Source organism: Phyllobates terribilis, unplaced genomic scaffold (assembly GCF_046119375.1).
Source record: "Phyllobates terribilis strain yellow unplaced genomic scaffold, ASM4611937v1 Scaffold_11__3_contigs__length_659146591, whole genome shotgun sequence".
NCBI classification, from domain to species: Eukaryota; Metazoa; Chordata; class Amphibia; order Anura; family Dendrobatidae; genus Phyllobates; species Phyllobates terribilis.
The window spans coordinates 331,703,128-331,833,659 of record NW_027362771.1 but is presented as its reverse complement, the minus strand read 5'-3'; the positions used below and the strand labels follow the sequence as shown (position 1 = coordinate 331,833,659).

The following is a 130,532-nucleotide window of genomic DNA, read 5'->3' as shown; positions in this document are numbered from 1 at the left end:
GGATGTCTCCCAGTACAGCAAAAAAAAGGAGAACACCCAGCAGAGGAGGATGTATGATTGTTAAGAGCAAATTCTGCGAGAAGCAGAAACTCAGACCACACCTCTTGATTGTCCGCCACAAAACAACGCAAAAACTGTTCAACATCTTGGTTCTTTCTTTCAGTCTGTCCATTAGACTCAGGATGATACCCAGACGAAAATGACAAATGGACTCCCAACCTGTCATAAAAAGCACGCCAAAAGAGAGCCACAAACTGAGGTCCTCTATCAGAAACAATATCCGTGGGAACGCCATGGAGCTTGACAATCTCCTTAACAAACGCCTTAGTGAGTGTCTTGGCGCAGGGCAACTTAATGAATGGAACCAAATGACACATCTTGCTAAAACGGTCCATGACCACCCAGATGACAGTAAAACCCTCAGACACAGGAAGATCAGTAATAAAATCCATTGTGAGATGCGTCCAGAGTGCACTAGGAACCTCCAGAGGGCAAAGCAACCCCGCAGCAGGAGTATGTGAAGCCTTTGACCTAGCACACACATTACATTGACGTACCCACTTGATGACTTCCTTCTGCCATCCAGGCCACCAAAAACTGCGACTGATAAGTCTCTTAGTCTCCGAAATTACTGGATGACCTGCCAACCGAGACTCATGACACTCCACTAGCAAATCTCTCCTAAAGGCTATAGGCATGAACAACCTCCCATGGGGAGTGTTAGATGGAGCATCATCTTGAGCTTTCAGAATCCCATTCTCCAAAACGGAGTCCAATGCCGCCACCACAACTTCTTTCTGTAAAATGCTCTCCTCCTCCTCGGCACCGACCGTAGGAGAGAAGCTGCAAGATAAAGCATCGGCTTTAACATTCTTAGTACCAGGGATATAGGTAACAGAAAAATGAAACCGAGAAAAAAAAAGTGCCCACCTAGCTTGACGGGAATTCAAGCGCTTGGCAGCATCCAGACAGATCAAATTCTTATGATCTGTGAAAACCTGAATAAGAAATCTAGCGCCTTCCAAAAAATGACGCCAATGTTCAAAAGCAAGTTTAATAGCCAGCAACTCCCGATTTCCAACATCATAATACAGTTCGGTTTCCGAATTTTTTTTCGAAAAGAAGGCACAAGGATGTACTCCATCCTTGTTCTCCTGAGACAAAACTGCTCCGACCCCCACCGATGAAGCATCGACCTCGACCAAAATAGGCTTGGTCTCATCAGGCTGCATAATGATAGGGGCAGAACTGAACCTCTCTTTGAGATACTCAAACGCTTCAATGGCCTCAGTAGTCTAGTGGATCGGATTCGCACCTTTCCAGGTGAGATCGGTCAGAAGCTTAACAATTACAGAAAAATTCTTAATGAATTTCCTGTAATAATTGGCAAAACCCAAAAATCTCTGTATAGATTTCAAACCAATAGGCCTAGGCCATTCCTGCACAGCCTGAACCTTCACCGGGTCCATCTCAAAGCCCTCGCTGGAGACAATGTAGCCCAAAAAACTAATTTTCTGCACAGCGAACTCACATTTCTCCAGCTTAGCAAAGAGTGAATTATCACTCAATAACTGCAAAACTTCACGTACACTCTGCCAGTGGGACTCTATATCTGGTGCATAAATCAAAATGTCATCCAAATACACAACCACATTCTTACCAATCAAAGGTCTCAGGATGTCATTAATAAGGTTCTGAAAAAATGCAGGTGAATTGGTAAGACCAAAAGGCATCACCAGATTCTCAAAATGACCTACCAGAGTGTTTAAAAGAAGTTTTCCATTCATCACCCTCCTTCACTCGTAACGAATTGTATGCCACCCGGAGATCAATTTTAGAGAACCACTTGGCCCCCACCAACTAGTTAAACAAGTCAGGAATTAACGGAAATGGGTAGGAATTGCGTACAGTAATCTTATTAATTTCACAAAAATCCAGACATGGACGTAAACCCCCGTCATTTTTTTTAACAAAGAAAACTCCAACTGCCACAGGCGACTTAGAATAATGTGACCAGCAGCCAGGCTAGTCTGTATGTACTCCTTCAAGGCCTTTCTTTCAGGGATAGTCAGATTAAACAAGCGACTCTTGGGAAGAGTAGCTCCAAGAACAAGCTCAATGGCGCAATCATAATCCCTATGAGGAGGTAAAACTTGCGACTTCTCCTCTGTAAAAAACTTCCAAAAATCTAGAATAGGTACAGGTAATTCCCCTTTTTCCACAGCCGCAATGCGACCATTACAACATTTATCATAGCACTTTGGACTCCAAGACTTAATCACATTAGTAGACCAGTCCAGCAAAGGATTGTGCAGTTTTAACCAAGGCAATCCTAGAACGACCGGAGAGGGTAAATTATCTAATACAACAAAGTCCAAAATTTCTTGGTGAACTCCATTGATAGCGAGGGGAAATGCAGCAACCTTGTGAGTAATACATTTCAAGGGAGTGTTATCAATAGCCATCACAGAAATAGGTGATGACAAAGGTTTGGATTTCAATTTAAGGTTTTCCAAAAACCCTTTATCAATCACATTAAGTGTTGAACCACAATCCACAAATACCTGAAATTCAATCAAATTTTCCTGCAAAGTAGTACTCCCTGAAAGAAATACTCCTGCAGAGCTTAAACAAGCTATACGGGCCTAATTGACCTTTATTTTTCTTTACTTAAACGAAGCTCACAATACTTAATCAAATGGTCAGCTTTACCACAATAAAGACACAATCCCTCTGCGAACCTCCGGTCTCTTTCCTGAAAGGAGAGCGACTTCGCCCCAACCTCCATCGGTTCTCCGCCGTCAGAGAAGATTTTCTGGGGACTAGGACCTGGCATTACAGGAGTCTTTACCTCATTCTGTCTAAATCTCAGTCTCCTATCCACATGAACAGCTAATTGCATGGCATCCTGCAGAGTCTCAGGTGCGGGGAAATGCAATTAGCAAATCCTTAACCCTTTCACTCAGACCAGCAAGAAATAGACATTTCAGAGCTGGATCATTCCATTTAACTTCTGAGGCCCATCTACTGAAGTGTGTGCAATAATTTTCAACATCACCTGACCCCTGATTCAAACGCCTGAGTTCTGCCTCAGCAGATGAGATTCGATCAGGATCGTCATATAATAGCCCCATAGCAGAAAAAAATTCTTCTACAGACCTTAAACATGGATCATTAGGTTGGAGAGAAAAGGCCCACCCCTGTGGTTCTTTGCGCAAAAGTGACATAATAAAACTAATGCACTGTGATTCATTCCCAGAGGACCTTTGTCTCAAACGAAAATATAACAAACAAGCACTTTTAAAGGAAAAAAAATCTTGCTGTTTACCATAAAAAACATCAGGCAGTTCTACCTTGGGTTCCACAAAATGCGCTTCAGAACAGCTACTCACGTGTTGCTGGAGCTCGGCCACCTCCAGAGACAATCCCTGCAGGTGTTGAGCCAAATCCTGGACGGAAACCATAGTGATCCCCGAATTTCTTTCCTTTTAGTTTTTTTGGGCTGGACTTACTGTTATGATCTGCAACATGTACTAAGGAAAGATAAGGGAAAACTGTCCCTACAGTAAAACTAAGCTGAATCCCTACGATGTAGCGGGCTGCCTGTTCCTACCGAACAGACCCGCCTTAGTCCTCGGCTAGTCTGAACGAAGACCTATAGCATAAGGGGAGGGGTCCCTAAAAGAATTGGATTGGGACAAAAACGGGACACCTCCTAAACAGAGAAGTTGTTGCAGAACACAAAAAGACAAACAGACAAAAAAGTACTAGAGGTCCCAGAAGGACCAAACGAACTGACAGAGAAAGGCACAGAAGCACCTGGCTAGAGAAACAGTCAAACACTGAAGTCCAGCACAGCCAAAAGGGCAGAGGTGGAATATAAAGGCAGATGGTCACATGACCGCACAACACAAGATGGAAAAAACAAACAGGAGGGTTCTAACAGTTAAAAGTGGCCAGTTTTTTTTCTTATTTTATTCCTGCTGCTCCCGTGATTATACATTTCCGGATAAAAGGGCCTTTTTTTTATTTAATGCTAATTTTTAGGGTTTTTCCAAGCGGGAGTGACACACGGATTCCCTGAAGGCATGTCTCTACCCAGCTCTGTACTCTGTGAGCCATGTCCCCTTGTATAGACCATAAAAATTAGCACAAAATAAAAAGGTCCATATTTCTGGGACCGTATGGTGGATTTAAAAATAAAGTGTAAAACTCAAGGAAGCAGCGGGAATAAGATAAGAGCAAACACAAATTGTCCGCTTATGAGCTGATGATATTTGTGCAACACAATAACTTTCCCCTTGGATGAGAACTGTGTTTATGATCCACTACAAGATTATAAATGCAAAGTAGACGAAAAATACTGATAAAATACTAAAGTGTGAATGAGGCTTTGTTTCCTCCTTCCCTTAAAGGGAACATGTCTGCAGGACTTTGCTAAGTAAAGTACACACATGGTCATAATGGCGCTGTGACACTGATTAAAATGATACCTGTGGTGGAGAAATCTGTTTTGTGGATTTGGTGTAATCAGGGTTTGAAGCTTTCTTATAATCATAGCTTTGTAGATGGGGACGGGGCTTCGGCTCCTGTTTTCCTTATCGTCCTCCTGGTTTAAACTTTGCACCGACGCCGTCCTACCCGCGGGCGTCATTTGTACACATTGGCCTCCTGGCAGTCTTCAGGAAAATGGTGCCGGTTTCAGTAATAGAAACATAATAATAATAATTTTATTTCTATAGCGACAATATATTCCGCAGCACTTCACATTTCAGAGGGGACTTGTACAGGCAATAAAGACATTACAGAGTAACACATAATTCAACACATACTAAAAGGAGTGAGGGCGCTGCTCGCAATCTATGAGGAAATAGGGGAGACACGAAAGGTAAACGGTAAAATGGGCTGGTATTGTACGGTCCAGCCATCAATATAATAAATAGGGTAATCAATCACCTAATTCTGCATGATTCGGTCACCAGCCAGTATGTGTACAAGTATAGACACAGAGGGCTATACAGTGTGTGAACAGATGCTACGAGGGACCAGATTCTAACTTACTGCATGCCCAGCCTGTGTTGTATAATTACAATACTGTTGTGCATTTGTCTTGTTTAATATTGCCTGTAACTCAACTCTTCTATATCCTATGTGAAGTAGTCTCTTATATCACAGAAGCCTGGGGGTGATTACAAGGGGCAGAGCTCATGAATAAGAGATACACATAGAATTGAAACTGTAGAGCTGACTGTCCTGGGTTATCTTCCATTTAATTAAATCCTATAGCTATTTAGTTAGACTTTTATTTAATTTCACAGATAAACCATCAACAATTAATACATTTTTCTTAGAGAAAAAAAAGTTATGCCAATGCTGAATTATTACCAAAATTAAAAAAAATGGCCATTTTTTAATCTTACTTTATTTCTACTGCTCCCCTGAGTATTCTATTTTTTAATCTGCAACATGGTTCCAGAGATATGAGCCTTTTTATTTGGTTCTAATTTTTATGATCTTTACCAAGAGGGTGTGGCTTACAGGATTCTCTGGGGGCATGTCTTGAAGCTGCTCTGTATTATTACCTTGTGAGTCACACCCACTTGTAAAGACTATAAAAATTGTCACTAACTAAAAAGGCCTATATCTTCACCCAGTATGATTTTGCTGGGAATACTTCTCAAATTTTTATTTGAGACAATTCATTAAACGATTTGATCTTTTTTAAAGTTGTCTTTTCTTGTTTACTACTTTTTAGGTGTTTTAGACCGATTCATAAAATGCGACTTTTTGAAAAAGTCACAAAATTTGTTGCAAATGTAAAATAGTCCCCCCACCCAGAGAGATTTTATGTAGAAGTATGTTGGCCTAACCTTTGAGCTATTTTGCAAAATGTGCATCTTTTTTCTAAATAGTTACAAAAAAGGGTTAAAATAGAAAAAAAACATTCATGAACCACTTGCACTGCTCTCAAGAATTTGGCTCAAAAAACTTAAACGAATGCCACGAGACAAAAGAGAAAAGTGACCCAAGAAAAACTGCAAATGATGAAATCGGTTCAATTTGTAATCTCAAGCACTGGACATACAATCTGATTACTGATTTACTACAAAGCTAATCAAAAGTATTAACATATAAAAGAGTGGGCCTGGAGATGGTAGGGGTCATAAATAAGCATAACAGGATTAACTTGTTGGTCATTGTTGTCCATATTAATAACCCCTGTGGTGTTTTTCATACTAATCCATTGTTCTGTATCTCAATATCAATTAGATGCAATGGGGTGTGGGATAAACAACTTTTTAAAGGCTTTTGTCAGAAATATTTCCTCTAAGTTTGCTATAGTTGTATAAATGGGTACGCCTATGTTTGCAAGTGACAAGTTGGCCCCCCTGAAGTGCAAGGAAATAAAGGCTGAAACCATTGAACTTCTAATCTGTTGTGGACCTAAGAGCGCCACCAGGGCCAGCTCCAGGTATCTGTGGGCCCCGGGTGAAGGAGTCTCAGTGGGCCCCTTTAACACATCCCAGGATTCATGATGCACAGATACGGCGGAGAAATACAACACAGGGCCCAGCCTGCCCCCTCATCCTTCACATAAGCAAACATGCACACGCACACATACTGTTAGGCACCAGGCACTTGCTGGGTTAGAAATGGGTTCTGAGTCATCAATGGATTCTGTGGTCTCCCATTCTGGTCCAGCCAGGGCTGATGCTGCACAGAATCACCATCAGTCCCAACACCTAGCCAATGCACGAAATGTACAAGTGGTATCTCATGTATTTGTGCCTAGCAACATGAAGCACAGGTTGCGGAGGGAGACTAGGCTGCTGCAGCCTAAGTCCAAGAGGCGCCGCACTCAGCATGCCTGTGACCTGGCGGACAGTGATTAGTGGTTTGGCAACCACCTGATCCGGTGACCTGGCTCCGCCTGATTGGTTCTCGGGTGGCGTCACCAATGGTGCGACGGTGGGCAGGGCTTAGTCTTTAAAAGGCCCGCCCACAAACATGGTGGCGCGCTCTGATCATTGAGCAGTTATGCTGTTGTGTGGACGCTTGGTCGGTTGAGCTCCACGTGTGCTATAGTTGAAATAGGCAGGTTTAGTGGAAATAGTCAGGTAGTTTGGTCTGGCAGTCTGGCTCTTACTAGGGGGTCGCCATACACCCCGAGCAGTCTGCAGACGCCGTATTCCCGGTACCGCCTGTGAGCCACATGGAGCGGTTCTCCTCAGTCCGGTAGCACGCTGGCTGAGAGCACGTATACCTGGCGTGTATCACACACGCATCCTAGCGCCTTCAGCGTAGTCCCTGTGTAGTTAACAGGAATACAGCTACTTCCCCAGTCGCACATCTCCCATGCAGTTAACGGAGATTGATCGAACCGCTATACCCGCTCCCGTGTGCAGTAACACGGAAGGGTTTATCATTTAAGTTGGTTGTCTTCCTTCTCACCCGGAAGGTGTTCGGCAGCAGTCCACAAGTTTGTTTGCAACTGTCCCCATAACAATACACATACATATTTGAATCCATTCTTAAAAACACATATAAAACAGACATAAATATATATGTACAGTCATACACACTGACATACACAGACATTCACATCATACATGCGCACACACATAAGAAATATTTTTTATATGGGGATTGGGGAAGCTCGCTCACCTGCCCCCTGGCCTGTGTCCCGTCCAGCTCCTCAGTCATGTGGCAGTGCAGGGCCTCAGGCGTGTCACATGGCCCTGGACCATCAGGGGGGCCCATTCGCCGTCAGCATCAGCAGTGTGCGGTCAGTGTGCTGCTGCTCCACCAATCAGGCCCAGTGCTGTCACTTTCCAGACATGGCCGTGTGCTGTGCGCTGTGCGGCTGTGTCTGGTAGTAATGACGCGGCAGGTGCGACACACAAGCACAATTAAATGAGCAGTGTCGCCCCTGCGTGTCATTACTACTAGACACAGCCACACTGCGCACAGCGTGCGGCCATGTCTGGAAAGTGACAGCACACTGACCGCACACTGCTGCTGCATGAAGCAGAGCAGGGCTTGAACAGCTCCGGTGGCCCTGCACAGATGCCGGGGAAGCGGCCCGGGCTCCGATAACAAGTGGGGCCCCCTGATGGTACAGGGCCCCGGCACTTGCCCGGGTATGCCGGGTGCTGACGCCGGCCCTGAGCACCACCTTCAGGAGAATGACAACATCAGCAGCCATGTGCATGTTCCTGGGCAACTCAAACACAGTGATATGATTGGATGGTACTATTATTGTCCTGTGGGCTGTGATCATCACTTATTGATAGAATGAAGGGGCTGTGAAGTGTCTCTTAGATCTCTAAGTTTTCACTCGATATCTCCTATTCACAGTTATGGGACTGCAATAACTTCTATTCAGAGAATTGTGTTGCCAGGACCAGGGCCTACATGGATATTTGTATGATGAAATAAAATAATTGAAAAAAGTTAATGGTGTACGAGGAGCTGTGAGATAGGTAATTTTTTTTATTTTCTAGTAAACTGGGAAGAAAAAAAATTGGGACATAAAGCATGGGGCAAAAAGGGAACTATTATCAGAAAATGATCTATTGTTTAAATCAGATTTTTGTGTTACATGTATTATTTAATAACTTTTGGCAATGTTTTTGTTTTCATATCACCATCCACAAAATTAGTAATCTTGCAATCTTCACACTGGCCACTGGGGCTATTTTAGACTCTTAACTCCCAGTCTTTTAAGATCTAAGGGAAAAGTTTACAGGACCTTCCTTATCATTAGAGGCAGGATTGCACAATGACAGCTCACACCTTTATACACTGTGGATCACATAGGATCCACCAATCATAACAATTGCAATAGGTAATGTCACGGTTGACCCTTTACAATGACCTTTGCACATGCTCATTAGATGCTTCAATACCAAATATAGGGTCAGAGTCTGTTCATTGTGGCTAATGTACATGTGAATTTGCTGAAATAATAGGAAGTTAGTCTAAAGAAGCCCAAGTGGCCAGTGTGAAAATTGCAAGAGTTCTAATTTTTAGAAAAAAAAAAGTTGCAAAAATTGTAAAAATTATATTTAGCACAAATCCAAGAACATTGTCTACAAGGAGTTTGTATGTTCTCCCCATGTTTGGTGGGTTTCCTCCGGGTTCTCCAGGTTTCCTCCCACACTCCAAAGACATACTGATAGGGATGGGAATTTAGATTGGGAACTCCAATGAGGACAGTGATGAAAGCCTGATTTAAACAATAGATGGTTTTCTGATGGTAGCTTTATTTTAAGTAAGGGCTAAACTGGATGAGCGTTAGGAGCCACTAGGTGCCACTATCAGCACAGACCATGTAGATGATGAACTACTGCAAGGAGCATTTCTTGCAACGCTGGTTAATAAGTGAAGAAGATGGATGTCCAGTGCGCATGCTCCAGGTTGAAGTGACATAGGTGCCGGGATCCAGTGGTGTTGTCAGCGGAACGAGACGCTGGTGATTCAGAAGGTGATCACTGCGCCAACTCCAAATAGATGACAGAAATCCTGAAAGGTGCCATGGAAACTGGACCCTAGCCATTATATCAGGGATAAAAAGTAGCCATAGAATGGCTATTCAAGCTGAATCAATAGATGAGTATAATAGTGATGAACAGTTCTGTGAATAGAAAGTATACAGTGATCAGATGAGACAAGCAAAAAGACAATGTAGCTCTAAGATACAATGGTATAAATTAAGGTCTGAGTTTCAATTTATACAGTAACAAAAATCTGTGGATATGATATAATTATGTCATGAAAAGCACAGTCTCGCTAATATACAGTAGAATATAGAGAAAGCACTTATTAAAAAGGAACGACAAAGTCATGCAGAGGACGATTCAATATCATACTCCCTATTAAGACCTCTTGGTGCTAGGGATTCAAGCTCCTGTACCCAGAAGGCTTCACGCTGCTTTAAAATATGGTGACCATTACCCCTTTGCCGAGGTAATGTCACTTGTTGAATAATTTGATATTTTAACAGAGAAACCGACTGCCCAGCAGAGTAGAGGTAGTGAGAGCAAATTCTTGCATCTGATCGTACATTTGCGTTTGGAAATACGATCCCATATATGTTTGATGGTGATTCCTTGATATATCACAGACCGAGGTCTTTTCATATATTCTTACTTTGCAAGTTAGTCCTTTATTTCTATGAATATATTTAAATAAGACATGGTCTCATGTTTTATGTTGTATTCAGTTACATATTGTTTTTTTCTATATTTCTGTATTATTACTGATGAAGGTCTGATAGCAAGATAGAAACGTTTATTAGTTTGGATTGCACATATGAATAATAAATAATACTATCATAATTTGAGTGCCAAGTTTTTGTTTAGTGCATTATGGGATAGGATCCTACTTGAGAACCTCTACCAGGAGTGCTGTGTTCTGCTACTATAGAAATAGAAGTATCACAAGTGTGTCTAATATTACCCAAGTGACCATTAATTCTATTCCTAAGTTCTCGTTTTGTTTTCCCTATGTAGTCGAAGGGTGATATTAGACACACTTGTGACATGTACACTTAAAAAGATATACCATTCCTAAGGTCAAGAGAAACCTACAAAAGAACATGCACATCCAAAACAAGTATGAAGCATTCCAAAAGTTTATTGGAATAAATACAATGAATAAAAAAACAAATGTTTAAAATAGGGGGAACACTAGAGGGCGACAAACACAGCATGAAGAAATGGTGAATGGGATTAAGTATAAACAGTGTAGTTATATATGCAGAAAAATAATAATAATAATAATAATAAATAAATGAAAGAAGGAAAATATGACAGTGAACCAAAGGTCATATGCAGCAAAGTGAATAAATAACACTGAGGTTAGTAAAAGATGAAGGCCCGTGCCAAAACGCGCGTTGGGGCTGGCACCATTCCAGCAAGAGAAACACATGGGTAAAGATGAATTTTGAACTTTGAATTTTTTGTCTACATTATATATATGTGGCTTCATTTACTGACCTCAGTGTTATTTACTATAATGTCTGTAAAGTGATGTGGAATTAATGGTGCTATATAAGTGAGTAAAATAAATATAATACATTATTTACTATTTGTTTATGCACCATTTGTTTGATTGTTGCCCCTTTTGTTCACCCCTAAGATCTTACAGTTAGCAAAATGCATGCACTTATATGTCTTTCCAATAGCTATGCTCTAAAAAGGGTTGATAACTTTGATATATTTGCAAAATTTGCATTTGACACATCTGAACCTGCTCATGCTCCTGTTTCTCAGCCATGTCCTAGTGTATCTTTTGGGTACAGAGGCACTGTGCACTACCTGTTCCCTAATACCGTGTTTCCCTTGAAATATAAGCCCTACTCCAAAAATAAGCCGTAGTTTCAGTCAGGGCCAGGGTTAGGGGGAAGTAAAACTGGGCAATCGCCCAGGCCCCCACTCTCATAGGCGCCCCCAGCATTTGTATTCCGAGGGTAAGACTGCCGTAGGTGACTTCACGGTCAAGAGGGCTGGCATTAGGGGGAAGGGAGAGCAAACAGGGCAATATTTCAGGGCCCCCACTCTAGCAGGGTTAAGACCTGCTTAAAGACCTTTGGTGGGATCACTATCATGTGACCATGATGTCACCATAGGTTTCTTAACTGCAGTGTCAGTGAGTGACTGTGTTTTTATTGACAGCTTGGCTTTCCAGTCTTGTGATGGGCGTGCTGAGCTGTTGGGTCTTTGACATCTCGGCCGTCCAATCTGTGACTGGGAGGTCCTGGGATTTCTAGAGGTGTTCTCTGTTCTGGAGATTTCCCAGCTACTTAACTCAGCTGTCTGCCTCTGATCACTGCCAGACATAGTTTGTGCTTCCTGGTGAGTGTTTGCCTGAGTCTGTTATGCTGAGTTCGGATCTCCCGCTGCCTGACCCTTTGGACCATGTTCTGACTATCCCTTTGTCTTGTCCTTTTGCTTTCATACACTTATCTCCTGGTATTTTGACCCCGGACCGTGACCTGACTTACGCCTTTGTCTTTCCCCTTGGTTCACTAGATGCTCTCTTGGTACTGACCCGGAATGTCTGACTTCTCTCCTCACGGTCTGTCCGTGAGTCACATGCAGGAGTCTAGAGCTGAAGTGGAGACAGGTATGTATTGTATGTGCAGTGAGTGTATATACATGTGTAGGTGCAATATGTGTGTAAGGAAGGTGGCGAATCGCTGTCGCGTACTTTCTACCCCTGAGGACACCAATCGAGTCAATGTATTGTAATATGGATAATGTCTCGCGTCCTTTGTAAATATTGTGTCATGTGAATTGTATTGTATTCTGATGTTTGCCTGTGTAATATATAGTTGAGCAGTAATGTAATGCATAGTGTAAGGAATGTTTAGAGTTAATGTTTGGGACTAGCCCATAGTGGGAAGGGATAGTATTAAGGAGAGTGATTGCTTCCTGCTAGGAAGACAGATAGGGTCTTGAGTGCAGAGTGAGCAGTGGCACTTTGGAGGGTGACCTTAAATGAGAGGAGACCGAACAGGAGGGATAGCGAGATCCTGATGATAAGCAACAGAGAGTGGCCTTCCGAAAATGGGTTTGAGGACAGGATGCCTAGCTACGAGACTTTGAGCTTGTAATTCTGAAAGGTAACAGGTCTAAACAGGACTGAGAGTAGTACTAGTGAAGGGTCCCGAGCGGACATTCCAGGGCACGAGTAGTGGAAGAAATAGGACGCGGAACCGCTGAACAAGTAAAGGAGATTTGTTAATCAGGACTGTACTGTTAAAGCTGGGTTGTGACAAAGTAGGGAGAAAAAGTGGACATAAATAGCCCTGGAGTATACTACTGAGGAAGGAAACTGTGTGGAAAATGCTTAGTGAAGCAAACGAAATGCTATACCTTGTATATAACCCTTACCAAGTTGCTGTTTAATAAAGCGTTTATTTTTGAACGGTGGTCTCCCTCATTGAACTGTGAAACATCTGGTCCTGGCAAAATTCCCTCAAAGCACAAGTCCACACACCCAGCCAGGACCTCTTCTTTCAAGTAACGTGTCGGGGCGCATCAGCCGAGTGCCTCATCCGTGGCTACCATCACACGCCACGTCACATGAGTGTGTGTGTATATACTTGGGTGCGTCGGGAGGCAAACAGGAAGCATTTTCATTTAAATGTCCATGTCGGCTTATTACCTCATAAACCGTGCATAAGCAAAAGGAAAACAAACACCTTTGGTGCAGGCAAAACAAAGTAAACAGTCTTTTAGGCAAAGTCTCTGGTTAGCCTGTCCTGGGGGCACAAAGGCTGGGAAGAATCCAGTACACTGGCTCAGTCTGGAGACAACAACACACAGGAGGCCTTCTCCCTCCATACACAGACCATGTGCCAAACAAAAGATTCCATTTGAACCTCTTAACCGCACCCAGAGATGAAGTATGTGGGCAGCCAGACCCGCCTATCTCTCATGGCTGCCCGTAACCTGGTCCCGGATGCACCAAACAATCCTCTTAGTGCTATGTGCACTAGAGCAACACTCCAGGACTACATCACAGATGACAACCATCTCTGTGACCCATACCTTCCGTCAACTATATGTCCGGTAGCTGCCTTACAATATATATACAGTAAGTATTTCTCCCAGAAAATTATTTCAATTACACATGTTTATTTCCTTTGTGTGTATTTGAACAACACAAAAAAAACAGAGAGACAAAAGACAAATTGGACATAATTTCACACAAAATCCCCAAAAATGGAATTAATAACTGCAATCAATCGCTTACTATAACCATCAACAAGTTTCTTACAGCTCTGAACTGGAATTTTGGACCACTCTTCTTTTGCAAACTGCTCCAGGTCTCTCATATTTGAAGGGTGCCTTCTCCCAACAGCAATTTTAAGATCTCTTGACAGGTGTTCAGTGGGATTTATATCCAGACTCATTGCATGCCACTTCAGAACTCTCCAGCGCTTTGTTTCCATAGATTTCTGGGTGCTTCTTGACGTATGTTTGGGGTCCTTGTCCTGCTGGAAGACCCATGACCTAGGACGTAAACCCAGCTTTGTGATACTGGGCACTACATTGCGTGAGACAGTATGGGGGAATCATATGTGAGGGCCAGGGCCACCATCAGGGCATTACTGCCCTTCCTGCTGTATGGGGCCCGGTGAACAGCAGTAAAGAGCGGGGCCTGGTCCGGGGCCCCCCACTTGTGCTTCTGCTCACCGGGCCCCAGGGTATTGCATGCTGGCGTGTCGCCGCTGGCTGTGTACACCTCAGCGCAGGGAGCTTCAGCCTTGGAGCTCCAAGGGAGTCCCTCTGCCTCTTCTGTGACGTCCTGGAGACGGCGTGTACGCAATTATGTCATCGCGTACTTGCCAGCATCGAGCACCAGGATAGTGTGTACAGAAGTGCAGCTGCGCCAGCAGGGGATCGTATGAGAGGTAAGTATGAATTTTTTTTTTTTCAATAGAATTAAGTAGTTTTGGGGGGGGTGGGGAGAGCACACGATGAACTGGGAGTGGGGGTGGGGAGAGCAAATAATGAACTAGGGTTGGGGAGAGCTAATGATGAATTAGGAGTGAAGGAGGAGAGCAAATGACGAATGGAGGGTGGGGAGAGCAAATTAATTGGGAGTTGGGGATGGAGAGAGCAAATAATGAATTGAGGGTCGGGGAGCACAAATAATGATGAATTGAGGGTGGGGGTGGGGAGAGCAAATAATAATAATCTTTATTTTTATATAGCGCCAACATATTCCGCAGCGCTTTACATAAATGATAAGGAACTGAGGGTGGGGGACAACAAATGATGATGAATTGGGGGTGGGGGAAAGTAAATGATGATGAAGTGGGGGTGGGAGAGAGAGAGAGGACATGACAAAATGAATTGGGGCGGAGGGGGACATGTAAATATAATGAATTGGGAGAGGGGGCAATGAGGATGACGGAGTGTGACTGGTAATGAATTGGGGGAAAGAGTACAGGGTCTAATTAATTTATATATTTATTAGGTGGGGAAAGTGGTTATTTACAGTTAGTGGTGATGCAGTGGTGGATTACAATTAATATTTGGAATGGTGGGTTGCATAATAACTAATTATATATTAATGGTGGGTGCACGTCTGTATTCAGCTGCGTAATGTAGAAGTTGGGGAATGTGCTCTAGATAACTGTGTGTTATTTTATGCAGAGACAAGTCCTGGTTGGAAGAGGTGATGGAGGTCTACGCTGGATAAAGGAGAAAAGCGAAGATGAAGGACTGGGGTGAAGCCTGGGCGGAGTCTCAAGGTGGCCCGAAAATTTTGCCAATATGAGGCCCAGAAATTCCTGATGGCAGCCCTTGTGAGGGCAGTTATGGGTCCCACTGGGATGCGCATTGAGGCATGTTAAACCCACTGGAGTGCATTGTAATCACAGCTACAGCTGTGGTTACAATGAAAAATAAAAGTAAGTGTGGACTTAGTCAAACTATTTGACCAAGTCAGATTTAGGAAAAGCTGATATGGGCTTTTATTTTTGGAGAGATCTATAGTGGGATTGGTCTCTCCCTCCAGTCCGGGTCTTACAAGTGGCCCATGGCCACAGCTTTCATTTAAACCTGCAGTAAAGGTTTGGGTGTGTCAGTTTTTGGTTTGCAAGCTTGAGAACAGGAGCTCTCAGTAGCACAAGTCTGTGTGAGACTGAACACAGGCCAGAGCCACAGACAATAAAGCCACTGACGCACCCATGGGAGATACGATGGTGTTGTTGCCCACAGCAGCGGAGTGTTAAGGAGTGGACTAGTTGGACGATCCAGCTGGGATCCAAAAGATAACGTTTGCCTTTTTGTTGTGAGTTGCCAAAATAAAGACTAATTGGACTAGCCTGGGTCACTGTATCTTTACTGCAGTGTGTGAACACCGCTGCATTTTAATTGTGACCCAAAATCCTTTGGTAATCTTCAGACTTCATGATGCCTTGCACACAGTTAAGGCATTCAGTGCCAGAGGCAACAAAACAACCCTAAATCATCTTTGAACTTCCATCATATTTGACTGTAGGTACTGTGTTCTTTTCATTGTAGGCCTCATTTCGTTTTCGGTAAACAGTAGAATAATGTGATTTACCAAAAAGCTCTATCTTGGTCTCATCTGTCCATAAGACTCTTTCCCAGAAGGATTTTGGATTAAACACGTACATTTTGGGAAACTGCATTATAGCTTTTTATGTGTCAGCAGTGGGTTCTTCTGGGTCTCCTGCCTTAGTGTTTTATTTCATTCAAATGTCGACGGATAGTTTGTGCTGACATTGATGCACCCTGAGCCTGCAGGACAGCTTGAATGTCTGTTAAACTTGATTGGAGCTGCTTATCCACCATCTGGACTATCCTACATTGCAACCTTTCATCAATTTTTCCCCGTCGTCCATGTCCAAGGAGATTAGCTACAGTGTCATGGATTGTAAACTTCTTGATTATGTTGCGCACTGTGGACAAAGGAACATGATCTCTGGAAATGGACTTGTAACCTTGAGATTGTTGATATTTTTCAACAATTTTGGTTTTCAAGTCCTCAGACAGTTCTCTTCTACTCTTTCTGTTCTCAATGCTTAGTGTGGCACACACAGACACACAATGCAAGATTGTCAACTTCTCCCCTTTTTATCTGGTTTCAGGTGTGATTTTCATAATGACCACACGTTAATTGCCACAGGTGAGTTTGAACGAGCATCACATGCTGGAAACAATTTTGTCCTGCCCATGTTTGATGTTTCGTGTGAAGTTATGTCCAATTTTCCATTTTTTCTGTTTTTTTTTGTGATGTTTCAATACACACAAAGGAAATCAACATGTGTATAAAAAAAATGTGTAATTGCAATAATTTTGTGGGAGAAATACTTCATTTTCTGTAACGATTTCAAGGGGGGCAACACTTTCGGCTATGACTGTATAAAGTGCTTAACCATAGTGAGGTGACAGTTCTGAACCCAAGAAAGGTAGTGAGTTTCGCATGAGCTTTTTCGTGGGGGTGCTGATAGGTGTCCTGCCAGGTATATTTAGGAATTGTAATGACCGTCAGTTGAACAGTGCATGCGATGTGCAACCTGCGCTGGAAGTAGTTGTTTCATATCCGACGTTCAGAATGGAGCGCACATGTCAAGGAGAAATCTCCCAATGACGTCACAGACATGCGCACATCCCAGTAGACGCCTTCGTAGAAACAACCGTGTGCCTGGTTCACAGTATGCATGCACAGACTTACAGACATATTTGGGAGTCCTAAGAACAGCACCATATTGGATAAGATCGATCTGTATATTTAAGACACAATAAAAGATAGATCGCGAGGAATTAGATGCTAAAAAACAATATGAGAGTATGATGAATACCTAGTGTAAAAATACTAAAAATGCCACAACAAGAAAAGGTGGAGGAAAGAATAGCATCTAATTATAAATGTAGTGAGTAAAAGATATAATATAAAGTCAGACATATGAATTAAAACTATTCCAAGTGACACTATAATAAAGTGAAAATTTGTTACCAAAAAAGATATATTCACTAAATAGTAAAGTCATGTGTGGGTATGTTTATGCATATATGTTCAATTCTTCAGGGTCTTCTTGGCTCACTAGGACTTCTCATAATATAACTTTAAATCTTCTATTTTTGACCTCTTTTTACCCTTTGTTGTGTTTCAGCAATATAATATCATATTTTACCTATATGTGATCGGAGTAGTCCTATCATGTAATTTTTGTAGGGTTAAGGGATATAAGTATGATGGCAGTAGAGCTGTTAGGCTCACCAGGTGAGGTGGATCCTCTAAGCCCTAGGTCCGGGTTGGCACATGGACCCCGGGTGTTGATGCAGGAAGGCACGCTGGCAGCAAGGACTTGGTGCTCTCAAGAATATCAGGAGCAACAAGACAGATGAAGTAGAACCCAACAGGGATGAATGCAAGCACAACAACAAAAGCACAGATAATGGAGCACACAAAACATAGGACTAGACCCATTTAGGTGTGTTTGACTAAATGGGCCTTAAATCTGTCTAAAGAGATGATGTCATTGATCCACTCTGGGCAACTTGCAAGACCCGACATGGAGCATAACAGAGGGCAGCGGACCCAGGGGAAGGAAACAGAACCCGGGATACCTGGGACAGGTGTGTCATAAGAGCTCTGATTAATAAGGTGTAATAGGGCATATTAGCCCTATGTTTTGATATCATACCATCTATATATTCTTAGTTTTTGATATTTTCTCCGGCAACACTGGGACTATATTTTAACATATTATCTGCTCCTTGATTGACACCCTTATCCTTTAAAGGGCCATACCCTTTGACAGTATATACCATATAGGTATCATCTAGTACCTCTATTTTCTATCTATTTGTGATAGAGACCATTTTTGTTGTGTGTGTTTTATATTTCTTGTGATATTACCTAATGTTTTGTATATGGATATTTTGTTTTGGATGTTGTGTATATGGAGTTTTCAAAAGCTTTTGATACGGTTCCACACAAAAGGTTGATACATAAAATGAGAACAATGGGGATAGGGGAAAATACATGTATGTGGGTTAAGAATTGGCTCAGTGATAGGAAACAAAGGGTGGTTATTAATGGAAAACACTCAGACTGTGTCTCAGTTAACAGTGGGGTAACACAGGGGTCAGTATTAGGCCCGCTTCTTTTTAACATATTTATTAATGACCTTGTAGGGGGCATACAGAGTAATATTTCAATATTTGCAGATGACACTAAACTCTGCAGGGTAATCAATACAGAGGAGGACAATTTTATATTACAGGAGGATCTATGTAAACTAGAAGCTTGGGCTGATAAATGGCAAATGAGCTTTAATGGGGATAAATGTAAGGTAATGCACTTGGGCAGAGGAAATTAAATGTATAATTATATGCTTAATTGTAAAACACTGGGCAAAACTGTCACTGAAAAAGACCTGGGTGTATTGGTGGACGACAAGCTCACGTTTAGTGGCCAGTGTCAGGCAGCTGCTGCAAAGGCAAATAAAATAATGGGATGCATTAAAAGAGGCATAGATGCTCATGAGGAGAACATAATTTTACCTCTATACAAGTCACTAGTGCGACCACACTTAGAATACTGTGTACAGTTCTGATCTCCGGTGTATAAGAAAGACATAGCTGAACTAGAGAGGGTGCAGAGAAGAGCGACCAAGGTTATTAGAGGACTGGGGGGGTCTGCAATACCAAGACAGGTTATTACACTTGGGGTTATTTAGTTTGGAAAAAAGAAGGCTTAGGGGTGATCTTATTACTATGTACAAGTATATGAGGGGACAGTACAAAGACCTGTCTACTGATCTTTTTACTCTGAGGCTATGTGCCCACATAGCAGATTTGATGCAGAGCGTTTTTGCCTCTCTCTGGCAGAAAAAAACGCATGCAGATTTACATGCGTATTTTCTGCCAGAGAGAAGCGTTTTTACATGCGTTTTCGCATGCATTTTTTCAAGCAGTTTTCCAAGCGATTTTGGAAAAGTGCTTGACAAGTTGGTCACACTATATAAATCCATGCAACCAGCATGGATTTATATAGTGTGACCAAGTAATAGTTAAAAAAAATGAATAAGAATGGTAAAAAATAAAAAAAAAGATTATACTCACCTTCCGGTGTCTTCCCGGTGTCATCTCTGCTGCGTCCGGTCTCTTGCAATGCTCACGGTGGTGTGAAGGACCTGCGGTGACGTCATTGAGTCATGTGATGGGTCACATGACTCAGTGACATCATGGCAAGTCCTTCACAACAGCGCGAGCATTGCAAGAGACCGGACGGCGTGGACAAAACACCGGGAGGACATCGGAAGGTGAGTATAAACTTTATTTTTTATTTTAAATTCTTTTTTTTACAGATTCTATGGTACCCAGGTCTGGATGAGAGTCTCCTGTCCTCCAGACCTGGGTACCATCCGCACATTAGAACGCGCCAATTACGCAGGTACAGATGCAGTCTTGCGGAATTGGCGCGTTCTAATGCAAGTCAATGGCGGCGATTCCGCTGCGTGTCCGCAAAATTAATGGACATGCTGCGTATTTTTGAGCGCAGCATAAAGGCTGCGGAAAAATACGCAGCATGGGCATTGAAAGTGCGGAATTGCATTGGAGACCATGGGGGAAGGTTTACCAAGCATTTCCCAAGCGTTTATTCTTTACAATAGCAGTCAATAGGCAAAGTCATGCCATATGAGTACAGTCTAGTTACGTGTAAGAATTTAAAAAAAAAAAGATCTGTTAAATTATTATTATTATTATAGCGCCACTTATTCCATGGTGCTTTACATGTGAAAAGGGGTTTACATAGCAAAAACAATTACAATAATCTTGAACAAAAACGAGTCACCGACTGGTACAGGAGTTAAATAGATCTGAATGTATACTGAATATATATATTATACTATAATGATATATAGTATCTGTAACATACCTGGCGGCGTCCTTGCATAGTGGTCCATCTCCCACTGTGCAAGAGTGCGTACTTGATCTCCAGTCCAAGGTGTCTCTCTGGCTTCCCTCCATGCTGTCTGTTTGCTTCTGTGTCTGCTGCTTAAGGGCGGCGCCCGATCACTTCTTGCTTTTTGTACCTGCTGCAGGCACACCCCTTGTGCGTCCTCAGCCTATTGCTGTCTATCACCTGGTATTTAAATCAGCTGCCCCAATTAACTGAGGCCTGAGCATCTTGCCCTGTCAGTTGGCTTTTGTCTCTGACATGCCAGGTCCTGTCTATGTTACCTGCCTTGCGGTATCAGTTCCCGTGTCTGAACTGAGTCCTGTCTATGTCTCCTGCCTTGCGGTATCAGTTCCTGTGTCTGAACTGAGTCCTGTCTATGTCTCCTGCCTTGCGGTATCAGTTCCCGTGTCTGAACTGAGTCCTGTCTATGTCTCCTGCCTTGCGGTATCAGTTCCCGTGTCTGAACTGAGTCCTGTCTTTGTCTCCTGCCTTGCGGTATCAGTTCCCGTGTCTGAACTGAGTCCTGTCTTTGTCTCCTGCCTTGCGGTATCAGTTCCCGTGTCTGAACTGAGTCCTATCTATGTCTACTGCCTTGCGGTATCAGTTCCCGTGTCTGAACTGAGTCCTGTCTGTGTTCTCTTGTCTGCCTATCCTGGAGGCTGTATTTCCAGGCCTGTCTGAACACGCTCCTAGCCTGTTCCTCCCGCCTTCTAGGGGCCGATTACCTAGATCCGTTCCTGTATCTTGTCTGTCCTGTCTGAACACGCTCCTAGCCTGTTCCTCCCGCCTTCTGGGGGCCGTATTCCCAGACCCGCTCCTGTATTCCGCTGCAGTGTCGGTCTCCTCCATACACTCAGTTCCAGTCTGAACTCTCTCCTATCCTTTACCTGTTTTGCCTCTATGTCCGTTCCCTTCCTTTTTCTGCAGAGTCTGAACTCGTACCTAACTCCTGCTCGTTGTCACTGTACTTCCGTTTGTGAGTTTGTGGTCCACTCGCTACTTCTCTGCAAGTACCCTGTGGGTATCTGGTTCTGCCTTTCCCTTCTAGTCTGTTCCGTGTGAACAGAGCCCTGTTCCCACCGCGTCTGCGGTTTTCGCTTTGCTCAGCTCTGTCCGCCGCGTCTGCGGTTTTCGCTTTGCTCAGCTCTGTCCGCCGCGTCTGCGGTTTTCGCTTTGCTCAGCTCTGTCCGCCGCGTCTGCGGTTTTCGCTTTGCTCAGCTCTGTCCGCCGCGTCTGCGGTTTTCGCTTTGCTCAGCTCTGTCCGCCGCGTCTGCGGTTTTCGCTTTGCTCAGCTCTGTCCGCCGCGTCTGCGGTTTTCGCTTTGCTCAGCTCTGTCCGCCGCGTCTGCGGTTTTCGCTTTGCTCAGCTCTGTCCGCCGCGTCTGCGGTTTTCGCTTTGCTCAGCTCTGTCCGCCGCGTCTGCGGTTTTCGCTTTGCTCAGCTCTGTCCGCCGCGTCTGCGGTTTTCGCTTTGCTCAGCTCTGTCCGCCGCGTCTGCGGTTTTCGCTTTGCTCAGCTCTGTCCGCCGCGTCTGCGGTTTTCGCTTTGCTCGGCCCTGTCCGCCGCGTCTGCGGTTTCGAATTTGTCTCCCAGTCTGTACTGGACCCTACCCAGGCTGCGCTCTAGTCTGCCTGTTCCAGTATTCCCCGGTGTGGGTCAACAGCCGTGTCCGGAGTCTGACCTGGAGTAGACCCTGGTTCCTCTGCTCGGTTCCTCCCTGGTGCACTGGCGTCGTATGCCGTCGTGCGACCTTGGTCGGATCGGGCAGATACTTAGTTACGCCCCTCCAGGCACTCTCCGGTTCATGGCACAGTGGAATCACTACATAAACACGCACACGCCAGTCAGTCTGGGCGTGTGCATTACAGCATGCTCAGGCCATGGTTCCCGTTGAGCCCCACGGCCTTCGCTCTCTGAGAAGTTTTCCAGCGAATACATGCATTAAAATAAATAATTTTTTTTTTTTTTTTCCCCTTTAGCTGAGTTCCAGGCGAATTACGCACCCGTCCAGATGGATCTATCTGCTCTCGTTCCTGCGGATCCGCTACGTTATTATGGTGATCCAAGACAAAGTCGTGCATTTGTGGAGCAATGCATGCTACACTTCAAGTTCTACCCTCTATGTTTTCCCACCGATCGGGTTAAGGTGGCATTCATTATGTCTTACCTGGCGGGTGATGCCTTGGAATGGATCAACCCCCTATATGAAACACAGGATCCGATCCTCCTGGACCTAATGGCCTTCCTGGTGGCCTTTCTAATGGTCTTCGATGATCCTAACCCGGAGGCTCCTGCTGAAGCTTCACTTCCCAATATCCCGGAGCAGCCCCAATGGGTAATGTGTGTGGGTAGCGCAATAGTCTTCCAGCCCAATGAGACTACTGCCCACCCAGAATCCTCACAGGGTGACTACGCTTTCCGGAATACTTCTCCCAACCTCAAGAGGCAGTCCAGACGTGCTAGACGTAGAGGCAAGCCGTCACGCCAGGGTCTGTCCTCCCTGAGACCTCCTGACCCCAACCTTGAAGTCCCTACTGAAGCTTCATCTCCCTGTATCCCGGAGAAGCCCCAACGGGTAATGTGTGTGGGTAGTGCACCAGTTCTCCTGCCCGAAGAGACTTCTGCCCATCCAGACTCCACACAGGAGAACTTCCTGCACCCGGCATCAGATGCTTCACCCACTTTAACCGGTGTGCATGTCCAAGGATGCTCCAAAGCTGTGGTTACCTCAGAGTCTGTGCACCTCTACTACCTGGCGGAGGACCCCCAGTTGCCTCCTGAATCCTCCGGGATACCACTCGATGACAAATGGAGAGAGACTTCTCTACACCCGGTACTCGATACTTTGTCCGCTTCGTCCTGTGAGCCTGACAATGGGTACCCCAAAGTGGTAGTTACCCCCGAGTCTCTACACCCCTCCGACCAGGCGGAGGACCTCCAGTTGTCTCCTGAACCCTTCGGGGTGCTACCTGGTAGCGAAAGGACAGAGACTCTCCTATACTCTGTACCTTATACCTCGCTCGCTTCGTCCACTGAGTCCAACCTAGTGTACTCCGAAGCAGTGGTTACTCCCGAGTCTCTACACCCCTCTGACCCGGCGGAGGACCTCCAGTTGTCTCCAGAACCCTTCGGGGTGCCACCTGGTGGTGAATGGACAGAGACTTTCCTATATCCTGGATCTGATACCTCGCTTGCTTCGTCCAGTGAGTCCGACCTAGTGTACTCTGAAGCAGAGGTTACCCGTGAGTCTCTACACCCCTCTGACCAGGCGGAGGACCGCCAGTTGTCTCCAGAACCCTTCGGGGTGCTACCTGATAGCGAATGGACAGAGACTCTCTTATACTCGGTACCTGATACCTCGCCCGCTTCTTCCAGTGAGTCCGACCTAGTGTACTCCGAAGCAGAGGTTAACCCCGAGTCTCTACACCCCTCCGACCAGGCGGAGGACCTCCAGTTGTTTCCTGAACCCTTCGGGGTGCTACCTGATAACGAATGGACAGGTACTCTCCTATACTCAGTACCTGATACCTCGCCCGCTTCATCCAGCGAGTCCGACCTAGTGTACTCTGAAGCAGAGGTTACCCCCGAGTCTCTACACCCCTCCGACCAGGCGGAGGACCTCCAGTTGTCTCTTGAACCCTTCGGGGTGCTACCTGATAACGAATGGACAGGTACTCTTCTATATTCGGTACCTGATACCTCGCCCGCTTCATCCAGCGAGTCCGACCTAGTGTACTCCGAAGCAGAGGTTACCCCCGAGTCTCTGCACTATTCCGACCCGGCGGAGGACCCCCAGTTGTTTTCTGAATCCTCCTGGGTACCACCAGATAACAAGGTAACAGGGACTTTTCTACACCTTGTACCTGATACCTCGCCCATTTCATCCTGTGAGTTTGACAAGATGTACCCCGAAGCAGAGGTTACCCCCGAGTCTCTGCACTCCTCCAACCCGGCGGAGGACTTCCAGTTGTCTCCTGAATCCTCTGGGGTGCTACCTGATAATAAGTGGAGAGAGACTTCCTTGTGTGCTGTTCCTGGTACTCCACCCGTTTCGTCTGTTGCTGAGGATGGCTGGATAGGAGGTAGCATCCTAGCTACGCAGATGAGACCAGTTTCTCCAGTGGACAGTGGAAGTGATCTCCTTGAAGTAAAGGATTGGCCCTCGAATTCCCTGCGGAACATTCTGGCAGGCCTGAAGAAGAGGGGGCGTAAGGGGGGGGGGTACTGTAACATACCTGGCGGCGTCCTTGCATAGTGGTCCATCTCCCACTGTGCAAGAGCGCGTACTTGATCTCCAGTCCAGGGTGTCTCTCTGGCTTCCCTCCATGCTGTCTGTTTGCTTCTGTGTCTGCTGCTTAAGGGCGGCGCCCGATCACTTCCTGCTTTTTGTACCTGCTGCAGGCACACCCCTTGTGCGTCCTCAGCCTATTGCTGTCTATCACCTGGTATTTAAATCAGCTGCCCCAATTAACTGAGGCCTGAGCATCTTGCCCTGTCAGTTGGCTTTTGTCTCTGACATGCCAGGTCCTGTCTATGTTGCCTGCCTTGCGGTATCAGTTCCCGTGTCTGAACTGAGTCCTGTCTATGTCTCCTGCCTTGCGGTATCAGTTCCCGTGTCTGAACTGAGTCCTGTCTATGTCTCCTGCCTTGCGGTATCAGTTCCCGTGTCTGAACTGAGTCCTGTCTATGTCTCCTGCCTTGCGGTATCAGTTCCCGTGTCTGAACTGAGTCCTGTCTATGTCTCCTGCCTTGCGGTATCAGTTCCCGTGTCTGAACGGAGTCCTGTCTTTGTCTCCTGCCTTGCGGTATCAGTTCCCGTGTCTGAACTGAGTCCTGTCTTTGTCTCCTGCCTTGCGGTATCAGTTCCCGTGTCTGAACTGAGTCCTGTCTGTGTTCTCTTGTCTGCCTATCCTGGAGGCTGTATTTCCAGGCCTGTCTGAACACGCTCCTAGCCTGTTCCTCCCGCCTTCTAGGGGCCGATTACCTAGATCCGTTCCTGTATCTTGTCTGTCCTGTCTGAACACGCTCCTAGCCTGTTCCTCCCGCCTTCTGGGGGCCGTATTCCCAGACCCGCTCCTGTATTCCGCTGCAGTGTCGGTCTCCTCCGTACACTCAGTTCCAGTCTGAACTCTCTCCTATCCTTTACCTGTTTTGCCTCTATGTCCGTTCCCTTCCTTTTTCTGCAGAGTCTGAACTCGTACCTAACTCCTGCTCGTTGTCACTGTACTTCCGTTTGTGAGTTTGTGGTCCACTCGCTACTTCTCTGCAAGTACCCTGTGGGTATCTGGTTCTGCCTTTCCCTTCTAGTCTGTTCCGTGTGAACAGAGCCCTGTTCCCACCGCGTCTGCGGTTTTTGCTTTGCTCAGCTCTGTCCGCCGCGTCTGCGGTTTTCGCTTTGCTCAGCTCTGTCCGCCGCGTCTGCGGTTTTCGCTTTGCTCAGCTCTGTCCGCCGCGTCTGCGGTTTTCGCTTTGCTCAGCTCTGTCCGCCGCGTCTGCGGTTTTCGCTTTGCTCAGCTCTGTCCGCCGCGTCTGCGGTTTTCGCTTTGCTCAGCTCTGTCCGCCGCGTCTGCGGTTTTCGCTTTGCTCAGCTCTGTCCGCCGCGTCTGCGGTTTTCGCTTTGCTCAGCTCTGTCCGCCGCGTCTGCGGTTTTCGCTTTGCTCAGCTCTGTCCGCCGCGTCTGCGGTTTTCGCTTTGCTCAGCTCTGTCCGCCGCGTCTGCGGTTTTCGCTTTGCTCAGCTCTGTCCGCCGCGTCTGCGGTTTTCGCTTTGCTCAGCTCTGTCCGCCGCGTCTGCGGTTTTCGCTTTGCTCAGCTCTGTCCGCCGCGTCTGCGGTTTTCGCTTTGCTCAGCTCTGTCCGCCGCGTCTGCGGTTTTCGCTTTGCTCAGCTCTGTCCGCCGCGTCTGTGGTTTTCGCTTTGCTCAGCTCTGTCCGCCGCGTCTGTGGTTTTCGCTTTGCTCGGCTCTGTCCGCCGCGTCTGCGGTTTTCGCTTTGCTCGGCCCTGTCCGCCGCGTCTGCGGTTTCGAATTTGTCTCCCAGTCTGTACTGGACCCTACCCAGCCTGCGCTCTAGTCTGCCTGTTCCAGTATTCCCCGGTGTGGGTCAACAGCCGTGTCCGGAGTCTGACCTGGAGTAGACCCTGGTTCCTCTGCTCGGTTCCTCCCTGGTGCACTGGCGTCGTATGCCGTCATGCGACCTTGGTCGGATCGGGCAGATACTTAGTTACGCCCCTCCAGGCACTCTCCGGTTCATGGCACAGTGGAATCACTACATAAACACGCACACGCCAGTCAGTCCGGGCGTGTGCATTACAGTATCATTACAGTATATATAAATATATACAGTACAGACCAAAAGTTTGGACACACCTTCTCATTTAAAGATTTTTCTGTATTTTCATGACTATGAAAATTGTACATTCACACTGAAGGCATCAAAACTATGAATTAACACATGTGGAATTATATACTTAACAAAAAAATGTGAAACAACTGAAAATATGTCTTATATTCTAGGTTCTTCAAAGTAGCCACCTTTTGCTTTGATGACTGCTTTGCACACTCTTGGCATTCTCTTGATGAGCTTCAAGAGGTAGTCATCGGAAATGGTTTTCACTTCACAGGTGTGCCCTGTCAGGTTTAATAAGTGGGATTTCTTGCCTTATAAATGGGGTTGGGACCATCAGTTGTGTTGTGCAGAAGTCAGGTGGATACACAGCTGATAGTCCTACTGAATAGACTGTTAGCTGCTTTTATCTTGCCATAATACAAATTCTAAGTAAAGAAAAACGAGTGGCCATCATTACTTTAAGAATAGAAGGTCAGTCAGTGCTAAAAATTGGGAAAACTTTGAAAGTGTCCCCAAGTGCAGTTGCAAAAACCATCAAGTGCTACAAAGAAACTGGCTCACATGAGGACCGCCCCAGGAAAGGAAGACCAAGAGTCACCTCTGCTTCTGAGGATAAGTTTATCCGAGTCACCAGCCTCAGAAATCGCAGGTTAACAGCAGCTCAGATTAGAGACCAGGTCAATGCCACACAGAGTTCTAGCAGCAGACACATCTCTACAACAACTGTTAAGAGGAGACTTTGTGCAGCAGGCCTTCATGGTAAAATAGCTGCTAGGAAACCACTGCTAAGGACAGGCAACAAGCAGAAGAGACTTGTTTGGGCTAAAGAATACAAGGAATGGACATTAGACCAGTGGAAATCTGTGTTTTGGTCTGATGAGTCCAAATTTGAGATCTTTGGTTCCAACCACTGTGTCTTTGTGCGACACAGAAAAGGTGAACGGATGGACTCTACATGCCTGGTTCCCACAGTGAAGCATGGAGGAGGAGGTGTGATGGTGTGGGGGTGCTTTGCTGGTGACACTGTTGGGGATTTATTCAAAATTGAAGGTATACTGAACCAGCATGGCTACCACAGCATCTTGCAGCGACATGCTATTCCATCCGGTTTGCGTTTAGTTGGACCATCATTTATTTTTCAACAGGACAATGACCACAAACACACCTCCAGGCTGTGTAAGGGCTATTTGACCAAGAGGGAGAGTGATGGGGTGCTACGCCAGATGACCTGGCCTCCACAGTCACCAGACCTGAACCCAATCGAGATGGTTTGGGGTGAGCTGGACTGCAGAGTGAAGGCAAAAGGGCCAACAAGTGCTAAGCATCTCTGGGAACTCCTTCAAGATTGTTGGAAGACCATTTCCGGTGACTACCTCTTGAAGCTCATCAAGAGAATGCCAAGAGTGTGCAAAGCAATCATCAAACCAAAAGGTAGCTACTTTGAAGAACCTAGAGTATAAGACATATTTTCAGTTGTTTCACACTTTTTTGTTAAGTATATAATTCCACGTGTTAATACATAGTTTTGATGCCTTCAGTGTGAATGTACAATTTTCATAGTCATGAAAATACAGAAAAATCTTTAAATGAGAAGGTGGGTCCAAACTTTTGGTCTGTACTGTATGTATACATATATTTATGTATTATTTTTAAACTTATTTCATGTAAACCTTAGCTACATATATACCGTACATATACACCAATAATGAAGTGACTAGACCAAACCTTGATCAGCAGTACTGTATTAGGACTTTGACATGTTCCTTATCAGAAAGGTCAGTGCAATTACATTACAACATAATACGTGTGCCAATCTTCACATCCTACCAGTGCTAAACTTTACTTGTAGATCCGAGGCTAATCATTAATTTATTCTGACTGCCAGCTTCAGTTTTGAAAATGGCTCTCTGTAAATACTAATATTGGGAACATTTCCTCTCCAGCCTCCGAGGAGCAAGTGGTTACATGGATTAATAAAACAAGAGACCTTTTCTTCTTTCCAATGTAATATGGGATCATCTTTGTGCAGGATTTCTATTCTTGTCCTATAAACAAGTGCAGGATTATCAGATTCTCAGGAGCATAAAGGCATTGTACATCCCTACGGTATATCAGTACAGAATGTGGGCGTAGGGTTTATATGACCCGACTGGCGACATTAAATGACTGGTCGGCAGATGTGTAGTTGCAGGATTACGCAGGCAGACCGCGCTGCAGATGTGCTCTGGGCACTCAGTAAAAGATGGATGCGTGAGCATAGGCGGCCATTGTCCTCAGCACCTAGGGCCTTACACAGGATGATGTGCTGCCCTGAATGATCATCCCTTGTGCAGCATAAAAGATCATTTCACCTGATGAACAAGCGTTCTGCTCACTCATTGGGTGATGGGCAGCCTGTTTACACTGTCATATTACTGAGCTTTAGAGCCTGAGCTGAGCATCCGCTAATCCAGAATATCTGACAATGCAGCATTGTGCATCACATAGGGCACGCCACATTACACAGGACCAAAAGCAGAATATTCTGCGGAAACAAGCAGCTGGGAACTAAACTCTCCCATTGCTGCTTTCCTATTACTGTCCAGCACTAGTACACTGGCAGCTCCTCACATCTCCCACATAACACCTCACAGCTGATCATATGTGTCCCCTCTGGTTACTAAGCAACAGCCACTTCCTGCGCGCTAAAGCCGTTTCCGGTAAAGCATGGGCGTGTCCTGGACGTCACTCGCTTGCTCCTCCCCCTCACGGTCCCGCATGAACATGGCTGGTAGCGCCTGGAGGTCATTGGTGAGTGGGGGTGCAGCAGGCACAGCCGCGGTTGGTGGGCAGGGGGCAGCTGTACCCTCTGCTGCTGGTGAAGGTGACCTGGTGTGTAGGAGGGGCGTGCACGGGGCGGAGGAAGCAGTGAGGGGACTGTGGGCTCCGCAGACCCCTGTACTGACAGTGTGTAATGTGCCCGGAGCCAAGACTACACTACCACCCACAGCCTGCCCTGACAGAAGCCTCTCACGCAGGGTCCTAGTGCCAGTGGTTGGCAGCAGTGGCTGACAATGGAGGTCCCGGTATTCTCCACCCCTGTGGATGACAAGTAGGTGCCGGGATTCATCCTGCAAACTGCCCTGTGAGACCAGACTGCTTTGTGGCAGATCTGAGGACCCCCAGAGTATGTGGTACTGCTTTAGTTATATTGTGGGAGACCTGAGGACCCCCGGCGTATGTGGTACTGCTTTAGTTATATTGCAGCAGACCTGAGGACCCCTGGAGTATGTGGTACTGCTTTAGTTATATTGTGGCAGATCTGAGGACCCCCGGAGTATGTGGTACTGCTTTAGTTATATTGCGGCAGACCTGAGGACCCCCGGAGTATGTGGTACTGCTTTAGTTGTATTGCGGCAGATCTGAGGACCCCCAGAGTACGTGGTACTGCTTTAGTTATATTGTGGCAAATCTGAGGACCCCGGAGTATGTGGTACTGCTTTAGTTGAATTGCGGCAGATCTGAGGACCCCCAGAGTACATGGTACTGCTTTAGTTATATTGTGGCAGATCTGAGGACCCCCGGAGTATGTGGTACTGTTTTAGTTATATTGTGGCAGATCTGAGGACCCCGGAGTATGTGGTACTGCTTTAGTTATATTGTGGCAGATCTGAGGACCCCGGAGTATGTGGTACTGCTTTAGTTGTATTGTGGCAGATCTGAGGACCCCTAGAATACGTGGTACTGCTTTAGTTATATTGTGGCAGATCTGAGGACCCCGGAGTATGTGGTACTGCTTTAGTTGAATTGCAGCAGATCTGAGGACCCCCAGAGTATGTGGTACTGCTTTAGTTGAATTGCAGCAGATCTGAGGACCCCCAGAGTACGTGGTACTGCTTTAGTTATATTGTGGCAGATCTGAGGACCCCCGGAGTATGTGGTACTGCTTTAGTTATATTGTGGGAGACCTAAGGACCCCCGACCCCCGGAGTATGTGGTACTGCTTTAGTTATATTGCGGCAGACCTGAGGACTCCCGGAATATGTGGTACTGCTTTAGTTATATTGTGGCAGATCTGAGAACCCCGGAGTATGTGGTACTGTTTTAGTTGTATTGCGGCAGATCTGAGGACCCCCAGAGTACGTGGTACTGTTTTAGCTACGTTGTGGCAGATCTGAAGACCCCGGAGTATGTGGTACTGTTTTAGCTACGTTGTGGCAGATCTGAAGACCCCGGAGTATGTGGTACTGTTTTAGCTAGGTTGTGGCAGATCTGAGGACCCCCGGAGTATGTGGTATGGCTTTAGCTATGTTGTGGCAGACCTGAGGACCCCCGGAGTATGTGGTATAGGTTTAGTTACGTTGTGGCAGATCTGAGGACCCCAGAATATTTTACGGCTATACATACGTTACCACCAGGTAGGCCTGTGTATCACGGGTCCAGCATTGGCAATGGAATGTGTTGAAATCTCATTGTCTGTCTGGAAAATACCCACAGAGGGAAGTGACCGTTGCTAAGGATTTAATTTCTGTCATCCATGCTGCAGAGAGCACGGATATAAAGGGAGATATGTGCAGAAAATTCATACTACTTCCACAACAAATTCAGAAATTTGCAGCAAAATTCCACAGCCAAATGGTCCAGTGGGAGTGTACACGTAAGAGCAGTGACTCAGGCTGCCCAAACCATGAGCGCGAATCAGAGCACAGATTCTGCATCAATTTTACTTTGGGACGAGGTGACTAGTCCAAGAGGCAGGTCCCTGCTGGCTCCTCATTGGCCACTCATCTAGTCTGACAGGTCTCCTCCTCTACACACACCCCATGGTTCCAGAGGCATGAATCAGCTGACAGATTCCCTTTAAGAGTACAGTGTTTCTTAGAAAATATGACCTTAGGTATCCATGGTTACGACCACTAACAATTACCTGTCACTGTATAAGTGGTTGTAACCATGGATACCTAAACTACTAAAATGCCCTTCACATTTAATAAGCAACATAGCTTATCAGAAGAACTATACTACATTTCTAATTGGAGGTATTTGTTAATATTATTATTACACCTACTACATATTGGGATAGAAACTTGGAGATTAGATTACCACCTTAAGGACCTTTGGTGACATCACTGCCATGTGACCACGATGTCACCAAAAGTCCTTTAACTGCGGGGGTCTAGAGTAAGTAGGCTTATATGTACCGTGTGTGCAGTGTGTGTATATACATGTGTGTGAGATATAGTGTTTATATACATCTGTATGGCTGTGTGTGTGATGACATGATTATATTTGAAGAAACGTTTATTTTTTGTTCAAAAATAAATGTGGATTATTGTTCATGGAAAAAAATAAGACATCCCCTGGAAATTAGCTCTAACCCATCTTTCGGAGCAAAACATAAGACCCTGTCTTATTCTCAGGGAAACACAGTATGTGCCAGAGTTGTGAGATATCCCCTTCCCATAGTATAAGGGATCAGTAAAGGTGCCTTGGCATTAAACGATCTGGAAACAGTGTGTAGTAGATCCGCTCAGTGCTCAGGCTGCCATGGCTCTCAGCAGTGTGACTCCTCTTTACACAGGACCATCTGCTACTAAGAACAGCGACCTTTTGTGCAGCACAAAAGATCATTTTACCTGATGAAGGAGCGTTTTGATCGCTCATCTGGTGATCGGCAGCCGGTTTACACTGCAAGATTATTGCGAAACAAGTGTGCCAAGGAATCATTGTTCTCGATGATCTTTTAGTATAAATGCCCCATCAAGGAGTGAACATGTAAGGGCCATTTTGATGCTCAAATCTTATGTTATGGCTTCATCCTGTTCTTACCTTATTCTCATTATGAAACCTTTTCTCAAAGGGACATGAAGCTTCTCTGTGTGGCCAGCCGTACAAACTATTGGAAACCTGGAATTAAATTGTCCATTTAAACAAATGTGTATTGAGATGTTGTGCTGAAATTATATATATCTGAACTGTAGCTGTACACATTAGAGAAAATGCTGATGAATAGAGATTTACAAGTATGAGGGTCTCCCAACTGACCCCATAGGTAAACATTAAACCTGTGCACCAGAACCTAGGTAATATTGGTCCATGTCATAAGACAAACACATTTCTTGCAGCAGCTCTATTTTTCAGTTTCTATAATGGAGCAGAATAACTGTGCTGGTAATGCCAGTGTGAACCATCTTTCAACTTATTTACAATGGCCTCCGAGGTTTTTAGTTTAGTTCTTGCATTGTTATCTATTTCTACAGATCAATCGTTTGGCAGGAGCCATCAATGCTCCCCAGAATGGAGTCAGGGCCTTCTCTAACCATGTGAGTATATTTGAGGCTTTCTGCCATGTTACTTATCTTGCACACCTAATATATTTTTCAGGACTAAAGAGTCTTGAGTCGTGTCTATATAAAATCGCTGTTCAGATGACATTTTTTTCACATTGATTGAATGTCCATATAAAACAGCTTCTTCTGTATTTTGGATGAAGCTTGCTTATTCAAGTCAGCCTGCTCTACACAGAGCAGATTTCAGCTGTGTTACGCTACCAACACCTGGCTCTAGCAGCAGCAACCAGAGCTAGCTCCCACTGCTGTCACATACTATACTAAGTGGTTACCGAACGGTAATGTCTTTAGAGCGGCTACTGTTAGGCAACTGCTTAATAAAGTATGTGGCAGCGCTGGGTTAGTTAGTGCTAGAGCGGCCACAGCGAGGGAGGCTGCGGAGGTTTGTGGGATCCTTTTCTGCATGCCAGGAAGTTCAGACCCAACTTTTGCTAAGAAGCTGGGTCCTTTAGGGGGCCATTAGGGACTCTTGTGATAAATTTTGATATTAGGAGATGATTAGAAAAATCAGCCTTACTATATAACCTTACTTACTATGTGGATGAATAATAACAGATGGATAAGCTATAGCTAGAAGATGAACATCTTTTCTAATTCAGGCATTATAGTATAGTGAAGACCAAGTTTGTTTTCCGATATGGCCTCCATGTTGAGTTTGCGTCATAGAGATGTAATATAATACCCTCTTGGCAGATTAAAAGCGAAGCTTCGAGTGTCCTATTTTCTTCGTAGGTGCAGACTGTCACCCTGATACCAGGCGATGGGATAGGACCTGAGATTTCTTCTGCAGTAATGAAAATTTTCGAGGCAGCCAAAGTAAGTGTGATGGGTAACTAAACACATTTGTAATGATAGTGACATAGTAACATGTGTTATGTGTTCATGCTTGTGAAAATATGGAGTATTGTGCCTGTAAAGGCCACAAAGGTCTGTATCTGTATAAACCTGTATGTTTATACTGACAACATGAATAGTCTGTTCTAAGATTTGCCAGGGTTTGAGCATCAGTTACCTAATTGGCATGTTTGGTATGCTACCATTTTAGTATTCTCATGTCTGTTTCAAAGCACATTCCAATCTCATACATTTATCCCCAGGTTATGCCTTTAAGGGGTCTTCTTAAGTTGCCTCTTGCGCAGTTTAGAGCTCTGCAGTCTTCTTACTTCTGGGTGTCTTCTACTGAGAGGAGGGAAGGAGGGCACCACTCCTCAAGTTACCGTCCTGGTCAGGAGCTCCCTCCTGCTACAACACACTGTTAGTGTCTGTTCTGAGTCTGCACTGTTATCACTATATTTACATAGGATAGAAAAACCAGAAGCAACATTATGGCAGTGAAGGATGGGTACAAGTCCAAGAACCTTCCACCAGATCTGAATAGTAGAAAACATTGGCAGCAATTTATTCTCCCATTTAAAAAATGCACTTTTTGATATTGTTGAATAAAATCATTCATGCACTTTATTTTTACTTGGATCGCTACCAAAGGTCTTTCTACTATATTTACATATAGAGATAACAGGGCATTTGAACAAGCACATGGCTGAGGAAAGTGAGAGCCTGATTAGGAGAACTGCTCTGGAAGCTGCTGATGCTGGGGTCCTGAGGAAGGGGGAGGGGAATAGGGGAAAGTGATTATGCAGGAATGAGAAGAGCTTGGTCAGGAGCGGAGAGGGAGGTGAGCAGTTAATTGCTGTAGAGACATCCATGGATTTGACAGAGCTGGCTGGGATGTTAGAAGTTAACTCGCCTCAGAAACCTTGAGTCCTTGCATTTGTGGGGGTGTTACTATGACATATACCAACTATCTAAAATTGCAGACCAAGTTCACGCCTATTGCAATAGTATCCCTAATGGCAGTGTCCGTTTTCAGCAGGATAATGAGCTCTGACACTGAATAAATTGTCCAGGAATGGTTTGAATGATTTTATTGTTCAAGGTGATGACTCGGTCTCCATATTCAGATCTCAGTCTGGTCTGTTGGGTTTGCAGGAAAAACAAGTCTGATTAAGGAGACCTTGCTTCACAACTTGTAGGAAGTAAAAGACGTGTTTTATTGTCTTGGTGCCAGATACCACAGGACACATTCAGAGGTCTTGTGGAGTCCATGCCTTGACAGGACAGAGTATTTGGGCGGCACTAGGGAGACCTACTTCATATAATGCAGGTGTTTTTAACGGTATGGCTGATCAGTGTGTAAAATGTAGCTCTGCTAGTGATGAAAGAAAATAGCTTTTATGGAATGCTATGAATATATCCTGCTTTATTTCCCATGGATAGCTAAAGTTAGGTCCAGAAATAATTGGATTAATTTTATGCCTATATTTTTCTCACTTCACCAACTTAGACTTTTTAGTGGCAGGTAAAAGGTCTGGAGCTGATTCCAGGTGTGGCATTTGCATTTGGGAGCTTCCACTATATGCAGTCAAAGGAACGCTCAATGGAAGAGAAACAGACCATCATTAACTGAAAAAAAAATCCTTCAGAGAACTAGCAGAAATGTTAGAGGAATGGCCAAATCAACAGTTTTGTACATTCTGCAAGAAGAATAAAAACACACTGGTGAGCTTGGGAGCTCAGAAAAGCCTGGACATCCAAGGAAGGCAACATTGGTGGATGATCGCAGAATCCTTTCCATGATGAAGAAGAACCCCTTCACAACATCCACCTAAGTGAAGAACACTCTCCAGGAAGTAGGTGTTTCAGTATCTAAGAGAAGACTTCATGAGAACAAACACCACAAGGTACAAACCATTAATCAGCCTTAAAAATAGAAAGGCCATATTAGACTTTGCCAATAAACTTCTCAAGAAGCCAGCCTAGTTCTGGAAAAGCATTCTTTGGACAGATCATACTAAGATCAACCTGTACCAGAATGATGGGAAGAAGAAAATATGGAGAATGTTTGGAACGGCTAATGATCCAAAGCACACACATCCTCTGTAAAACTTGGTGGAGGCCGTGTGATGGCATGGTCATGCATGGCTTCCAATGGCACTGGGTCACTAGTGTTTATTGATGATGTGACTGAAGGCAGAAGCAGCCAGATGATTTCTGAAGTGTGCAGGGCTATACTTTCTGCTCAGATTCAACCAAATGCAGCTTAGTTGATTGGATGGCTCTTCAAAGAAAAGATGGACAATGACCCAAAACATACTGTGAAAGCAACCCAAGAGTTTTTAAGGCAAAGATGTGGAATATTCTGCAATGGCCAAGTCAATCACCAGATCTCAGCGCCATAGATCATGCATTTCACATGTTTAAGACAAAACTTAAGGCAGAAGTATCCACAAACAAGCAAGAACTGAAGTCCGTTGCAGTAAAGGCCTGACAAAGCATCACAAAGGAGGAAACCCAGCGTATGGTGACGTCCATGGCTTCCAGACTTCAGGGAGTCATTGCCTGCAAAGCATTCTTTACAGACTATTAAAAAAGAGCATTTTATGTGTGATAAAGTTAATTTTTCCAATTACTTTTGAGCCTCTGAAATGAGGAGGCTTTGTAGAAAAATGGATGCAGTTTCTAAACGTTTCACAGGATATTTTTGTTCAACCCCTTTAATTAAACCTGGAAGTCTACACTTCAATTGGATCTCACTTGTTTTAGTTTTAAATCCAAAATAGTGGTATGCAGAGCCCAAATCACGAAGATTCGGTCACTGTCCAAATAGCTCTGGACCAAACTATGGACAGCAAGGGATTTCAGCGGGTGGAGAAGTGACAAGCTGCTTTATTTAGAGAAGGAGGTGTCCATTTGGATCAAGTCTATTCTGTGGTATATTTTCTCCTTCCTCATTTCTGGCATTTCACTTTTTATTTTCTTACATTTTGTAGATTGCATTTCTTCTGGCTTTCCTCGTTACCAAGAATATACAACATACCATTTGATAAGCGAATATTTGCACGGTAGATTACTGTTACCCAATGTTCCCATATATGTGTAACAATCATTGTCTAAAATTCCTTTCCACTCCATTAGACTGTCAGATTAGTATAGATAGTGAAGGTCTACAATTCACTGAAGTCATTAGTTGGGTAGATTTTAGTTTCGTATTCCATTTTAGTAACATTTTTGTTTTAGATAGTGGATTATTAGTGTGTATGTGTGTATATACCTAAAATCTATTGCTATCGTGTAGTTAATTTGGTATTTTTATTACAACTGATGGGAATATACACTGACAAACAGTGTTTTGCCACGTTCACGTGTTGCAGTGTTTGCTGCGATTGCAGTAAAATCACAACAATTTTGCTGCAATATTAGAATATTGTGGCAAATATTGTTTGTTTTTGCAGCGATTACAGCAAAACTGCATTCCATCTCCAATCTGTGAACACCGCCTTAATATAATCAATAGCTTTCTCAATGAATCACTGTTATTCTAGGCACCTGTCCAGTGGGAAGAGAGGAACGTTACTGCCATTAAGGGTCCTGGTGGCAAGTGGATGATCCCTCCGGAAGCCAAAGAATCCATGGATAAAAATAAGATGGGGCTTAAAGGTAGCTTCCAATTCTGAAATGATTTTAATAAGTTTGTGTTTAAGTATGTACCATGACTTAATGACTCTCACCTTGTGCTTATCAGGGCCTTTGAAAACACCAATTGCTGCTGGACATCCTTCCATGAACTTGTTACTTCGAAAAACGTTTGACCTTTATGCCAACGTGCGGCCATGTGTCTCAATTGAGGGCTTCAAAACTCCTTACACTGATGTGGACCTGGTTACCATACGGGAGAACACTGAAGGAGAATATAGTGGGATTGAGCACGTGGTACGTCACTCTGTAGTGTATTTGTTGCCAGACATGAGCAATAAGACTATGTGCCCACGTAGCAGATTTGATGCAGACCGTTTTTGCCTCTCTCTGGCAGAAAAAACGCATGCAGATTTACATGCGTTTTTGCATGCGTTTTTTCAAGCACTTTTCCAAGCGATTTTGAGCATCACTTGGAAAAGTGCTTGACAAGTTGATCACACAATATAAATCCATGCAACCGGCATGGATTTATAATGTGTGAACAACTTAGATGCTTTAAATGCAGCATCTATAGTAAAAAAAAAAACAAAAAAAACCCTGTATATTCACCTCTCCGGTGGCCCCTAGTCTGCTCTCTGGTTCCGGTCTGCTTCCGGCTGCGTCTTCTCTCTTAAGCGTCCCGCAGTGTACTGTCAGGACCTGCGGTGATGTCAGTCAGCTGATGGTCACGCGACCATCTCCTGACCGCCGACGTTAGCGGTCGCGTGACCATCAGGTGACTAAATGACGTCACCGCAGGTCCTGACAGTATACTGCGGGACGCTGAAGAGAGAAGACGCGGCCGGGAGCAGACCGGGGGGCGCCGGAGAGGTGTATATACAGGTTTTGTTTGTTTTTAACTTTATTTCTTTTTTTCAGCGCGTGGTAGCCGGGATGAAGAGGAGTTGTAGTCTCCTCTTCATCCCAGGTACCACACGCACCGCGATTAGCGTAATCGCGGTAGAAATGGTCATGCTGCGTTTTGCAAACCAATGCGAATTCGGCACGCAAATTAGCGCATCATGTGCACAGCACATCCAAATTCACATTGCTTTGCATGGCAGACTGTTTTACAAGCGTTTTCGCAGCCGTAAATACGCCACAAAAACGCTACGTGGGCACATAGCCTTATACTCTTTGTAGCAGGAATGCACAACGTTTTTTTTTTTTTTTGGTCCAAGAGTGACATTTTGAGATTCAAAAAAACCTCATTCAGACATCAATGTTTTTCCTGTATGCAAAAAAAAATGGTACTGGTGTCATCAGTATTTTGTATTTCTTCAGTGTTATCAGTGTTTTTCACGTATGGATGAATAGATTGCAAAGCTTCTCCTATCCTTTGCAGTGTTAAAGATGGTCAGCACACTGTTGCCATTAGTGTGCTGTATGTGTTTTTCCACGGATTCATAGACTTGTAGTGGCCTTTTTCATCTGTGATACCGGAGAAAAACAGACATGTTTTTCTTGGTGAGTTTTGCAGGTATACATGGTCCATAAAAAAAACACGGATGTTTGAGCTGCCCCTTAGACTATAATGGGTATGAATTCTATCTGTGAAAAAACCTGCTAGAAATTGTACATGTAACACAGACGTCTGAATGAGGGCTTAGGGACACATTAACCCAGAAAGGGGCATTACTATGCCAAACATTTATGGTATATTGTTATCCTATGCCAAAAAATATGATAGGCAGTGTTTCCTCTTCTGGAACTCCAGCAAATCAGGCGAATTGAGGTTCCTTCCGTGTTCACAGTTCAGCATAAGCCATAAAATGTAAGATTGGCACCGATTCCACTTCCAGGATTGCAGAGTATCAGGGAAATTGTGTTCAAAGTTCAGAAAGAAAGAGAAAATGCATTCACATGTGTTTTCTCCATAGTAGTCTGAGAGTTGCTGAAATGGCTACAATGAATATGGCAGCACATATGGATGACTACATGTCCAACTCATCTACTCTCGAGACTTTGTCCACGACACAAGTTGCATGAGCAAAGATCACTGTCAGTGCTATATCGCAGCGTGATACAAGTGTATGGCTTCTAGAGTACTATGATTGCAATAAGCCAGTCGCGAAAAAAATAAAATCCAAAATGGTCCGATATTCTTTTTTTCGCATGGACTGATAGTACAAGTGGAAAAAATTAGTAGAAATTTTTGGTCAAAATAACTGCAGCAAGAACTAGTGTAGACTGCTTTATGGACCAGAATAGTGCATGAAATCGCAGGCGGCTCCTCCACCCTTGTATGAGCGCACAGAGCATCCACCTTGGATTTGTGGATGAGACTAAAGAATTCTTTACAACAGTGACACGGGAGTCCGGAAATGCTCGTTATCCCACGGATGGCCTCATTCCTGCTCCCACGTCTCTTCTCTGATAATGGAAATGTGGGCAGACATGGATAAGGATGGCATAGAAGAGCTTTGCAGGAAGCTGGTGGTGCCTGGGCAGCAGTTTGTGTAACACTCCTTTTAGTAATTGCATAACTCTTAGATACACAGGAGCCTAAATAATACTTTTTTACTATGTGGTCTTGAATAATTACAAGGCCTATCTCTCAGTCTTGGGGTTCTTGAGTGCCCTTAGTATCCATTTTATCATCAGCTGACATACCTAAGATATGTAGACTGTCAATCTCTTTATTCTATTATTTCTTCAGTTCTTTCTTTATAGTTCGTGTTACATTTCTTTTTACCTAACGCTATTTGGTGTCTTTTTAGATTGTGGATGGAGTAGTGCAGAGCATCAAGTTGATCACAGAGGAGGCCAGCCTCAGAATTGCTGAATTTGCCTTTGAGTATGCACGAAACAACCAAAGAAGCACAGTGACCGCAGTGCACAAAGCCAATATCATGTGAGTTTCTGTTCTCACAAAGGGATAGAAATTGTGTTTGAATGTTCTCTCCAAACAGATATTCTCCAAGCACAAATCCATGAACTCCGATCAGTCTGGAGGCTGCTTAGCTGGTCATTTCAACAGTGGTCAGATCATTTACTTATTTCTTTATATGGACAGGAGCTGGTAAAGATAAATTCGGCTTTATTCTCATTGACACATTGGCTTTCAGGTGACGTATAAAGGGTCTGTCATGCACTATGTATACTAATTTACTTCTATTGCATTGCAATCAGTTTATTTAAGAGGTATTTAATAATTTCTCTTAGATTCTTATGTTTGATGCGTTCACACTTTTTTTCCAGGAGAATGTCTGATGGACTCTTCTTGAAGAAGTGTAGAGAAGTTGCTGAAAACTACAAAGATATTAAGTTTAATGAAATGTACTTGGATACTGTTTGTCTCAATGTGAGTTCTTAAATTAAAGCCCAGTACCATTGCTATTGAAGGATGCTGATTTCTGGGCTGCAACCACATGTGTAATTGTTCCCATGATTTTTTTTTTTATTTCTGCCTGTAGATGGTCCAGGATCCTACACAGTTTGATGTTCTTGTAATGCCTAACTTGTATGGAGACATTTTAAGGTTTGTTCTGCGTATATTATGTCTTCTAAACGTGACCCAATTATATTGGATTTCCCCGGATTATCATTACCTCTGTTGTGATTTAAATTATTGTTGGGTTCAGCAGATTTTGTAGCAGCACTTCAATCACAAAAACTATTTTTTTTATATGCAGATCAGATTTCGGCCATGTTCACACATTCAGTATTTTGTCAGTTTTTTACATCAGTATTTGTAAACCAAAAGCAGGAGTGGGTGATAAATACAGAAGTGGTGACGTGTTTCTCTTATACTTTTCCTCTGATTGTTACTCTCCTGATTTTGACTTAAAAATGCTGATGTAAAATACTGACGTGGGAGGTCATTAATGGGCCCAGGGGTGTGTAAAAAAAAAAAAAAAATAATAATAATACTTAATCCACATTCCTCCTTCCTCCATACTGCTGCCTGTGTTTCCTGACTATCTCCTGGCAGAGGGCGTCAATTGTTAATGTAGAAAAGTTTCCTGGCCTTTCTCCCAGCTAAGATGAAATATGACATTTGCAGCTAGTCGGGACCTGTTGATTAGCTGCAGCGCTTACCTGATGCCCTCAGCAAGGAGACTAATGGGGGTCACAGGCAGCAGTACGGAGGAACAGTTAGCAGTCACCTCTCATCACGACACAAAATGGGGCTCAAGTTGTTTTTATTTTTTCTATCCGGTATTTAGTGGTCACATATTTTTCGACCTGATCACCTACGAAGCAATGTCAGTGCTCTAAAATCTGCATCAAATCTCAGTTTACTTATGAACCATGTGCCTGGGCAGCCGTCTTACATGTCACTTCATTATATATATTGTGTATAAAGTGCTGTTGTTGTTAACCTCACCAATTGATGAATTCTCCCTTTATCTGAGCTGTTCTCGTCCTCATCTGCACCACGTGACCCACGGACTGTGAGTCACTTTTTTAATGGATTCCCTTGTTATTCTCAATATGAGTCTTAGAGGAATACATAGAAAAGGTGACTTTCCATCCACACAAGACGCATTGATCTGGCTAGTCTCAGTGCAGGTTATGTGTTACAGGTGCAGCAGCACTGATAATGGGAGAAAGTGGCGATTGGTAAGTTTACTGCCTTCATTTTATCTACAATATATATTTCAAAGTAAAAAAAAAATCTAACTATATTTACTTGCAGAATTGTACTTATTATTATTATTATTATTATTATTTTTTCCCTTACATAGTGATCTGTGTGCTGGACTGATCGGTGGTCTTGGGGTTACACCAAGTGGAAACATTGGTGCTAATGGCATTGCAATTTTTGAGTCGGTAAATAAACATTTAAAATTAATTCACATGTATGAGTTTTCCATTATCAAATACTGGCGCATTGCATATATGGATTCTGCGTAATAATGAGCACAATATGGTAATACAAGTTTTTTTGTACTCTGAGCCGAAACTTCAAGCCTGAGAGCTTTGAACCTCTTTCTCTGTCATGGTTTAATATTGGAGCTCTCCCTAAGACCTTATTCACACATAAGTTTTTCACGTTTGAGTGCGATCTGTGTTTTTCCATACTTATAATACTTAGTGGTCCATGCAAAATCATGGAGACTTGTCAAGTGTTGGATCAAACTCGACAATGCAAGTCTATGAATCTGTGACAAAAGTTAGACCGCACTCTGATTCCATCTGTGTGCTGTCAGTTTTTCACTGACTGATAGATGGGGGAAAAGTTGGAGAAACTTTTTTTCTCATCAGTGAAAAACTGATGAATCTCCGTTTTTCTCATGTACATTCGAATGAGGCCTTACTGTGAATAGAAAAAAGGGTCCCTTTAACAAGGAAACGGCAAAGGTCAATATTTTCAGTAATTTAAAAAGAAAAATACATTTCTATTTTATAGGTAATAAGTGAGGGAATTAAAGGAAGAGCAAACCTAAAAAAATGTGTTTTTATTGGTATGAAATATTTCTTTATATTTTCTCTTCTCGCTGCTTCCTGTATTCAGATATGTCTTATAGCCTGAAAAATACTGGATAACCCCTTCTTAAATGCCAAAGAGCCCCAGATTATGCGTTTTAGTTAATTGTCTCCTGGCTACAGCCTTCACTTTTCAATCTATGAAGGTTGCAGCCCATCAGCTGCTGATAATAAGCTGCAATGTTCATGTAACCTAATGATATACCGTGCCTGCCGGGAAACACAGAGTCGAAATCGCTGGAATTGCTCCAGTCTGAGAGGTGAATGTGTTATTTTATCTGGGGCACCTTAGCATTTAAGAAGGGGATGTCCAGTAGAGGACAAACCCTTTTAGGCTACAGGCTGACGGCCGTAGATTCTCTCATCCAAGAGTCAGGCTGATTTATGCAAATTACTGTATATTATGATCAAACTCTGATCAGAGTTTGATCCGAGTATCAGTACAGTGTGATCCAATTGTTTCAGATGAGAGAATCAGAGCACACTGAGGAGAAGATGGGGGTGGTGGGGGTGGAATGTTCTCCATCTTCTCCAATGAACGGGTGAGTGGCATCCGATTTCAAAGTAAAATTGCAGCATGCTGTGATTTGTTTTTCATTGACAGATTTAGTCAGTGAAAAAAATTGTGCATCATCACTGCCCCATTGAATAATATTGGTCCAAGTGCTATCCAATAAAATATCGGATAGCACTCGTCCTATGTTTACAGCGTTGTGAGCGAGTCCTTAATCAAAGAAAAGAATATCCCTTGTGTTTGTTTGAGTATAAGTGCAAACCATTGGCCTGGATTTATAAGTTTTCTTTTATTTTTAGGTCCACGGTACTGCCCCAGATATAGCTGGTAAAGATTTGGCTAACCCTACTGCCCTGCTGTTAAGTGCTGTCATGATGCTGCGACACATGAAGCTGCAGGACCATGCACGAAAAATAGAGAGTGCCTGCTTTGAAACTATAAAAGCTGGAAAGGTAAGAGAAGATTCCATCTGGTATGGTATTTATTGCATTCATAACCTAAATTCATAACATAAATTCTCAACCTAGGCTGTGTGTACCACAGGGGTTACATGTCATGTTTTTATTTACTAGAAGTCCATGGCCTCCGGACCAGAGCTCTGTACCTCCTATCTGCATTTCCAGTGCCTCTTCTACAGTAGGCCTGATGTACCTGAAGTTTGTGCTATGCCTATGAATCTGGGGATGCTGGCAGATAGTAAGATGTTAGCAGAACTCTGGTCTGGGGCACCATGGACTAGTGACTTGATCGATGTATTAGGATCCTGCAAATCCTTTTGCTCAACTCTAGGTACATAGTTTAGGACATTAAGGGCTCTTTCACACGTCCGTGTTTCCAGTACGTGTGGTGACAGTTTCCACACGTACTGGAGACACGCAGACCCATTCAAATCTATGGGTCTGCGCACATGTCAGTGTGTTTCCGCGGACGCTGACATGTCCATTTTTTTTTTTTTTGTGGATGTACGGTCCGCAAAACATCCTACAGAGATGACATCCGTGTGTCATCAGTGTGACACGTACCGGCGCCTGGGAATCAATGTACAGTTAGCGCTGTTCCCAAGCGCCGGGTTCTGAACACTGCCCTCATCATGATTCCCTCCGGCGCTGCGATCAGCATCAGCAGGGACAATGATGAGGTAGTAGTATTCTGCTCCCGCTGTGTCCCCACCTGTAAAAATAATAATAAAATAAAAATTCCATATCATCACCTGTCCGGAGTTGTTCCCCGCTGTAATCCTCTGACCGCTGATGCCGGGGAGAATGAGCCGCTCAGGGGTGGCGCCCTGTCACTTACTGAGCGCTGCTCCGGAGCGGCTCATTCTCCCCGGCTCCTCGGCGTCAGCAGTCAGAGGATTACAGCAGGGGACATCTCTGGACAGGTGAGTATATGGATTTTTTATTTTATTCTTATTTTTACACAGGGACACTGCGGGAGCAGGCTACTACTACCCTCGTCCCTGCTGGTGCTGATCACCCTGCCGGCAGGGAACCATGATGAGGGCAGCTCTAACTCTAGTGCTGATTCCCAAGCGCCTGATATCTTTGGTACCGGAAATATACTGATGTGTGAAACCGGCCTAAAAAAAAACCAAAAACGTTTTGATTAGTTTTTGCTGTTTTTCTAGTACATGCTCTGTGAAACTGTCTAGAAGGGTGTTTCACTTGTTTACGAGAAAAGTGGAAAAATATTTAGTAATTTTTAGTATTTTTTATTTCTCACAGGCTCTAACTAAAGACTTAGGCGGCAACGCAAAGTGCTCAGATTTTACAGAAGAGATCTGCCGCAGAATACGAGACAGCGACTAAGTCTTTGCCTCGTGTACCCAGCTTGGCCAGCTGATATCACACGCACATCCTGTTCTGCTGATCCCGATTTCAGTCCCCAAACCTTGCCCCTTCATTAACCCCAAGCAATGGGAATTACAAAGATGTGAGTCAATGTGCTGGAGATCTCTCTGAAAGTGAAGGGAAGAAAATATTAACCCACCAATTGGAATTAACTGCAGTTAATTGTTACCGTCAAATTTACTTGTTTATACTTAAACCTGACATGGCTTTTATATTAAAGAAGAACTCTAAGTTTGTTCTAAGATAAGGTTGATGGTTCTGATGTGTTCACCAGAATATACTGTGTCCTTTTCTTGAATTGTTTGCTCCACTGGTGTATCATTTATATATACAGGGAGGCCAAAGATTCCTTATATATTCATTTCTTCTGCATCATCTCCATCTAATCTTTTCTGCAGTGCATATCAGACATTGATCTATTAAATCAACTCCATTTATTTCAAGATATCATCCCAATAACATTATATTTGCATCTTTTCTCCCTCTTTCCCACATAAGGACTGTATGAGCAGCTTGTTGAAACTCACTTGGTAGCTCCTTTCAAGTGAATTCTTTATGCAGGCGTGCAAAAGTAGTCATTCATTTAAGGCCTAATGGTTTTCATGTCTGCATCTGAAAGCAACTGGATTGCTGAGTCTTTATCTCTATTAATAAAGGTGATGTTATGTTATATCATCCCATATCAGATTGCACTCCTTGCTCAAGAATAGTGGTTCCACCAGCCACTAGAGGGTGCTGCAGCACATTGTTCACTTGTGGGATAAAGCACAGTCTAAATCAGAGCCCACCTTTATGAATGTCTTGTTTTGCCTTAATCTTTTTATTTTTGAAGTTCTATTTATTATACTGTTTTGGGGAACTCATGCTTTACTTGTGAAATATGCGCAGCTCTGTGTTCCTATTGCACTTCTTTTTTTACGCAGATTCATTAAATGTGCAAAGTGTTTAAAAAAAGAACAAAACTTTGTTTTTATTTCTGTTTTCGAATCGAATACCTACTGAGGATCAAGACATCAGTTATACAGTAGCTCTCATGGTACACCCATCTAGTGAAGCATTCAGCGCTTGTTAGTGCCATTTATGCACTATGCATTGTTAGGGGTCGTTTAGATATTCTCTCATCTGAGAGAATCGGGCCGATTTTGCAAATGACACTCCGACCGAACTCTGATCAAAGTTTGATATCAGACTGTGATCATAGTGTGATTTGATGAGAGAACCGTAGCATACTGAGGAGAAGATGGAGAACAAAATTTCTCCATCTTCTCTGTTGTGTCAGTGCGTGGAAATGATTGCCATAAACTCATTGACTTGCATGGCCGAGTGTGAGTCGAATATCTGATGAAACTCTGGCATACAGCAATTTTTTTTCCTAGGACAAACTCTGTCCAAGGAGATAATCGAACGTGTGCACGGCCATATTGACTAATATTGGTCAAGGTGCAATCCGATGTTTTGTCTGATTGCACTCAGACCGATAACATGGCTGTCTGCACCTGCCTTAAGGCTCCATTCATACATCTGTATGACATGTCCATGTACCTTGTTTTTCTTTTCTGACAGCACATGGACACACAGAGCTTCAATGATCCATACACACCTGTTTCAAAAATGGAGCTGTCTCTCTAGTTCATGAGATTGAGAGAATGTCCTATTCTCATCCGTTTTGTGGATTGGCTTCTGTCATTAGTCTATGGGGACACGGATGAAGTGATCAATGGATAACAGACAGACAGTATATCAGCGTCAGTGATAAAAAAAAACAAATGAGAAAAATAATGGATGCAACTAGGAAGAACCCTGAGAAAATAATAAAAAAAAATATTTTGCTCTGTTTCTATTGGATGGTAATGATCACACGGATGTTTGAATGTAACCTAGACCACACAAAGAAAAAAAAACTTATAGCCCACTCTGTATACATGTTTATTTGTTGAGGACAGGTAGAAATTTTGTTTTTACATCTGAGGTGCATACAGACTAAAGCTGGCCACACAATACAGCTGAAGCTGCTGATTTCTGGATTACCAGTAATAATGTCAAGGGAATAGAAGCGTGTTGAAATTCAATGTCTGATCCTTTTGTTCCCAGGCAAGATGAGCCTCTATCAGAATTGTCTGGCAGCAGCTTCCTCCCATTTCCCCATTCAAAACCCATGCATGCTCGATCCATCTGGGAGTGCATGTGTTTGGTGGGAAGGGCCGTTAGAAATAGCAGTTGACCGAACCAGCATTTGGCAGACATGACAGGTATCTGATGTGTATGGCCAGCTTAGGGCAGTGATGGGATATTTACGGCAGGAAGTATTAGTTCTTATTTAAAAAAAAAAAATGTCTAGATTACTTTATTTGTAAAAACATTAAAAAAGTAAAAACTTTTTAGAACATTTTAACTTCTGACAATAAAGGTTATCTGTTTAATTTATACAATACTACAACTATATTTCTTCACCAAACCTGAAGAAGATGGCTTGGTTGTATTGCTGGACTGTGCTCTTCTCGGGTGGATTTACAGGTTGGACAGCATTTTGGCTTCGTGTTTGGATATTTTCAATGTTCTGGTGAATAGAAAGCTTCTACTTCTTTATTGTACTTGTCTAAGATGGCATGTCGTTTTATCTTCATAGTGGGTCCTAAAGCGTTATGGAGAAAAATATAGAATAAAATCATGAAATAAAGATCTAGCACACACTCTTAAAGGGGGCGTCCTACATTTCCCAGAGGATGGGTGATGGGGGTCTGATCGCTGTGTACCCTGATGATATGGAGCGTTCCCATTTGAATAAAACATACTTGACTGTCATTCTCCTGATCAGTTGGACCCCCAAAAATCTGACAGATACACTGTATTGTGGCTGGCACAACCCCTTTAATCTAATCTGTGCAGATTATGGTGATGACCGATCATAAGGCTTATTCAGAATCATCGGATAATGCAATAAATAAACTATTGACATCTCACCCATTTCACCACCCGCTATTGAGAAGTCCTTGGAGAGGATTGTCCACTTCTGGATGCGCTGAGCATTTGACACCGCTTCACTGTTGACCTTGTCTATGCCTTCTTGAATAGCGCTGTACACAGCCGTGTCCTTCTGTGCCACAATCTCTGATACTGTTGTCGCCTTACTGCCAACATGGTGGCAGAACTGTATTGCCTCCGAGGTAAGTTTATCCAATGGCTCCAAAGTATCCATGTCCACAGTGCTCTGGTAATGAACAGAGTAAGTTATATTAAATGCATTTTACGGTTTCAGAAAACCCTTGGCTGCTGCTTTTTTTTTGTTAAAGAAAAACTGTGCTTCACTCACCCTCTATGGGTCTAGCTCGGAGTATCCCTTGCTGTTCCCGGTGTCTTATTGTCTGCAGAACTGATGTCCCGTTGACAGCACTGCAGACAATTACTGAGCTCAGTAGTTCTCCCTGAGCTGACGGCAAAAGCTGCTCAGAGTTGCTGAGTTCACTGATTGCCTGCAGCATTGTTGACATGACTTCAGTGCTGCAGACAATAACAGACACCGGAAGCGGCGGCAACTCAGCGCTGGACCCAGGGAGGGTGAGTAAGGCAAAGTTGTTTTTTTTTTTTTAAATTTACTACAGCCAAATGATGTTTTCCAGAATGGGAAAACCTATTTAATATCTACTCTTTATCTATTAATTACAGTACCTTCAGAGTAAACAGCATAGAAAGAAACTTTCTTCGATCTCCAATCAGCACTGCATTGCTCACAATTGGTAAATGTCTTTTCACGGCATCTTCAATGAGGATTGGAGGAATGTTCTCTCCACCAGCGGTAATAATCAGCTCTGCTTATACAAAACAAAGCTATAAAAAACCATTACAATGGACTGAAGTTGACTTCCTAAATAGACCACATGCTGCTAGCCGTATAAAGGTTATAGAGAAGTGCCAAATACAATGCAAGAATTTCCTCAATGGTCCGATTCAGCTTAAAGGGACTCTGTCCCCACAAAATGACTGTTCAAACCAAGTACAGGCGCTCGGTGCACCAGGGGGTGGCCAAACATTTAAGTGCGCATATGACGTCAGAGCTGTCAATCAAAGAAAAGAGGGGGCGGCGATAGACGGAAAACTAATAGGTGGGTAGGTGCTCTTAAATGTTTAGCCTCTCCAAGGTTGCACTGGGCTCCTGTACTTGGTTTGAACAGTCATAAAATGACCGTTCAACCTAAGTCCTGCCATTCAGTTCTTCATGGCAGGGCCAATCATTTATATACACCTTCCCACCTGCTCGGGACCCGTCGTGATGCATCGAGCGCCTCTGGGTGGTTTGAACAGTCCCTTTAAGGCCACGTTCAGTGTTTGGTCAGTATTTTACATCAGTATTTGTAGGGCCAAAACCAGGAGTTGGGGATAAATACAGAAGTGGTGCATGTTTTTCCTGTGATTTTGGCTTACAAATACTGAACGTGTGAACGTGGCCTAAAACTCTAATTTTCGTCATACATTTCCAACGTACCTTTGATTCTGCCTGTCACTTGCAGAAAATCTTCAGAATCCATCTTCCCAATGTCTCCTGAATGTAACCAACCATCTTTGTCGAAAACTTGTCTAGTCTTATCCTCCATATTCAAGTAGCCCATGAAGACTGTCCGCCCCCAGAAACAGATTTCTCCGTTTCCATCCAGATCCTTATTCTCAAGCTTCATTTGGCATCCAGGGACGGTTTTACCACAACTGTAACAATAGCATAACTGCAGAATTAATACTGGTATGGAAAAGGTGACAACCATCCTATTGTCTAGGTGTCGCCACAATAAGATATTTGTGAATATGACGGAGTGGACACAAGTAATTCTTGATAAACTGATAATGCATTAGTACAAGTGCCCAGCACTAAAGTCGTCAGAAAAGTCACATTTGTTTTAGCAACCATTTTCATATTTTGAATCGTAAAAGAAAGAAGTGTCAAGTGTTCCTTAGGGAGGCCAGTCCTTTCTTATTTCTGATTCTTTCAAAGTATATTTGATTTATATTTTCTATTACAAACTTCAGACTGAAGTGCGTTTTTCCTGGCATTTTACTTTTTTTATTGGTTACAAAATGCTGTGGCTAGATACTAAACTAGAGACTAAAAAGTCTATAGCAAAATGTAGACATTTTTCCCCAAAAGCAAGTGCTGTACATTAGGTATGGCATTTACTGCATGATGCTTGTCTATTGGACTTAGAAATAAGCAGAAAAAAATCTTATGCTTAATTTAAAAAAAATAAAAATGCTAAAATATATAGTTCTCACTGACTAGCCTAAGTTTGCATTGTCTCCATATAGAACAAGATTAGTAACTCTGCCCCATTGTCTGTATAGGAGCGATTCAAACCTTTACATCATGTGACCATTCTCTCTGAAGTATGAGCACAGAAAGCCGGGGAGATCAGGAATATTAACAAACTTAACATCGTCCAGTGTTTTGCGGACAATATATGATATTTTAGACACACAGAATGTATTAACGATCAGCAGTGCATTGTAATGGAGTACAGACAACTAGACTAAGGGTGCTTTCACATTGCGTTCCGCTACCCGTTCCTTGGCCCTGTCAGGGCTTATGTCCGAACCGCTCGCAAAACGGGATTCGGACGTATGCGCCAACAGGGCCATAGACTATAATGGTGCTGGCAGAGAGAACGTGTGCTGTGTCATGCATCATTTTTGGGAGTATACACCTACTGGAGGAGGGGAGGACACTCAGACGTAGTAGACTGTTTCTGGATGGTCCGTCTCCAGTAGGTGTATACTCCCGAAAATGATGCACGACACAGCACACGTTCTCTCTGCCAGCACCATTACAGTGTATGGCCCCATCAGCGCATACGTCCGAATCCTATTTTGCCAGAGGTTTGGGCATAAACCCCGATGGGGCCACCGAACAGATGCCTGAACGCAGTGTGAAAGCACCCTAAGGAGTAAACAATGGTATTGTGGCTACGTGGATGCAATTTTTGTTTTTTCAGCACTGAAAACAAATCGCTTAATTAAGTGATTTGCAAAGTTAAATAATTTTCAATGCTGATAAGAATTAGAAAAAAAAAATCAAAAAGAAGTTTAGTTTTTTTAAAAGGTTAAAATCCTTTTTAAGGATGCATTCACCTGTCCGCATTTCATGGTCTGTGCACACAACTATAATCCCTGGACCGACCAGTGGACTCCTGACAAGAACTAACAGTCTCACGTGCATATACTGTATATATATATATATATATATATATATATATATATATATATATATATATATATGTGCCTGTTAATTCGATTCAGGAGACATGGAATTGGCCCAGGAATTGCAGTCCGTGTAGAAATCATGAAACATGGATGTGTGAATGCGGCCTAAGGCTATGTTCTCACGTTGCATTATTGCAGCATTTTTTTCAGCAGCCGAAACCTGCGGTCTTGGCAGTAAAAACCCAGCGTTCAAGATGCACCATTTTTGCTGAGGTTTTTTGGTGCGGATTACTTGTATGATTTGTCTACAGTACATGTTTAATAACCAATAACGCTGCAAAAATGCTTAGCTACGTTTTTTGCACTCTCATTACTTTCAATGCGTGGAAAAATGCTGCAGATTTGAAAAATTCTGCAGTTTTCCAACTCAGTAAGGAAAAAAAAACAAGTGTGTGAATAAGATTTCTGACATCTCATAACTTTTGCTGGTACTGTAAAAATCAGCTTTTAATTTGCATAAAAATGTTGCAAAAAATACAGTAATGTGTAATATGTGAGCAGCATAGCTGAAGGTGTGTTCGTGCATGATCAATTTGCTACGTTTTTGTCCTGATTTTTCCTTGCAGTTTTGTCACAAAAAAATGAAGGATTTCCTCTTGCCAGCAAAGTGAGTGAGATTCCAGAAATTGTGTTGCTTATTTTTGTTCTTTCAGATTTGAACCTTTTCATATCAGCAACATGTCCATTTTTTCAGTGTTTTTGCAACTTTTTTTCACCTATTTTAATGAAGGGGAAAAGGCACATCAAAAAGTGGCAAAAATGTGCATATTTTATGCTGTTTTTGTCCTGCCAACACTTCAGTATTTGGAGCAGAAATGTCTGCAGCAAATAATTAATGTGCATAAACCATTAGGCTGTGTTTACACATTGTGTTTTTGCTGCATTTTTTTGTGCAAATGAAAAGCTGCTTTTTCCAGTACCAGCAAAATCTATGAGATTTCTGAAATCTCATGCACAGGCTTGTTTATTTTTTCCTGGCTAAATTGGAAAACTGCTGCATTTTTTTAAAATCTTTCAGTGTTTTCTCACCAATAGTGCAAAAAAACCAGCAAAAACATTGTCATCAGTTTTTGTAGCATTTTTCGTGAAAAAAACAAAGATATAGCAGTATGTGTAATATTTATTTTTTTTTTTTTGTGATTTTCCCGAGTTTAAACCATAATGTCTTGGTCTCTTCACATGAACTGTTAGTATTAATTAGTACAAGTTTAATTAAATTAGTGATATGTGTGAAAGTAAACCTTGCCCGACCAACTACCAATGTCTTAGGTAAACTATGCTCGGCCAATTCATCTCCTCCTGCTGTTTTTACATTTCTAATTGTGTATTTTTTCATGAACTCGTATGAACTTTTTTGTTCAGAATAGTCACTATTTTTTCACATTTATGAAACTTTTTTCACTAAATAATCTGATCAAATTGCTCTTTTTTTCCAAAAATGTTTCATGATGTCACATACGTCTTGCGTTGCTGGTCTAACACTTTTTATTGTTCATGCTTGTATGGTGGAAGCAAAGCTGAATTTTAAGATCCTGAAAAATGCAGCAAAAATGCCCAGTAAGAAAAGCAGCAAAACCTGTGTTTTGTTTGCAGCTTTTTTACTGCCAAGAGATAAAATCAATGTATGAACATAGCCTTAAAGGGATTGTCTGATCTTTTAAAAAATTCAGCTAAAAAATGATATGCTATGTTAGGCCAAGTGCAAGGCCTGAGGGTGACACAGGGATTCTTTCTGTGGTGTTCTTTCCATCTCTGCGTCATGCATTACCCATTAAAGTCTTTCAACAGACACAAAAACACGTTTATGCTTTGGCTGGAATTTTTCATTAAATGACTGCCTTTGAAAGGATTTGGCTATGGTATCTTCAGCAAATGGTATGGGTTGTTTGGAGACAAGAAGCTACAACAGGAAAGAAGGACTGGAAAGACACAAAGCGCAAAATAGGGTCTTATCTGGGTAACAATGTTAAAAGAATTGCATAATGGTGCTCACCTGGTTGGGTTGTGTGCACACAACCACTGATAACGCTTAAAGCACACCTGTCAGCCGGATTGTGCTCAGTAAACTACATACACTGTTAGGTGGGTGACATTATACTGCTTAATATGATACCTTGGTTGATGAAATCCATCCTGTGGATCTTGTGTAATCTTTACTTTCAGTTTGTAGATAATGATATGCTTGTGCTTCGGGTCGGCCTGTGGGGGGCGCTCTATCTGGTGCTCTGCTTACATATTCATCTGTATGCTCTTATGACAGCTCACTGTTCCTTCACTGGATTTCATCAACCAAGGTATAATTTTACTCAGTGTAATGTCGCATGTAGTTTACTGAGCACAATTCTGCTGACGCTTTAAGGCTGCTGCAGACCCATGAGAGGATGAAAGTGCAATTAATGGAGAAACAAGAGGGGTCAATTTTTGAGGCAACAAAACAACGCTGGCTGACACTTAGCCCCAGCGATGATAAGTTAAAGGTGTCTGTCAGATACATCCATTACTAATGCTATAATAAAGTATTACAAAAAACAAGAATACTTTATTAAAAAACAAACAAAACCACTACTCTACACCATCCCCCTTTGATCATTTTATAAACCAACTAGATCCCTTGTTGGTGCAAAGTAGCTCATCAAATCAAATGTAGTCGAAATAGTGATAAGAAAAAAAATAAAGAAATTTCTGATGTTTAGTTTCATGGGCTTTATCTTAATGTACATAGCGTTGTCCTCCTTTTTGTTGCAGACTTTAACCTTTCTTATTTCTATAGTAAATGAATAGTGGGCCCCAAGAGTGATGTTCTATGGTGGGCCCCGTGTTCTCCAGTCCGACAATGGCCTGCAATCCCGTGATGGCGTCATATTATGGTGTCAGATAGTGCTCAATATTTGGCATGTACATAGAGCAATATCACACCAAAGTGAATAAAACCTTGGGCTCCCCAACATGTCAGAGCAGGAAAGTCTTGCACAAGCTTCCCTCCCCACTCGGGTCATTTTAATACACATTTTCCCAGCAGGAATGAGCACCAGTCAATGTTCTTTGGCAATAACCGCTCATCAGGAGGGATCCAGCAGCTGGACCTAAACTAATCTTTAAGGCTGTGTGCCCATGATGAATTTTATAGAGTTTTTTACACTGACTATTTTTGCTGCATCAAAAATGCAGTATCTTACAGTTCCAACAAAGTGGATGGGATTTATAGAAATCTCATGCAAACTGTGCTTATTTTTTGCTCAGCATAAACTGACCTGCGGTGCATGTTTCACATACGCAACATATCAATTTCTCTTGGGGATTTGTAAGAATGGTGGACTGTACTATCACGCTCCTACGGTCCAGCAAACTTGTTGGTTAATACGATGTCTGTAACCTGAGTTATTTGCGGCGGCTCCGGAAGATGGAGGTCTGGAGACAGTGGAGGTCTGGTGCCTACACGTGAGTGTGATGCACCCCATACTGGACAGCACATTGGGACTGCGACACGATTATCCTGTAAAGTGCAGGGGCGATGTGAAGTAGCAGCTCAGTCATGGCTACCGCCTGCAGTCACTTTGCAGATACGCTGAGTGTTATGTGCACATTTTTTCCCATAGATTTGCATTAGATGCAGAAAATCTGCAGGTAAAAACCGCATGTACGTTTTTAGTGAGTTTCCATGGCGGAAACACATCAAAAACGAGTGGAATTGGCACATGACTATATAAATAAAGATTTGTCAAAGCCAAATACTAGGAAGTTTCAAAAACTAGTTTTGTTTAAAACATGACATACCAAAAAGAGACAAAAAACTCAGCGTCAAAAACGCGATAGAAACGCAAGTAAAAAAAACTAAGTAAAAAACGCAAGTAACCTAATTTACTTAATAGGTGCAGAAATGGGGCAAAAATCTGCCACATCAAAAGTTCACCAAAAGCTCGTTGTAGGAACATTCCTAAAAGTTTGAAATCTGCTTGCAATGTACAACTACTGATCTTGTATTTAATACTTATCATATATATTTACTACTATTTACTACGTATAGAGTTGGGGAACAGTAGATAAGATTATTGGGCCTTTGAAAGGTGACCGAACAATGTGAATGTTCAACATGTAGGATTCTTTCACCTAAACAAAAATTGCGTCTCGGAACTAAACGCTGCTTGCGTATTAATGGGTTCTCCACTCCTATTTTTAAATCTGGCCAGAAAGAACGTATCCTTATAATATAAAGAAAAAAAAATTACACTTCCAAAAACCTGCCACTTCGATCTTCTATGGCAGGACCAGAAGTCATGACGTCCTATCTGTCAGTCACTATACACGGCAGTGAATCCGTGCCCTCAGTGGTCAGCCAGTGACTGAATGGACGAGACAACATCACTTCGGTTCTGGCAGAGAACAATGCCATGGTTGAGGTTTGTAGGGGTAAGCATCCCTTATTTTTTAATTTTATGAAGGTCATTTCCTCTTGGCCAGTTTTCAAAAAAGTGGTGGAAAACCCTTTACACACATTACAGTCACTGGTGAACTTTGTCATGTTCCCTGTATTGTTCTTTGTTTGTTACCAACTGTTTGCATAATCTTATGAATAACTGTATGAAGGTGTGGACATATGTTGAATGCACACCTGTCCAGAGATAAACTGGTTTCTTATTACCTGGCAGATCCATATCCACATAGAGTGAATGGGTATTACTGCATGTTGCATTTTTGCCTTGTCTTTCCTGCATTTATTTATTCCTGTGCGTTTTTTGTTGAAAAAACGCAACATTTTACTGTCCAAGTAAAGTGAATGAGATTTCTGAAATCAGTTTTATATCTGCAGCATGTCACTTCTTTTAGTGTTTTTCACCTATTCTAATGAATTGGAGAAACGTATTAAGAAAATGCATCTAAAACGCAAGCAAAAACGTTGCAAAACCAGGCGTTCTTTATGCAGCGTCTTTCCTGACGAGACATGTTTTTAAAACAAAAATGTCTGCTGCAAATATTTAACGTGTGCAAATATCACAAACAGTACGAGTCTATATTGCTTTCTAACAAACAGCCTCATGGCCATCCTGCTTTTAGGAAAGTATGCCTCTGTACAAATTACATCCAGTTTTTTTTTCTTTTAGATTTGTGTAGCCTTTGCATGCCTCCAAATTAATCGCCCCAAGATTCTGCGGACATTTTAAAAAAATCTATACTTATTACTTCTCTCCCAGACCAGTATTACTCTCTTGCTCTTGGTCCCGTGTCCCCTTCTGGCCTCCTGACATAAACATTGTCAGGTGATCACTACAGCCAATCAGCAGCAGCTGATTGGTTGCAACTTTCACTTTTCCACTTCACTAGTGGAAGAAACACTGGGGACGATTCGTTAAGACTTGCATAGTGCATGTCAGTCTTAATGACATGCTCGCTGGAGTACACTGACCTGATTCATTAAGTGACGTTCGCCGCTTAATGATTCAGGCATGTCTGGTACCCAGCGTGCACCGGTACCAGAAATGTATCCAACCGGATGTATCCACTTTATTGGCATAACTTATGAGGAATTTGACGGGCTAGCATGACCACCGGCCATCTTGCCCATGCCACACCCATATTAGCGTAGCCGGCTGGGACTGGCATGTAAACACCAAAAGTCACATAACTTTTTCGCAACTGCTGAGTCTTGCAAAAATATTGTGACCTATTAAGGGGTTTAGGCCAGATTCTTATCGAATTGCCTCCACTGATTGGGCGTAATTGTAAATGCTGAAAGCTCACCTGTCAGCAGGATTGTGCTCAGTAAACTACATACACTGTCAGGTGGGCGAAATTACACTGATTAATATGATACCTTGGTTGATGAAATCCATCCTGTGGTTCTTGTGTAATCTTTACTTTCAGTTTGGAGATAATGATATGCTCGTGCTTTGGGGCGACCTGTGGGAGGCCTCTATCTGGTGCTATGCTTACATATTCATCTGTATGCTCTTATGACAGCTCACTGTGCCTTCACTGATCTGCCTCCTATTTTACTTAGCTTCGCATTACTAGATGCATTATGTAAAATAGGAGGCAGGTCAGTGAATGACCAGTGAGCTGTCATAAGAGCATACAGATGAATATGTAAGCAGAACACCAGATAGAGCTCCCCCCACAGGCCGCCCCGGAGCACGAGCATATCATTATCTCCAAACTGAAGGTAAAAAGATTACACAAGAACCACAGTACAAATTTCATCAACCAAGATATCATATTAATCAGTGTAATGGCGCCTACCTGACAGTGTATGTAGTTTACTGAGCACAATCCTGCTGACAGGTGCACTTCAAGTATGTTGTGCCGTAGCTTCTGCAAATAAATGTTATGATAGGGCTTATTGTTTCATGTATTCTTACTGGTAGAAGTGAATTAACACCATATAATTCACTGCTTTTTATTAAGTTTATAAAAATCATACTGCTCCTGTTATTCATCTCTAAGTATATTTTGTAAGTATAGATGTACTTTGATCAACAGCTCCCACCACAGAATATCATGTGGTCCCCACAGCCAACCCTCCACCCACAGGTTAATATGCCCACAATCCCATACACACAGTATGATGTCTCACATCTCCCAAACAGTTTTACGTCTCCACACACAAGTATGATGTCCTCACAGCCCCTCACACAAGCATGATGTCTCCACTGCCCCTCACACAATATTTTTTTCCCACGCACAAGTATGTTGGCACCACATACAAGTATGATGTGCCCACAGCCCCTCACACAGTATGATGTCCCGCACACAGTATGATGTCCCTGCAGCCTATCACATGGTATAATGGTTCCACAAACAAGTATGTTGTCCCCACAGCCCCTCACACAATATCCCCACAGCCATCTCTTATCAACTAATGGGAAAAAACTTGTCTTCACTGAAGACAAATTTTGTCTGTGAATTGAGAAAATTGAAAGAACAGTCCCAGTGGAGATAGAAGCAGATTTCTCTGATAAGTTATATTACAAAGTTTCTTATTGTTGCAAAGTTGCTGATTGTGCAAGTGTTTCAGCAGGTGTGTGGAGTCGTAATATTGTCAGGACCGCTTAGTTCCGATGGGGAAGTGAGCGGGTCTGTCATAAACAATTACTGGGCAGCTTAATTATTAAATGGAAAATACTGTAAGTAATGTTTAACTAACAACACATTTAAAGGTCTAAGTCCAGGATTCATGTGACCTGCATTAAATCTTGTTCCAATCTAGTCACATTCATAGATGGCGGATGTAGCTAGCTCTGTGTTCTCATCCAAATAGTGTACATGTGCAGAAGTCTGGACCATAAAACAGACCAGACTTGTGCATGCTGCCATTTTTTTCAAATGGACTATTGGGTCATATGAAAAATTCTGGAAAATCGTTCCTGTGTACTGGCCCACCAGTTATTGGATCAGTGTGCTCTCCATTCAGCACATGGACAGCACATTGACTTAATATAGGCTTGTCTGAATGATCCATAGAAGCCATGAGAAAATAAAGAATTCTTACCACTGAAAGCGATGGTTGTGAGGGCCAGACATAACATGGGGCCCTGTGGTCTCACTCATGCCGTATGCTTCATATAAAGTAATATTGAGCCCCAGGAAAAATTCCAGTGTTTCTGCGGAGATTGGAGCCGCACCTGAGAAGTGTTTCTGGCAGTGGGAAAAACCCAACATCTTGCGAATTTTGGACAAGACCAAGAAATCAGCCACGGCTGGGAGAAACGTCTTTAGTTCACCACTGAGAACAGATGAGAATATCAATGGTTAAAACTTTGTAGATTTTCTTATGGGCTTTTTAATAATACTTGAGTACTACTACTTGCAATAAAGACCAGTCATAGTTTAATGGATGATAACAGTATGGGCTGTGTCAACAATTTGTATAGTCTGAATTGCAAATAATTTTCTATTAAAACTGGTTTTGTGCTTATGGTTATTTCACCTAACAATATGGTGCAAAATATGGAACAGTTTCCTAGGATGTGTAGTTCGATATTAAGTGTTGTATCTTTCTATATAGACTCTGTGTATTCTGTATACCACTATATATTTGTATGGCACGATGCATGGCTCCTCTGAAATGCACGAGGTTTTCCACTACTAATTTCCCCCCCTTTCATATGTCCTAACTCTTCCTAACGATCAGTTTTCTAATATATTCCTATTACCTGCCCTGCTCCTGTAAGCTTAAGGCTGTGTGCCCACGTAGCGTTTTTCAAGCGTATATGCTGCGGAATTTCCGCAGCGTAAACGCTTGAAAAACGCATGTATATCCGCACCCCATGGTCCTCAATGGCATTCCGCAATGTCAATGCCCATGCTGCGGATTTTTCCGCAGCGTATATGCTGCGGTCAAAAATCCGCAGCATGTTCATTCATTTTGCGGAAGCGCAGCGGAATCAATGTGCGGATGGTACCCAAGTCTGGATGAGAGGAGACTCTCATCCAGACCTGGGTACCAAAGAACCTGTAAAAAAAAGAATAAAATAAAGTTTATACTTATCTTCTGATGTTTTCCCTCCGTCGCGCTGTTGTCTGAAGGACCTGCCACGTCATTGAGTCATGTGACCCACCACATGACTCAATGACTTTACCGCAGGTCCTGCACACAACAGCGTGAGCCGCTCAAGCCTCCGGACGGGGCAGAGAATGCATCAGAAGGTGAGTATAAAGTTTATTTTTTTATTTTTTACCATTCTGAACAAGTTGTCAAGCACTTTTCCAAGTGATGCTTGGAGAAGTGCTTGATAACCCGCATGCGGAAATGCATGCAAAGACGCCTCACAAACGCTTCTACCTGGCGGGAAAACCGCATGTAATATCCGCATGCGATTTTCCCGCCAGGGAGAAGCGTAAAAAATATGCTTCAGGTCCGCAACGTGGGCACATAGCCTCAGGCTATGTTCACAAATCATGTTTTTTTCAGCGTTTTTTGCTGCAAATTTTTATGCAAAATTTCAGCAGCATTTTGCAGTACCTGCAAAATCTATGACAAACCAGAATTTTCTGTTCACACATCATGGTTTTTTTTGTTGTTGCGTATTTTGTGCCTTGCATGCTTTTTTGGAAAATAGAGCAGGTCACTTCTTTCAGTGTTTTTTCACCCATAGGAAGTAATGGGTGGTGAAAAAAACGCTGAAAAAACGTACCAAAATTTTCATCAGCGTTTTTTCAGCGTTTTTGATGGCAAAATAGTATGTGGTTCTTTTTTTTCATAGAACTTTATGTACATGCATAAATAGAGACAGAAGGACAGTTAAAAAATGCTGATAAAATGCACCATAAAAGCACAAAAACTGCAAGAAAAATACTGAACAAAATGCCCCTGAAGATAAAGTTTTGCTGCAGATTTGTGCCGCAAAAAACAACGTGATGCGTGAACATAGCCTATCTCTATTTACGTGTCTGATATAGTCATCTGTAGTGATTCTGGCTCTGCTACTTCTGGTCTGGAAACCGGAATCAGACGTACTGAGAAGCGCACGTCATTGGTAGTGGTGGGGCTACCTTGTGAGTGACAGCAGTGTGAGCATGCATGCTCAGATCAGTCTTCACTGTCCTCCTCTGCATGCATCCTGCTGATGCTTTGAAGTGCAGTGCCTTCAGCTGACAAGCCCAGCTTATCACAGGGCTTCTCAGCTGAAGGGACGGCACTTCAAAGCATTGGCAGAGTCAGTCTGCACCACGCATGACCGAGCTCAGATCAGGCTTCACTTTCCTCTCTGCTTGGATCCTGCTGAAGCTTTGGAGTGTTGCACCTTCAGCTGACAAGCTCTATGATATGATTTCTAATAACAAGCAGCATATGGCAGCGATTGTCAGCTGAAGGCACGGCACTCCAAAGCATCAGCAGGATACAGTCAGAGGAGAGTGATGTCTGATCAGAGCATGCGTGCTCAGACTGCTGTCACTCACAGAGGTAGCCCCGTCCCCATCAATAACGTACGCTTCTCAGTACGTCCGATTCCGGTTTCCTGACTGGAAGCAGCAGAGCCAGAATCACAACAGAAGACTAGATGGCCCACATAATAATGAGCAGTGCAGGTAATAGAAGTATATTAGCAAATTGATTGTTAGAAAGAGTTAGGACATATGAAAGGGGGTGAAATTAGTAGTGGAAAACCTCTTTAAGAGAGAGCTTTTAATGTCTCTTGTTTGGATCAATTCCCAATTTTTGCAAGCGAAAACATCACCAAAATGCAATCTATAAACTCGGAAAACAATGCTGGTAGTTAGTCCACTGCTTTTATGGTTCTTTAATCTCTTAACTAAAAAGTGATTATGGTGCCATAAAGTCTTTCATGGATGCATAAAATAGCATTTTACAACCAGTTAAACTATTCTTACACTGAAGAAGACATGGGTAACAGGAATAAGCTTGAGCTTAAATGGATTGTTTGATACATAAAATGTCCTGTATACAGTGCATTGTGAAAGTATTTGGTCCCCTTGAACTTTTCTACCTTTTGCCACATTTCTGGCTTCAAACATAAAGATATAAAATTATAATTTTTTTTGGGGAAGAATCAACAACAAGTGGGACACAATCGTGAAGTGGAACGAAATTTATTGGATATTTTAAACTTTTTGAACAAATTAAAAACTGAAAAGTGGGGCGTGCAATATTATTTGGCCCCTTTACTTTCAGTGCAGCAAACTCACTCCAGAAGTTCAGTGAGGATCTCTGAATGATCCAATGTTGTCCTAAATGACTGGTAATGATAAATGGAATCCACCTGTGTGTAATCAAGTCTCCGTATAAATGCACCTGCTCTGTGATAGTCTCAGGGTTCTGTTTTTAAGTGCAGAGAGCATCATGAAGACCAAGGAACACACCAGGCTGGTCCGAGATGTTACGGGTCCGGGTGGTGGTACCTCTGTGCTTCGGTGCAAGGAGGGACCAGAGGGGAGTGACTAAGTGCCTACTCGGCCTGACCAAGGTCACACAGCGGCTTAGTCGACTCCGTGAACCAGGGAGGGACCGGGCAGTTGGACCAGGTGCCACTCTGGGACCGACCTTGTGTGAGAGCAGGTGACTCCCACTGGTCAGATGGCAGGAACTGACCTATATAGCGGATGAGCATGGCAGGAAGGCTGACTGGTGGTCCGGGTGGATAAGCAGGCTGGTTCGGCTGTTAGCCAGACGGGTGCTCCGCATAGGCAAGCAGGCGGCACGGCAGGTAACAGGCAGGTGCTCCGGGTAGGCAGGCTGGCGGGCATGACAGGTAACAGGCAGGTGCTCCAGGTAGGCAGGCTAGCGGGCACGGCAGGTCACAGGCAGGTGCTCCAGGTAGGCAGATTGGCGGGCACGGTAGGTTACAGGCAGGTGCTCCAGGTAGGCTGGCTGGCGAGCACAACAGGTAACAGACAGGTGCTCCAGGTAAGACCTGAGGGCTGGAGCAAGTGTTAGCACACGGAACAACAACCTTGCACAGGCACCTCCATTTTGGAGGAGGTGCCTTATATAGGGGAAGTCTTCCGGCCATTGGCCGGGGACTCTATAGGACGGCGCGCGCGCGCGCCCTAAGCACAGTGCCCGGGAAGTCGCGCTCGGTGCGCGCCACAGCATCAGGGGAGCGGGAAGACGCTGGACCTGGACCGCGGCCGTGAGGGGAACAGCGTCTCTGCCCAGCAGGAGGCAGAGACGCCGATGCTACACGAGATACTGTTGTGGCGAAGTTTAAAGCCGGATTTGGATACAAAAAGATTTCCCAAGTTTTAAACATCTCAAGAAGCACTGTGCAAGTGATCATATTGAAATGGAAGGAGTATCAGACCACTGCAAATCTACCAAGACCCGGCCGTCCCTCTAAACTTTCATCTCGAACAAGGAGAAGACTGATCAGAGATGCAGCCAAAAGGCCCATGATCACAGCTGAGGTGGAAGAGTCTGTCCATAGGACAACAATCAGTCGTACACTGCACAAATCTGGCCTTTATGGAAGAGTGGCAAGAAGAAAGCCATTTCTGAAAGATATCCATAAAAAGTCTCGTTTGAAGTTTGCCACAAGCCACCTGGGAGACACACCAAACATGTGGAATAAGGTGCTCTGGTCAGATGAAACCAAAATCGAACTTTTTGGCCACAATGCAAAACGATATGTTTGGTGTAAAAGCAACACAGCTCATCACCCTCAAAACACCATCCCCACTGTCAAACATGGTGGTGGCAGCATCATGGTTTGGGCCTGCTTTTCTTCAGCAGGGACAGGGAAGATGGTTAAAATTGATGGGAAGATAGATGGAGCCAAATACAGGACCATTCTGTAAGAAAACTTGTTGGAGTCTGCAAAAGACCTGAGACTGGGACTGAGATTTATCTTCCAACAAGACAATGATCCCAAACATAAAGCAAAATCTACAATGGAATGGTTCAAAAATAAACGTATTCAGGTGTTAGAATGGCCAAGTCAAAGTCCAGACCTGAATCCAATCGAGAATCTGTGGAAAGAGCTGAAAACTGCTGTTCACAAATGCCCTCCATCCAACCTCAATGAGCTCGAGCTGTTTTGCAAGGAAGAATGGGCAAGAATTTCAGCCTCTCGATGTGCAAAACTAATAGCGACATACCCCAAGTGACTTGCAGCTGTAATCACAGCAAAAGGTGGCGCTACAAAGTATTAACTCAAGGGGGCCGAATAATATTGCACGCCCCACTTTTCAGTTTTTAATTTGTTAAGAAAGTTTAAAATATCCAATAAATTTTGCTCCACTTCACGATTGTGTCCCACTTGTTGTTGATTCTTCCCCAAAAAAATGGAATTTTATATCTTTATGTTTGAAGCCAGAAATGTGGCAAAAGGTAGAAAAGTTCAAGGGGGCTAAATACTTTCACAATGCACTGTAAATTTGTAAATGGTACATCACAGGAGGATGTATCTGTATTCACTTCTCCACAGCTTCTATTACAACTGAAACAGGATGTCATCATAGGGCGGTACTGTGATCACTTATTATAGCTGTTTTCACCGACCTTCTCTTGATGACGCTGTGATAGCGGCAGAGAGAAGTGACTGCGGCTCTGCAGCTTCTTTCACCGCTACTGCACAGATTCTGTCCCTGCCACCTCTTTCACTGAAAGGAGAAGTCATCAAGGGTTGGTAATAGAAGCAGGGTGAGTGACAGCATCACCACCCCTGATGACAATTCATTTCAGGATAATGACAGAAGCTGTGGTGCTGCTTCTATCCCCGCCGCCTGATGAAGTCTTGTTTCATTGAAAGAGGTGGCGGGGACAGAAGCTGTGTGGCGGCAGTGATAGAAGCTGTAGTGGTATGATGACTCCCATACCCAGCACACAGAGACGGAAGGGATTCCTGCTCTCTTGTCTCTGTGTAGCACTGGTTCAGAAGCAGCAGCACGAAGGACATTAAACAGCAGTAAACAGTGGTGTAGCCTTGAATCCAGCTGTTTCTCTCACTCTGACCCTCATTCCTCTCCGCTCCTTAGACTTTAACAGGCAGCTGTAATCTAATCCCTCAGTGAGCTCTGAAAAGCAATGTCAGGGTAGGCTCACACTTACACATTAGTCTCTGTTGAGGACTACGTCAGGGTTTCTGTTGTAGACCACGTTTTTTGCATGTCAGAAAATGACGATTAGGCTGTGTGCCCACGATGAGGAGTTAATGCGTTTCCGCCGCGAAAACGCATTAAAAACGCTTGTTAAGTTGTCTGCCATGTTTCCCAATGATAATTCGCATGTGCTGTGCAAATGTTGCGGAAATTTCCGCTGCGGATTATCATTGTGGAAGAATCCGCAGCACAACCATTTCTTGTGCGTAATCGCGGCAAAATCGCCGCCATTGACTTGCATTGAACTGCATAACATCCGCATGTATACATGTATGCATGTGGATGTTATACGGTTCAATGCGCGGATGGTACCCGGGTCTAGAGAAGAGGAGACTCTCCTCCAGACCCGGGTACCATTAGTAAAAAAAAGAAAACATAAAAAATAAAATTATACTTACCTCTCCGATGGCCCCCGGTCTCCTCTCCGGTGGCGTTCTCTGTCCTCTGCGTCCCACAGTGTTCTGAAAGGACCTGCGGTGATGTAATTTAGTCATGTGATGGTCACGCGACCGCTGACGTTGGCGGTCGCATGACCTGTCAGTTGACTAAATGACGTCAACGCAGGTCCTTTCAGAACACCGCGGGACGCCGATGACAGAGGGGGCCACCGGAGAGGTAAGTATAATGTTTTTTTTATTTTTTACATTTTAATTCTTTTTTTTACTATTCATGCTGCATTTAAAGCAGCATAAGTTGGTCACACAATATAAATCCATGCCAGTTGAATGGATTTATATTGTGTGACCAACTTGTCAAGCACTTTTCCAAGTGATGCTCAAAATTGCTTGGAAAAGCACTTGAAAAAACGCATGCAAAAACGCTTAAAAAAATGCTTCTCGCTGGCAGAAAAAAATGCATGTAAAATCCGCATGCGTTTTTTCTGCCAGGGAGATGCAGAAACGCTCAGGAAAAATCTGCATCAATTCTGCATCGTGGGCACATAGCCTTACTGCCAAGACGTAGGCCATACAGTGACTCAGTCGGTTTAATTTAACTGAATGGCTCCATTGGGCTGTGATGGCATTCGCGTTGGAATCCAGTGTTTCGGGGATTCTGACAGAAACTTCATTGTAGTGCTTTATTGGGAGCACTGTATTAGTGTGAACCTAGTCTTAGTTGTATTTAGGAATAAATGATGAGTTTAGGAGGCTGGGGGAGGAGAGAACTGGCTCATAAGTGAGTAGATTTCACTGACAAGATAAAGTATAAGATCTCCTATATTTGCTTGTGACTATTGCTTGTGTCCCTAACATATCTGTTGAAATAAAGATAAAGTGGCCAACTCTTTAAATCTGTTGAAACAGCAGTGGTAATGCAAACATATTTTTCATAAGAAGATTATATCAACAGTAAAAAAAAATATAAACCATAAATATTAATTTATTTGATTTAGAGACATAATTTAAGAAGACAGTTTAAAAAAATATTTTATTTTAAAACCATGGTGTTTACACTGGCATCAAAGCTTCCCTTTCACATCCTTTTGATTCATCATGGTTCTGGCTGCGTTTCAGTGTTTTACTGAGCAGAATAAACTATCCTGGTTGTCAATATAAAATCTTTGTAATTCAATAGATGACTGAGGGGTGTAACGTGGGTTGCCAATGTAGCACCCCGAGGGCTCGGCTGCTACAGGGGTATTGCACCTCGAACCAGAGGTGTGGTATTCCACTCCCGGGTAAGGATGGAGTGTGGACCAGGACTCAGTAGGCTGCATGCATCACACACACCCCATTTCCGAGGGACAGCTCAACGGTGCTCCCACTAGACAGAAGTGCAGGCACGACAGCATCTGTTCCTGGCTGGAGTGGGGAGGGGGTGGAATACCCAGTGGTGTAGGAGCAGATAGGGGTGGGTCTCTGGGCATAGGTAGGAGCCCATTGGTTGCAAGTCACCTGGGCTCACACATAGAGGGAGGTATATAAGATGGGCACCATCTTAGAACAGTCGTCAGTCAGAGGAGCCAGTTCAGAGAGGAGTTCAGCTAGAGAGGGCTGACAGGGAGCTGTGGCTCAGTCTGGGCTCAGCTCCGGAGGCAGGCCTGGAGTGGAGGCCAGAAACAGCAGAAAGAGAGAGGAGAAGGAACGGAAAGGAAAGTAAGAAAGGAACTGGAACAGAGGAGAAAGGAAGCAAGGAACACAGAGAAAGGCCCAGAGACACGAGGACAGAAGGAACCCCATATGCCCAGGAGATACAGGGTGAAGGGTTGGCAGAACAGGGTACCGGAACCCAAATTGGTGGAGGCAACAGATTCCTCAGCCAAAGACCGGAGGTTGTGACCACATCTTGGTGCGACCCCTCACTACATCCACCAGGAAAGCATACCGCATAGGGTCAGGGAAACCGGAGATAGGTTCCGCCAAGAGAAGGCCCGAGGGAGCTGGACAAAGGTGGGTCACTGGTGGGGACGGCCAGAGAAAGGAAAGGAAGGGAGCCCTGTGCCACGCTCTGGAATTGCCTGGGAGTTGGTCGAGTCCCTTGCCTGGTGAACGCAGCACGGCTCAGGCGGTCCCTCATGTGCACAAGTGACCAGAATAACAACTGTGAGTAAAGCATTGGAAACTGCAATTACAAGTCTCTGTGTTTCATCGCCGCACCAGCACCATCAGTACTGGGACGCTGACACCATCACTCCCAACATTCACTCTAGCTGCCCTGAGGCAATACTTCTCCTGTGGGGAGTCATCCCATTCCTGGCTGCGCATATAACATCAGCCTCAGCGGTCTGCAGCGCAACGGCGGTCCCCACTGACCGCAATCCACGGGTGGCGTAGTCGGACAATTACAATACCAATAGACTGCCACTGGTTTGACCGCCCTGGGCACAGACCGGGTCACCGCCACGGAGAACTACAACCCCCAGCGATCCGGCTCCGGGTATTCCCCCTGCACAGCACAGGCCCAGGGGGCGCGTCACCAGCACCTGGGGAAAAGCAAGAATTTTGCGCTCCCTATCCCATAGACTGTTAATGTTCTCTGTAGGTCTGGTATTGGCTCTGAGTAAGCTCTGTGAGATGACTGTCATTGGCAGCTCTACTATGCTGTGCACGTGATTCAATACTTCATTATATTAAACTCCGCCTTTGTCATTTCAGTCAGTGCTTATCCAAAGCGCAGCATGCGAGATAAGTTTATCATCAACTGTTGTGCTCTGCATATGCAAATGGTATATACCGAGCACCACTCTGTAGTCCATGCAGTCTTGGTACAAACTTCGCCGATGTAGCAATATAAGAATCCAGGAACCAAGGCACCAGATGTTCTCCTTCAGTTAATCACTTTATTGAGAAAAATACACACAAAAACACGTACATGCAACGTTTTGGCCACCCAGGACCTTTATCGCATGATAAAGGCCTTGTGTGGCCGAAACATTGCATGTAAGATTTTTTGTGCACCTTATTGTCAATAAAATGATTATCCAAAGGAGAACATCTGCTGCCTTGGTTCCTAGATTCTTGTGCTGCGCTCTGCATAGTCAGTAACCAAGATGACGATGATCAGTATGATAAAGTATTGATGTGAAAAGTGAGAGCCCGTTCAATACTTGATTACATTGAGCTTTGTTACTTTGGTCGCAACCTATGAAGAACGCAGCAGCCGCTGACAAAGTCATTTTGACTGCTGCACTCAGGAAAGCTACTAGTGAAAAACAACCAATGTGACAAACCAGTCACTGCCTCACTTAGTCTGCTTGGAGGGAACTAGGCACTCACTGCACCACCCACAGAAATGTATAGTCCCTGCTATCTCTCACTTGGTGGCTCTTCCTCTTATGGCATATACTGGGCGTGTGATCCAGGTAAGTGTTTTTACAATAAAATGTCACAATGCCTGGTCTGGCGGCGGATCTCTCAACAAGAGCTTACAGCCTCTTCAGGTCAGGAGCCCCTTCCCTCGCCAACCAGGTTGTGTGGTCCACATACAGAGCACAAAATGTGCTTGTGTGAACCCAGCCTTATAACAATATACTGCAGGACAATATCACTTGAAGCTTTATAGCAATGACTGTTGGTCCTCTTGAAAAAGCAAAAGTTTTTTTTTTTTACCAGAGTATAATGTTTTTAAAATAAATAAGTGTTTTATGTATGTCATACTTCCTTGATAGATTCAAGTTTCTTTCCAGGCAGATAGACATTGCCCAGGACAACATCTTTCTTTTGACTGTTCCTGCTTGTGCTGACACCTCTTTAATACGTTCCATGATCTTCTCCCAAACTCTTGGGACTCCCATGTGGGACGTTGGTTGTGCCTCCTTCAGTGTATCCACCAAGGTCCCCTGTTATTACAACACAGCACAATCACTACTAAAACACCACAGTCTAAAGGGATATTTCTATCTTCTAGAGTGATGGCATATACGAGAATATAGCAGCACTTTATGATTGGTGCAGGGTCAACCAATGGGACCTCCACTTAGGGCGCAGTTAGACTTGGCTGTTTTACTTGGGCGAGGATTGCATCGCAATTCTCAGACTGGCTTTCACGGCTCTCCTAACCTGAGCACGACAGCAGAAAGAATCAGCTGCGATCTCCTGCTGTAATGTCTGTATACTCTTTGCTTCCCGCTTCCCCCTGCCCAGGAGCTGTGGTATGATCAGACCATGTTCCAGCACAGTTATACACAGCCATTACACAGTACACAGCAGGGGCACATCTATAAGATTATCTCAACACAGGAACATTTTTTAACACATCCAATTGTGGAAAACTTTTTTTTTTTCAAGGTCCATTAATTAAAATGTACTTTGTTCATGAGACAACCCCTTTAAGTGTTGAGTCTTTCGCACATATTTTTCAGAATGAGTAATACATTAAAATCTAGAACAGGAAGTGGAAAAAGGGCTGTTATCTTGTATTACTTAAGGCAAAAGTGGAGAACAGGACAGCTACGGGGACATTTTTGTAGTGTTGGGAGGTGAACTTTAATCTTCAAGTTTCAAAAGATTTTCAGTGAACACTTAGTATAGCTACAGTATGAAAGAGAAATATAGGAACAGGGCAAGGAAGAGAAGAATACAAATATATTTATATTGACATTCAAACTAATGTTCAGATGAAACATGGTATTACAAGAACATAACATACGAAGAGATGGATCAGATTCTTCTCTTAGTATCAGGGGAATATAAAAGGACCGGTATGAGAGCCAATCTGGGGATGTATCCATGAAGCCAGATTTGCCTTGATTTAATGTGGCTTCTTTGCAGCCTATAATACATATACATAATACCTTTAGAGCATCAGGATTTGCAAAGTACACATGTTCTCCCCACTTGATTCCTGTCCACAGGTCATAGATTTGAGCTGCGATGTGACTAAGTGGCAGGTAACTGACGATAGACTCTTGTTGGACTTCCGCAGGCTGCATGTCTCCGGCACGACTGGCGTGAGCGGCTGTCCAGGTGATCTGAGTGAGAATAATGCAGCTTTAAACCAAAATCGTAATATGATTATTTTGTTTTAGAAGGAAACTACACTGTTAACTTTACTCTCTATCACTTTAGACTATATGAAGGATATTTTACACTAATGCAAATATTCAACTGGTTTTGCTTCATTCCATTGTGCTCTTTTGTTATCTTTCTACCCCATGTATTCTGATTTTTTTCTGTAGCTTATAAAAAAAAAGCCTAATTTCTTCCAGAGGAGAATATGCCTATACATATAGTGCCCAACAGAACATGTACATCAGTGGACTGAGGCTGTATAACTAATTATTGAATAGCCATATAGCCTATGGACACTGTCATAAAGGCATGAGCCACTGGGCTCTGCTGTGTGCATGAGCCCTAAAAGTGAAAATATACCTCAGATTGCTTTAGGCCAATGCTCTCCTGACTATCCCATACACATGAAGGCTTGGCCGAGTGCTCATGTGTTCTCAATGAAAAGAGAGGAAAAAGCAGCTGGTAGACATTTCTGGCAGCACCTTATTTCTTGCTGAAACAAAAGGATCAGGTTTTTACATACCAACTGCCCATTCCTTCTCTCCCCTGAGGCCCAATACACATTAAAGGGATCCAGTCACCCGATTTTTGTCTTATAAACTCTGCCCATCACCTTTAAGAGCATAAGAATGGGGTTCCTGCAACCCCTTTATATCCTCAGACATGCCCCTGCATACCTCAGAAAAAGTGTTTTATACTTGTCCCACGATGTATGCAAATTGTGCGCTCTGGTCCGATGGGTGTCTCCACATTGTCCGTCCCTTCAAACACCATCCCGCTCCCTTCAAACACCGCCTCTTATACGTGCATGTAAGTGGATGATGTCTCTCAGTCACTATGTTATAAGCCAAAAATTTGGTGACAGGTTCCCTTTAAACCCACTTTGACAATTTTGGCCAATTTGACCAACCATAGTCTTAATGCCCTCCCATACACATTCATTAATAAAGAGGTCCTGTAATGGAAATTTCCTTTGTAACTTGTGATGTGTTACTGCCCTACAAGAAATCTGTAATTATTTATTCAATCAGAGGCTAGAGACTATGTTTTCTGCTTTCCTGATGTTTGCACCTTTATCAGCTCTTCCATCACCTCAAATTGCACATTCAGCTCGGCCAAATATTTCTATTATGTCTGTAAATGAAGGACAGTCAGGCTGTCTGACATTCCGTAATACGGACTTAGAGATACGCGGTTCATTAAAATATTATCAGATGCCTTATATATATATGTAGTGATAAATCTAATTTGAAATGTAAATTTGGTGACAGGTATAATCATTCTCAGAACCTCTCTACAGTGGAGTAGGAATCTGATAGAAAAAGGAAGAATTGGATCACTACAATGGGATTCTCAGTTCTATGGGCTATGCACATTATGGATCTCAGGCTGAAAAATCAAACTTTGTGTCACAGTTTGGGGTCTTTCATCATTTTCTAATTACATTATCATGACTTAGCATCACTCCTTTTGGATTTCCAGTGGTCCCTGAGGTATAGATTAGGACACAGCATTGGTTGGGTTTCCGTGATTGTATGATGTCATCCAGGTGCTCATCACTGATGTCATTTCCCAGTTCCAAAAACTCTTTCCACTAGAATATCATAAAAAAGCAGAATTACTGAGGAGTTACTTATAAAATGTTATATATCTTATTATCCTGTATATTATTTACTATATATGATCCCTAGTTTTTGGTGCTGCAATGTATACATGACTTGGCATATCTTACATGCTGTACAGTGTATTTCCCATTAACCCCTTAAGGCTTTTTTTTTTCACATTTTGCTCTTTAGTTTTTTTCCTACCCTTCTTCCAAGAGACATAACTTTTTTTTTCTCCATCTGGATAGCTATATGATGGCTTGCTTTTTTTGTGGAATGAGTTGTAATTTGGAATAACAACATTCATTTTGCCATATAATGTATTAAAATTTGGGGATAAAAAAATGTAATCAGGATAAAAAAAAAGAGAATTCCCCCATTTCTTTGGGGTTTTGTTTTTTTACATTTATTGAATTGTAAAAGTGACCTAGAAATATTATTCTCCCAGTTAGTGCAATTTTGAAGTGATGCCAAACTTACATTCTGTAGATATTATTCTTATTTAAATGGTGGAAAAAAAATGCAGAAATTTGTAAAAAAAAAAAAAAGTTGATTTCTGTTGCCATTTTCCAACACCTTTTAACAATTTTATTTTTCTTTTGATAGAGCTCTGTGAGGACTTGTTTTTTTTTTTGCCTGGTGAGCGATTGGTCTTATTAATACCATTTTGGGATACATATGACGTTTTGATCGCTTTTTATTGTATTTTTAGGGAGGTCTGGAGAAGAAATAAATTGTAATTCTGGCATTTTGATTTTCTCTTTAAAGTGTTTTCTTTATGGGTTAGTTAATTTTATATTTTGATCGGCCAGACTTTTAAGAATGCGGCGATACCAAATATGTTTATTTTTTATTTTCTTTATTTTTAAAGCGGAAAAGCTGGATGATTTCAATTTTTATATTTGTTTTAAACCATTTTTTTATTTTTTACACTATTTTTTTAGTCCACTAAGGGGACTTTGACCTGTGATTCTTTGAGTGTTTATATCATATAGTGAAATAAAAGTGTATTTATTTACTTTACTCACTTATATAGCGCCATTAATTCCACAGCGCTTTACAGACATTATCATCACTGTCCCCATTGGGGCTCACAATCTAGATTCCCTATCAGTATGTCTTTGGAGTGTGGGAGGAAACTGGAGAACCCGCAGGAAACCCACGCAAACACAGGGAGAACATACAAACTCCTTGCAGATGTTGTTCTTGGTGGCATTTGAACCCAGGACCCCAGTGCTGCAAGGCTGCAGTGCTAACCACTGAGCCACTGTGCTGTATATTTCAGTATATAAAGTGAATCATGATTTCCTATGATGCTCAGCCGACATCAGCGGTCGCATGACATGTCACATGACTAAATGACGTCATGGCAGGTCCTTTCACACCACCGCGACCCATACAACAGACCGGGGGCCATCGGAAGGTAAGTGTAATCTTTATTTTTTATTTTAAATTATTTTTTTTTACAGGTACTATGGTACGTGGGTCTGGATGAGAGTCTCCTCTTCTCCAAACCCAGGTACCATCCGCACATAGAATCGTGTGACATCCGCATGTGTAGATGCAGTGATGCGGAGGTCACGCGGTCCAATGCAAGTCAATGGCGGCGATTGCGCTGCGTGTCCGCAAAATTAATGGACATGCTGCATATTTTTCCGCAATGATAATCCGCAGTGGAAATTTCCGCAGCATGTGCACAGCACATGCGGATTATCATTGGGGACCATGGGGCACGTATTACCAGGCGTTTTTTAAGTGTTTTCGTTGCGGAAATTCCGCGGCAAAAACACTTGAAAAACGCGTAGTGGGCACGCAGCCTAAATTAGGAGTGCCTTTATTGCTGCACATGCTGTTTATTCTGTTTCTTCTTTGAAATTGCAACATAGAAGTTGAAAGTTGGAAAACAATGTTTTATTGTTGTATTACTTTGGACCACTAATTAAAAAATCCTGAAGATATAACTTTGGTACATTCCATTTATTTCTGAAGATATTGTACAGTCTATGAAAAAAATGAAGGGGTGGCAATAATGCTGAGCAGCACTGTAAATGAGCAGAATGTGTGATGACTTTTAAGCAAGTTTAACGCTGCAGAAACGCGGCAATAATGCTGCAGAAACGCTTAAAAAATGCATGGTAGAAGGCCTGCCATGTTCCCCAATGATAATCTGCATGTGCTGTGCACATGCTGCGGAAATTTCCGCTGCGGATTATCATTGAGGAACAAAACGCAGCACTACCAATTATTTTACGGAAGCGCTGCGTTTTCGCCACCATTGACTTGCATTAGATCGCATGGATTACGCATCACTGCATATGTAGATGCGCATTCCATTCGTTTCAATGTGCGGATGGTACCCGGGTGTGGAGCACAGGAGACTCTCCTCCGGACCCGGGTACCATAGAACCTGTAAAAAAAAGAATAAAATAAAAAATAAATATCATATTTACCTTCTGATGGCCCCCGCAGTCTTGCTTCGCTCCGTCCTGGCTTGCCGGCAGCTCGCGGTACACTGAAGGACCTGCGCTGACGTCAAATTCATGTGACGGGTCATGCGACTGCTGACGTCGGCAAGTCCTTCAGTGCAGTGTACTGCTGCCGGCAGCCAGGACGGAGCGAAGCAAGACTGTGGGGGCCATCAGCAGGTAAGTATAAATTTATTTTTTTATTTTTTACCATTCTTTGGGGTCACAATATATAAATCCATGCCGGTTGCATGGATTTATATAGTGTGACCAAGTTGTCAAGCACTTTCCAAGTGATGCTAAAATCGCTTGGAAAGCGCTTGTCAACCCGCATGCTGAAATGCATGTGAAGAACGCTTCACATCCGCTTGTCCCTGGCAGGAAAACCCATGTACAATCTGCATGCACAATCCACATGTACAATCTGCATGCGTTTTTTCTGCCAGGGAGATGCAGAAACGCTCAGGAAAAAATCCGGAGCATTTCAGCATCGTGGCACATAGCCTAACATAATATTCTACACGATTATTGTATTAAAGATCGCTCTGTGCACATACAATATTCGTCATCCTCTCTAAGCAGGTCAGTAAATGGCCTCTGATTGGCTTACATATAGATTTGTAAGATGTATGCTCTTTTATAATGGCTGATCCAGGCCATTAAATAGACACCGATCGACTATAGACAAGGGGGTACAATGTGTTGATTCAGGGATCATAGACTATCTTAGGCTGCGTGCACACGATGCGTTTTTCATGCGTTTATGCTGCGGAATTTCCGCAGCGGAAACGCATCAAAAACGCATGGTAATCCGCACCCCATGGTTCCCAATGGCATTCCGCAATGTCAATGCACATGCTGCGGATTTTTCCGCAGCATTTCTGCAGCGCTCATAAATCCGCAGCATGTTCATTAATTTTGCGGAAGCGCAGCGGAAGCGCCGCCATTGACTTGCATAGAATGCGCGTCTGTACATTTGTACAAGCGGCTTCTATGCGTCTCTATGTGCGGATGGTACCCAGTTCTGGAGGAGAGAAGACTCTCATCCAGACCTGGGTACCTTTGTACCTGTAAAAAAAAGAATAAAATAAAAAATAAAGTTTATATTCACCTGTCCGGCGGCCCCTGCAGCGCTTCTCCTTCCAGGACCTGAGATGACGTCGTGGAGGCTGTCTCGCGAGATGCCGGCAAGCCAGGAAGAAACCAGGAAGGAGCGCGACAGCACACGCGGCGGCATCGGAAGTAAGTATAGCTTTTATTTTTTTATTTTTACGGTCACACTGTATAAATCCATGCCGGTTGCATGGATTTATACAGTGTGACCTAGTTGTCAAGCACTTTCCAAGTGATGCTATCGCCTGGAAAGTGCTTGTCAGTCCGCATGCGGAAACACATGCGTTAACGCATGTGGATACGCATGTGAATCCGCATGTATTCCGCATGTATTCTGCAGGAAAAACGCATGTACAATCTGCATGCGTTTTTTCTGCCAGGGAAATGCAGAAATGCTGCAGAAATTTTCTGCTTCATTTCTGCATCGTGGGCACATAGCCTTACAGACATTTTTGTATGTATAAATCTGTGATCTCTTACATAAACTGTGGCTATGCAGTGTACATCATAGAACAACTTATGACGTCTCTCTTTTACCTCCTGGAGTAAAGTGTGGGTATAGCTATAAATATAATAACTTTGTTGATATTGTTTACTGCCAACTGAATGTTTGAACTTGGTGTAACCTGCATTTATGACATACCGTGTATAGATCTGAACGCTTGACTTGCAAACTTCCTTTATATTGCACAACAGCTTTAAGATGTGGTAGCTTTTCCCATATCTGTGAATAAATGAATTTCTGTTCTTAATAAGGTTTTATCGACTGCTTAGAACAAAAGTCAAGACACATTCCAGTACACATATGAATATGACCAGCCACACAACAGAGTGTAACATTTGACATAATGACCTAACCACTTACAAACATGCATACACATACATAGATATATATAAAATTTGTACATTAAGGGTACATTCCCACGAAGCATCTGCTGCATATGTCATTGTGAAAACAGTACAGTTAAGCAGGACCTTTAAATCCACGTCAGTAGAATAAAGTAACATGCTGCTGATCTGCAATCCGCAGTGAGGTTATGTTCCCACGATGAGTTTTTGGTGCGTTTTTGACACATCAAAAACAGAGCGTCTTACAGTTCCAGCAAAGTGGATGGGATTTATAGAAATCTCCTGCCCACTCTGCTTTTTTTACTCGGCGTAAAGTGATCTGCGGTGCGTTTTTCAAATCCGCAGCATGTCAATTTCTCTTGCAGGTACACTGAGTTTTATGTGTGGGTTCTCCCCATAGACTTTCATTACATGCGGAAAATCCAAAGGTAAACAAAGCACAGGGCGTTTCCGCTGTGAAAACGTATCAAAAATGCATGTAATCCGCACCTAAGTATATCAATAATGTTTTTTCAAAGCCAAATACCAGGAAGTATCAAAAACAAAGCAGCTTCATATAAAGCATGACACACCAAAAAGAGACAAAAAACGCAAGTAACCTAATTTACATGATAGGTTCAGAAATGGTGCAATAATTCTGCAGCGTCACAAACTCAGCAAAAGCTCATTGTGGGAAGCCCCTATAAAAAAATCATACTTGAACAGACTTAGTGTGCCGTTTCGTCCCCTCAATTACCATCTTTCATATTTTTATCTTAGCACTCACTTTGGAAGCAGGGGCCAATGCTGACAGGAGAGGGAGATGAGAGCGCACACACTCTGACACTATGGCCCCGATTCATCAAAGCAGAATTCTGGTGTAGATGCTTTGAAAACTCGCAAACTTTTGCCACAACTCAGAGATGTGCAAAGATTTTGCGATTTTTGGTGTTTTCACTCCAGTTTCTCCCAGCTCTGCCAAAATTGAAGTAGGCACAATAGAGGCAGTCATAATTTATTAGTGAATTTTTTGGAGAACAATATAGCGTCCAGGTGTTGGTCCAGGACCAGATTCCAATGTTAAACTAAACTTTATCAGGTGACTGAACCAGAGCCTGTACCTATCTGGAGCAAAAATAAATGCTGCAGACAGATGGAAATGATATTATTGCAAACAATGGGATCAGTTCCTCCGTTTCCATGCAGCATTTTTGTTAAATGATGGATGGAAATGTCGATACATCTCTTGGTAATGGTAAAGTCAGCCTTACTGAATATCTGTGTTTCTCTGCTCAGTGATATCACTGTTTCTTTTAAACATTTGCTCCAACCATACATTTGCTATCTCTTTCTGAAACTGTAGTGGAATGACCCAACTTATCTGAATAGGATGAAGAAGCAAGACGGAAATTGTGTTTACCTGTAAAATCTTCTCCAACTGTTTGTGATTTTCAACCACAATAACATTTGCTCTGCAGTCATTCGCCACATAATGGCAAGCTTCAGGGGAGTTGGTTGTATAAATCCCAGTTGTAATTCCCCTAAAGCATAAAGAAAGAAATATCCTATACCTATGTGAAGCAACAATCATTAATTAAAACTTTTCAAAATAGATTATGGCCATAAAAAAATCTTCTAAAAGCACTGGTGGGCATAAGCCTTATACTCTTGTCCTAATAAAATAGTAGGAGAATGGACTATGGGGTAAAGTGTACTTACTGAGACAATAAAATTTTATTTTCCACTATCTATAAAAGAAACTGAAGATATTAAATACCGCTGATGTCTAACCATTCATATGACTTTATCATGGAATGTATGGTAGGTAGACCTCTCATGCACACAATCTCTAGTGTGTTATTGTAAGGATATGGACATGCTGCCCATGTTTCCCCCTTGAAGAGACAAGTTCATTGTTGAAATGTGTTATTGTGATGTAATGTGAACTGTGTTGTATTGTAATGTGAAGTATAATATGTATAGTGTGTAGCAGTGTTATAGGTAATGCTGGTAAGATATAATGTAGGATGTGATAATGTAGGGTATTATAATGTATAGTAATGCATGATAAAGATAGGTGTTAAGGTTTGCATAGCACTGGGTGAAAGGTTAAGTCTGTCCAGAAACAGACTGAAGGGTCAGAAACAGTTAATGTTTGGGACTAACCCACACGGGTGGGGCTAGTATTAGGGCAAGTGACTGCCTCCAGTGAGTTAGTAAACAAGAGTTTGGAGTGCAAAGTGAGCAGTGCTGCCTAATGGGTTATCCATATTAAAGGGATTGTCCACTAGGACAAACCCTTCTTAAACTAAATGTTCTGCCCCGATAAAATAAAAAAACCTATACTCACCTGCCGTGCTGGCGTCGTTTCAGCAGTGTTGGCACTCGCGGTCCCGGGGCCGTGATGCGGTGGAATGACACGTGATGCCCGCTGCCAAATCAATGCTAGCATCACTGTCCCCACCTTCGTACAAATTGAACATGAAGAGGAAGTCCAGAAAAACTGATGGCACTTCCAAAACAAGAAATAGGTGTCAACAGGTGCTTACTAGGAACAGCTACCTGAAGTGCCATCAGTTTTTTTTGTTTCTATGTCTAAGCTTTGACTGAGCACTCTGCCTCTATGCCACAGGTGGTTTTATTTACAGTAGGATCTTATTATCCCACACATAAGCAGACGGATGTCCCCTAGAGAGGTATTCACATTGGTAGGGCCCTGGTATTTTGAGAGACGCCTTAACGTGGCTACCAGGTACACATGAATTGGCCAATTTATGTGCTAAAATTTCTCATTTATTTCTATTTCCTAGAGCAGTAATGCTATTCAAATTTCATATATTTCATGTTCGTATAATTAGCATTACAGTGTGCTGCTTTGTTTGTTATTTACTTGTAAACACTGTGCTGGACAGGATTAGGAGGTAACAGCGAGTTCCGGGGATCCTAGAGAGCTGCTTCAAAACAGTGCTTACAAGCTCAATAGAAAAGAGCTTGTAAGCACTGATCATGTTCTGCTGTCTAGCAGTGGTGGTCGGTCTCCAAGGCAACGAGCTGTAAACAAAATTGTTAATACGTCACGAACGGACAAAAATGTTATGTAGCAAAAAATACCCATTTTTGAAGATGGGAATAAACCTTTAACATACTACTCCGCATTCCTTCAGAAATCACAAGTTATGTATATTAGCTATAGACATCACACAACCAGGCAAGCAGCATTCCATCTAGTACCTGGAGGACAAGGGTCAGCAATCTGCAGGACTCCCGGCAGCTGTCATGGCATGCTGGGAGTTGTAGTTTCACAACAGCTCGAGTGCTGCAGGTTGCTGAGGATTGCTAACCTATTATGATAGTGAACCAAAAATAACGCAATCAATTATCAGAAAATAACGAGATATAGGAACAAAAACTGGACTCAAGATGTGCCTGTATTTATCAGGAGCTTGGAGTCCATTGTGAGAAAAGCGCAATGCTAAGGCTGCTTATTGTTCTCATAAATAAGTCCAGATTATTGTGGAGAGACTTGATTGCTTATTTTACATCGTGTCTCTGACATTTATAGTTAGTGAAGTTTCGATGTGTCTAGAGATGCATTGCTAAGTAAAATGAGCCACGGACCAGGAAAAATGCTTCTTCTTTGTAATGAAGCTTAAACCTGTTTTGCAGAATTCAGATGTTGATATGAAAATATTATTCACAACCATACAAACATAGTTGAGACTTCTCACATACACTTTCAAGCTACTTTTAACCATGAAATTTCCCTTTAACATGATTATCATGTCTATACAATTAATGATCAGGTTAATTTTATTAACAGGACTTGAAATCATCTGCTTATCTCCTTAAAATAAGCTAGTGCTGCTCTATCACTGTCTATGTCACAAGTAATTCAAGGGATAATCTACTACCTCTATATTGAAGACCTATCTTTAGGAAAGGCCATCATTATAAGACTGATGGGAGACTGATGACTGATATGCCAGATGTTATCACCTCCGGTGGCAGCCATATATAAACAGTGTATGGAGTGGCACACAGCTTCATACACTGCTTAGTTGTTGCTGCCAGGTATTGCAGCTCCATTTTGATGGAGCTTTAATTCCTTCTTGCGAGAAAACTGGAGTGCATGCATTGAGGGATGTCATGATGCTGGACAGTTTTAACGTCTGGACGTATTTCGTGGATGGAATTAGCGCGTCCCACAAATGAAACCAACAGCAGCCCCGCTGTATCCTGTGATGTACATGTTACATCCCCACTATCTCCTGTGATGTACATGCTCCAGCCCCACTGTCTCCTGTGATGTACATGCTTCAGCCCCGCTGTCTCCTGTGATGTACATGTTACATCCCCACTATCTCCTGTGATGTACATGCTCCAGCCCCACTGTCTCCTGTGATGTACATGCTTCAGCCCCGCTGTCTCCTGTGATGTACATGTTACATCCCCACTATCTCCTGTGATGTACATGCTCCAGCCCCACTGTCTCCTGTGATGTACATGCTTCAGCCCCACTGTCTCCTTTGATGTACATGCACAGTATGGCACAATTGCAAACCTACAAAGCCATGGTCATCCACGTAACCTGATATCTCAAGCAAAAAGAGCACTAATTAGAGAAGCAGCCAAGAGGTCCATTGTCACTGTGGAGGAGCTTCAAAAATTTACAGCACAGGTAGAAGAATATACAGGGCAACTATTAGTCGTATATGCCACAAATCTGGCCTTGATGGAAAAGTGTCAAGAAGACAGCCATAAGAAGTTCAGTTTACAAAAAGTCATATAGGGGACACAACTAGCATGTGGAAGAAGTTGCTTTGGTCAGATGAGCTCAAAGTACATCTGTTTGGGCTAAATGCAGAATGCTATGTGTAACGGGAAGCTAACACTGCATGTCACCCTGAAAACATCATCCCCACCGTCAAACATGGTGGTGGCAGCATTATGCTGTGGGGAGGCTTTTCTTCAGTAGGTACAAGGTAGCTAGTCAGAGTTGATGGGAAGATGGATGGAGCCAAATACAGGGCAATACCAGAGGAAAACCTGTTAGAGGGTGCAAAAGCCTTGAGACTGGGGTGTAGGTTCACCTTCGGGTTGGACAACAACCCTAAACATACTGCCAGAGCTATAATGGAATGGTTTAGATGAAAAATATTCATGTGTTTCAATCCATTGAATTCCATCCAATCTCACTGAGCTGAAGCTGGTATGCAAAGAAGAATAGGCATAAATGTCAGCCTCTAGATGTGCAAAGCTGGTAGAGGCATACCCCAAAAGACTTGTAGCAGTAATTGCAGCAAAAGGTGGTCCTACAAAATATTGATTTAGAATACAAATGCACATTTGTATTTTTAAAATAATTAAAAAAAACATGTATCATTTCCTTTACACTTCACAAATACTTGCTACATTTACGTTTGTGGGTGTAATGTGATAAAATGTGGAAAAGTTCACGTAGTATCAATACTTTTTCAAGGCATTATATGTGTGGTGAGCGTTTGACATCTGGCATCCCCGCCGATTAGCTGTTATCGGTTGGATATAAACAGTGTGTGGAGTGGAAAAGCACAGCTCCATACATCGCTTAGTGGCCACTGCCACGTACTGCAGATCAGCTCCTACTGAAGAGAATAGGAGCTGAGCTGCAGTACGCAGCAGCTACAAACTAAGCTGTGTAAGTTCACAGTGCATACTTACTTTTTCAAAGCACTGTATATTAATCCTAAATATAGGTCATCAAAATAAAAGTAGTGGAGCTAGTGAAGACAGCAGCACCCTGGATACACACAGAACTCACATCGATCCTATACTGGAAGAGACACTACCACATGAGAAGAATTTGGAACTTGGATCGATCAGCTTGCAATCTTTATATCCAAAGGTCTGAAAATTAATGAAGGAATGAAGATTGCAGACTGAAACTAATTGCAATTGTATCAGCTAATTAAACCAAATGTAAAAATGTATATTTTTTATGTCCATAGCCCTAAAAGTGGATCTGTCACCAGAAATCTGCATACATTATCACATAGACCTCAGACCTGATGGGACTGGTATACTTACTTTGAATAACTACATGAAAATTGTTTCATTACATTGATACTAAAATGACCTAAAGCTTGATTTGTACTCATTTGTATTCAGACGATGAAACTTAAAAAAAAGGATTTTACAGCCATTCTAATACAGATTTTCCAAATAAGTACACCAGTTTCATTTGATCTAAGATATTTGTTTAATGATGTGGCACAACCCCTTCACCCATCCTGCAGTAATACAACTTATGGGTAGACTAGATGGTTACCCGATTCTAACGCATCGGGTATTCTAGAACAGTGGTCCCCAACCTTTTTTGCACCAGGGACCGGCTTGAAGCAAGATCATTTTTCCATGGCCCAGCAAGGAGGGGGTGGGGTGGGCGGGGCTTTGGTCATATGGGGGCGGGGTAATGGAGGGATTTGGAGTTTAGTGCATACTTATCATATAGTGTAGACCAGGTCCCCGCCAGGAGCTATGCCAGGAGCCCCACATAATGTGCTGTGCCAGGAGCCGCATCACTGAGGCCCCATCACGCCCTGCAGCAGGACAGGGCAGCTGTCCTGACAGCTGCTGTTCAGCTGCATTTACTTCATCCCAGGGGCGGACACAGACTGTAGTGGGCCCCTGTGCAAGAAATTTTTGGGGGCCCCCCCCGCCCTTCATAAGGCAACAAAGTTATGTAAACATAACCCCCCCATGTGCATCTCTCACCCCCCCATGTGCAGCTCACCCCCGTGCATCTCTCATCCCCCTCCGTGCATCTCTCATCCCCCTCCGTGCATCTCTCATCCACCCCCCGTGCATCTCTCATCCCCTCCGTGCATCTCTCATCCCCTCCGTGCATCTCTCATCCCCCCCGTGCATCTCTCATCCCCCTCCGTGCATCTCTCATCCCCTCCGTGCATCTCTCATCCCCCCCGTGCATCTCTCATCCCCTCCGTGCATCTCTCATCCCCCCCGTGCATCTCTCATCCCCCCCGTGCATCTCTCACCCCCCGTGCATCTCTCATCCACCCCCCCGTGCATCTCTCCCCTCCCTCCCATGTGCATCTCTCATCTCTCCCCTCCCCCCATGTGCATCTCTCATCTCTCCCCTCCCCCCATGTGCATCTCTCATCTCTCCCCTCCCCCCATGTGGATCTCTCATCTCTCCCCTCCCCCATGTGCATCTCTCATCTCTCCCCTCCCCCCATGTGGATCTCTCATCTCTCCCCTCCCCCATGTGCATCTCTCATCTCTCCCCTCCCCCCCATGTGGATCTCTCATCTCTCCCCTCCCCCATGTGCATCTCTCATCTCTCCCCTCCCCCATGTGCATCTCTCATCTCTCCCCTCCCCCCATGTGGATCTCTCATCTCTCCCCTCCCCCATGTGCATCTCTCATCTCTCCCCTCCCCCCCATGTGGATCTCTCATCTCTCCCCTCCCCCATGTGCATCTCTCATCTCTCCCCTCCCCCCATGTGCATCTCCCATTCCCCCCACTCCTAGTTAATTGTATTTAAAAAAAAATAAAACTTGTTATACTTACCCCCATGCGATCCCTGCAGAATCCTGGCGCTCGTCCAAATCGCTGACACCAGGTTCTCCTGACTTCCGGCCATGTGACGGCGCCGTCACATGACTGGAAGTCAGGGGAATCATGAAGGTGCTGCCGCAGCAGCGCAGCGCTAAGATGTCCCGGACCCGGCGCTTAGCATGGGGCCGGGGGCCCCATGAGGAGAGAGACGCACAAGAGGGGGGCTCCGAGGGGGCTCATACCGGCCGGGCCTCATACTGGAGTCAGGGCAGTCATGCCCTGATGGCGGCCCTGCTGGAGGCTGGAGGGGCCCCCTCTCCCCGCGGACCGGCTGAAAAACCCCAACGGCCCGGTCCTGGTCCGCGGACCGGCGGTTGGGGACCTCTGTTCTAGAATATGCCCCATGCAGGATGTGACGATCCCCCCCCATATAATTGCGCCATGCAGGATGTCACATCCCCCGTCTGTTATAATGCCCCATGCTGGATGTGACATCCCCCCCTCCCTTATAATACCCCATGCAGGATGTCACATCCCCCCCCATAGTGCCCCATGCAGGATGTGACATCCCCCTCTCCCTTATAATGCCCCATGCAGGATGTCACATCCCCTCTATATAATACCCCATGCAGGAAGTCACATCCCCCCCATAGTGCCCCATGGAGGATGTCACATCCCCCTTCCCTTATAATGGCCCCTCCACGATGTCACACTTCCCCACCCCACCATTTAATGCCCTATGGCCCCATACAATAAAAAAAAAAATAATAATCCAATACTCACCTCACTTGTCAGCTGCTCCTCTGGACTCCAGCGTAGCCCGCATGTTCCCGCTGTGCGCTGTGACCGGTCAGGAGAGAGCGCGGTGTAAAGACGTCACCGCGCCCTCTGAACTGACACGTCACACAGCAGCAGCGGAAGACACAGGAGCTGCTGCGGCGCAGGCACGAGGAGGGGTAAGTATGACGCCGGGTGCCGGGGTCCTGAGCGAGCGGGGGGGAGAGGGGATGGGAGAGGAGAGGAGGAGAGGGGAGGGGTAAGTATGGTGTCGGGGTCCTGAGCGAGCAGGGGGAGGGACAGGAGGAGAGGGGAGGAGAGGAGGGGGGGGGAGTAGAGGAGGAGAGGAGAGGGGAGTGGTACGTATGGTGCCGGGGTCCTGAGCGAGCAGGGGGAGGGACAGGAGGAGAGGGGAGGAGAGGAGGGGGGGTAGAGGAGGAGAGGGGAGGGGCGTCACATTTACCGTCCGGAGATAAGCGGCCGTAGCCGCTGATCTCCCCACAGTAGCCGCATGGGGGTCAGCGGTGCCTCCGGTCGGGGGATGTATGCTGCGAGCAGCCGGCTTCATCTCCCGGCTGCATCGCCGCTCACCTCCGTGCGGCAGATCAGCCGCTAACGGCCGCCATCTTTTTGTGAAATGCCGCGTCGCTGATTGGCCGCGGCCGGACCAATCAGCGACGCGGGATTTCCTGGACAGACAGACAGACAGACAGACGGGATAAGACAATTATATAGATAGATTGTGTTCATCACTTTACTGTATCACAAATGTCTGATGCTAGTTACTTCTGAGGCTCCTATACACTACCTACATAGCGTAAGTTATTATGATACTTGACATGGTATCGCCTCCTGCTGCATGTGTAGGCTCTTCATAGTCTGACTCTTCGATCAAGTTTGAGCGCCATGTGCAGAAATACACACTTACACATCTTGGCACACTATCATCGAGGTTATCAAAGGGAATCTGTCATCATTTTTTTTTGCCCTAAATTAATACCATCTTTGTATAAGCACCGTAAGCTCACATTCAGACGAAGGACAGATCGATCAGAGAACGGATCGCAATACACGGACTGGGCACAGGTCTCCCGACCCAAGCATGACAGCTCCATATATTTTTATGAAGCTGTCACACTCGGGTCGGGAGACCTGTGGCCAGTCCATGCATTGCAGTCTTATCTCGGATGGATTTGTACGGACGTATGAATGTGCCCTAATGCTGATTACATCCATACCTTTACTTTAAAAAATCTGTGTTTATGTTTCAGAGAAATTTATTGTTGAATATTTATGCAAATTGCAAGTGCAATTGGCGGGCATTGCACTGATAGCTCTTCCATATCCTCTACCTGCCACCTGTCTCCTGTCAGTGATTGACATGTCACTCTTCTTTCAGTGATCTGTCTCCCCTGTCTGCAGTCAAGTGCAAGTGCCATAATTCCCCCATGAATGTGCATGCTCTGAAAGCTCCTGATGAAGAAGACTGTCAGTGTCTGGTGTGATGTGCATAGTTTACAGATTGCGCCAGACACTAACCATCTTTTTTACTTGGACAACCAATGCGGTATCCAGCAGTAGAAGTGAAGAAGACTGTTCTCTTACTACCACACTGGACGTCCTTGTGAAAAAGACAGTGTCTAACACGATCTGCAAACTATGCAGATCACACCAAACACTGACAGTCTGCAGTCTTCCTCATCAGGAGCTTCCTGTCCATGCACTGTCACTAAGAATGATGGCACATGCACTTAATTGTGGGTGGGGGAATCAGGTCACTGAAAGAAAACTGACCTCTCAATCCACTGACAGGAGACAGATTGTGGATGGGGAAGGTATGGAAGAGAGACAGCAGAGCTGTATCTTCAGTGCATACCCAGCTGCTCTGGTGGCTCATTTGCATAACAATTCAACAGTAAATTTCTCTGAAAGATAAACACAGATTGCTAAAGTAAAGGTATGGATGTAATCAGTATGACAATGACTATACTGAGATGGCATTAGTTTGGGGTTAAAAAACCTGATGATAGGTTCCATTTAATAGCTGGCTGAGGAAGGTTCTGCCATGCTGACTACACCTTGGCACACAAACCATCAAGCTCCTCTGCTGGCAGCTCCCTTTGCAATTGTTGAGCAATGACATCCCAGATGTTCGCGATGGGACATCTTTTGGAGTCTGGAGATACTCATATTGAAAAACGTCTCCTGGGATACTTTACATAAATGGCTGTATCACTAGTTTCAAAATTGATCCATTCTGTACTACCAGTGAAATTGGATGTCACAATCAAGCCTAAATATACAAATATCAAAAGATGGAACATCACTTCTAAACAGAACAGGTGCATACTAAGAGTAGCCATCTCTATATACACACGTGGTCAAAATTGTTGGTACCCCTCGTTTAATGAAAGAAAAACCCACAATGGTTACAGAAATAACTTGAATCTGACAAAAGCAATAATAAATTAAAAATCTATGAAAATGAACAAATGAAAGTCAGACATTGCTTTTCAACCCACAGAATTTTAAAAAAATTAAATTCATGAAATAGGCCTGGACAGAAATTATGGTACCCTTAACTTAATATTTTGTTGAACAACCTTTTGAGGCAATCACTGCAATCAAACGATTCCTGTAACTGTAAATGAGACTTCTGAACCTCTCGACAGGTATTTTGGCCCACTCCTCATGAGCAAACTGCTCCAGTTGTCTCGTGTTTGAAGGTTGCCTTTTCCAGATGGCATGTTTCAGCTCTTTCCAAAGATGCTCAATAGGATTTAGGTCAGGGCTCATAGAAGGCCAGTTCAGAATAGTCCAATGTTTTCCTCTTAGCCCTTCTTGGGTGTTTTTAGCTGTGTTTTGGGTCATTGTCCTGTTGCAAGACCCATGACCTGCGACTGAGACCAAGCTTTCTGACACTGGGTAGCACATTTCTCTCTAGAATCCCTTGATAGTCTTGAGATTTCATTGTACCCTGCACAGATTCAAGACACCCTGTGCCAGATGCAGCAAAGCAGCCCCAGAACATAACAGAGCCTCCTCCATGTTTCACAGTAGGGACAATGTTCTTTTCTTGATAGGCTCCATTTTTCTGTCTGTGAACATAGAGCTGATGTGCCTTGCCAAAAACTTCCATTTTTGTCTCATCTGTCCATAAGACATTCTCCCAGATGCTTTGTGGCTTGTCAACATGTAGTTTGGCAAATTCCCGTCTGGCTTTTCTATGATTTTTTTTTCAACAATGGTGTTCTCATTGGTCTTCTCCCATGAATTCCACTTTGGATCAAACAACGACAGATGGTGCGATCTGACACTGATGTTCCTTAAGCTTGAAGTTCACCTTTAATCTCTTTAGAAGTTATCCTGGGCTCTTTTGTTACCATTCGTATTATCCGTCTCTTTGATTTGTCATCAATTTTTCTCCTGGTGCCACGTCCAGGGAAGTTGCCTACAGTCCCATGAATCTTAAATTTCTGAATAATATGTGCAACTGTAGTCACAGGAACATCAACCTGCTTGGAGATGGTCTTATAACCTTTACCTTTAACATGCTTGTGTATAATTTTCTTTCTAATCTCCTGAGACAACTCTTTCCTTTGTTTCCTCTGGTCCATGTTGAGTGTGGTACACACCATGTCACCAAACAGCACAGTGAGTATCTGTAGCCCTATATACAGGCCCACTGACTGATTACAAGATTGTAGACACCTGTGATGCTAATTAGTGGACACAACTTGATTTAACATGTCCCCTTTGTCACATTGTTTTCAGGGGTACCATCATTTCTGTCCAGGCCTATTTCATGAGTTTAATTTTTTTTAAAATTCTGTGGAAGCAGGGTTGAAAAGCAATGACTGACTTTTATTTGTTAATTTTCATAGATTTTTAATTTATTACTTTTGTCAGATTCAAGTTATTTCTGTGACCATTATGGGTTTTTCTTTCATTAAATGAGGTGCACCAACAATTTTGACCACGTGTGTATACATAACAAATAAAGTTGCACTCTGTAACACTATAGCATGCAAACATGAAATATATGAAATTGGAATTACGTTACTGCTCTAGAAAATAGTAAAAAAGAAAGATACTTAGCACATAAATTGGTGAATTCATGTATGCCCAGCAGACATGACAAGGCGATTTTCTTTGCTGTGAAGCTAACCTAATGTGTTCCGGTTTTAATCACAACAGGATCCTACCTACCCATATAAATGTAGGCAATCAGCCCCAGGAGAGGAAACACATTTGATATGTTCCCAGCAAAGAAGATCATCTTGCCGTGGCTGCTGGGCATACATGAATTGGCCAATTTATGCACTAAGTATCTTTGTTTTTCCCTATTTTCTAGAGCAGTAATGCAATTCTAATTTCATATATTTCATGCTTACTTGCTAGAGAGTGCAACTTTATTTGTTAGTTACAAACAAGCTTGAAGCGCACCAGTCAGCAAGACTGTGCATCAATATCTTGCACATGTGCTGCCCCCACTTTTATCATGGAGGCTTGCTGCATCCTGCAGTGCATTGGTAATCTGACCTGGTGTTGGTAAGGCATTATCTTTTACTGTGATGTTTTTTGAAATTATGTCCAATGTTCACTAGAGATAATGATATGCTCGTGCTTTGGGTCGGCCTGTGGGGGGTGCTCTGTCTGGGGCTCTGCTTACATATTCATCTGTATGCTCTTATGACAGCTCACTGTGCGTTCACTGACCTGCCTCCTATTTTACCTAGCCCCACACAACTAGATGCATTATGTAATAAAATAAAATAGGAGACAGGTCAGTGAAGGCACAGTGAGCTGTCATAAGAGCATACAGATGAATATGTAAGCAGAGCATCAGATAGAGTTCCCCCCACACAGGCCGCCCCGAAGTACGAGCATATCATTATCTACAAACTGAAAGTAAAGATTACACAAGAACCACAGGACAGATTTCATCAACCAAGGTATCATATTAATCAGTGTAATGTCGCCCACCTGACAGTGTATGATGAGCTTTCGGTGCGTTTTTGACGCTGCATATTTTTGCTATGTCAAAAACGCAGCATCTTACAGGTCCAGAAAAGTGGATGGGATTTATAGAAATCTCCTGCCCCCTGGGCTTCGTTTTAACACCACTTAAACTGACCCGCAGTGCGTGTTTCAAATCCGCAGCATGTCAATTTCTCTTGCGGGTACGGTGAGTTTTCTGTGTGGAATTTGTCAATGTATTAATACATTTTGAAGGAGAATAACAGAGGAACGGCATAATGCAGAATCCTATGAAAATCTATTACAGAATTATTTGAATACAGAATGAAAAATAGAATTTTTAACTGTAACAGACGCCAGGAGAGGTCCTCTTTAGCCAAGTTGTTTCATTATCAGCTGGCTAGACGATCTGCTGATAACCCAGGTCGTGCTTCCGACAACCCTGGCAAACCGCTGCGGTCATCGAGGCAGGACAAATACAGTACAAGGACATTTACTGAACTTTCATTGTGATGAACCATGGCAGTGTCATTCTTCTTGATTAGTACACTTGTCACTCAGTTCCGTATGTAAACCTGTACTTTACTTATCTTGTACAGTTTTTTAATTATATAATAATTTGGCCCCCAAACTAATGATTCCAGGTGGCAGGCTCCTGAATCACATGACATTCGCAGTTGGTCAGTAAAGGTGGTCGTTCTGGAGAACAGCAAGTGACCGTTGATCTTTGCTCTCATCTCTGGCCGGCCTGAGCTTCTGTTGAAGGGGTGTACATCTGTCACTTGGAATTGATGACTTTCTATGCATTTCCAAATACTCCACCCAACAAGAACAGAAAAAAATCCAGCATTGCACATCAATTTTTCCAAAGATATTTGCCTTTAGTCAATGACTATCATTTTCATTCATGGTGTAATAAAAGTGCCAACAGTAAGTAAAAAAAATTTTCTAAATTGGCCCTTGTCTATAATTTTTATTGCATGGCCTGCTTTATACACCAGGAAGCCATTATACTGGAAAGCTGTTATATTCCGGAACTGCAACCTCCCTGGAGTGCCTAAAAGTACAATGTGTTCAGTGCTTAGAGACAAGGCCAAGGTAAGTGAGGCTGAAACCCAACCACCACTAACAAAACGCAGAAGATGAAATGTCAAGACTGGGCCAAGAAATATCTGAATATCTAAAAAAGTCTGAAGACAGATTTTTCAAAGGTTTTATGAACTGATGAGATGAGAGTGACTCTTGATGGACCAGATGGATGGGCCTGTGGCTAGATCAGTAATGGTCACAAGCCTCCACTTTGAATCAGCTGCCAGCAAGACGAGAGGGAGTTACTGCTATGAGCTGGTATTATTAAAGAGGAGCTTGTTGGACTCAAAATCAACTCCCAAACCTACTGACACTTTTTAGAAGACAATTTCTTCAAGCAGTAGTACAGGAAAAAGTGTGCATCTTTCAAGAAAACCAAGAATTTTTGTCAGAACAACGCTCCATCGCATGCATCAAAGTCTCCACTGTTTGGCTAGCCAGTAAAGGCCTTAAAGATGAAAGAATAAGGACAGGGGGCCTTACTTACCTGACCTAAACCCTTTTGAGAACTTGTGGCCCCTTCTTAAATAATGGAAGATTTGTAGTGAAGGAAAACAGTCACCTCTCTAATCAGTGTCTGGGAGGCCGTGGTTGGTGCTGCCCAAAAAGTTGATCGTAGATTAAGAAACTGACAAACCCGTTGGATGAAAGGGTTATGCGTGTCATTGAAAAAAAGGGAAAAAAGGGTGGCTATATTGGTCACTGATATATAAATATATATTTTATAAATGTCAGTAATGTACTATTGTACATTTTGCGTTGTTTGGTCACTTAAAAAGATGAAAGTAAACAATTGAGAGGTTTTTCATTTAGTTGCATAATAATTCTAGACACTAATAGTTGTCCAATAATTCTGCACATATATATATTCTCCTAAGAAAGACAAAACCTCACTTTTTTAGATATTCAGGTTTCAGGCTTATTAACCTCTTGGATTGACCGAAAGCACTGTAGTTATTGAATAATAAAATTATCGTCAAAAATACAAATTATCTAATAATTGCGTGCGCAATGAAGCATGCCTGCTGCTAAATCGGCTCAACACCGATCCTGCAGTACTGCTGACCATTATTGAGGTGCCTCCTGTTAAAGTAAAGAATGGTACTTACCCAGCAAACACTGTTCCAACTGCTGAAATAAACCATTCTGGTGAATTAAAGCCAAGAATACCGACACTATAAAATTGCTTCAATCCCAGCTGCAAATAGAAAATACAAATGGCTTGGAAGACAGAATACGATGTTGCATGATTTCATACACATTAAGCTCTAAAAAGAAGAGGTTGTTGAAGTTTATATATATTTATAAAGGGGGCTTCAAAGTGTATTGAGAAAAATCTAATCTTCTTTGAAGTACAAAAAAGTGTGCAACAAAGCTAACAGAAAAAAATGCTTGCAAAAATCTTCTGTCGCAGAAGGGGCCATGTGTTCCTCTCTTAACACCCCTGGTAATAAGCCAATAGAATTAACTATCCTAAGACTGGATCACATAAATACATATTGTATGTATTCAGTTGACTGATATGTGGAGCACTATATCTGAAGGAGGCCTAAAGCTGTACTACGCTTTCTGCTAAGCAAACCATGGCTCTATGGAGTAGAACTTTTGGAGCACCCAGAAAGTATAGTAATCAGTAGAAATCACATTTGATAAGCTTCAAATTATGAGAACATTGAATTGATTCCAGATATTGGCCAGTAACTGGAAAACTATGTAGTATAAAACTATATATTCCAACTTTACCTAATACACTCTTCAGTCCCTTCTAGGTTATTGCGAGCTAAGGCTCGTGGACACAGACATATAGCATTGCTTGTAGTGGAGGACACAATGCTGACAGAGGCACCATATGGCAGCCCACGGAGAACCTATATATTACTAAACTATCCTGTGTGCTGCTGTACAAACTTTGTATGCATAGCATTGCCATATGCACAAAGATCCAAAGGGGCACTAGGAAGATTCATCCAAATTACAAAAAATGGTAAATATTGTAACTGGTAAAGAAGATTCGATCAAAGGAGGATGTGATTAAAAAATGTGTTGAATTTAAAAGGTGTACAGATCACACTTGGTTCACACACATATATGGTACATAATATATTTCCATCGGAAAACCCGAGAAACAGCATTTGATGGAAAGCCAACAGAGTCATTCACTATTATGGGGTCAACAGAGTCACTTTGGACTCCATCTGGCCTCCGTCCTAGCAATGTTATTTTTTTCAGATGTGCACAAAACTGTGGCAGACCACACTGCCAGGAAGGAGGCCAGATGGAGTCCTAAGTGACTGTGTTGGTTTCATAATAGAGAATGGCTCCACCAGTGATTCAGAAAGAAACCCAAAGCCGTGCTCAGCGTAGAACATTGAATGTGTGTGAACCTAGCCTCATTGAAATGTTTTGAGAATGGCCTGGTCTGTATACATTTTGACCAATACTGCACTAATGACCATCTGACATCTCTCCTGACTTCCCCCTACTAATGTACAGAATGACTAGCTCATCTGATCCTACATGTGATCTGTATGTGGAGGAGAGAGTAAGATTATCTCTATTATTATCCATGAAGAACAATAGGAAGTGTCTCAACTTAAACTACCTGATTCAATCATTTGTCAAGGGAGAGTCATGATGCCCCCATACATAGTAGATGGTCAACCAGCTCCATCACTGGTTCTAATGTAGAGGCCTTAAACCTTTAGTCTACAGTGGGCACGGAAAGCATTCAGACCCCTTTAAATTTTTCACTCTTTGTTTCATTGCAGTCATTTGGTAAATTCTAAAAAGTTCACTTTTTTCTCATTAAAGTACACTCTGCACCTCATCTTGACTGAAAAAAAATAAATGTAGAATTTTTTGCAAATTTATTAAAAAAGAAAAACTGAAATATCACATGGTCATAAGTATTCAGACCCTTTGCTCAAACACTCATATTTAAGTCACATGCTGTCCATTTCCTTGTGATCCTCCTTGAGATGGTTCTACTCCTTCATTGGAGTCCAGCTGTGTTTAATTAAACTGATAGGACTTGATTTGGAAAGGCACACACCTGTCTATATAAGACCTCACAGCTCACAGTGCATGTCAGACCAAATGAGAATCATGAGCTCAAAGGAACTGCCCAAAGAGCTCAGAGACAGAATTGTGGCAAGGCACAGATCTGGTCAAGGCTACAAAATAATTTCTGCATTACTCAAGGTTCCTAAGAGCACAGTGGCCTCCACAATCCTTAAATGGAAGAAGTTTGGGACCACCAGAAGTCTTCCTAGACCTGGCCGTTAAGCCAAAATGAGCAATCGTGGGAGACTAGCCTTGGTGAGAGAGGTAAAGAAGAACCCCAAGATCACTGTGGCTGAGCTCCAGAGATGCAGTAGGGAGATGGGAGAAAGTTACACAAAGTCAACTGCAGCCCTCCACCAGTCGGGCCTTTATGACAGAATGGCCCGATGAAAGCCTCTCCTCAGTGCAAGACATATGAAAGCCTGCATAGAGTTTGCTCAAAAACACATGAAGGACTCCCAGACTATGAGAAATAAGATTCTCTGGTCTGATGAGACGAAGATAGAACTTTTTGGTGACAATTCTAAGTGGTATGTGTGGAGAAAACCAGGCACTGCTCATCACCTGCACAATACAATCCCAACAGTGAAACATGGTGGTGGCAGCATCATGCTATGGGGGTGTTTTTCAGCTGCAGGGACAGAACGACTGGTTGCAATTGAAGGAAACATGAATGCAGCCAAGTACAGAGATATCCTGGATGAAAACCTCTTCCAGAGTGCTCTGGACCTCAGACTTGACCAAAGATTCACCTTCCAACAGGACAATGACCCTAAGCATACAGCTAAAATAACAAACGAGTGGCTTCAGAACACCTCTGTGACCATTCTTGACTGTCCCAGCCAGAGCCCTGACCTAAACCCAATTGAGCATCTCTGAAGAGACCTGAAAATGGCTGTCCACCAACGTTCACCATCCAACCTGATGAAACTAGAGAGGATCTGCAAGGAAGAATGGCAGAGGATCCCCAAATCCTGGTGTGAAAAACTTGTTGCATCATTCCCAAGAAGACTCATGGCTGTACTAGCTCAAAAGGGTGCTTCTACTCAATACTGAGAAAAGGGTCTGAATACTTATGACCATGTGATATTTCAGTTTTCTTTTTTAATAAATTTGCAAAAATTTCAACATTTCTGTTTTTTTTCAGTCAAGATGGGGTGCAGAGTGTACTTTAATGAGAGAAAAAAAAATGAACTTTTTAGAATTTACCAAATGGCTGCAATGAAACAGAGTGAAAAATTTAAAGGGGTCTGAATACTTTCCGTACCCACTGTATCTCATCCCTATTTATTGTGCAATTGAATGTTATTTCTTGTTGCCTAGTAACAGACATTTATAACATGAATGTATTTCTCAATGGGTTATGGTAGGTTCAGACCACATTTTTCTTAAAAAGATTATCCAGACGTACAGTATTAATGACCTATCTATATGACAGGTTTTCAATAGCAGATTGGTGGGGTCTGGTACCCGATACCCCCGCCCATCAGCTATTTTTTGCTGAGCGCAGCTCCGATCAAAGTGTAGCACAGCTCCTATTCTTTTGCATACACGCTGTGCTGCAGTAGCCAGCAATGGCCAGAGGCAGTAACAATACTTTGATCAGAGCAGCGCTTGGAAGCTGCGTTGAAAGTGTTTACATCTGGCCAGTACCAGACCAAAAAACAGCTGATCGGTGGGGACGTCTGATATCAGACCCCAACTTATCTGCTATTGATGACCTATCATGAAAATAGGTCATCAATACCGTATGCCCAGACAACCCCTTTAATAAAAGGTACTTTTTATTGTATCAAATTTTACATTAAAACAGAAAGCAACTGGACAAAATGGACACAGGCTCCTTTTTTTTGTCCAATCGATAACCACGATACAAACGGATCCCATTTTTGCACAAGAGAATACTTTGCAGTTGTATTCAGCAGGAGAGGCGTCATATTCCAAAGATACCTTTTTTCTGATCTTGAAAGAAAAACAGCACTTGTAATAGTCTCACCTTCAGAAATGCCTTGGCAGATTGACGGCATAGCTGATAATATTCCTTGAACGTAATATGTTCCCACAGGCCATCCTTCTTACTTGAAAGTGCATTGAGAGAGCCATATTTATCAACGCAGCCCAAGAACATTTCATGCACAGTTACAGGTGTCTGAGGACAGGAGGAGTCAATTCGAAGTCGAACTGACCCATCGGCTACTGTGGTCCATAATTTCTCTTCTGCACATAATGAAACATAATATGATAAAATAATAGGGTAAAAGCATGGTTGAAATGATCTGCATATAAACAAAATAACATGTACATATAAAATGAAAACAAAGTATTAAAGTGTTATTCCCTAAAAAATCAAGGTATCCCCTATCCAGCTTCCTGATCACTGGGGATCCCACTGCCCCATCCTGAATAGAGCAGAGGTGCGTATATGCGTCCTCTAAATTTTTTTCATGTGCTGATTCAGTCCGTGAAAAAAAACAAGAATCGGAATACATATTTGTCTTCTACATGCCTCATAAAGAGTGATACACGAAAAAGAAACAAGGTGCGGTGAATTTAGTGCTAGATATTGCCAATATTATTATGTTAATTTTCAGTCTACCGCTTCTGTAGTTCGAGCAGTTTGACCTTTGTACTTATAACTAATTACTTGACAGAACTGCTTGTTATCTCTGATAACATATGTACTTTAAAGGAGTTTTTCGACTTTATATAAATAAAGCTTAAAGGTGTAGAATAGTAAGAAGAGGGTATCGCATATCCACAGAAAAGGTAATAACTTCTACATCAATTACAGACCATCTACTGATTTTCAACACCTGTGCTTGCTGTCTGTGACTGAAAGGCCGGGGTCACACGAGTGTTGTTTCTCTCATGCGAGACATTCGGCTTCATTATGGTAATGACATTTGACTTAAACACTGTCAGAGTTTGAGCTGAGTGTCATCTTAGTGTGATCCAGTTCTCTCGCATGAGAGAATCGTATCACAGGTGTGGAGAAGACGGAGAATTTAATTTCTCCATCATCTCCATTGTCTGAGTCCGTGGATGTCAGACTGCACCTGGATGACATGCGAGTACAGTCCGATGTTTTCCATGCACCCATAGACTTGAATGGGTGCAGGCGATTCAATATGCGGAGCCTCTGACAGCATGCTGCCATTTTTTTCTCATGCCAAATCAGCATGGAAAAAAAGCAGATCTGCACTGCCCCATAGTATAACATTGGGCCGAGTGCTATGTGATAAAACATTGGATAGCACTTGTCTGAGATATACGCTCATGTGAGTGAGCCCGAAGCCTAGCTCTGTCACACAGACAGGTGCCCTGCTTGTTGTATTAAGGCTTTCTATAATAAGCAGCCATAGATCTGTCTCAATTAAAAAAAAATAAATCCGGGCTGTAATCACATCTACTTGATCTGATGTCCTACTCGCACATTCACAGGCTGAGAGGAGCATCAACCAAGTAGAAGGGGTGATAATTACACAGCAGACACTGAGTAAGCGTTACCGTACAGATTACACAGCAGACTCTGAGTAAGCGTTACCGTACAGATTACACAGCAGACTCTGAGTAAGCGTTACCGTACAGATTACACAGCAGACTCTGAGTAAGCGTTACCGTACAGATTCTAAATTTCCGAGATATTTGTATGACTCTGCCATCTAAACCAATTAGACGTTTATTTGCCTCTGCGATTTTATTGAAAAACAGTAATTAGATACAGACAACAGTTAAGATTTAGGCATACTCCCACTATTTCTATTGCAGCTGCTATTATTGTATTCACCTTTAAGATAAATTGCGCTGGAAACTTCCAGGATTGCTTCAGCAACGGGCGAGTTCATGGCCCTTAAGATCCAATCTGCGGATTATACCAAGGAAATAATTACAAGAAATGGAGGAAATGAAATGATTTATGGGTTACATACTGTATATTACATTGATTTATCATACACACAAATATGAATAGTCCATATATCCTACTTGGGCATATGCAAATTATAGAGAGTGGATCCACTGCTTAGATCTTTCCTCAATAATCCAGGCTGAAGATTACCTGTACTGACCGCCTCCTAGTACTGAATGAACGGCCATTTGGTTGCTGGCTGCCTTATATTACTACATTTCCACTGAAGGGTCAGGCCCACACTGCTTTCCCTTAGCAAAATAAACAGTTCCCTTGGGGTGCCAGGTGTGGGACCACAAGGACGATCATTTGATTGCACTGGAGATCACATTTTTAAAGCTCTTATAGAAAATAGAAGAATAGTAGAACAATGACGCCATTAGTTATAGTAAATAATTAGCACTAATTATCAGTAGTGAAATAAAAAAAGTTGTTAGAAAAATATGATAAAGGAGAAAATAATGATATAAGTAATGACTATGAAATTCTAATAATTAAAGGATGCTTATAAAGAATAATTACATTTAATATCATATCAAAAAGACCAAAAACTTAACTTGTTTAAAAATATTTGACATCTCTAAGTTTCCATTCTGCTTAGACAACCCCTCTTCAGTAAATACATTTGATATCTTGGGGCAGAGCCCTGGTACAAAAATGTCACTTTTCCCATAGGTCTAAGTTCAATTGGTGTTGGGCACCTTCCATACAGTATATCCTGTGCATTATGTATTCAGCTGTTAAAGATCTGCCAGTAGTGTCAACCCTCCTAAATTGTCTATATGCGCATGTAAGTTAAAGAAAATGGAATAAAATGGTACCTTTATAGCTGCGGTCTGATGTCTTCTTTCAGATAAATCCACATTTTGTTTAATAAGTAAATTAGCTGTTAAGATCTATGGGCGTGGCACAGATCTCACCATGAATCTGCCTCCAGAGCTTATTTTAAATGAAATAGGTAGTTACCAGTGTGAGACATGTAGGTCGGCAGAGCAGGTTCTCAGTCATTACATGTCTCACACTGATAACATCCCCATTCATTGAAATTAGCTCTGTAGGAGGATTCTCATGCACATCTATGTCCAGCTCATAGATCTTAACAGCTAATTTACATATTAAAAAAATGTGGATATCCCTGGAATAAGACACCGAATCACAGATATTATAGGGCCATTTATTTAATTTAATATGGCTTAGGAGGGTTGATCCTACTGACAGATTTGGATCAAACATATGGGAAAATTAGAGAAATGATTGACAATTGCTACCTGTATTGCTGATAACATAATCTCATGGATTATATGAGGTGTGTGTGTGTGTATGATAACGAGATTCATATAAAAATTACTTTACAAGTTATGCTGCAAAGATATGACATATGCAGCATAAGTAAAAGGTAAGCAGTCGTTTCAGGGCCATAGGACATTTCAAGGCCTAGCTATTGGTTACTTTCATGTACTGGTTACTGACAATATGTTTTCTCCTGACTTGTGTTCTTCTATGAGCACTGCACCTTATCACTCTGTTCCCACAAAGAAGTAGAAGAAAAAAGTCAACAGTATTGTTTGTCTTAGTTAAGACCTTGGCATTAAGGCTATGTGCCCATGATGCAGAAATGAAGCAGAAAATTTCTGCAGCATTTCTGCATCTCCCTGGCAGAAAAAACGCATGCAGATTGTGCATGCGTTTTTCCTGCAGAATACATGCGGATCCACATGCGGGTTCACATGCGTTTCCGCATGCAGATTGACAAGCACTTTCCAGGCGATAGCATCACTTGGAAAGTGCTTGACAACTAGGTCACACTGTATAAATCCATGCAAACGGCATGGATTTATACAGTGTGAACCGTAAAAATTAAAACAAATAAAGCTATACTCACCCCCGAGGCCCCGGCGTGGCTGCAGCGCTGCTTCCTGGCTGGTTCCCGGCTGCCGGCATATCGCGAGACAGAGCGGTGAAGGGCCTGCGGTCACATGACTGTGATGTCACCGAAGGTCCTTCAGCGCTGCTGGCATTCAGAGAGAAGACGCCGGACAGGTGAGTATAAACTTTATTTGTTATTTTATTCTTTTTTTACAGGTACAATGGTACCCAGGTCTGGATGAGAGTCTCCTCTCCTCCAGAACTGGGTACCATCCGCACATAGAGACGCATAGAAGCCGCTTGTAAAAATGTACAGTCGCGGTTTCTGTGCGTCTCAATGCAAGTCAATGGCGGGAGTTCCGCTGCACTTCCGCAAAATTAAATGACATGCTGCGGATTTTTGTACGCAGCATAAACGCTGCGGAAAAATCCGCAGCATGTGCATAGAACATGCGGAATCCCCTTGGGGACCATGGGGTGCGGATTACCTAGCGTTTCACAAGCGTTTCCGCTGCGGAAATTCCGCAGCATAAACGCTTGAAAAACGCTACGTGGGCACCCAGCCTTATTCTTTCTGAATCCTTGAACAAAGCAATAAAGAATGCATCTCTCTAACCTTGATTGTTCTTTTTTTTAATGGAAGACAAATTGGATTTCATTTCTAAATGGAGATTTTTTTTACATATTTTTCTTTTAGATTATTAGTTTTCTAAAATAAAATTAGTTTTGTAATATATATATAAAAAGTGCTTGGACAGCATTCTAGTACCATCACCCAGATAGCACTCATGTTATTTTACCTGCCTTTTCCTCCCACTACAGAAGATTAGAAGTTGAACCTTGGAAAGGAAATGGAAAATCAAAATTGAACCCCACTGAGAAAAATGGTTTTGACATGAGCACCACTTTTTCTAACATAGCAACAGTTTTGTGTGTGTAAAAACAGGCCATAGCCTGAAATGGGTTGTTCAGGCCTGTAATGAAAGTCTGCAGTCACTTTATGTGACTGCAAACTTCTGATCATCACAGTGTGCACATGTAAGGAGATGGACATATTGCCCTGTTACCCCTTGAAGACATCAGTGCTGTGTACAATGTAAAGTGTAATGTGTATAATGTCTTGGGGTATCGTGAGGGTGATGTGTAATGTGAATTGTGTTGTGATTCATTGTAGTGTTTTGTACTGTACTGTTAGGAAGCTGATTTCTGCTCAGCAACAGACAGTTAGTAGGGTAAGACATAATTAAGTAGGTATGCTTTTATGCAGTGATCACCCAATATAAACAATACATCAATCCATATAAATAAGTTTTATTTTAAATATAAACAACTTCACAATACAGTTAATTAAAACATAAGTAAAAGTTGTTATTTATAGTGGAGTCACCCACTGTTAGAACATCCATCTACTGAAAACCATCCCCTGAAAAACATAACCACAATAAGTCAGATAATAGAAAAATAGGACTCTCACAAAGGCTGTCCCTGGTGATCAATATTGCACATTGGTACATTAATTGTAGCCACTCACCACCATCAATGTTGTTCACAAAGATCCCAAATACAAATCACGTGAGTGCAGGACTTAATAAGTCATAAATAACAGACCACACATGTATAGGGCATTAGTCTGATAGAACACAGATAGCCAACCACAAAAATACAAGGCAAGTCACATGGGTCACATATGGCAAATTTCTATGGAAAGCAATATCTGAACCATAATATCCGCCCCATTCATGCTAGTACTGCCCCTGTTGTACCTAATAGTAATAGGGTCAATATTTCCCAAATGCGGAGGAGCCTGGACAGGGATGGAGTAGATGGGCAATCAATACCCAACGCGTGTCGCCACCCACGGTGGCTTCATCAGGGGTGTAATGAGCACAGATTGCGACGCTGTAATATATACTAAAGTATACAGGAGCCTAATTACCGGTACATCAGCTGCTTCACCTGCTCGAAATCACAGGACGCTGAAGCAGAGGCATGACCTCCGACCTGGAAGTATTCCAGACCACACATGCACAGATAACCACTCTCGGTATACTGGAGAGGGCACCATGGAAACCGCGACGCTGACAGGCTGTAAGCCTGCATGTGTTTCGTGAAGTGGACAGAGCTGTGTGAGGAGGAGCCATTAGGCTCCTGTTTACTTTAGTATATATTACAGCGTCGCAATCTGTGCTCATAACACCCCTGATGAAGCCACCGTGGGTGGCGACACGCGTTGGGTATTGACTTATTAAGTCCTGCACTCACGTGATTTGTTTTTGGGATCTTTGTGAACAACATTGTTGGTGGTGAGTGGCTACAATTAATGTACCAATGTGCAATATTGATCACCAGGGACAGCCTTTGTGAGAGTCCTATTTTTCTATTATCTGACTTATTGTGATTATGTTGTTTAAGGGATGGTTTTCAGTAGATGGATGTTCTAACAGTGGGTGACTCCACTATAAATAACAACTTTTACTTATGTTTTAATTACAGTGCTGGCCAAAAGTATTGGCACCCCTGCAATTCTGTCAGATAATACTCAGTTTCTTCCTGAAAATGATTGCAATCACAAATTCTTTGGTATTATTCTCTTCATTTAATTTGCTTGCAAGGAAAAAACACAAAAGAGAATGAAGCAAAAATCAAATCATTGATCATTTCACACAAAACTCCAAAAAAGGGCCGGGCAAAAGTATTGGCACCCTCAGCCTAATACTTGGTTGCACAACCTTTAGCCAAAATAACTGCGAACAACCGCTTCCGGTAACCATCAATGAGTTTCTTACAATGCTCTGCTGGAATTGTAGACCATTCTTCTTTGGCAAACTGCTCCAGGTCCCTGATATTTGAAGGGTGTCTTCTCCAAACTGCCATTTTGAGATCTCTCCACAGGTGTTCTATAGGATTTAGGTCTGGACTCATTGCTGGCCACCTTAGAAGTCTCCAGTGCTTTCTCTAAAACCATTTTATAGTGCTTTTGGAAGTGTGTTTTGGGTCATTGTCCTGCTGGAAGACCCATGACCTCAGAGGGAGACCCAGGTTTCTCACACTGGGCCCTACATTATGCTGCAAAATTTGTTGGTAGTCTTCAGACTTCATAATGCCATGCACACGGTCAAGCAGTCCAGTGCCAGAGGCAGCAAAGCAACTCCAAAACATCAGGGAACCTCCGCCATGTTTGACTGTAGGGACCATGTTCTTTTCTTTGAATGCCTCTTTTTTTTTCCTGTACACTCTTTGTTGATGCTTTTTCCCAAAAAGCTCTACTTTTGCCTCATCTGACCAGAGAACATTCTTCCAAAACGTTTTAGGCTTTCTCAGGTAAGTTTTGGCAAACTCCAGCCTGGCTTTTTTATGTCTCGGGGTAAGAAGTGGGGTCTTCCTGGTTATCCTACCATACAGTCCCTTTTAATTCAGACGTCGACGGATAGTGCGGGTTGACACTGTTGTACCCTCGGACTGCAGGGCAGCTTGAACTTGTTTGGATGTTAGTTGAGGTTCTTTATCCACCATCCGCACAATCTTGCGTTGAAATCTCTCGTCAATTTTTCTTTTCTCTACACATCTAGGGAGGTTAGCCACAGTGCCATGGGCTTTAAACTTCTTGATGACACTGCGCACGGAAGACACAGGAACATTCAGGTCTTTGGAGATGGACTTGTAGCCTTGAGATTGCTCATGCTTCCTCACAATTTGGTTTCTCAAGTCCTCAGACAGTTCTTTTGTCTTCTTTCTTTTCTCCATGCTCAATGTGGTACACACAAGGACACAGGACAGAGGTTGAGTCAACTTTAATCTATGTTAACTGGCTGCAAGTGTGATTTAGTTATTGCCAACACCTGTTAGGTGCCACAGGTAAGTTAGAGGTGCTGTTAATTACACGAATTAGAGAAGCATCACATGATTTTTCAAAGGGTGACAATACTTTTGTCCACCCCCTTTTTTAGGTTTGGTGTGGAATTATATCCAATTTGGCTTTAGGACAATTCTTTTTGTGTTTTTTTTCATTGAAGACAAATTAATTGAAGAGAATAATACCAAAGAATTTGTGATTGCAATCATTTTCAGGAAGAAACTGAGTATTATCTGACAGAATTGCAGGGGTGCCAATACTTTTGGCCAGCACTGTAACTGTATTGTGACGTTGTTTATATTTAAAATAAAACTTATTTATATGGATTGATGTATTGTTTATATTGGGTGATCACTGCATAAAAGCATACCTCTTTTCCTTTTTTCTGGTTCATGTTTAATTTTTGGTGTGCTGCATGTTGATCCCACATTGATTTGATGGTGCCCTCCATAGCTTGAAGTTTGTGTAAGACATAATTAAGTGTTGGGACTAGCCCAGAGGGTGAGGGGCTATGTAGCAGAATCAGAGAGGACTTCCTGGTAGTGACTGAGACATGGCCTAACTTGTAGCTAGAGCAAAAATTTGCCTGAGTGATCAGCAAGGCTGCATGCAGTGGGTATTCACTAGCAAGAGCGTAAGGAGATCGGGACAGAGATAGCGTGATCCTGAGTAACAGACTGAGACAGAGAGAGAGTAACAGAGACACAGAGAGAAGGACAGTGCTAGCTCAGAGGACTGACCAGAGAGCAGAGTGACCAAATGAGAAGAGTCCAGAGAAGGTACACCTAGCAGCATGGTCCTGAGTAGCTTACAGCTCTTAAAGTTAATGGTCCAGGATGGAATAGAACGTGAGACGAAGTGAGTGCCCCGGGTGGGAGTTTACTAAAAATCAGAGCGCTTGAAGCTGAGCCCGGCCATATTGGCAAACCCTCTCCTCTATGAGGAGAATCAGATGCGGAAAGAGGAAATGACTTTCAAGGACTGTACTGATGTGGTAAGCCAGATGGTGGTGAAGGGAAGGAGATCAGTGGAGGCAGGAATGTGTGAGGCCAAGGAAGTAATGAGACTGTGTAATGAAATGCTCTGTATTAATGAAGAAAAGTGCGAGAAGTTGTGTACCCGCTATCCTGTATTTATACAGTATTTGCCATGTAATGGCTGTTTAGTAAAGTATCGCTTGTTAAGAACTGGTGGTCTCCTTTCATGAACTGGTTAACATCTGGTCCTGCGGTCTGCACAGGCGTCGCACCCTCACAGCACAAGTCCCCACACCCAGCCAGGAACCCCACTTTTATGTAAAGTGCCGGGAGCGGGAGATGAGTACTTCGCCAACGACTACCGTGAGGATTCCCCAGTATCGGTGGCCGCAGTGGCTTGTCATGTGACCGCAAGTATACATTCCAAGTAGAGCAAGGCCGTGCACGTCTGGTCGACACGTGACCGCATGTATGCAAATCGCATACTTGCAGTCACATGACAGTGTTGCGCCCCTGAGGGTTCAGTCGCCACAGAGATACTGCACCTCACCCAGAGGTGTAGTGTCTCCTTCTCTCAGATAAGGAGGGAGTGCTGCCCGGCACCCCAACACCCGCATTCACCCGCCGGCTGGAAGGGCAAGATGCATTGTGTTTTCCTGCTGAGCCCTGCCCCTGGCTGGAGTGGGGAGAACCAAAGGTAGGGGGGAACCAGTAGTGGGTGTGGTTGGAGGAAGTAGAGTAGGGGAGCACCATAGTAGGAGGTATATAAAGGGAAGCCATCTTAGGGTGGCAGATCAGTGAGTGAGGACAGTCAGTCAGGGAGCAGAGTCTCGTTAGGAGCTCTGCTCCACAAGTGGGGCCTAGTGATAGAGGCCCAGGAGGGGAGCAGAGGAGGAAGGCTCCGTTCTATAGAAAGGATCCCAGGGGGTACGGCGAGTGCAGGACGGCACCCGTACGCCGCGTATCTGCCAGGTGTCAGAGGGATCAGGCCGCAAGAAGGGGACCGGCCCCTGGACCAGCCGTGTTACTCCAGGTCTCGGCTGGAAAAACCGGAGGCTTCTGACTTTTATGGTGCAGTTGCCACAGCCTTATCTTAGTCACCGTGAGGGTCAAGTAGGTCCGGTAACTCCAGGTTGCCCAGAGGGACTTCAGAGCACCCGATCGGGACTGTGAGTGGGGAAGCGCAGGGCAGGAGGGAGAAGACCCAGCGTGAGAAGTTGGTCTAGCAAGGAACATAAGGAAAGCGGGGTTCCGTCAAGCACTCCTGACACATCTGAGGAAGAGCTGAACCCCCGGTCTGGTGAACGCAGTGTGACGTGGGAGGCTGACACCCGTACAGTGTACCTGTGGAACTTACACAAGAACTGTGAGTAAAGCTCGGATGACTGCACTGCACTGCCTCAGTCAATCATTTCAGCTGTACCATCTCTTCCTCTGCACTACAACGCCCAGCATCACCACCATCTGCACCTACACTGCCCCAGGGGCCCGCTCCGCCTGTGGGGAGCAGAAACATCCCAGCTGCCATCCCATCACCCCCGGCGGTCTTTCTAGCAAAGTTCCAATCCCCTTTTTCAAGAGTGACCCCAGGGTACGGGCCCGGGAGTCGACCACCGCGACATCCCCAAACCAGGTAAAGGCCTGGGTACCGAGTCGTCCCCATCCCCTGGGTGCGTCAACAGCTCCCGGAGAATCTTGACAACGTGGGTTGCAAACTTTCGCCATGAGCCTGAGCAATCCGTTTAAGGTTCCATGGAATGTGGTTGATTTTCCATTAAGAACTGCTTACTTGCCATTGTTCAGCAAGATGCACAATATTCTCCAACACATAGCCAACCTGAGGAATGTATTGCATGGTAAACTAATCCTTCTGGCTTTTTGCTCAGTGGTTCACCAGGTTTCATCGATTTGCATCAATAACTGCACACACGGACATTTTGTAGTTAGTATCTATATGCAGACCTGCTGTCAGTTTAAGGGCTCATGCAGGCAAGTGTATAAATCGGACATGTGTTTTCTAATTTTTAATTGGAATCAGATAGCACACGGACAGCACACGATTTTCTTCTCGGTCCGACTATATGTGAGAACAAAATCGCAGCATGCACTACATTCTTCCGAATCTTGGATGAGACTGACACATTCAAGTCTATGGCTGCATAAAAAAAAATGGATCCAATACAAAACATCCGATTTTTACGGATATATTTCTATTGTAAATCTAGGAAACTGTATTGCATCATGTACATTTTTAATGTTGTATGAAAAGGGACTGCACACGAATGTCACATCGATATCACACAGATGTAAAAAAGAGACACATGGATGGCACACGGCTGAAAATCGGATGTAAATTAGAGAAAAATTATCCAGTTTTCTGGATGAAACTCAGGAGATTTCTCAAACTCTCGTTTGCAGCCATCCTAATTCCAACACCATACACTAGATGACATCTACTCTGAGCACAGTATTGTCTCAGATGTAGACCCACTGGGTTGCAATGTATTTGCCTTTGGACTGAACCCAGGAGCAGATCTTTATTTTTTTTAAAAAAAATTATTAATCTTGCAATATTTGCTTTGGTCGCTTGGATTTTTTTAGACTCATCCTTCCTGACTTTTTAGGAAGAATTTACAACAAATATCCCTATCATTAGAGGCAAGATTACAATGACAGGAAACACCTCTATACACTACTGATAACGTTCACCAATCACAGTAGGTGATGTCACAGCTGACCCTGCTCTTCTTCCCTTCACAATGACTTTTACATAGGCTCATTAGATGCTTCAATACAAAAACAGGGTCAGAGTCTGACCATTGCAACTAACGTACATGTGATATTTCCTGAAACAATAGGAAGTTAGAGTCTAAAAAAGCCCCGGCGGCTGGGGGCAGAGTGTGATATGTTTTAAAAAATTAAAACATTACAAAATGTAAAAAAATAAACTTAACACAAAAACCTGATTTAAACACTTGGTCATTCTCTGATGATGGCTTCCCTTTATGAGGGAACCAGACTGTATGCCAATTAATGCCCAAGTCGCTCCACCAGGAATTGTTAACAGCTGTTGTGAAAATTAGAAATAGACACCAGGATGCAGTCCAAAATCGTCTGGCAGAAATCAGATCTAATAGGCCGAGGTCAGAGCTGAGTTCATGCATAGCTGTATAACAGAAGGATGGTTGGGAGAGGCTGTACACAGGTAGACATGTTTAAAAGACAAGATTGGTTAAATGCCAGGGCTAAAAAGCAGGAGAATGCCCGAGCTGCCCTTGATACCTAAAGGACTTTATTGCTCAGGTATAGAAAGAACAGTCCTAATGAAGCCTGTGCCAGTTGGACATTGCCTGAATAAAAGGGTGGATCATGCCATGTGAGGATGTCATGTGATTTTGGGAGGGAGTGATAAGGCCTAGAAGGAAGACGTATCGCTTCTGTAAAAAATAAGTCCTGGAAAAATATCTCAAAAGAGGAACTTTATGCATATATTGGACTTTTACTGCTGGCAGGGAGTCAAAAATCGTATTATGTTCCAATCAGAGAATTATTTCTGGACCCACTTTCTGATCCACACTATAAAGCGACAATGGCAGTGGACAGATATGAGGAAATTAGAAGAAACATTCAATTTGATGATAAGAGAACTCGTGCAGCAAGGTTCCAAACAGACAAATTAGCCCCTATCAGTTATATCTGGAACATATTTATCAAAAATTGCACCAAACTTTACAATCCTGGTACTAATGTTACAGTAGATGAGCAGCTTGTACCCTTCAGAGGACGTTGCAAGTTCATACAAAACATGCCCAGTAAACCAGCCAAGTATGGAATAAAAATCTTCTGGATGTGTGATTCTGCATATTATTATGGCATAAATGGGCTTATCTACTGTGGCAAAGAAGTTGATGCACCAGTACAGAAAGATCTAGGGTCTGAGATTGTGAAAACACTAGCTGTACCAATATACAATTCAGGTAGAAACATTACCATGGACAATTATTTTACCAATGTTGCACTTGGCAATTTTCTGCTTGAAAAAGCTGTTACACTTGTTGGTACTATGAAGCCAAACCGACGAGAAATTCCTCAAGCAATGAAACACAATTCACAGCAAGCACTTTATGAGAGTGTCTATGGTTTCAACAACAAAGTGACACTGGTATCTTACAAAGCGAAGAAGGAGAAATCCGTTACATTACTTAGTACCATGCATTATGATTGCAGTATTGACTGCAATGACAGGAAATTGAAACAAGAAATCATCCTGTATTACAATAAAACTAAAGGAGGTGTAGACAAAATGGATGAAATGGTCGGAGAATATTCATGCAAGAGGCAAACAAGACGTTGGTGTAGTGTCGGCGTCCCTGCCTCCTGCTAGGCAGGGACGCTGTTCCCCTCACCTCTCCGCTCCGTGCCCGGCGTCTTCCTCTCGCTCTTCTGGCAGCGCGTGCTGCTTCCCGGCCACTGTGCTTAGGGCGCGCGCGCGCTCCCCCTCTCTTAAAGGGGCCGCGTGCGCCGTCCTAAGGAGTCCCCGGCCAATGGCCGGAGGACCTCACCATATATAAGGCACCTCCTCCAAAATGGAGGTGCCCGAGCAATGTTGTTGCATAGCCTATCACTCTACTTCAGCCCTCAGGTCCCGTTACCAGATACCTGCCAGTTACCTGCCAGTTACTTGCCAGATTCCTGCTTGATACCTGCCTGATTCTTGTCTATCTGCTTACATTCCCGCGGTCCGACAGTCTGCCTACCAGCCCTGCCAGTCTGTCTATGGATCTGTTTGCCCGCTCACCTGGGAGCGCTCATCTGCTACCTGCCTGCTAGCCTACCTGGAGGCTCTGCCGTCACGTGCTGTGACCACCTGCCTGTCCAGAGACTCTTACCTGCTCACCTGGAAGCGTCCGCCTGCTACCTGCCTGCTAGCCCACCTGGAGGCTCTGCCGTCACGTGCTGTGACCACCTGCCTGTCCTGAGACTCTTACCCGCTCACCTGGGAGCGTCCGCCTGCTACCTGCCTGCTAGCCTACCTGGAGGCTCTGCCGTCACCTGCTGTAACCACCTGCCTGTCCAGAGACTCTTGCCCACTCACCTGGGAGCGTCCACCTGCTACCTGCCTGCTAGCCTATCTGGAGACTTAGCCGTCACGTGCTGTGACCACCTGCCTGTCCAGAGACTCTTGCCCGCTCACCTGGGAGCGTCCACCTGCTACCCGCCTGCTAGCCTATCTGGAGGCTTAGCCGTCACTTGCCGTGACCACCCGCCGGTCAAGAGACTGTCCCAGTCACTTGCCGTGACCTCCTGCCCTTCTACCCAGAGACTGTCCCCGTCACTTGCCGTGACCTCCTGCCCTTCTACCCAGAGACTGTCCCCGTCACTTGCCGTGACTACCTGCCCGCCTACCCTGGGAGCCACCCGCTTCTTTACAAGGACTGCCCCTTTGTATCGTTGCTCAGAGGTTCCACCTCCCAGACCCGTTACAGTTGGCCTGTAGTAATTTTTTCAAATATGCTTGATGTAGCAGCCCTGAATTCATTCATTATTTATACAGAATTTCATGCAAGGAGGAAGGACAGGAGACGCCTATTCTTGAAGGACTTTTGCCATGAACTTGTAATGCCTCACATGATGGAGCGAAGCAACATGAAATGCTTGCCAAAGCAAACTAAAGAAGCAATGAAACAGTGTGGCGTACAGTTTCAGGATATTAAAGGCGCCAGGAGAAAGAAAACGAAAGCGTTGTTTCATTTGTCCAAGAAACGTAGTGAGGAAATCTGAGCGATATTGTACCACAACACATGTTTTTTGGTGTTTTCTACAAAAAATTATAATTAAAATGTTGTGCATTATTCATATCTTATTTTGCAATTTTGAAATAAACTTGTAAAAGTTATTTATGTGAGTTTCTCCATATGAAGTGCACGGAGAAACTAAAAAGGCCCCCATTACATAAAAGTGTAGATTTGTGACTGTAGCATCGGCGTCTCTGCCTCCTGCCGGGCAGAGAAGCCGTTCCCCTCACCGTCGCCGTCCTAGTCCGGCGTCTTCCTGCTCCCCTGCTGCTGTGGCGCGCACCGCAAGCGCTCCCTCCCTCTTAAAGGGGCCACGCACGCTGTCCTAAAGAGTCCCCGGCCAATGGCCGGAGAACTTCTCCTATATAAGGCTCCTCTTCCAAAATGGAGGTGCCTGTGCAAGGTTGTTGTTCCATGTGCTAACACTTGCTTCAGCCCTCAGGTCCTGCTGCCAGTCACTCCTGCCCGCCAGTCAGTCTTACAGTCCTGCCCGCCAGTCTGTCTACAGTCCAGCCCCCCAGTCTGTCTAATAGTTCTGCCCGCCAATTTGCCAGTTACCTGCCAGTAACCTGCCGTGCCCACCTGCCTGCCTACCTGGAGCACCTGCCAGTTACCTGCCATGCCCACCAGCCTGCCGACCTGGAGCACCTGCCAGTTACCAGCCGTGCCCTCCAGCCTGCCTATCCGGAGCACCTGTCTGGCTATCCGCGGTGTCCGCCTGCTTGCCTACCCGGAGCACCTGTCGTAATGTCTGCCATACCTGCCTGCTGATCTACCCGGACCACCCGTTTGCCTTCCTGCCGTGCTCATCTGCTGTACCAGTCAGTCCATGTCATCTGACCCGTGGGAGTCACCTGCTCTCACACAAGGTCGGTCCCAGAGTGGCACCTGGTTCACCTGCCCGGTCCCTCCCTGGTTCACGGAGTTGACTAAGCCACCGCGTGACCTGGGTCAGGCCAAGTAGGCACTTAGTCACGCCCCTCTGGTCCCTCCTTGCACCGAAGCGCAGAGGTTCCACCACCTGGACCTGTAACAGTGACGTCTCGCATGCTAGGGTTAAAGAACCAAGAGAGCATGAGCTTGGCAGGCAGCAACAGGGAACCCAGGAGGACCGCATAGGAAAGAGGGAAGTCAAGACTGAAGACCTCAAGCAGAAAAGCAGGAGGGTCGATCCGGACACTTACGGATGGAGATACTCTGCAGAAGCAGGCATGAGAAAGTGGGATGACAAGAAATTACACCCATTCTTTTTAGGCTTGTGGCAAAAACGGTGATAGAATTTCCAGAAAAGGGAGGATGCATAGATGTTCTTTTTAGGCATACATGATCTTTCCTTGGGGGCCTAATTCTTTAAATATGCAAGATACTACAATATATCTCTAGATCTTTTGATAGCAAGAATCTTGTTAACTTTATACTCTGCTTCAAGACCATAAAATGGCATCAGAAGATTTTGCAGAGGTGGTTAAGAGTCAGAGGCTTTAGGTGACACACATGAAAGGAGTTGTGTACTGCCAGACATTTAATGTGTCTTCTGTGAATGCAGCATATGTAGGATATGCGTAGGAGTATAGCATTTCACTTTGTTTATTAGCTGATGCACTTGAAATATTCTTAGCAAATTTCAATGGAGAAAATTGTCACAGCTATAATTATCTTCCATAAAGACATGGCTCTTCCCTTGCTCATTATTAACTTCCTTGCATATTTTGAACGAGTGCCTGGCAACAAAAAGATTAGCCACAATGAGTCCTGTAATAACCCATTTTCCAATCTTCCTTTGTAAGGCTTCCATCATTGCTGCGAATGACCCCTAGTACATCTGGAAATAATGAAATCTCTTTAAAATAGCAAATATAAATCCGTGAGAGAATCCTGGTCTGATTCAGAAAAAAACAACAACTATCTCCCCAAATCACCAATACCGTTGATTTTCTCGCTGGTCTTGATGAGGGAGGTGTAGTGGAGCCAGATGTTCCTGATTCATTAAGAGGTACAGGTGCATCTCACTAAATTAGAATATCATCAAAAAGTTTATTTATTTCCGTTCTTCAATACAAAAAATGAAACTCATATATTATATAGAGTCATAATAAACATAGTGATCTATTTCAAGTGTTTATTTCTGTTAATGTTGATGATTATGGCTTACAGCTAATGAAAACACAAAAGTCATTATCTCAGTAAATTAAAATAATTAACAAAAACACCAGCAAAGGCTTCCTAAGCGTTTAAAAAGGTCCCTTAGTCTGTTTCAGTAGGCTCCACAATCATGGGGAAGACTGCTGACTTGACAGATGTCCAGAAGGCAGTCATTAACACACTCCACAAGGTCCCAGAATTCCAATTTTCATTTGGAAATCAAGGTCCCAGAGTCTGGAAGAAGAGTGGAGAGGCCACAATCCAAGCTGCTTGAGGTCTAGTGTGAAGTTTCCACAATCAGTGATGGTTTGGGGAGCCATGTCATCTGCTGGTGTAGGTCCACTGTGTTTTATCAAGACCAAAGTCAGTTCAGCCGTCTACCAGTAAATTTTAAAGCACTTCATGCTTCCCTCTACCGACAAGCTTTTTGGATATGGGAATTTCATTCTCCAGCAGGACTTGGCACCTGTCCACACTGCCAAAAGTACCAATACCTGGTTTAAAAACAACAGTATCACTGTGCTTGATTGGCCAGCAAACTCGCCTGACCTTAACCCCATAGGGTATTGTCAAGAGGAAGATGAGAGACACCAGACCCAACAATGCCGACGAGCTGAAGGCTACTATCAAAGCAACCTGGGCTTCCATAACACCTCAGCAGTGCCACAGGCGCATCGCCTCCATGCCACGCTGCATTGATGCAGTAATTGATGCAAAAGGATCCCCGACCAAGTATTGAGTGCATTTACTGAACATACATTCCAGTAGGCCAACATTTCGGATTTTAAAAACATTTTTCAAGCTAATGTTATAAAGTATTCTAATTTACTGAGATAATGACTTTTGTGTTTTCATTGGCTGTAAGCCATAATCATCAACATTAACAGAAATAAACACTTGAAATAGATCACTCTGTTTGTAATGACTCTATATAATATGTGAGTTTTACTTTTAGTATTGAAGAACTGAAATAAATTAAGTTTTTGATGGTATTCTAATTTAGTGAGATGCACCTGTAATATGCCTCTTAATGTATCAGGAGCATCTGAGAAGTGGCGTGAGCTTCCGTATGCATCGCCACAAATCTTACTCCAGTCACAGACTGGAGTAAGATTTCTGGCATAAGGAACACATGGAGCTCAACATGAATTAGACGAACTGTGGCATCAAGTACCCACTGCACTCCTGTCCCACCCCAGCTCCACTCATTTTGGCGGAGCTAGGAGAAACTGGAGTGAAAATGCCAAAAGTCGCAAAATTTTGAACCTTTACAAAGCAATTCTGTCAAAAGTACTTTGATGAACCAGGGCCCATGTCCAGCTGTGGAACGTCTCTAGTATATATCACTGCTGTTTCACTGCTATCCGGTTGTTTTATTAACACATTCTATGGCATGTGCTACATTACTATCCTATTGCACTATACACTTACTACATGAAATGTGCTACATTGCAACTAAATTACAGTATATACAGTTGTGGACAAAAGTTTTGAGACTGACACAAGTTTTGGTTTTCAAAAAGTTTGCTGCTTCAGTGTTTTTAGATCTTTTGATATGATTGTGTAGCAACTCACTCGGGAAGAATAGGTAACACACTAAAAACTGCAACTGACCCTGCCAGTTCCTGTACAGACTTTAGATCTTGACCCGGCAGTCCCTAGTGGTTCCTGTGTCAGTTGAGATAGCTCGAACCACAGAATACACAATGGCAACTCAGACCTTTGCTGCCTGAAAGGCCATCAAATGTTTCACGTTCCCCCTAAAGAACCGGAGGGCAGAGCAAAGTGAAAATTACCTACAGAAGGGACGGTGTGCTGAAATAGAAAGACATGCCAGAGTGTCACGCAAGGTGTGGGAAAGACTTAGTGCAACACAAAGGGAAGAGGGAAAGGGAGCCCAGACGCTAGGGAAAGGAGGGAGTGGAGACCTCCTAGGCTGGTCTAGCATCACCCTGTCTCCCCTAACAACCCTATATTGGCTCTTCACCAATCGCCGCACGTGTGCCTGACGCATCAACCTCCAGAATAAGGGGTTGGGAAACATCGGGTTGACTGAGTATAGGTACAGCGGAAAAATGATTCTTTAAGAAAGAAAAAGCCTGGAGGGAAGCATCTGGCTATTTGGAAAAATCAGACCCCTTCTTAGTCATGTCAGTAAGGAGTTTCACAATTACAGAGTAATTTTGGATAAATTTCCGCTAAAAATTAGTAAAGCCCAGAAAACGTTGTAGAGCCTTCAGATTCTCGGGACGTCCCAATCAAGGTCTGCATTGATCTTCTCCCGATCAATCCGAAAACCCAAAAATGACAACAAGTACCCCAAAACTGCACCTCCTGAACAGCAAAAGCACATTTTTTCAGTTTGGCATAAAGTTTGTTATCCCTTAATATCTGGAGCACCTGCTAAACATGCCCCGATGTGTCTCAAAATCAGGTGAGTAAACCAAAAGATGGTCCAGATTGACCACCACAGACCTCCCCACCAAATGATGGAAAATATAATTTATGAAATGCTGGAATACGGCAGGTGTGTGGTGCATAACCAGACTCTCAAAATGTCCTTCTAGGGTATTGAACGCTGTTTTCCATTCGTCCCCTTCTCTGATTCTAACCAGATTGTAGGCTCCCCTTAAATCCAGCTTGAAGAATACCTTAGCTCCTACAACCTGGCTGAACAAATCAGGAATCAGAGGAAGAGGGTATGGATCACGGATGGTAATTTGATTTAATTCCTGGAAATCTAACAGGGATGTAGACCGCCGTCTTTTTTCTTCACAAAGAAAAACCCTGCCACCACGGGCGAAGATGAGGGTCTAATATATCCCTTCTCCAGACTTTTTGCAATTAAATACTTCATGGCTTGCCTCTCAGGGCCAGAAAGATTATACAGTCTGGACTTCGGTAGTTTAGCTCCAGGGGTCAGGTTAGTAGGAGAGTCCGAGAGCACGATGAGGAGGCAAATCCTGACACCCCCTCTCAGAAAAAACGTCCTCAAAACCAGACAGAAAAGCAGGTAATATTTCCGTAGAGACAGCAAGGAAAATATTTAAACAGTTCTCATGGCAGTAATTTCCCCATTCAATAATCTCCCCGGTTTGCCAATCCACCAATGGATTATGTTTAACAAGCCAAGGAATACCCAAAACAATAGGTGTGGGAAGATTGTCCAGGACATAGCAAGGGATTATTTCACAATGAACTGACCCCACCCTCAGTTTTACATTATGTACAATCTGAGTAAATGCTTTTTGTGCAAGTGGCGCCGAGTCGATGGCAAAGATGGAAATAAGTTCAGCTAAAGCTCAGCAAGCAAGACCATGAGTCTTCACAAACTCAGCATCAACCATGCTGACTCCGGCTCCACTGTCAACAAACACAGAAATTTTCTCGGTTTTGCTCTCTAGCACTACCTCTATTGACAGGACGAAGAGGGAACTGCAGGTTGGTAACAAATGAACCCCTTGTTTATCCAAATCCAGACTACCAAGAGTTAATCGAGTCTCCTTTTATTTAGGAATTGAAGGACAGGTCCCAAGAAAATGTCACTTTTTCCCACAAAAAAATACGCCTTTTTTTCCTGCAAATCTCCTGGGAGATGTATGATGTTGAGACACCCTCTAACTGCATGGGTTCCTCCACCTCCCCAGTACTGGCTCAACCCCAGACTGCTCCCCTGGCAGAGGTACACAACCCCGACAAGAAGGCCTCAGAGAAAGTGGTTCACACGTCTATCCCAAAGGCGTCTATCAAGACGTATGGCCAACGACATGGCAGCCCCAAGGACTGAGCGGTTCCATATACTGCGAAGACATCTTTCAACCTTTCAGTAAGCCCCTCACAAAATTCCTTCTAAGGGCTGAGACATTTGATTTGGAATCTGTTGCCCATCTACGGAATTCCGAACTGTACGTATCCGCTGACCGAATCCCCCGCTGAAGGCGACGTAGCCTACACTCAGCCAAGGCGACTCGGTCAGGGTCATCAAAGAAAAGGGCAAGAGCCCCGAAAAAACCCTCCACAGACTGGAGACAAACCGGGTCCTGTGGTAAGGAAAATGCCCACAACTGAGGATCTCCCTGCAGTAGAGAGATCACAATACCAACTCGTTGCTCCTCATTTCCGGAGGAGTAAGGACGAAGTTTAAAATACAGTTTGCAGGCCTCTTTGAAAACAAAAAACTTGTCCCTACCTCCTGAAAACCTGTCTGGGATGGCAACCTTGTGTTCAGACTGGACAGGCCTACCTGCAGAGACCCCCACATTGGCGACCTGTAACTGCTGATGCTGCTGCTGAACCTCACAGCAGAGGTTATTCACATCCAAAGACAGAGAGCGGAACTGCTGCGAGCTCTGCAACTGAACCCATAGCAAGGGAGAAAGGGAAAAAAAGTCCATGCCCAAAAACACACAGAAAAAAAAAAAAAACAAAGTGTCAGTTTATTTTTTTCTTCCTTTTCAAAATGTACTCGGCCGGCGATAATGTCACACAAGGTGTGGGAAAGACTTAGTGCAACACAAAGGGAAGAGGGAAAGGGAGCCCAGACTCTAGGGAAAGGGGGGAGTGGAGACCTCCTAGGCTGGTGTAGTGTCACGCTGTTTCCCCTAACAACCCTATATTGGCTCTTCACCAATCGCCGCACGCGTGTCTCGCCCTGTTTTTCCCTGGCATATGGCTAAGGCTATGGAAGGGAGGAGATGAGAACTAGTCGATCCCCGCTGAACACTAAAGACAACAAGGGAGGACAAACAGGGGGAAATTGATTAGCTTAAGATGACTCCAGACAAATGCACACACGTCCTCAAGCTCCAGAGAGGAAGAAGTACTGCTCTTGCTAAAGCCTTCACAAGGAGTAATGAATATTGCCGGCACCTCCCTCTGGAACACAGCAGGGATTTATACACCCAGGCCAGTGTGTTAATTAGCCAGAGGAAGGTAGCCGCTGGGTCCTAGAGACAGCCTCTAAGAATATGTCTGTAATGCCAAACGTAGAGATCTCCTGCAACCCACTGCAGGACGACTGTCTGTCACTTCTGACACACCCGTGACACAGAGTGAGTAAAACAAACCACAAAATACAAAATAAAGGATTAAGTACGTACTTTTAGAGAAAATGCAGCCTACTTCCTAAAAAAGAAACAAAAGATAGGTGCATGGTAAAGAACATAAACAGCAGACAGATAAACCCAGGCTGGTCTTTCACTGACTGGCTTAAACTACAGCAGTGTGGCCAGACATTCAAATTACTCCTAGATCATTTAGAGAAGTTGCTCTTGGAGGATGTTTAGATGCCCTTCTTTATTCATTTCAATGTTTTTAGGCAACACATATTCATCAACTCAGTATGCTTTACAGTGGCATGTAAAAGTTTGTGTACCCCTGGTCAAATTATTGTTATTGTGAACAGTTAAGCAAGTGAAAGCATGAAATGATCTCTAAAAGGGCTAAAGTTAAAGATAACACGTTTCCTTTGTATTTCAGGCAAAAAAATCTATATATATATATTGTCATTTTATATATTTTAAAAATTACATAAAGTAAAATGGGTGGATGTAAAAGTTTGGGCACCCTTGGAGATTTGTGTGCTCAGATAACGTTGACCAAGGTTTCAGACCTTAATTAGCCTGTTAGAGTTATGGCTTGTTCATTATCATTGTTAAGAAAAGCCAGTTGATGCAAATATCCCAGCTTTATAAAAACCCAGCCGCTTCTACCCTTGTGCCAAAAAAAAAGCAGACATGGGTTCTTCTAAGCAGCAGCCTAGCACTCTGAAAATGAAAATAGTGGAGGCCCACAAAGCAGGAGAAGGCTATAAGAAGATAGCAAAGTGTTTTCAAGTTGCCCTTTCCTCAATTCGAAATGTAATTAAGAAATGGTAGCTAACTGGAACGGTGAAGGTCAAGATAAGGTCTGGAAGACCAAGCAAAATTTCAGTGAGAGCTGCTCGTAGGATTGCTAGAAAGGCAAATCAGAACCCCCACTTGACTGCAAAAGACCTTCAGAAAGATTTAGCCGACTCTGGAGATGTGGTACATTGTTCTACTGTTCAGAGACACTTGCACAAATCTGGCCTTCACGGAAGAGTCTTCAGAAGAAAATCTCTCCTGCGTCCTCACCATCAAATTCAGTGTCATAAGTATGCAAGGAACATCTAAACAAGCCTGATGCATCTTGGAAACAAGTCCTGTGGACCAATGAGGTTAAAATAGAACTCTTTGGCCACAACGATCAAAGGTATATGTGGACAGAAAAGGGCACAGAATTTCAGGAAAAGAATATCTCACCAACCATTAAGCATGGGGGTGGATCAATCATGCTTTGGGGTTGTGTTGCAGCCAATAGCACGGAGAACATTTCACCGGTAGAGGGAAGAATGGATTCAACGAAATTTCAACAAATTCTTCATGCAAACATAACACCATCTGTAAAAAAGCTGACGTTGAAAAGAGGATGGCTTCTACAAATGGATAATGATACTAAACACATGTCAAAATCCACAATAGACTACCTCAAATGGCGCAAACTGAAGGTTTTACAATGGCCCTCACAGTTCCTTCATCTGAACATCATTGAAAATCTGTGTCTAGACTCCAAAATAGCACTGCATGCAAGACGACGCAGGAATTTCACAGAACTGGAATAATTTTCCAAGGAATAATGGATGAAAATCCCTCAAGAAAGAATTGAAAGGCTCGTGGCTGGCTGCAAAAAGAGTTTACCAGCTGTGATACTTGCAAAAGGGGGTACTACTAGGCACGAACGATGCAGAGTGCCCAAACTTTTGCATCTGCCCATTTTCCTTTTTGTAATTTTTAAAATGTAAAAAATGACAATATTTTTTTTTTTTTGCCTAAAATACAAAGGAAATGTGTCATTTTCAACTTAAGCCCTTTTAGAGATCATTTCATCTTCAACTTACTTAACTGTTCACAGTAATTTTGACCAGGGGTGCCCAAACTTTTACATGACACTGTACTTTTGGCATGACACAGGACTCATGGTAGCGCTCACCTTTACTTCCCCAGACTATCATTCTGCCAGATGTCCCAAACCATCTACAAGGGGGTCCATCAAAGAAAATAACTACCCCAGTCCTCACAGTTCAATCCCTTTTCTTCAAACAGACTTATTTTCTTTGATGAAGCCCCATTTAGACTGTTTTAGGACATGTGGAAGAATGATTGTTCAGTCTAAAAAGTTTTGTCCACGACTGTATATGATGTAATTTAGTTTTAATATAGTACATGCCATGTAGTAAATGTATAATGCGTTGGGATAGTAATGTAGCACCTGCCCTAGAAAATGTACATTACCGTATAGTAGTTATACATTTATATATATATATATATATATATATATATATATATATATATATACTAGAGATGTTCCACAGCTGGACATATCGTTTACTTTTCTGAATCAGACCGGAATTTTCTTGGACATTATTGGACATATATGGACATTATTTACCGATATTTTAGCATGCAGTCCCAACAATGATCGCAACCTTTCAAGAGAAAAATTGTAAAATGGGTTATTACAAGACTCATTTTGGCTGATCTTTGTGTTGCCGGGCCTCATGTCAAAAGATCTAGAGGTAAATTGTAGTATCTTGCAGATTTAAAGAATTAGATTCCTGAGGAAACATCAAAAACATTGACATCTTGGATCCACGTCCCTGAAACTCCCCAGATCATAATCCCATTGAGAATTGTAGTCAAACCTCAAATAGCCAGTGGGCAACCAAAAAAATAGAGTTGTCAAGTTCTGTTGGGTGCATGGGAGATGTGGCCTTGGTGTTGCACAGCCAAATGGGAGGAGTATGGTGCCAGCATTTTCTGATTTCTTCAAACACAATAGGACAGCATGACCTCTCTTAGAAGACAACAGTGGGCCACAGCCTCGCACGAACAAGTAATTGACCCCCTGGTTGGTCACTCCCATTTCTGCCCCCAGGATGGCCCCAGTTTCCCTCCCCTTGGGTCTGGTATCTGAAACTCCAAAACCTATGGTGGATCATAACTTCTCAAACGAAAATCACAGGGAGGCTGTTTTGGCACCATCGGATCCATCTGGGCCTTTGTTACACTTGGAGACAAAACAAGGCTTTGCTATCTAGCTTCTAATAGCTGTTCTACGTATCACCTCCACCCCAGGGTGCTAGAAGGGGTCGAGACCCCGGCTGGCATTTGTCCTGTTCCCGAGATCACAAAAATGTAACTGGTATATGACTAGAATGTACGATAACTCCATAACTCCTTATGAAATTATGGCTCCCATCCATTTTGGGAGATCCTTTGAAGCAGTTCAGCAGCTTTGGCTCCCAGAAGGGGATCATCCTGCCAAAAATGCCTTGTTTTCAGCCAGGCTGCTAGGGGTGTGAGTTTCTCCACTTGGAGGTGTTGAAGCTGGACCACCTTCTAAGCCAGGTGTCCTGTCTCAGCTTCACATTTTGAAGGCGGTCTATAATCTCGGACAGGATATGACACAGTTGATTGGCATGCAATTATACAGTGGTGGCCAAAAGTATTGTCACCCCTGCAATTCTGTCAGATAATACTCAGTTTCTTCCTGAAAATGATTGCAATCACAAATTCTTTGGTATTATTATCTTCATTTAATTTGTCTTCAATGAAAAAACACAAAAAGAATTGTCCTAAAGCCAAATTGGATATAATTCCACACCAAACCTAAAAAAGGGGGTGGACAAAAGTATTGGCACTGTTTGAAAAATCATGTGATGCTTCTCTAATTCGTGTAATTAACAGCACCTGTAACTTACCTGTGGCACCTAACAGGTGTTGGCAATAACTAAATCACACTTGCAGCCAGTTAACATGGATTAAAGTTGACTCAACCTCTGTCCTGTGTCCTTGTGGTAGACATTGAGCATGGAGAAAAGAAAGAAGACCAAAGAACTGTCTGAGGACTTGAGAAACCAAATTGTGAGGAAGCATGAGCAATCTCAAGGCTACAAGTCCATCTCCAAAGACCTGAATGTTCCTGTGTCTTCCGTGCGCAGTGTCATCAAGAAGTTTAAAGCCCATGGCACTGTGGTTAACCTCCCTAGATGTGGACGGAAAAGAAAAATTGATGAGAGATTTCAACGCAAGATTGTGCGGATGGTGGATAAAGAACCTCGACTAACATCCAAACAAGTTCAAGCTGCCCTGCAGTCCGAGGGTACAACAATGTCAACCCGCACTATCCGTCGACGTCTGAATGAAAAGGGACTGTATGGTAGGATACCCAGGAAGACCCCACTTCTTACCCCGAGACATAAAAAAGCCAGGCTGGAGTTTGCCAAAACTTACCTGAGAAAGCCTAAAACGTTTTGGAAGAATGTTCTCTGGTCAGATGAGACAAAAGTAGAGCTTTTTGGGAAAAAGCATCAACATAGAGTGTACAGGATAAAAAAAGAGGCATTCAAAGAGAAGAACACGGTCCCTACAGTCTAACATGGCGGAGGTTCCCTGATGTTTTGGGGTTGCTTTGTTGCCTCTGGCACTGGACTGTTTGACTGTGTGCATGGCATTATGAAGTCTGAAGACTACCAACAAATTTTGCAGCATAATGTAGGGCCCAGTGTGAGAAAGCTGGGTCTCCCTCAGAGGTCATGGGTCTTCCAGCAGGACAATGACCCAAAACACACTTCCAAAAGCACTATAAAATGGTTTGAGAGAAAGCACTGGAGACTTCTAAGGTGGCCAGCAATGAGTCCAGACCTGAATCCCATAGAACACCTGTGGAGAGAGCTCAAAATGGCAGTTTGGAGAAGGCACCCTTCAAATATCAGGGACCTGGAGCAGTTTGCCAAAGAAGAATGGTCTACAATTCCAGCAGAGCATTGTAAGAAACTCATTGATGGTTACCGGAAGCGGTTGTTCGCAGTTATTTTGGCTAAAGGTTGTGCAACCAAGTATTAGGCTGAGGGTGCCAATACTTTTGTCTGGCCCATTTTTGGAGTTTTGTGTGAAATGATCAATGATTTGATGTTTGCTTCATTCTCTTTTGTGTTTTTTCCTTGCAAGCAAATTAAATGAAGATAATAAGACCAAAGAATTTGTGATTGCAATCATTTTCAGGAAGAAACTGAGTATTATCTGACAGAATTGCAGGGGTGCCAATACTTTTGGCCACCACTGTATCCCCCATATTCTTCACAGACAGTAAGAGTTTTTGCAGTTTCAAAGGTTAGAAAAGGTCAGATCCTGGAGATGTTTTCAAAGTGCAGGTGACATAAGCAAGCGAATGACTGAATATAGAGAATAAAGGAAAGTTTTGTTTCAAATATGACCCCAAGACTACTGCTTGGGAGTTATGGTTGAACCACCCAAGGCAATTGCAATATTGGAATTGGGAAGGATAGTGGAGGGATTAAACACTAGAATTTCAGTTTTAGAGAGATTCAGTTTCAGATAGAGGGAGGACATGATGTTAGAGACAGCAGACAGACAAGCCCTTGTATTTTGTATTAAGGTGGGGGTAATCTCAGGAAAATAGTGTAAAATTGGGTGTCATCAGCATAGAGATGGTACTAGAAACCAAATCGGCTGATGGTTTGTCCAATAGAGGCAGTGTATAGAGAAAGAAGGAGGGTGCCTAGGACTGAACCTTGAGGAACTCCAACAGTAAGGGAAAGAGCAGAGGAAGAAGGGCCAGCAAATTATACAGTGAAGGAGTGATCTGAGAGGGAAGAGAGCCAGGAGAGAGCGGAATCTTTGAGGCCGATAGAGCAGAGCATAGTGAAGAGGAGCTGGTGATCCAAATCAAATGCTGCAGAGAGATCCAGGAGAATCAGCAGGGAATAGTGACCATTGGATTTAGCTGTTAGTAGATTGTTAGAGATTTTAGTAAGGGCAGTTTTTGTAGAGTGTGAAGAGCAGAAACCCGAATGTAAAGGTCCACGAAGAGAGTTATCTGAGAGATAGCTGATTAGATGAAAGTGGAACAAGCGTACCGGCAGTTTAGAGATGAAGGGGAGATTAGAGACCGGTCTGTAGTTTGCAGAGCAGTTCTGATTCAGGGATGGAATTTTTTTAGTAAAGGAGTTATGACGGCATGATTGAATGAGAAAGGAAAGATTCCGTAACAAAGAGAAAGGTTAAATATTTTAGTTATGTGGGCAGTGACAGCTGGGAAGAGGGACTGAAGGAGATGTAAGGGAATAGGGACATTGGTGCAGGTTGTAGGGCAAGAAGAAGTGAGAAGCCCGATAACTCCTTCTTCTGTGACCTCTTCAAAGGTGGAAAATGAACTTGAGATGCGGGAGGGAAGGGGGTCCAAGCTGTGAGGGGATTGTGAGAAAATGTCCTGATGGATATGGTTGCCTTTATCTTGGAAATAAGTGGCCAGATCGTTAGCACTGAGGTTGGTGTCAGGGGCCTGATCTTTAGGGCTCAGGGTGGAGTGGAAAATTTAGAGAGTAATTTTGGATTGTAAGATAGTGATGTGATAAGGGTGGTGAAGTAGGCTTGTTTGGCTAGATGGATAGAAGTCTTCTGCTGAAAATGATTTTCTCCACTAATACACCACTGGAGAAAACATGTTTACAGCGTGTGTCAGGGTTGCCGTCATCTGTGTTGGGTCTTTCTGCATGTAGGGGGTGCGGCTTCATCCTGTGAACTTCTCTTATTATAATGTGACAATGTGATGTCTGGGCAGGAGAGGGAGGAAATTGGAGCTAAGGATGACTGTAGATTGTTCATAAGCTGCTAGATATTGATGGCACATAGAATTCTGTAAGTCGGGGTGTCCTGAGCAGGGTTACAGTTCTTGACACAGAAAGATAGAAGGTTGTGGTCAAAGAGTGAGAAATAGTAAAGTTATACACTGAGAAGAGCCAGGTCCAGTGTATTCCTTTCCTCATGTGTAGGAGAGTTAGTAAGCTGTGAAAGGCCCAGAGAAGAGGTTAGAGAAAGAAGATGAGTAGCAGATGCAGAGAGTGGATTATCAATGGGGATGTTAAAGTCCCTCATGATGAGAGTAGGAGTGTCACAGGATCGAAAGCTTTGAAACCAGTTGGCAAAGTGATCCAGGAACTAGTTGTTTCTGCCCAGAGGCTGATACACAACCGCCACTCACAGGGAGAAGGGTTTGAAGAGTCTAGCGGTATGAACCTCAAAGCGAGAGTACCGGGGTATAACCTGGAAAGCACATTGTGAAGAAAGGAGCAGACTAACACCTCCACCTTGTCGGCTGTCAAGCCTGAGAAACATATTGCCCACCATACGAGAGACCGTCATCAGTGGTGGTGTCCGACTACTGCATCCAGGTTTCAGTGAGAGCCAGAAGGTTAAGGGAATTAGAAAGGAAGAAGTCGTGAATGTAAGGGAGTTTGTTACACTGACCGTGATGTTCAGAGGGCACAATTGAAAGAGACAAATATTTATGATTGTACTTTAGTAACCATACAAACATCTGACTAAAAGAACTAAAAACACTGAAGCAGCAAACGCTGTGAAATCCAAAATTTGTGTCTCAAAAGATTTGGCCATGACTCTACATACTGTATGGCAAGTGCTACATTACTATCCTGTCACATTTTGCACTTACTATATGGTAAGTGTTGCATCCCTATTTTGTCACATTGTACAATTACTATATGGCATATGCTACATCACTATTCTGTCATATTGTACACTTACTATATGGCATATGCTATATTGCACCTTTATTACTATCCCATTACATTACATACTTACTACATGGCATGTGCTATATTACAACTACATTCATATCCATTATACCAATACATGGTATGCACTACAGTACAACTCCATTACATAACAGACATACTCAATGGGAGGTGGTATATCACTATCCTATTCCTATTACATGTGAGTACACAGAAAGTACAGGGCCTCTCTAAAAAAATCAGTATAGGAACCTTTTGTTTTTAGTTCATTGTAGACCATTCATTTTTGCCTCTCTCAGAACTCACCAGTAATCGTGATCTATGTGAGTAATTATCTCATACCCAACATCCTATCTACTAGAAGCAGTGATGGCAGTGGGCTGCCTATGTTTATGTGGTAGATGCACCCTTGTATTATTACATTATACACATATTATGTGGCAGCTGCTACATTACTATGCCTATACACATACCATATGGCAGATGATACATTACTGTCCTATTTTTTACACCTTCCATATGTCATATTACTATCGCACTACATGAGATACTTGTTATATGGCAGGTGGTACACTACTATTCACTACATTCTACATATTCTGCATGCCATGTACTACTTTATTACCCTCATTCATTAGACACATACTATAGGTGAGCACTGCATTACTATTCCATCACGTCATCCAGCATTTACAAGGACTGATACTTCCAGAATAACTTTCAGCATAACTCAGGCGACCGGTTTTCTATATGTTTGTTAAATTCAATTCAGATAATAACTAAATTCAGAGAATGACTAAATTCTGCCATTAATGCAGTACATTCATTCTTCTCTATGTCATTTTGTCTCCATTATTATATCCTTTACCTGCTGTTGAAAACTCGGATATTATCTTAAGCTATCTTCCTGCAGTGAAGTCTTCCAAATGATGTAAGTTTAGTTGTAGAGCAAATGTAAAATCTACTGATAACAGAAATCATTCACTAAAGATCATCCGACATTTGGGACTGATGAAATAGTCAGGTCATTTACAAGACAACAGTGTGCTTTAACAATAATCGCTGTGTCACGGTTCTGTGCTGCCATTCTATGAGGCCCAGAGAAAGGAGAAGAGTAAGGAAGGGTATGTGCACACGGCATCTTTTTCAGGTTGACTTTTGCCTGGACCCCTCTTGAAAAAGCGCTCAATAAATGATGAAAATAAAGAACATATGTCCAGCAATGTCAAAGTGACTTGGTGGGCATATATTCTGTCTTTTATAACTGTATAACCACTTCAAGCATCAAAAGCTGTGAAGTGGCAAAAAGAAGTGACTTGACCATTCTTGAGACGGCTTGACTCGGAAACCGTCACTATTTTATACAGTACAGACCAAAAGTTTGGACACACCTTCTCATTTAAAGATTTTTCTGTATTTTCTTGACTATGAAAATTGTACATTCACACTGAAGGCATCAAAACTATGAATTAACACATGTGGTATTATATACTTAACAAAAAAGTGTGAAACAACTGAAAATATGTCTTATATTCTAGGTTCTTCAAAGTAGCCACCTTTTGCTTTGATGACTGCTTTGCACACTCTTGGCATTTTCTTGATGAGCTTCAAGAGGTAGTCACCAGAAATGGTCTTCCAACAATCTTGAAGGAGTTCCCAGAGATGCTTAGCACTTGTTGGCCCTTTTGCCTTCACTCTGCGGTCCAGCTCACCCCAAACCATCTCGATTGGGTTCAGATCTGGTGACTGTGGAGGCCAGGTCATCTCGCGTAGCACCCCATCACTCTCCTTGGTTAAATAGCCCTGGAGGTGTTTGGGGTCATTGTCCTGTTGAAAAATAAATGATGGTCCAACTAAACGCAAACCAGATGGAATAGCATGCCGCTGCAAGATGCTGTGGTAGCCATGCTGGTTCAGTATGCCTTAAATTTTTTGAATAAATCCCCAACAGTGTCACCAGCAAAGCACCCCCACACCATCACACCTCCTCCTCCATGCTTCACGGTGGGAACCAGGCATGTAGAGTCCATCCCCTCACCTTTTCTGAGTCGCACAAAGACACGGTGGTTGGAACCAAAGATCTCAAATTTGGACTCATCAGACCAAAGCACAGATTTCCACTGGTCTCATGTCCATTCCGTGTGTTCTTTAGCCCAAACAAGTCTCTTCTGCTTGTTGCCTGTCCTTAGCAGTGGTTTCCTAGCAGCTATTTTACCATGAAGGCCTGCTGCACAAAGTCTCCTCTTAACAGTTGTTGAAGAGATGTGTCTGCTGCTAGAACTCTGTGTGGCATTGACCTGGTCTCTAATCTGAGCTGCTGTTAACTCGGATAAACTTATCCTCAGAAGCAGAGGTGACTCTTGGTCTTCCTTTCCTGGGGCGATCCTCATGTGAGTCAGTTTCTTTGTAGCGCTTGATGGTTTTTGCAACTGCACTTGTGGACACTTTCAAAGTTTTCCCAATTTTTCGCACTGATTGACCTTCATTTCTTAAAGTAATGATGGCCACTCATTTTTCTTTACTTAGCTGCATTTTTCTTGCCATAATACAAATTCTAACAGTCTATTCAGTAGGACTATCAGCTGTGTATCCACCAGACTTCTGCACAACACAACTGATGGTCCCAACCCCATTTATAAGGCAAGAAATCCCACTTACTAAACCTGACAGGGCACACCTGTGAAGTGAAAACCATTTCCGGTGACTACCTCTTGAAGCTCATCAAGAGAATGCCAAGAGTGTGCAAAGCAGTCATCAAAGCAAAAGGTGGTTACTTTGAAGTACCTAGAATATAAGACATATTTTCAGTTGTTTCACACTTATTTGTTAAGTATATAATTTCACATGTGTTAATTCATAGATTTGATGCCTTCAGTGTGAATGTACAATTTTCATAGACATGAAAATACAGAAAAATCTTTAAATGAGAAGGTGTGTCCAAACTTTTGGTCTGTACTGTATATGAAATAAAAAAAGGACAAAAATGACAAAGTAGATGTGTCAGGAAAAACACTGCCAGCATTTTCCGGAAGCATCTTCTGCATCAAAAACTATGTGGGTACGCTGGGGTCTATAAGACGCCATGTGCACATAACCTATGTGTAAATTATGAAGAGTCCTAGTAAAGTGCCATACTTTGCACCATTGTACAGTACCTTACATGGGTGATGCAAAATTTACCAATATTGACTCATTCCATTCATTATTTAAAGGGGTTGTCTCACAAACAAAGTACATTTTAATTAATAGATTTTGTAATAAAAATAAGTTCCACAATTGGATGTATTAAAAATAAATGTTCCTGTGCTGAAATAATCTTATAAATGTGCCCCTGCTATGTACTGTTTTTTAAGCAATATCTTACCCCCAAAAAAGAATCAGCTGTGATCCCCTGCTGTAATATCTGTATACTCTTTTGCGTCCTCCCCTGCCCAGGAGCTGTGGTATGATCAGACCATGTTCCTGCACGGTCAGACACAGCCATTACACAGTACACAGCAGGGGCACAGTTTATAAGATTATCTCAGCACAGGAACATTTTATTTAAACACATCCAATTGTGGAAAATATTATTATTCCAAGATCTAGTGATTAAAATGTTGATTAAAATTAACTTTGTTCCTGGGAAAACCCATTTAATAAATGTTTCACCCTTGGAAAATCGTACTATATCCCAGTTGTCAATCCTATGGTATATAAGAAATATTGCACTCCAAATGCCCAATGAAAGGGATATAACGTTATTGAGATAGCAAAACAAAAAAAAGTCACTTTTCGGTCTAACAATAAGACCTTCGTCAGGCAAAGGAATACATAAAGAAAAAAAACAATATAAGCTAACATGAGAAAGACACAAATGAAATATTTGTATACATGAGTAGAGCATAGCATATATGTGAGTTGACTTAGTTACATAAAAATATAACACATGCAAATAATGCAGGGTATATATTTGCATACAGCAAATCTCTAACCCTAATCTAATAAAGAGTCCTAAGAAGAGTGTTAAATCGAAACAGTTAAAAGTCAGATACTAATGAAGAATCACCTATGAAAAGTAAGTCAAAGTACAATGAATTGTTTAATATAGTCATTGTTTAAATGTAGTGTTATGTGCATGGCATAATTCTTTTGAAATTATTCTTCTTCCATGTTTTTTCTATAGAGAACATCTGCAATGTCTCATTCCTATACTGCAATGCTTGATGTGACCCAAAATGCAATATTTACCTGGGAGGTAAAGGAAACTTGCTGGGTGATTCTCAGTGGGAATATTATCAGCACATTTATATTATTTTTAATCCACAAGACACTGGACTAGACACCAAAGACGTTTCTCCCATGGGAAGTTGCTTGCACTTGTCTAGCATATGTTTGGATTTCTTCAAAGTTCTTGCTTTCTCCCTGTTTTGGACATGTGAGGAATTTCAATGAGAACTAAGCTCTTTTACATGCAAATCCGACCTTTCTCCACACATTGGCCAATCAGTGATATTTTCCAAGTAGTGGAAATCTGCCTCTCTATAAGTCATTGTGCGGACGGATAAAAGAGACACAGTGGAATTAGGATGAGATTTAGAGCGCTGAACAAGCAGATCTTTGTGAGACGTTGAGGCTTACAATCTTTCCCCAATGCCTTTCCCTGAACAGCAGCCAATAGTGCTAAAGAATTCATTGTGGCCATTATTAAAAGCGGGGAACACTTCAATTAGGATTTTTCAGTACAATAAGAAATTTTGTACTATTTTTTTTCAGTTAACTAATGAGACTTTTATTTTCTTTCAGCTGGATACATATTGATGATAAGTAACTTTTCTAATTGATACTGTCATGAGCATAGGGAAGTACAAACACCCTGATTTTATATTATGGTTGTTGTATCGGTCTTTTTATTCTCTCAAATAATATTTTTCACCTTTTAATCACTTAGCATAAACTTCAGTGTACAGTGGTGGCCAAAAGTATTGGCACCCCTGCAATTCTGTCAGATAATACTCAGTTTCTTCCTGAAAATGATTGCAATCACAAATCCTTTGGTATTATTATCTTCATTTAATTTGCTTGCAAGGAAAAAACACAAAAGAGAATGAAGCAAAAATCAAATCATTGATCATTTCACAAAAAACTCCAAAAATGGGCCAGACAAAAGTATTGGCACCCTTAGCCTAATACTTGGTTGCACAACCTTTAGCCA

The 130,532-nt window shown here is 43.1% G+C and overlaps 2 protein-coding genes across 2 annotated transcripts; one reads left to right on the top strand and one right to left on the bottom strand.

The window, feature by feature from the left end:
• Positions 1–29,475: 29,475 nt before the first annotated feature.
• On the top strand, positions 29,476–45,690 carry IDH3A (isocitrate dehydrogenase (NAD(+)) 3 catalytic subunit alpha). Its single transcript, XM_073652687.1, has 11 exons — positions 29,476–29,592; positions 33,042–33,104; positions 33,864–33,947; positions 37,514–37,628; positions 37,714–37,901; positions 40,367–40,500; positions 40,848–40,950; positions 41,063–41,127; positions 42,338–42,422; positions 43,893–44,045; positions 45,318–45,690. Exons 1-11 carry the CDS (start codon positions 29,509–29,511, stop codon positions 45,399–45,401), a joined length of 1,158 nt encoding a protein of 385 aa, XP_073508788.1. The 5' UTR covers positions 29,476–29,508; the 3' UTR covers positions 45,402–45,690.
• A 1,681-nt stretch (positions 45,691–47,371) lies between these two features.
• ACSBG1 (acyl-CoA synthetase bubblegum family member 1) lies at positions 47,372–129,760 on the bottom strand. Its single transcript, XM_073652686.1, has 14 exons — positions 129,569–129,760; positions 97,952–98,026; positions 96,161–96,381; positions 92,211–92,299; positions 78,118–78,238; positions 76,513–76,593; positions 72,132–72,281; positions 70,471–70,647; positions 69,335–69,516; positions 59,170–59,403; positions 49,924–50,141; positions 49,110–49,249; positions 48,405–48,651; positions 47,372–48,075 (listed from the first exon to the last, which is right to left on the bottom strand). Exons 2-14 carry the CDS (start codon positions 98,007–98,009, stop codon positions 47,993–47,995), a joined length of 2,001 nt encoding a protein of 666 aa, XP_073508787.1. The 5' UTR covers positions 98,010–98,026; positions 129,569–129,760; the 3' UTR covers positions 47,372–47,992.
• Between the last annotated feature and the right edge of the window lie 772 nt (positions 129,761–130,532).

Excerpts from the sequence above, each read along its gene's own strand:
- IDH3A (XM_073652687.1), top strand. The coding sequence starts at position 29,509 with ATGGGCGTGTCCTGGACGTCACTCGCTTGCTCCTCCCCCTCACGGTCC. Across the intron at positions 40,951-41,062 it reads TGGATACTGTTTGTCTCAAT|ATGGTCCAGGATCCTACACA; the intron begins GTGAGTTCTTAA and ends TTCTGCCTGTAG. Across the intron at positions 44,046-45,317 it reads AAACTATAAAAGCTGGAAAG|GCTCTAACTAAAGACTTAGG; the intron begins GTAAGAGAAGAT and ends TATTTCTCACAG.
- ACSBG1 (XM_073652686.1), bottom strand. The coding sequence starts at position 98,009 with ATGAACTCGCCCGTTGCTGAAGCAATCCTGGAAGTTTCCAGCGCAATT. Across the intron at positions 70,648-72,131 it reads TGATGCTAAGTCATGATAAT|ATCACCTGGACAGCCGCTCA; the intron begins GTAATTAGAAAA and ends ATTCTCACTCAG. Across the intron at positions 50,142-59,169 it reads CACAACCATCGCTTTCAGTG|TTGTGGTAAAACCGTCCCTG; the intron begins GTAAGAATTCTT and ends CTATTGTTACAG.